Source organism: Antechinus flavipes, chromosome 1, assembly GCF_016432865.1.
Source record: "Antechinus flavipes isolate AdamAnt ecotype Samford, QLD, Australia chromosome 1, AdamAnt_v2, whole genome shotgun sequence".
Lineage (NCBI taxonomy): Eukaryota > Metazoa > Chordata > Mammalia > Dasyuromorphia > Dasyuridae > Antechinus > Antechinus flavipes.
The window spans coordinates 305,222,539-305,366,717 of NC_067398.1; the positions used below are offsets into that span (position 1 = coordinate 305,222,539).

Below are 144,179 nucleotides of genomic sequence, written 5' to 3' on the forward strand. Positions count from 1 at the left end.
TGATGAAATTATGTAATCTTAACAGTTTTCCCTCCAAATTGGCTGCAAACTAAAAGCATAAATTCAAAAGCTTTTTTTTTTTCTTTTGACAGTTTTAGAATGTTCCTGGTGAGACCACTGGGTGATCAGTCCCTGTCCTGAATACCATCCAAAGCACTGTCTGTTGGTTATGTATTGAGAAGAAGTCATGAATCAGGGAAGGCCAGTTCTTCACTACATCCTATCCCTGGCAGATTTCTTTGCTCCAAAACTCATTAATAGTCTAGTTTCTTTAAAGAAGAAAATCAGAGCCCACTAATTGAGAAATCTGGAATCTTCAGTTAGCCCTTGCTCTTTTACTTTGGCTAGCTAGTCAACAGCTATCAATTAGTTAATGCCTCTGTTAATTTTCCCCCTTCAAAATGAAAACTTAGAAAGCTTGTCTTATCCATATAATATAGCCAAAGATATTAGTAATCAATCAATCAAACCAGCCACTATCTGTTAAGTGATTCCTGAATGCCAGGCATGACAAAACAAAGAAACCAACAAAAATGGGGATAAAAAGGCAAAATAATTAAAATATAAATAGATAGATAAATCAGTACCTGCTCTGGAGAAGCTGATGTTCTAATGAGATAAAATGAACAAATCTCTCTTTATCTGCCTCCGTCCCTATCTATTTATATACACATACATATATAATATATACAAAATTAATTGCAGACAGGATGAAGAGGGAGTTTCATTATGGCAAAAAGGTGCCGATCAGGGGAGATTTCACATAGAAGGTGGAATGCTATGTGATGATATATGATATCATATATGACTCCAAAAGACAGAAGTGAAGAGGGAATAGATCAAAATATGAGTTATGAAGGCACTGGGAAAGAGAGGGGAGTTGGGAGTGGGAGTATCATGTATACAAAACACTGAGTACATCCATACAGTTAGATTGCAGAAGGCAAGGAAAAAAAGTAAAGTGTTGAAGACTGGAAAGGTGGAAAGGTAGAAAGGACTAGGCTTTGAAGAGATTGAATTGCCCAATAGAGGAATTTGTATTTGATCCTCGAGGTGATAGGGAACCAAAAGGGTTTACTGAGCAATTAGGTAACATGATCAGACTTGAACTTTAGGAAAATCACTTTGGTACAAATAAAATGTGCTGCTTTCATTCATTCACTAACTACACTGAGAACCCTCCTCAGAACAAAGCCCAGTGCTTGCTCCTGTACATACAAAGACAGAAATGGCATGAGTCTGACTCTCAAGGGGAGTTTTTACTTAATAACTACCATAAAAGAGAGCGTGAGAGAAGTATTAAGGCAAGTTCTAGGCATCAGCAACAAGAGGTCCGAGGGAAAATGTAAGGTAGGTAGTTTTATCGGCAAACTAGTTTATTGGTCTTTGAATGCCCAATACAAAAATATCACGCTACATTAAGCTGGGATGCCCTTGAGCTGAAGATGTTGGCACAGTTATTTGTCCAAAACAAAATCCTTCCAAGGAATGACAAAGCCTAAAGTGATGGCTTCTAAAACAACTAAGAAAAACAAACCACTCCCTGAAGTTTTACCACCAACAGCTAAAACACCCTGTCAAAAAATCAAGCACTATTTGGCTACATGAGATTCTGGATTGTCCAAGCTATGTGATTGCGCCTGGCATGCCACACCTGACTAAACACAGCTTGAAATCTATTACAGCCATAGCCCTGCCAGGCACCTGTAAGCACATTTTGAGGAAAGGGATGAGCATGCCAAAAATCCAAATAATAGTTTATGAAGTTGAGAAACAATTTTAAGACAGAGATACAGAGGAATTGTCTAATTTATAACTTTGCATCCCCTACTCCCCAGCCCCTTTAGCTCTCAGTTCTTGATCCAAATCTTCCTCTTTTCTCTATTGCCATTAATAAATAAAGATGTATTGGATGTCTACTGTGTGCTGAGCACCATGCAATAATATACTGGGGATGCAAAAACAGTCTTTGACCTTAAGGAACTTACAGAGAGAAGGAGGAAGGTGAAAGGATGCATGCCAGGAAAGTCAATATATAAACAAATAAAGATAAAATAATTTTGAGAGAATATACTAAATTTGGGGGAATTGGGAAAGTCCTGTAGTAGGAGATACACTTGGCTAAGTATTAAAGAGAAAAAGATTATCAATAAAAGATATCACAGTTTAGGCTAGTATGTGGCCTAAGCAATAGTATATAAGCTTCCTACCATGGTTATCAAATTCTTTCAGACCATAGACCAGTAACAGCAGAGGGAAAACATTTCATAACGTATCTTCTTTACTCAATCTTTATTACTGAATTGAAAAAAAAATCCTTAAATTATTTTATCACAATTTGCATTTGTACATGAATATGTATTCTCAATATTTTCATATTATATGTAATGTATTAGAGATACTTTGTAATCTTAGTATTTACCAAAAAATCTAGTATATAGTAGTCACTTAATAAATGCTTGATTGACTAGTTTATTAAGAGAGCATTAATCTCAAGAACAAAAGACCTGAGTTCAAATTCTGATTTTGACATTTGCCATTGCGTCATCTAGAGCATACCACTAATTTTCTGAAGCTCAGTTTCATTTCTGAAAAAAGAGAAGACAAAAATGCTTGCAAGGTCCTCCAGATGGTCCTATTTATAGATGATGTATTCAAGTTTCAGAGCACTACAGAATCTCTCAAATAAAATTCATAATTAATCACAAAATCTCAGAATTTGAAGGAGGGTTTAGAAGTATATCTAGTACATTCAAGAGATATCAAACTAATTATACATACAGGAAAAATCAAGTATATAAAGAATGCTTATTATAGTTCAAATTGTGATATGCAATTGGATAGACACCCCATGGAGTTGAATCATAAGTATATATGTCTTAGAGAGGCACTGTGGATGGACAGCAGGAGAGTATGCTATATTGCCTTTGGGAAATTCTATACTTCTCTAAATGACCCTAAGGTTCTCCTGAAAAACCAACCTTCTCAATGTCAATATCCTTCTGATAGTGCTATATGTCTAATAAGTCATTTAATACTGGTTGTGGATCAACGCTTACAAGTTGAAGTTCAGTCAAAGAACAATGAAGAGATACATGGTGAATGGAAGTAGTCTGTAACACATTAATGTACAAAGAATTGCACAGGAAGACTACAAAAGAAGGTAATATTGATTATAAAACAACAATGAGGAATAATCAATGGACAGCCTTTGTATTCCATTGGTTTCTGAGCATTGTCAAAAACAATTAGAGAACTCCCTTAAAATGTTTGATGGACCCACTATGAAGAATTTGTGCAAAGACATAGGCCAAACTTCATATAATTCACCTGGGACAGATGATTGGGACCTGCACCACTGGGGAAAGTGCCTTCATCAATGAGATCATAGATCCTTTAAAAGAAATTTAAAGTAGTATCTACTGTTCTTGTTTGTGATGAGGAAAATATTTTGTAAATGTGAGGTGAATTTCAGTTCATGAATCCAATAATCTAAAAGTCAAAAGGGATTATTCAACCCAACCCCCTCAGTTTTTAGAAGTGGAAACCAAAACCCAAAGACCTTATCACACAAATTAGTAGCAAGACTGAAGCACAAATTCAGGCTTCCTAAATCCTAGTTCAGGTTCATTTTAGTTAATCAACTGATAATCAATTTGCCCCCAGACTACCTGGAGGATACTTTTCATAACCACTGGTCTTCAGAGTACCTTTTGAAACCCATTCCTCTGAAAGACACAAGTGGACCTGTTCTTAGTTCTTGATTTCTACAATTTCTTGGATATCACATGTATTTAAAAATGGGAAGCTGAAGTGATTTGCCATTTCCTTTTCCAGTTAATCTTATAGATGAGGAAATTGATGCCAACAGGGTCAAATGACTTGCCTGGGATCACACATCCAGTAAGTGTCTTTGGCTGTATTTGAACTCAGAAAGATGAGTCTTCTTGACTCCAAGTCTGGCAGTTTATCCACTGTGCCATCTAGCTAACCCATAGATAAGTAATAGGAATTGTTAACACCTAGATATTGCATCAAAATTTGCCAAGTGCTTTACATGTATTGTCTCATTTGCTCCTTATAATGACCCTGTGGAGCAGAAATTTTTATGATCTTCTTTTTACAGATTAGTCACACACACAAATGGGGATTTCTCCATCCCCAACCCTGCCCAAGGGAGATAAATGACAGGCTTTGATTAAAGCCTGTGATCAATTTAGCTGAGATTCTGTACTTCCTTTCTCTTTGTACCCCAGAGTTCCACTTGTGAGGGTTTTGTGCATTTTGTCCTTCTGACCTCCAGATCTCTACTTACAGATCTCAAGATGGAGCCATCATCCTTCAGCTTTCCACCTCTCTGGAGACCTAACCTAAAAGGCTTTGAATTTGTCCACTGTGAAAAGGACATTGGTCCTACAGTAGAAGCAAATGCTTCCTTCCCCCACCATTCCTGCCCAGAAAATAAAAAAAAAATATAAAGAGAACTGGATTTGGAGTTCAAAATCCTCAGGTCAAATCTTGGCCCTGTTATTTATTAGCATGATGACCTTGAACAAGCTATTCCTCTGTTTAAAATAAAGAAGGGAAAGGAACTTTGACTAAGTGATTGCTCAGGTTTCTTACAGCTATAAAAACCAATCAATGGAATTCAACTTTCACTTCCAACCAATGTCATCTTCTCTTAAAGAGAATGATTAGTCAGATAGCTTAGTAGGGGATTAGAGCCATCAAATTATGAGAAACATTTTCCCTATTAAACTGTGTATTTCTTGAGAACAGGGAATGTTTTGTTTTATTTTGTTTGGTTCAATGATTTTGTTTAAGTTCTTTTTTTAATATTTACAGAGCATAGCACAATGCCTGGCACATAGTAGGTGTTCAGTAGATGCTAGTTGACTGACTAGCTGACATATGATCATTTTCTTGCTCCCTGGGTTTGCTGATTAACTTTTATTCCTTATCCAGCCAGTTCCTTCACAGGTTTGTGCCAATGCTCTCAAAGAATAGGATGACATTGTGGGGGTGGGGGGTGGGCACTGCAGATGGGTTCAGAAAAATCTGTCTTTACTACTGGAAAAATGACATAGAACACATCTACTGATCAAGAATTTGAAAATATTGGAAATCAAGATGCTTTCCCCAGTGACACTATTTCATCCATATGAACTTTTTTTTTCTTTCCAGTGACTTCTATTATATGGGATAGATTTTTATTTATTTTTAAGGCTTGAGATTTTATGTCATATCACATTCCATTTTCATATCTGGCCCTGTTGTCCCTGCTGGCAGTGTTATCTGGCCCACCCTCGACAGGATGCTCTCAGGGACTGATACCATTTGGAGGCAGGGTGGAGACGAGCAGCAATAGACCCCTGCAACTCTTCTAATTCTCTGTTTCCCTTTTCCAAGGTTGCTTCTGCTGATGAAGGCTGTAAAGCAGGTTTGCTGCCTATGTGGAAGTTTATTGCTCCCACATCTCTCTGTGTTAGCAAGCTCTGCCACAAGCCTGTTAGTCCCCAGGAACACACACATACCCTCAGCCAGGATTCAAAATGCCTTATCATTGTAATTTAATGACAAAGCAGGTGTTGCTTCTCAGGCCCAGGACTGGTTTTCTGAGCAGGTCAAATAGGTGGCACAATTTCAGTAGCATGAGTAAGCCTATCTTGCTTCCTTCAAAGTCCTACCTTCTCCTATGTATTTGCCAAATTCTGAAATCCCTTTAGCAGAGCATACCATAGGAACCTAAGTCAAGGACTGGCCATAACAATGGGTCTTGTCTTTTTTTTTTTTTTTCACAAGGGCAATGGATGAAGGATGAAGAGCTCTGTAAACCTCATTTTTTCTACTATAGAAGAATGGCTGTGGACATAAGGGTCATTACAATATAAGATTAAGACTAAGAATGGAATCAGCAAAAATGAATTGAGAATGGAGTAGTTTGAACCTCATGAAATCAGGAAAACCTGTGTTAAAGTTCCAAGCATCCAGGTTATATGATTCTGGGCAAGTCATTTAATATTTAAGCACCTCTCTTCAGAGAGGTTAAATTGCAGAGAATATGATAATCTACATGAGAATAGGACCTTTCCTCAAAAGGAGACCTATAAAGGTCTAAAAACTCTAGTTTTTAAAAAAGCACAGGAAAGGGGATGAGAAAAGACCAAACCAGATGTCCAGGAACTTGGGTTCTAGTTCCAGATATGCCATTATCTAGCTGTATCTTCTGGACTAAGCCACATTGCATTTCTGAATCTTAATTACCCTATCTATAAATTAAGGAGGTTAGATACAATTACCTACAAATTTCCTCCCAACTCCAAAAATATCTATGATATTTGTTGGCACTTTAAAAACTAAAGTCACGGATTCTTTCTAGTTCATTTACTTAAAAAATAAATAAATAAAACACTTGTTATCAAATTGTGCATACCCTTTGATCCAGTAGTGTTTCTACTGGGCTTATATTCCAAAGAGATCTTAAAGAAGGGAAAGGGACCTGTATGTGCCAAAATGTTTGTGGCAGCCCTGTTTGTAATGACAAGAAACTAGAAACTGAGTGGATGCCATCAGTTGGGGAATGGCTGAATAAGTTATGGCACATGAATGTTTTGGAATATTATTGTTCTATAAGAAATGATCAGCAGGATGATTTCAAAGAGGCCTGGAGAGACTTACATGAACTGATGCTGAGTGAAATGAGCAGAACCAGGAGATCCTTATACACTTCAACAACAATACTATATGATGATCAATTCTAATGGACATGGCTTTCTTCAACAATGAGAGGATTCAAACCAGTGCCACTTGTGCAGTGATGAAGAGAGCCATCTATCTACACCTAGAAAGAATCGTGGGAAAGAATCGTGGGAACAGAGTGTGGAACACAACATAGAATTCTTACTCTCTCTGTTATTTGCTTGCATTTTGTTTTCTTTCTCAGTTTTTTTTTCCTTCCTTCTTGATCTGATTTTTATAGTGTAGCAAGATAGTTATATGTATACATATTTTGGATTTAACCTGTTTTTCAATATATTTAACATGTACTGGACTACCCATCAGCTAGGGGCAGGGGTGGGGAGAAGGAGGGGAAAATTTGGAACAAAAGGTTTTGCAAGGATCAATGTTGGAAAAATTACCCATGCATATGTTTTGTAAATAAAAAGTTAATTAATTAATGAAAAACAAGACTTGTATTAATATCTTTGTTTTTACATTACCAAAATCTCTCTCCGTTTCCTTCACTTTCTATTATGGTAGTAAGGATACTTACTACCTTGTCACTATAGGCAATTCATTAAACCTCTCCAGGTAAGATACTGGGATTGTCACAGATGATCTCTAACATACCTTCAAAGTAAAGATCTACAATGCCATTATCCCTGAACCATCTGCAATTTAGTTAAATGGCCCTCTTTATTCCTTAAAGAAGACTCCATCTCCCATCTTCATGATTTTGTACTGTCCATCCCCTATGCCTGGAATGTACTACCTCCTCTTCTTTTTTTCAGATTAACCCCCCCCTTTTTTTTTTATTCTAATAGCTACCTCAAACACAACCTTCTAAATCAGGAGTGGGGAATGTCTAGCCCATGGGCCATATAAGTCCATGAAATTATTTGCACAATCAACTATAGTTGACAAGAAGCTTCAGTTCTATAAGTTGAAAATGTTGTATGTCCTATGAATGATGTTTAAAAAAAAATCCAAATGGCCTTGGCAGAAAAAAAATTTCCACCCCTATAAATCTAAATGAAATTTTTCTTGATCCTTCTGAGAACAACCTCTCTCCCAAACTCCCTTGTGTTTAAGTAACTTATATTATTATCTTTTTATTTATTCTGTATATAATATATACTTAATGTGCATGTATATATATATGTTTGTATGTACGTATATGTATGTATACATGACAAATGTAAAGATACATACACACATACATATTTTTTTTCTCTAGTTAGAATTCATATTTCATGAGAGCAAGAACTGTTTTATTTCTGTCTTTTTAATTCATAGTAACTAGCACATAGTAGGAATTTAATAAATGCTTAACTGAATGAGCAGTCTCCTGGTTAGCTGGCTCCTCTCTAACTATTGTCACCTTACAAATTCTTAGAATGATAGACTCATAGAATGTTAGAACTGAAGAAATTCTGATGAATTAGATAGTTTTTTTCTTTGATAGAACAGTTATCTCAACAATGTAGGCACTCTCTGCTGATGCACAACACAACTCATTCACAACTCCGTTCTTCTCCAATGAATCAAAGGTCTTAAAAATGGGAATCTTAGATTGGGAATCTAAAGAACATTGGTTCATCTCTCTCTTTTTAAAAATAAATACATATGTACTTGAAAAAAGTAAAGACCTTGCTAAAGGTCAAAGAGTTAAATAGAAGAACTGAAATTTTAATTGGAGTCTATTGACTTGAAATCAAGAGAATTTTCCAAGGCATCATTTTTTTTTTTTTTTGCGAAGAGAATTTAGTAAATATTCTGGATGCCTTCTTCAGATTCTTTTAATATTTTCTGGATACCAGTGCATTACTTATCCTGTTCATTTCTTATCCCAGTAAAATCTTATCTTTTTACAAATAAAAATTAATTGATTTGCCCAAGGACCTAAAACCCAGTAGTGGCAGAAACTGGATTAGAACCTAGATGCCCTTATTTAGGATTAAAGGGTTTTGGCTCAGAAAGGACTTTAGAAATAATGTGATTTAATCTCCTCATTCTGCATATAAAGAAACTGAGGTAGAGCAAAATTCAGTGAGTGACTCCTCCAACCAAGGTCACTGAAGTAGGGAGTTAAGGCTTATACTGAGGCCTTTTTATTTTCATTCCAATGTATTTTCCATTTCACCATTCTTCCTTTGCTCAGTTAAATTTCTTCTTCTTTTTACTCCTCCTCTTCCCCCATAAAACTTTTCCTAAGTATCCTAATCTATAAAAGTCTCTTTCCATTGAAGTTCTTTAATTTCACCAATGGACCCACTCATTTAGAAATTATTCATGTAATGTTTTAAAATATCTCTTACAGCATTGTTGTAAATATTAATTAGCTTATTATGTATTCTTATATTGTCTCTACATTTGAGTGTAATTGTCTTGAAGACAGACATGAGCCTTATGCTTCTATAGCAAAGCTCCCTATCCCACTATCTTCCCATAAAAAGACAGTCAGACTACACATAGTAATGTGTAAACTGTTTAATGGTGGAATGTAAATCAGACAGCAAAATTTCTGGATTCCACAAAGTGATTTTAAATGTAAAATAAAGGCAAGAGCTAGAATGCCCACTTTCAAGGATGAGCACATTTCAGAAAAGAGAGAGAAATAAAATCAGGTTTAATTTGAAGAGGCTGATTCAGGCTCAGCTTTGCTAATTAATTTACACTGCCATGATCACTGCAGACACATCTAAATTATAGATTATTTTCATCTAAGTAAAGTAGTCCTTACCCAAGTTATCCTTTTGATACTGTGCATTTAACAAAATGGACATTAAGTAAATTTTTAAAAAATTAAAGCAGCTTGTACAGTATTTTTATGACAAATTGATGGTTTTAAGAACAAAGCCAAACAATAGCTGTTTATATAAGAACAGCGTTAAAACCAGTTAAATTAATTGATTTGTGCATTAAGATCAGCCAATGAGTTAACTACTTCTAATTTAAATGGAGAAAAGAAGTTTAAACGACTTTGGAGTATTTGGAAATGCTAAGGTGGCTTTTAGTTCTTTAAGAGGTACCCCCAATTTCACCTCTAGCTCAGAAAAGACAATGAAGACATTGAAGAAAATGCCTCAGAAATACAAAATATAGTCCCACTTCTAATCAAGTTTTTTTATTTTGTTGTCATTGTTGTTGTTTTTAAATCAGCAGTAGCCACTGTGAATTACCTGACAGTTCCTTTTTTTAAAAAAGGGGGAAAAAATTATCTAATTCCAACATCAAAATTAGGGCAAAACTGTCAAATTTACAAATTTTTTTCTTTACATCTTTTCAGTTTTTCCTTTCAGGGCCTTTTTCTTTCTCTTCCAAACAATGATTCCAGGTAAGCTCTCCACCCCCACTTTCACAACATTCTCTGTCAGAAAGAAAATGGATTAGACAGGGGGACATTAATTCTTCAATATGAATAAGTTTAATGTTTCATTTTTCCCATAAAGAAAGGGATAAAGCAAAGAAGGAAGGGATGGAGGGAGGGAGAGAGAAAAGAAAAGAGGGGAGAAAGGGAAAAGGAAAAAGAACAGGGATAGGAGGAGAAAGAACAGGATATGCCAAGGTGGAGTATCCAAAAGAATGATTTAGTGATGGTAGAATTTCCTGTATTATGATAGCTACAAAATTTTATGGTTTTTAAGACAGTAAAACTTTGCTGCTTTAGGGAATTAGAAGAAAGAAAAAGACAAGGTAAGTGAAGGAGTAGTTTCAAAGAATGTTGAAGTCAGATAAGAAGTACCAAAATCTGAAACTTTGGTTGGAGATACCTTTGGAGACCAGATAGGAGAGACTCCATTCCACCTGAGTATTTGGGAAAGCAGGCAAATCTTTCCCAAGAATCACCTTGTAGGTCATAAATAATAATATTCCAAAATGATTTTGATATGGTGTGGGTTTGATGAAGATAGTTCCATATCCAAGTGGGAAGTGGAAGAATTTGGTTTCTTCCCCAACTTCAGTTGTCACATTGTCAAAGTAGTCTTTTACCAAGATATTTTAATCTGGAGATCTCTTCAGAAGTATGAACATTCTGAGTGAATTGGAAGTAACAATCTCATTGTCTGATAGAAAATGTCATTGCCCCTCAGCGCTCCTTCGAAGACATTCTGAGAATCAAGTAAAAGTACAGCTGGAGTCAGTGGTAGTAAAAATATCTAGTCTCTGAAGAAATTCCAAGGAAGGGATGGGAAAGAGATTTCTTTTTCTTTCTCTTTCCATCCGTCAAGTCACTTTGAAATCATTTGCCTGAAGAGAGACAAAGTATCTACTAAGGAATGGAGACACATTCTAACCAAAGGACAACACAGAGAGGCAATTAGTAGCATAAGAGGATTCTTGGCACTGGAAGAGAAAGATCAAGCTATCAAATAAAGGTTTCATAAGGGCTTCATCAAGAAAGATCACTGAGGGCCTACAGTTGCAGAATTACTTTGACCACATGTTCCCTATATGAATGATTCACTACAATTATACTTTAGGTCCACTATCTTCAGGGATGTTATGTATTCTTGAGAGAGAATTGCCCCAGCTATACTATATCATCTTGTCATTTGCTAAGAGCTAACTATGTCTATTGCTTGATTATTAATGAAAAGCACACCCATTGGGGTGCAAGAGTTATACTTTTAGAAATATAGACCATAGAGTGTAGCTTCTAACCCAGAATAGTAGCTGTCTTTTGAGAACCAATCTGAGTACAAATAAGGATGTATTAGGAGAAGAAATTCACAACTTTTCTAACAAGACTCAATTGCATTGTGAGTGCACATCTGGCAACATGTACAGAATGGACTGGAGTAATAAGAGATTGGAGGAAAATCAGGAGATCTGTCAGAAGGCTATAGAACTGACATGTCTTGAAGTAAAAAGAGCCTGACTTAAGATGGTGGTTGTGGGAATACAGAAGGAAAGGTGATTCCAAGAGATAATTCTTAAGGAAAAAATGAAGTGATTTGATCACAGCTTGGCTATAGAAGATAGACATTAATCAATAAAGAAGTATTTATTAAACATCTGCTGTTTCAGGAACTGTGTGAGACAATAGGGGCACAAGTATAAAGAGTAAAACAATCTCTTAGAAAGGAGCTCACATTCTAAAGAGGGAAATTAAGTGCATCTATAAATACAGACAGCATAAATGCAAAGCTAATAAATACAAATTAGTTAAATACAGAGTGTACTGTGGCAGGGCATTAGCAATTGGGACATCAAGAAGGGCTCTATAGAGAAGATGGCATTTGAATGGCCACAAAGAGAAGTACTCTGGAGAGGTAAGAAGGGATTGAACTCAAGGCACATGAGATGGCCAGTACTATGAAATGGAGCCAGCATACAGAGTGTCCTGCTGGGGAAGACAGAGGAGGCCAGATTGATAGGAAAGAATTAAAGATAATTCAGAAAGTCTAACTTACAAGTGGAAACTAAAATATATCTCTGATGGTTAAATTCCCCATCAGGGGAGAAGCTTAAGCACAGTTCAAGCTTAAGTTCTAATTCCTCTGTAATCTAGTGCCACCTGGCCTACTATACAGTAAAAAGAGTACTTAATTTAGTGTCTGAACTCTTGATGGATTCTAGCTATATGAGGAGGGACAGTTAGGTGGTGCAATTGGATAGAGTACTGGGCAACTCAGGAAGACTTATCTTGCTGAGTTCAAATCCTGCTTCAGAAATTTATTGGCTATGTGACCTTGAGCTAGTTGTTAACCCTATTTGCCTCAGTTTCTTCATCTGTAAAATGAGTCGGAGAAGGAAATAGCAAATTACTCTAGTATCTCTGCCAAGAAAACTCAAAATGAAGTCATGAAGAGCCAAACTGAAGAACTGTGTAATGTTAGGAGAGTCACTTATTCAATTCAATCAATATTTTAGTGCCTACCACTAACTAAGTATAGTTCTAAGCCCTGAGAATATATAGAGACAAAAGAGTCCTGCCCTCAAGTTGTTTACAGTTTTTCAGGGAGGAAAATATTGACATCAATGGGGGAGATGTCAAGCAAAAAATATATATATACACACACACATACACACACACACACACACATATAGCTAACTATATATAGTATAAATAGAAGATTAATAATACAGGAAAGGCATTTGAATTGAAGGGTTTGGGAAAGCTTCCTATGGGAGGTAGGGTTGTAGCTGAGACTCACAAGAAGTCAGGGAAGTCAGTAGTCAGAATGGAGGAGGGAGACAATGACAGAAACCAAAACTAGATTGAGAGGAGTGTTTTGTTCATGGGACATACAAGAGACCAGTGTCATTGGGTTGAGAATTTGTGTTGGGGAGTGAGGTGTGGTTGAAGTCCTTTCCAAACATAAATCTCTGAAGTCAAGAATGGTGACTATTAGAGTTCTGAGGTCTTTCAGTATCCAACATACATTTTACTTTTACCTTGCCTTCAAGAGAATTCCATATTTATATTGATGATTCTGAATCACAGTCAAACTAAACTCCATTTGGTACACTTGATTCATAATACAGGGAAAGTGTATGATATGATTTAAAATGTTTCCATAATTTAAGATAGTTAAAATTTTATCGCTATATAAAGCTTCAGTTATCTAGAAAATTCATTCATGTAGAATAGCCCAATTATATTGGATAAGTGAGGAATAACTATATTTGTCTATAAATATAATTTGTGTTGCAGGTGGCTAAGAACTATTATGGCAATATAAAAGAAAAGTGAGTGAATCTTTCCCAATGTCAGAAATGTACCGGTCATAAGCGTGTCTCTAAGTCTGATCTTATTACGTTCTCCTTTTGCCACATAAAATAAGGCAGTGCAGGGAATTCCTAAAATTTCAATCCAAATAGAATTGCCTCCAGTGCCCACTACCAGGTCAAATATGCTACAGCTGATCCTGACTGTGAAATTAATTCTGGTCTAATCCTGAAGGTGACATGAAGGGAAAGATTTGTTATCTGTGTCCATGCTGGAGATCTGGGTAATAAACACTCACTGAGAGCACATTTCAGCTTAGAGACCAGTGGTGTTTTTCAAGCCCATTTTACCACTGGTAGGCCCGCACACTATGACTAAAGTACTTTCCATGGTGAGCAAGACAAGGTCTTAGCAGCTGACCTTAATTTTCTCAGTACTATACTGAATTTCCTGGCACCTTCCTTCAGATTTACTAACAAATAAAAAGAAAAATATCTTGGGGGTGATGCAAGATGCAGCCTAAACAGAAACAAAATAAGTGGCTTGAGTCTGTGGCAGGCAACAAATGGAGTTTTCTCACCTCAGTCATCATCACAACAACTGTTATGTGTAATGAAGACCATCCCAGGGAGCATGCCCAGAGCTGCCCTTCCTGGATCCTAATCCCATGTGCGAACTCTGGGGGCTGCTTTCCTGACATTTGTGACTCTGGGTTAAGAGATTGTAATTTAAAATAATTCAGTCCCCTCATTGGTTGCAGAGCCAAAAAAACGGATAACTCAAGTGGATGTTTATTTAAAATTAACCAACCTTACCCTCAAATGGATTGGCCACCACTCCCTGCTTTTTCTTTCTAATTGTCAATTATTTTAGTTCTGTATCAACCCACTTTGGGAGGGAGTGAAAGATAAAGCAAATTGCTTTTCCCACTACTACTTCATCATGTGTACAACACTTTAAGGTAGACAATGTACTTCAACATACATTATCTGTTTTGATCCCTGTATTACCCTGTATATACCCTATTTAGAGTAGGTTCTTTTTTGTGATCAAAAATTTCCCTGGTATGTAAATGACTTTAAGGATGAGAAATCTTCTACCAGTGCAGATCAGTTACTGGTCTGCAAATTATAATGTTACCCTTCTGAGGCACAAAAAATCATGCTAGAGTCTTATAGCCATTATATTTCAAGTATAGGAACTGAACTAGGTCTTCCTGACTCCAGGAACAGCTATCTCCAAGGGTAGACTGACTACTACCACTATCATCTACACCATTTCACAAATAAACAAACTAAGTTTCTTCAAGGACAAGTTTTCTCTTTCTCCTATTTCTCCTTTTCCTACTTCTTCTCATCCTCCACATCCTCTTCCTTTTGCTTCTACATTCCCTCAGTGCAGTCCTTTTTAGTGCCTCTTTTGTGCAGCTGCAGCTGAAGAGAGAACCTAGACTCTTCATGGCTGACAAGATGCCAAGGGAGCAAATTGAGACTAAAAACAGTGGCCACATTAATTTGAAGATGACAGGGCAAAATGCTTTCTTGGTACAGTTTAAGATTAAGATACCACTTAGTAAACTAATGAAAGCCTATTGTGAATGAAAGGGTTTGTCAATGAGGCAGATCAGATTCCGATTTCACGGGCAGCCAATCAATGAAACAGACACACCTGCACAGTTGGAAATGGAGGATGAAGATACAATGAATGTATTACAGCAACAAATAGAAGAGTTTGCTAAAAAAAAAAAAAAAAAAATTTAAAAAAAATTTAAAAGTGAATCTGCAATTCTAGTCCTGAATTGTTCTGTAAAAATGTTCTTTTTTTTTTCTTCTCGTTATTGGAATGCTCATTCAACTTTTATCTTTATATTCCAGGAAATTATTTTGCTCTCTCTATTCAATAACAACAAACCCACCAAAAAATCCTTGCATATCTTGATTGAATAATTTCAACACTTGTTTTTTATCACTGTAAAATTAAGGAAGTACAAAACTATTATATGTAGGGCAAGATCTGTCTTTCAATAGGGATGTTACTATAAAAATCATCTTAGATATGTTTCCCTTCAAGTCAAATATCTTGTTTATATAAATAAACTTTTTGTTTAAAATTACATATAGGAAAGGATTAGAGCATTTTCTCAACTCTAGAATGGTAATAAGTGGTGGAGATGAGATATGGAACTAGATCTTTTCTGTCTTTAAGTTCAAAACTTCTAACTCTCACTTTTTTTGGCTTCCTGAAAGACTCAGCTTAAATCTCCCTTTCTATAGGCTTTTCCTAATCATCCACTCCATCTCAGATCATCTTTCTCCATTATGTGTACAATTCAGATGCACTTGATTATATTCTTCATTGAATAAGCTCTTTGAGGGTAGGACCTGTTTTATTTTTTCCTTTTCTTTATATATCCAGGGTTTAACCCAGTGCCTGACAAATTTAAGTGCTTAATCAATGGCTGTTGACTGGACTTTACAATTATACTATATAACCTAAGCCAGGCATCCAAACAAAGGAATAAAAAGGATAAAAAAAAATTAAAAGTTTACAAGAAATCATGGAATAAAACAGATAGTATCAATATCACTGAAAGTTTTCTCTGGTTTTCAAAGTGGTTCTACTTGTAGTATTTCAAATGTAGCAGGAAAGTAAATCAAAAATCCTATCATTCAAGATCTGTTCTTAGTTCACAGTGTGAAGAGAATTGAACTCAGCTCAGAGAGAAAATAATAGCTTATACTTAGTTCCCTTCACAATTTTCTCCAGGGCTAGTTGTTGTAGAGTTATTTTGCTTTTTAATTTTTTTCTTCATCTCCCTTATCTCAATAAGATATGAATTTACTTCAGTTGAAACAATGACATTAAAGTAAATTTAAGTATATAAATATAGCACCAAAAGTCTATCCCCACAATATTTCTGGGATATAAGTGCTAAATTATCCTCATTTTCCAGAGAAGAAAACTGAAGCAGACAGAGGTTAAGGCAATTGTACAGAGCCAAACAGCTAGTGAGTGTGTAAGGTCAATGTTGAACTCAGAGCTTCCTGATTCCAGACTCAGTTCTCTATCCACTGAACAACCCTACTGCTTCTATATGGTATTTATATGGCGCTTGAATGTTTGTGAAGTGTTTTACATTTATTATTTCTTACAACACCTCTGTAAGGAAGGTGATATTATTTCCTTCTTGGAAACCAAGGGAAGTTAACATGCCTACAATCAGTGAATAAGGCAGATTTTGAACTCAGGTCTTCCAGCAGTTTATTGGCTTCTATGTAAGTGGACAGCTTCAAACATTTATTATATGCTGACTACATTCAAAGCACTATGCTAGAATAGGAATTGCAAAGATATATTTGGAAATTATTCCAATGTTTTGTTTTGTTTTTCTCTAGAAATGAAAAGAGCACAGAATACAAAGAATATATTATATGATACATATTTCCTCTCTATAATACCTCAACTGTCCATCTGATTTTTCTTTCCAAATAAAGTAGCTATAGCCTCCTGGGTCAGCCACATCCCCTTTCCACAGAAACCTGAACATAGCCACAGCATAAGCAACTATTTCCCAACTTTTCCTAGTGATATGAGTTACTCTCTTCCCCAGTCAGGAAGAAGCTATTATCATTTAATTTCTACACTATCTAGTTCATTTCCCAACTTCTGGATCCTGGTCTGGAACTTGGTGTGCCACCTGATTCCTTGAGTTCTCTGGTCTCCTTAAGAAGAATCCCCTGATAAAAGATCTGATTACGATGAAGATTTTTGCTAAGTTCTTTTCAGGACTTAACCCCACTATGAGGTACTCTCTTTTGCCTCATAGTCCCTTCACTTTAAGGGAAATTTTCTCCTTACTCTAGCTAACTAACTCTGTGGTTAGTCTAACTTTCCAGTCAATGGCTTACTCCCACCTCACAAAATATTTCCTTTCTCCTGATTAATTGTAAGTTCCTCTGGGGAACTATATGTTTTCCTAATTTTATTTCATATTTGCTACTCTTATTTTTGTCTGTTCCTTCTTTCCATAAATAAATCTACCTCAAAGAGGACTGCCATTGTGATTTTGTCACATGATTATTTTAAACTAGGTATTGCTATCTTGACCTTATCGTTAGGATTACTGCATGGCTGTGTATTTGTCAAGTATACTATCTAGTCACCTCCTGAAAGAATCTCAGAATTACAGGATTTAATGCTGGGAAGGACCATCTTAGTCAATCCACGTGCTAGTGTGGAAACAAACTAAGAATTCAGTAAATCTCAATGGAGGGTAGCAGAACTGGGTTTTGAACGTGGTCTTCTGATTATAAACCTCATGCTCCAGCTTCCTTAGTCAATACCACCATTAATCCCCTCCACCACACAGCCCAACTTTTTAAAAGAGATATTTCACCCTCTCAGAAGATTTATCACAGCATCTCTATGTCAGAGGAGCTTCATAAATCATAAATGACTCCAGGAAAGTGAGTTAATATATTCCTACAAACAGGTTATCCAAATCACCCTCTTGTTCAAGTCCATTTAAAATTTGTTTTGACCCTGAAATGTGCTTGTTCTAATTCACCTTCCTCCTCCTCTCCTCTCCTCTCCTCTCTCTTCCTTTCCTTCCCTCTTCCTTTCCCTCTCTCTCCCTCTCTCCTTCTCTCCCTCTTTCCCTCTGTCCCTCTCTCTCTCCTTCCTTCCTAAAAATTTGTTAAAAACAAAAGAAACTCAAGACACTCATTTGAAAACCCATATCTTCAATTTAAATGGGTGATTCTTGCCTGGGATAGTGTACCTAGAGTTAGCTTGGACATCATCTTAGAACCAGACTTGGAATTTCCCCTGCTAGACCAGGATGGACTAGTTCAAGCAAGCAGGTGTTGTGAATGAATATTCAAGAGCAAGATTGGGGGAGGGGAGCTGGACTAGAGAGCAGCTGCCAAGTGCGGCTAATTAGAGTCGAGGATTGGGCATGTGCTAGGTCAGGAAGGCTGATGATCCAGTCTGTGCTCTCTGAGCTAAGGGTGGTAGGTCAGCTGGGGATGAGCAGGATAATAGCCACAGATTCCTTACCAGAGTAGGCAAGCTAAGCAGGAAAAGTTACAGGTAGGGGTCATGAGAGAGCAGGCAGGTGTATGGTCAATAGTACATAGCTAGGAATAGTAAAACAAAAAGCAGACAAGACTGAGGACAAGAGGAATGGCTTAGATCACATGTATTAGTATAAGATATATCAGATTGCTTATTAATGTGGGGAGGAGGGAGGTAAGAGAGAGGGAGAAAAAATGGAATTCAAAATCTTCCAAAAATGAATGTTAAAAACCATCTTTCATATATAATTAGAAAAATAATATACTATTAAAATAAAATTTAAAATACATTTTAAAAAACAGAAATAAGTTGTATTGAAAGAGACTGCTACCCAAAGCTTGGCTGCTTGAGACTTCCTCAGGCACCCCACCAAAGTTTTAAAATGTTAAATGCAGGAGATAAGTCTGATTTCATCCTCTCCTTCAGCTGATTTCATTATCTCCTTCAGCTTTGGAGTTCTCACAACTTGTCTCTGTAGTCAAAAAGGTACTTACCTGGGGACCTAATTATTTAAGAAATATTAATCACCTATTATATTAAAGGCATATTATTTGCTGGTGTCTGTAAAAACAAAAAATGGCCTCATTTTTGACCTTAAAGAGAACACAATTCAGGGTATGGACCCATTCACAAGGCTAGATAATACAAAGTACTTACAGAGAGAACAAAACTACTTTAGGAAAATTTGAAGGCAAGAACACTTTCAATTGGGGATGGGTTTTAGGGAAAGAACAGACTAAATTAAATATATATGCGTTCCAATGCCACCTCTGAAACCTGCATGATTTTGAACAAGTTATTTAACCTCTCAATTTCTTCATCTGTAAAATTGGAGTGCTGAGAGCATCTAGCTCATAGGACTGTTGTGGAGGTCAATTGAGATAATTAAGCATGTAAAAGTGCAGATCTTATAACAACATACTTAGTTCCCGTGTATGTAAGTCAAGCACTGCTTGGAAATATTTTTTAATTTTTATAACTTTTTCTTTCATACTTTGTCCTCCTGCCTCTTTTATTCCCCAAACATTTGGTTTTCTTGCAGGAGGGAGGTTGTTTTAAATGAGACTGTTGATTTAGAAGGCCCTAGGAGGGAAATAGCCCCTTCCTGGGAGTTGGTGGGAATTGTACATGACTCAGACTCAGGGCACATATAATACATTCTTTTAAATTGCAACTGCAGTTCAAACCTTGCTTATTTTCACCAAATGAGCAACTCTGGAATTAGAACAGCCAGTCACTGCATTTGCTAATCTCACTCAGGGGCTGCACCTGCATTTATTGCTTCTTTCTATTTTCATCCAACTATCAAGAAAAGAGATTTTTTACAGTGTTTGGAGACTACAGTGCTAAAAGCCCCTCTCCCTCTGGGCACTGAATAGCGGGCTCACAATCCTTCCTGACCTCATTGTGATGCAAGTTATCAACTCTATCATTGTTAACCCACTTGTTACTTGAGATCCCTAGATAGGCAGAGCCTCCATCTTGATATTTCAAAATCTGACAACCAATTCTTCATGTACCTTTTCCATATTCTCTTCAGAAGGAGCACTTATCAATCCAAGGCATTCTGACAGTCATTTTTCCCCCTAGAGCTCAATATTCTTTCTATCACAACATTTCCCACAAGAAAGGGGAGGAGGGATGGAGAAAATAAATGTACTCTATCCAAGGAATCATTTTCAACCAAAGGCCTGCAAGTTCACAGGTGTGTTCTGCAGGGGTATACTACTAATCTATAGAACCTGTGTGTAAAGCACCGGATTCTCTGGAGTGCTGATAAATCACGTGTTCCTTCTGACAGTGTAAAAACCACCTGGGAGTGTAAAACTGCTGGTCTTCCCTGCAGAGTGCTCAAAGTCATTAGTATAGCCCGAGTTCCATTCTCAATTACTTCAGACATTTAGAGAATTGGAAAAGGATCGAGTAGGTAAATATTGGGGGGTGGGAAGAATGGAGTATTCTCTCCCCCACACACATGTCAGCATAGCTTAAACAATAAACAAAATTTCTTCTCTCTAGATCCTCTTTCTATTTTACAATCAGCACTGAAACAACACAGAATTAACAAACAGGTTTACCAACCCCGGGCTCCTTGAATTGGTTGTGCCAGTGATGCTTAAAATCTGCTGTAATCTAAAATCTACACTTTCAGAGGAAACAGAATGCAAACACTGGCATTGTAAGTGCCCTTCAAAGAAGACCTGGATCTGTGAGTGGCCTCCAGAAATATAAGTTGCTTTGCATGTCACTTAGAGACTTTAGTCAATACTGAAAGTTTAAAGTGAAAAAGGGAATGAAAACAAGAACAATAACAACAACAACAACAAAAAAAAACATTTTTCCTCACCAAAAAGAATGAAAAATTTCTTAGAAATATAAAATGGCAACATAACACTCCAAGGAGGCTACAATTCTGTTCACACATAAAAACCTTTAAAATCTCAACCACCATCTATGGCTGGTTCATTTCCATAAGAAACAAATTGGTGGTTGATGCTGATGAAGGCAGCTGCACACTTTACTGCTAATAAGTGACACCAGGGGCCTTATTACAAAATATTTCTAAACATAAGAAATTCTGTAATGGGACCCCCAGGGGCCAAGCCCACAAATTGTGTACTCTCAGTGTGCTGCATACGCACAGTCACTTGTTTCCAAGGCAACTAATGCAGCGTATATGAGTGATTCAGAATTGCTGGCATGCAGAAATTAAGTAAGCCAGCAGACTTTATTTTTAGTCTGTGTGGTAGACTCTGCATATTATCAGCATTTAGCTTACTTCTTGTTTTCTAACAACAAGACCAAAAAAAAAAAAAAAAAAACAACAGATGTCTATAGTTTATCATGCAAATATTACATGGGAGCAATAATCATTATTAACAAACATAATCACCTAAAGTCGGGTGGAATATCACTCACTGCCAGTTTGTGCTTAATTCCCCATGTTCTGGATTCTAAAGGGGGAAACATCTATGTTCATCTGTTTAGTTTTAGGAAATAGATTTCAAGCATTGCCAATGCATGGAAATGAAATTCCATTCTTTCAATTTTGTCAACCTATTTTTAATCAAATAATCTTGGGCTGTCCATACTAGATAATTGATGTTCAGCCTCCAAACGCTTCCCAAAGATCTTCATTCCCCATCTACCTCTGAAATAGCTGATGAGTTACCCATCTTCATCAGTGAAAGATTTACCAGGAGATCCTTTACTGAGATAAAATCACAGGTCCAAACTAAAACTTAAGTGCCAGTTGTCACTACTTAACAATCGAGGAGCAACAGAGGTTGATATAGAGGGTTTACAAATAAGTAAGGTCAATAGCCTTAAAATAAATCCATGATTTGAGTTTGAGATTACTGCTATTAACTATTTGTCCCCTCTCTCCCTCTTCATGTGCGCTCTCTCCCTCCCCCCTTCTCCTCCTCCTCTCTCTCTCTCTTTTTCTCTCCCCCTCCCTCTCTCTTCTCTATTTTTGACTTCAACAATGTAAATTGCACCTGCCATGTGCCATGAGAGTTCAGAGGAAGGAGAGTTGATTATGAGTTGGAGTGATGGGAGAAGGCTTCATGGAGGAAATAGAACTTGACCAGGATGGGTTTTGGTAGGATTGGTAGGATTTTCATGAAGTTTTAAAAATTTAAAATGTAAATGCAAAATATATATAAACCAAAGACAAATTGCTCACAGATTTTCTTCCTTCAGGCACCTCTATTTTTTTCTTCCTTCATCAATTTACTGATGGAAAATACAATTTTTTTTACACTTTTTACACAAATTATATACATGGTTAGCAACAGATTGAGTCAGAAGAATTGAAAACACATCAATGACCCTATTTTCTGTAAGTAAGAAAAAGTGGGGAGTAAGGGGATGCTAACAGGTTGATTGCTTTGACCAAGTTTTTCAGAAGTTTCAATATTGGAAAAATTATACTTCTTAATCTCTAAAACAGAGGTGACTACTCTCTGCAAAAGTTTTGTCTCTCTTGTACTCTTGATCCTACCACCTTCCATATTCTCTGAGAATGCCCCTCAATTTCTCCTTTTTTCATTTTTAATATCTCCCTATAAATTGGCTTCTTGATGACCAAGAGCAATCTTAGATCTCCCTTATTTTTAAAACTAAACTAAAGAAACAAAAAAACAGAAAAAGAAAATAAAATCTTTCATTTGACTCCATCATTCTCTAAAGTTATTTTTCCATTTATTTTCTCATTTCACTGCCAAATTCATAGAAAAAGATTAATTTAAATTTGTTACTTCCATTTCATCATCACTCACTCTCTTCTCAACCTAATGCAATTTGACTTCTGACTTTACTTTATTGAAATTGCTTTCTCTTAGGTAAGCAATCTAAATCTGGATGGCCTCCTTCATTCTTCATCCTCTTTGAGTTCTCTGTAGCTTTTGATTCTGTTCACCAATTCTGGATACTTTTCCATAATACTATTTTTTCCTGGTTGTACAACTGCCTGACTCCTTTTCTCCTTTGTTGGATTATCATCCTTTTCCTACCCTCTAATCAAGAGTATTCCTAAAAGCTCATTCAAAGGCATTCTTCTCTTTCTCTTCTTTCTACTTTGATGATATCATCTGCTTCACTAATTCCAGTCATTATCTCTACACACAAAATTCCAGAATCTTAATGTCTAAGCCTAAACTCACTTTTTTCACTTTAATCCACTATTACCAATTTTCTGCTGGATTTTTTCATCTAATTGTCCCTCTGGTATCTCAAATTTAACGTCCTTGCCAATCAACCAATTCAGATCAAGAGAATGCCACAAATGAAAAATACACAGTCATTGAGGCAGGCCATTTTACTCATGATAAGCCCTAATTTTCTGAAGTTGTTTTCTTTTTACTAAACTTAACAATGCTTCTATAACTTCTATCCTCTTTTCCTAGTTCTTCATTCTGTAACCAAGTAAAACAAATATGTTGCTGTTGTTGAGTTGTTTTTCAGTCACTTCTGAGTCTTTGTGACCCTATTTGGGGTTTTCTTGGCAAAGATATTGGACTGGTTAGCCATTTCCTTCTCCAGTTCATTTTCTAGACGAGGAAAATGAGGCACAGTGTTTAATGGTTTGCCCTGAGTCACAGGACTACTAAATATGTAAAGTCAGATTTGAGCTCAAGAAGATGAGTCTTTCTAATTCCAGACCCAGCATTTTATCTACTGAGCCACATAGCAGTGCAAAACAAATATAAGGTGTCCACAAATTTTTAATTTAATCTTTAAGATTTCAGAACTTGAGAAGTACAAATGCTGAAAACTTACAAAAAACAACACTTGAAAGTTTTACTATTTAAATTTTAAAATATTTATATGTTTCTTACTTGAAGTAAGAATAACCACCGTCTTGCACTATATAACACTCTAATTGATTTTCAAATTTTGCAAAAATTTCATCATCAATGGCTCAGTGGATAAAAGGATTATATTATAATCTAAGCATTAAGATCATTTATAGAATAAAGTTTTGGTGAATAGGATTTATGTGACCCAACAAAAAAAAGTCTAATGGAGACAGAACAAAGCAAAGAGGACCTCCTTAACCCATAGATTGTTTAAAGAAATAATCTTCTAGAAATTGCCACACATGTAACACTTAATGGCAAGATGCCTTACAGTTAAATTTATATTTTTTGTATTATTAAGAATTTTCAATATTAAATAATGTAAAAGAAATTCAGATAATTTAGTTTTTAAATTATGTTTTCATAAACATCTTACATTTGTATATCAGCAGTTATTAAAGTTGAAAACTGAACTAATACTTTTGGGACACCCCATCAAATCTGTGTTCCATATGATAGTCCTTCGAGACCCCTAGAGGTCTGTTCTTTATTTCCTATCTTTAAAAATTATTCTTTCAATCTATATACTTTTAGAGAATGCCTTTAACCCCTATACTGTCTGTTTTGTTTGCTTTTCTTTAACCCCTCTCCAACTTATCAATGGCTTCCATAATATTTTGCATGCAAAACCAAATAGAATATTACTTATGTGATCTAAACATAACAGGGTATGATCAAATTACCATTACCCCTGTTCCAGGCACTATTTTTTAATTCATGCAGCCAAAAATCATGTTAGCTTCTAGATAATAGAGATTGCTCCTTCAGTTGTACTTCCTTTAGCCTAGTTCTCCACACACAATATGCAATAAAGACTTTTTGAATTGAGTTGTTCCACCTACCTCTTCCCTAATTTTAATAGAAAAATATCTATTAAACTGGACAAGGCATGGTGAGGTAGAGACAGTGAAAGCAGTAAAAGAAGATTTAGACAACAATGAGATTAGAGAGTCCAAGTGCAACAAAGAAGACAAATCAGTTAAACTGATTAATTACTCTAATGGCATATAAGATATAAAAATTTTAAAAAAGAATCATAAGGTACAATGATCACTCTGAGAAGCTTATAGTTTACTTAAGACAGGAACCATATATTTTTCTAAGCCTTTAGAAAACTATTGTGTACCCAAGAGCTTCTTGATAGATATGTTCTTCATTTGATTTTTGTTCTTCATTCTTTGTTCTCAAAAAGGAAGAATGACATTAGGAGGGTGATGTCTTGACTTGTCCTGAATGGGATTTAAGCGAGGGAGGCCTGAGGAAAATCATCAGTCTCACTCTCTCCTCCAGAGACTTGTGGGTCTAGTGGCAAGACATAGATCAGGACAACTGGCAATGGCTTTGGATGCAGTAGGAGAAGGTTGAATTTGATGAAATGGAATTGGAGAATCAAGACATACATTTTCAACACTTCAAGAAGGAATAATTGCACCAGATTGGGATTGCCTCAATTTATTGTAAATCTAGAATTGGAGGGAATCATAAAGTTCATCTTGTTCAAATCCCTCATTTTACAGACAAAGAAATATAAATCTGTTAAGGTAAGTGATTTCCCCAAAGTCATACAGGTAGAAAGTACAGAATTGGCATTAAAGCTAGAATCTCTGACTCTGAAGTCAACACAGTTTCTACTGTGCAACAGATAGAAATCCTTCTACAATTTAGGAGATGATTTTTGAGGTAATTCTGCAATGAGAAAATTCATCATCCTGTGGCCAACCTTCTAATGAGATCCTACACTTGGATACACAAGTATATTATACCCATGGACAAGATAGTAAATAATGTTAGAGTCAGAGGAGCTCGGTTCAAATCCAGGTCCTACTATTTATTATCTCTGCGACATTAAGCAAGTCATGAGGGGGTTGGGTGGAATAACATGATGCTTATATATTAAATTGTAGAATGCAAAGAGTGGGTACAAATGGAATTACATCTCAGACATAAAATTCCTTAAGGGAATAAATTCTGATTTGTTCTTTTTTATATTTCCTATAACATCTGGCATAGAACCTTAAAATACAAGATATTCATACTTAGTTTATAGATGTAAAATTAGAACTGGAAGAGTCTTCAGAAACTATCCCAATCACCTCATTTTCCAGATGAGAAAACTGAAGCCCAGAAGGATGAAATGACTTATCCAATATCACACAAGTAGCAGAGCCAAGGTAATATAATTAAATAGTGTTTAACCAGTTACTAGGTATAGTTTACAAAATCACAGATTTTAGAGCTGGAATGTTCATAGGACTCCATATTTAGAACATCAAGGAATCTTAGAGGTCACCTAGTTTAATCATCTCATTTGACAGTAGTCAAAACTGAGACATAGCAAGAGAAAGCAATGTTTGCCTAAGAATATTCAAGTAGTAAGCAGAAGTACTAGATGTAAACATAGATCCTTTGACTCAAAATCCAGGATCTTTACCATATTGCACCCTACTAGTTAAGTATGCTAAGTGCTTAGGGAGATGCAAATTTTAGACATGGCCCATTCCTTCAAGAAGTTTACAGTCAAATAGGGTTTAAAACCAACAGAAACTACTAGAAAATACCAAACCAAATTTTATAGAATAAGCTTACCAGGAAGAAGAAAGAAAAGGAAGGAAGGAAGGAAGGAAGGAAGGAAGGAAGGAAGGAAGGAAGGAAGGAAGGAAGGAAGGAAGGAAGGAAGGAAGGAAGGAAGGAAGGAAGGAAGGAAGGAAGGAAGGAAGGAAGGAAGGAAGGAAGGAAGGAAGGAAGGAAGGAAGGATGGATTATAAAAAACTAAGGTATATGAATGAATCTATACATCATTGTGAGCTAAAATTAACAAGGATGGAGTCCTGGAAAAGGTGGGGCCTGAGCCAGGCAATACATAAGGAAAAGTACCAGAGCCCTTGATCATCTTCCACAATCAGCATCAGTGCTGGACACTCGGGCACATGCACAGTACCACTCCTGTGCTCATTCAGAGCATTTGTGAAGGAGTTCTTTCTAAAGAAAAGAAGAGAGGGAAATTAAGCAGAGGTCACGGCAGCCTCCTTCTCGAGGTTCCGTGGCTGCTAGAGCTAGCAAAGCACTCCAGTGCCTCACAGCGCACTGGTTAACATTCGAAAAAGCATCTGTCTTAGCCACTGGCAACAACTTTTGAAAACAAGCTGCACTTTGCATCTCTGAGTTTCACAAAAGATCACACAGCAGCCAACATACCAGAAGAGCTTCAAAAACAAATCAATGCTTGGCTCTCCTCCCAAAGCCTTTTCCCTCGGATGCATTATCATCGACAATGGAGCCAATATGGGCAAAACAGCAGCCAATTCGCGCAGGTTCTGTGTCCTTTATTCTGCACTTACTGGTACAGGGATTGTGTGTGGTGATGTTCCTCCCCCTCCCCCCTTTAAAAAGAATGACAAGAGAATTAAAAACACTTCCTGGCAAAGCCTGAAAATCTCCACTCATTTCAGGGGCTCTGTAAATCCTGCAAAATTGCTTGAGACCTGTAGGAAAGGATCAGTCAAAGCAGATTCATCTGGAAAAGAACGTTGTTCTGGAAAAGAACAAATAGTGTTTTTCTCTAAACTCATGGCAAGAAAATGAGGGCAAAGGCAGGGGATGGGAAAGATGAAGGGCATGAAGGACTCTGATAGAGGAATAGAGGGACAGAGAGGAAGAAAAAATAATGCTCAAGAAACTGGCATTCTAATTGGTTAGCTCAAGAAGACATTTTTCTGATCTGAAAGACTCACAAAAGAAAGGAGTACATTCTTCACTTTCAAACTAAATTGACATCACTTTTTTCCCTCTCTTTAATGTTTTGAGTCTAAATCTCAAAAGACAAAAGTGAAGGAATTGTTTTTGATTGATCAATCAAAAGCAATCCCTCTCATTTGTCTTTTGAGACTGACTCAAAACCTTAAGGCAGGATTCTGGAGGGGAGAGGATGGGACCACTACCATACCACATTGACTAGGCGGGCCATAACTCCATGTACATTGGACTTTGATGGAGAAGGAACCCACTGAGATAAAAAGAGTCCCTCCCAGCAGATCTAAAATTTAAATTGGAAACATTTCATTAGGACTAGTCCCAAGGAAAGAGGTGATGTGTGGCAGGAGGAGGAATACAGGGACATCCAAGCCCTTTCTCTGATAATCACAGTCCCATAAAGTGAAGAGAAATAAACAAATCTGAAAAAGCCCGGTACTGAAAGTCAGGAGATCCGAATTTTAGGTCATTTTCTACCACTGACTAGCTGGGAAATCTTAGGAAAATCTTATCTCCTCTCTGATTCTTAATCTCCCCCCCCCCCCCCATATAAAATGTGGATTCAAATGCAAAATGAAGTTCAATGGATGATCTTGAATGCCATTGCCAGCCTTAATTCAATGGGTCTGAGATGTAAAAAGAGATTGCAGAGGTCAATTAGTTCAACAGCCTCATTCTATAAACAAGGAAACCAATGCTCATGTGTTGTAAATAAAAAGAATTCTGATCCAACAGCCAGTGCTTTTCCCTTTACAGCAACTTCATTCCTTGGTGCTGCCCCAGTACTATTCCTATCATTCTAGCCCCCAAAACCAACCTTATTAGTACATTAGCATCAAAGAGACTCAATAATATGACTTTCAAATTGATGGAAGTATTCTCATCCACAATCAGAAGAGTTATTGGCTCATTTATGACACTAGACAACCAAATTAAAATTATGATTTTCTTTTTTTCTTTACTTTTTTACAAAAAAAAAGCAAGTCAAAGTTTAATAATTTCCATTATCAAAACAATAAAAATGATTTGTAACAGTATGGAAAATATAAAGTATAACTATTTCTTTCCAATATCATAAATGGATCAAATATTCTATTTCTGTACCAAGTCTATTCATTTTTAAAAATACAATTTATGATACTTTTTGTTTTTATATCACTTACATTCTTCAATATATTCCTCTCCTTACCAAAACTCTCTCTTATAACAAAATATTAACCACATTGATTTCCCACAGGTCTGTCTCTGGGTGTAGATGGCTCTGTTCATCACTGAACAATTGGAACTGGTTTGAATAACCTCATTGTTGAAAAGAGCTATGTCCATCAGAATTGATCATTGTATAATATTTATTTTATCATGTACAATGATCTCCTGGTTTTGCTCACTTCACTTAGCATCAGTTCATGTAAGTCTCTCCAGGCCTTTCTGAAATTATCCTGCTGGTCGTTTCTTATAGAACAATAATATTCCATAACATTCATATGCCATAATTTATTAAACCATTTTCTAACTGATGGGCATCCACTCAGTTTCCAGTTTTTAGCCACTTACAAAAAGGGCTGCCACAAACATTTTTGCACATGTGGATCCCTTTCCCTCTTTTAAGATCTCTTTGGGTTATAAGCCCAGTAGAAACACTGCTGGGTCAAAGAGTATGTACAGTTTGATAACTCTTTGGACATAGTACCAAATTGCTCTCCAGAATATTTGGATAAGTTCACAATTCCACCAACAATGTATTAGTGTTCCTCTTTTCCCACATCCTCTCCAACAATCATCATTATCTTTTCCTGTCATCTTAGCCAATCTGATAGATTTGTAATGATATCTCAGAATTGCCTTCGTTTGTATTTCTCTGATCAATGAAGATTTAGTGCACCTTTTCATATGACTAGAAATGGTTTCAATTTCTTCTTCTGAGAATTGTCTGTTCATATCATTTGAACGTTTATCAATCAGAGAATGGCTTGAATCCTTATGAATCTGAGTCAATTCTCTATATATAAAATTATGATTTTCCACAAAAATTTCCCTTCTTGTATTAATTAGAACACATTTTCTGTGCATCTGGAAATCTTATTAACTAACAAGCCCATCTAAATAGTGAAGGTCTGGAGCTATAATTACAGACTTGATTTGTTTTGTTTTGTTTTCTTTCAGTCTAGAAGAAAGAGGAAAGGCTTGGTATTTTTATAGCCTCTGAAGCAGGTGGTCAATGAAAAATTCTATCCATGATCTTAGAATTGGATAGCAGTAGTTGCTGGTGGGAAAAATTTTTTGTAATTAGGTCATTATGACTTGTTCAGAAGAGTTGTGCAAGATATAGTGTTTTACCAAAGCAATACTTCTGCTAATCATCAATCCCAAATAGGTCAAAGATAAAAAGAAATGTCACAATACACACATACACATATACACTATGTATGTGTATGAGTATGTGTGTATATGTGTGTGTGAATGAATATGTGTGTTTATACACACATATATATATATATATATTATTTGTGGCAGTACTTTTTATAATAGCAAAAAATAAGAACAGAATGGGTTCCCTTTGGTTGAGGAATATCTGAACAAATTGTAGAACATTAATATTGTAGAATATAATTATGCCAAAAGAAACAATAAACCTGATGAACTCAGAGAAACTTGGAAATGTTTATGTGAAATGATGAAGAGCAAAGAAACAACAGAGGTGAGGAGAGGAGGTGAAAGAAAGGGAGGAGGTATAAAAGAAATAGCATGGATAAAATATTTTTAAATATAGATGAGTTTACCACTCTGGTAGAGGAAGAAGATCCCATAAAATTATCTCAATCAGTTTTTCTCAATAAGCATCAAGGATTTGTGTGTGTGTGTGTGTGTGTGTGTGTGTGTGTGTGTGTGTGGCAATTGGGGTTGACCCAGATCTTCCTGATTCCAGACCCAGCATGCTATTCACTAGATTACCTGGTTGCCATCCTTCTAAAAGAATGAAAATCATATTGCTATGTTTGAATTTACTAATCACCTTTACTTTCAAAGTACTTTTCAATTAATTATTTCATTTTATCCTCAGCATAAATATGTAAGGTAGAGTCATGGGTGATGAGATACAAGTTTAGTAGATAGGAATACCAATTTATTTAGGAGTTAAGTGAATTGTTCAAGATTAAATCATAAGTCTGTTGTGGAGTCTTCATGACAATTCAGTTTTTACTTATGATGAGAGGCAGTAGGGTATAGTGGACTGAGTCCTGTTCTTAAAATCAAACAGACCTGAGTTCCAGTATCACCAGAACACAGAATAATGTCTGTGTCATCCTTAGCAAGTTACTGATTCTATTTGTGCCCCAGGCAACTTTATAAATTGCAGAGTGGTGACAATCTGAATTCATTGGGAGAATTTCCTCCCTGGAAGCTCTTGATACCAATGAAATCATAGATCTGGTCAAAACAAACAAATAAACCTCTTAATGATAAAATCTTAGATCTCAGCCAAGAGTTTGCATTCTTTTATTAAACTCATGTGGTCAAAACAGCTAGGTGTGTCCATTTCCATACCCAATGGAGTAATGGGTCTGGAATGATGGGAATTATTCCATATATAGTGGAATCATGATCTAGAGCTGGCGGGGGCAGGGGGATGTTCTATAGGAACCATTCCAACTACCTCATTTTACAGCTAAGGGAACTGGGGCCCAGGGAAGGGAATTGACTTATCCACACTCACACATTCATATCAACAAACACCAGAATCTTCTGGTTTTTCTTAGAGCTTAAAATATGGAAATTTATGTATTTATTTATTTGTATGTGAATATTAGAAGCCTTTTAGATTCACTCATGGAGCATTTCTAGGTTTGAATATTCACAATTCACACAGCCAACTTGTGAGTTTTAGATTTTGGACTTTTGGATTTTTAACTGTCTTCTGCTCCCTGGTACTGCATAGACCTCATTCTACTTTTGTGTCTCATTTACTTCTGATTTAAGGCAATGACAAAATCCCTTTATTAAAAAATAAATTACTCTTACTATTTAATTAAGAGCTATAAGGAATTAGAAAATATTAGCACCCAACAGAGGCTGATATAATAAATAGAACTCAAAGAGTATCCAAAAAAGTGGATTTTTGGAGAAAAAAAGTGGGCAATCATTGAATGACTTTAATATCAGGAACAAATCTTCTTTTTCACAGGAGTCTTTTCTAAAATATGGTACAATATTTGCAAATTTTTTGATTTGAAGCAATTTCTAAAATGTATTTCCAATGAATAGAAGAAGAAAGCATATATTTGCAGTCTTCTTATAGTATGGTTTTTCTTGTCTAATTTGCCTAGTAATCAATCAAAATTCCAAAGGACTGCTGACTAAAATTTTAAATAAATCCTGAAGAATAACGATGAAACATTCATGTGTGCACACGTGCGCTGCACTAAAACTTCTTTACAACTCTCCAAGAGATTAGACTTTTTTAAAAATGTAATATATGAGGAAATGCTACAGGGGGATAATATTGATTTGAAGGCCTTTTGGCAGTGACTTTTAAACATGGACATTATGTGCTGGAGATCATGTAATAGCTCACCATAGCAGAGTTTGAGGTGACTGGAAAATCCTGGAGTCTTGTCTGAGCCCAAGGCGACACTCCCAGGTTGATATATTTTGTGTAATTTCATTACCTTAAAAGCTTTAAAACCTTTCTGGATTTACAAGGCTTAATCTTCATAGAGTACAAGAGTCACAAAATAACTGTAAAAAGAGTTAAAATGTGTCATCCATGGAAATGCGGAAGACTCTCTGCCCTGTGAAACTGCCACCTCCAGGACAGTGAAAAAGGGGCTGGATTTGGAGTGAGACGGTACCAATCCTGACCTTGCCTCTGCTACTTTTTACTGATATTCTCCTGACCATGTCATTTCAGCTATTCTGGATCTCAGCTTCCTCATCTGTAAATTGTTCAATTAAATGCCCTTATGCTCTAAATTTGGACCTTGGTCAATTAAAACAGTCACCATCTTGAAAGTGCAGCAAATATGGCTAGTTTTAAAATAAAGAAAACAGAAAGTTGCCCAGGTTGGCGTAGAGTGGAGAAGAAGCAGAAAGTTACCCAACAAGTAAAGAAAACAGCTGACTTTCCTAGTGTGCTTTAAGAATTACAAAGTACTCTACAAATATTATCTCATTTGATCCTTATAACAACTTTATAAATTTTTGCTACAGATATTACTAATTCTGAGGTATCACCTCACACTTATAAGATTGGTGAATATGATAGAAAAGAAAAATGATAAATATTAGAGGGAACAGGAAAATTGGGACACTGATATACTATTGATGGAGTTGTGAACTGATCCAGCCATTCTGGAGAACAATTTGGAACTATGCCCAAAGGGCTACAAATTGTCCATATTCTTTGATCTACTAACAGCTCCACTAGGTTTTTATCCTATCTTTTCTAATGAAACCTCCCTGGCTACTCTGGCACACAAAGACCACACTGAATTCCTGTTATGTTTATGGGTAGTCTTAAGTATTTTAACTCTCTTATCCTTTTGTTATTTTAAGTGAGTTAAGTTTCTCTTTCCAGGTAAAGTCTTTGAAGGCAGGTCCTTTAAGTTAATAATTCTTTTGTGAGCACTTGATTTTTTCTTAAGTTGTGATTTTGAAGGAGTTGTATTTTCAGACTCTATTACAGAAAAATAAATAAAACCAAACAAGATGATTTTCTACAAAACTGGAGGTAGTTATATCCTCCCAGTTTGGGAAATTTGCAATGACTCTGAATTCTTGGGAATAGTTACTGGAATGCATAAGCTATGATCAGCTCCTACATCTAAGTCCTAGGGGATCTACAGATTCAAGCCAGATGGACTACATTCTATTATGTCTTATGGATTTAAGTTCCTTTACCATTTTGTGATGAATTAAATGACATGCTGTCAATTCTGCTGAAATTCAGCCAAGGACCTCTTTCTTTCTTTCCTTTCCTTCGAAGCCTCAGCAGCAATGAGAGAACCCAGTCAGCTATTCAGGTATGGGGAGCATCTCATGTATTACTCCCAGATTTTCTTAGGCTTAATTTATACTCAAATACTCTAAGATAAATAACACTTCCTATCTCATAAGATTCTAAATCTCCAGAGATGGATTGCTCTCAACTAAAGGCCATGACTGGGGTCCCCTGTCCCTGCTCTCCTCCCAGGGGAGAGGCTGTATTTGAGTCAACCAGCAACATAGCCCTAAGGATTTCGTGAAGAATGAAGTGACTTGATAGCTGAGGCAAAAAAGAGAAGTCAGAAGCTTTAGGAAAGGATTACAATTACAACCAGAGTGAGTCTATGCATACTCCACTGGGTACCTAAGTAGGAGTTCTCTGAAAGATGGCATTGGGAGGGGGGAGACGTTGGAAGAGAACATAAAAATCATGAAGTGAGTGGTATGTTTTCCTTCTGACCTGAAAGATTCTATGTAACCCCCACTTCCACATGCTGGCAAACCTTCCTCAGAAGAAATTACTGCTCAAACACCATGAAAAGCAAGCAGATGAACCACTTGCAGGAACACGGCAAGCATATTTGTGGCATTTCAAAATTGCAGTTGACACTTTAATATTTAAACAGAACAGGAGAGACATGGATTATTTATTTTCTTTTACTTTAATTTTACTTCTGAACATAGCTTCCAACTTTGTTATTTTAAAATAAAAATGGCCCCACACTCTGGCACCAGGCTCCTCCACAACTCATCAGGTTGTGAATGTTAACCTGACACTTACAATACACCAAATGTTCTTTCAACTCTGTTGTTCCACCATTTGCTTAGATATTGCTTTGAAATTATACTGAAAATATTTGGCTGTAGGCAAAACTAGTCATATAGAATTTGACTATGATCTATATATTTATGGAGGAAAATTAATCTTCAATGCTTGAAACTTTTTATGCCTCATAATTTTATCTGAAATTTCTAAACATAGCATGAATGGAGCTGCTGGAGCTGGGGAAAAATGCCTCATCTTCTTCCTCCATTTCAAATAGAAACACTCTTTAAATGCTCTTCTAAAGTATCCTACACACAAAACCTCAACATAATCTGATGGAAGCCAAAATTGTGGAAAGACCTAAGAGACATTTAGCCATGAATAGACATGCAAAGTTACTATGCTTTCCTAAAAAGTAGTACAGATTTACTTTACAAGAAAATAATGCGTTTTATGTGTCAGTAGTGGGAAAGGGCGGGGGAAGAGAATATGGCCTTAGAGACAGGAAGAGATTTGAATTCAAATTCCATCTCCATCCTATACTGGCTGTATGATCCTGTCCATTTAACCTCTAAGTGCCCTAGGCAACTAACTGCCTAAGTCACAAAGCATCTATTAATCATGCAGGTGAATTAAAGACAATCAAGAGAACAGCATAGACAATGTATATGACAATGTACATGAAAAGAGTGCTGAAAGGATGCTAAATTTTTAGTAAGAAAAAACTGTTGAAGATCCTAAAGAAAAGATAAGGAACCATGTCTGCCATGTCCTCCTGTCAGAGATAGGAGATAACCAGGACAGAATATTATCTAAATAGTCAGAAAAGATATTTGTATTGAATTTTTTTAATTTTTTTTTTTGCTTAATCATTTTTCTTTCTCACAAAGAAGGGTAGAGAATGACTGGGAAATAAAGACAAAGGGCATCAATAAAGCATTAAAATTTTCCCATCAGTACAACAATGAAATCTGCTAGATGAAAAAAAAAATCTGGAATTAAGTTAGAAGCTTCCCTTCAAACCCTAATAGGATTGAAACTTAGTGATAACACTTCCATAACAAATTCACCCAGCCCCAACTAGTCGTGGCTAAGTCAAAAGCACACCTCCACCTCCATCCCCAGAGACCTAACTTGCAATGGAATCAATTCTTTAAATAACCACCAACACAGCTCTACCATCAAGTATTGGGAATCTTCAACATCAGACTAGACAGACATTCGTAATAAGAAAAAAGGACACAAACACCTGGTGAAGCTATTTCTGAGGCAGACTGAGCTCAATATTAAGCAGACTGGCCAGTAAATATGGATTGACCTGGTTAAATTGAAGTTAGGCTTAGGAAAACAGGTTCTTACCTCAGCCAGGTACTTCAAAAACTCAGATGTTGGAGTTGTATACTCAGTAGTGTGGTAATCATACCACTGATTTAATAATGCTTAAACACCACTTCAAGTTTGCAATAAATGAATACATATGTAAAATGAAACTACATTTATGTATATGTGTGGGCATATAATTCTATTTTAACATTAAACAATACTGAGGAGGTACTTTTTTTATTCCCATTTTATATATAATTTTATCCAAATCATGAACCTTAGCACTAATATTCATGTTATTCGATTATGGTGCTTTGAGTTTTTTTGATCTTCCAATGACTGCCCTGAATCTCAACCCTACCTACTAGGGAGAAGGATATGATTTTTTCTGACAGTTTCTATTCTTGTTAAGAGAAAGAGAGTAAGTTGCATATGCAGTTGTGAGGATGTATTTGTGTATGTGCTTGTTTGGTGAAGGTGTTGGAAAGAGGGGGAATAAGAGACAGAGAGAGATGGGGAGAGAGATGGGGGAAGAGAAAGACAGAGAGAGAGAGAGAGAGAGAGAGAGAGAGAGAGAGAGAGAGAGAGAATGAAAGAGAGTGGAACAGAGAGAGAGAAGGAGAGATAGAAATAGAGAGAGAGTGAGGAAAGGAGGGAAGAAAGGAGGAAGGGAGGGAGGGAGGGAACAAGGGAGAGGGAAAGGAAGAGAGAGTTAGAAAGGGAAGGTGCCTTGGTGATTCAGGTTAGCATGGAGTAGGATAATAGAATAAATAACAGGTAAAATCTGAAAAAGCTCAGAAAAGTTTGGCTCTAGTGTTCAAGGTTTTTTTCCCTCTCCTCCCTTTCTTGTATGTTATTATTCATCACCTTATACTTATAGAAGGGTAATAAGTTCATGTGTCATATATATATTTCCTTGGGTCTCATTTGGAGTTCATAACTGAATCTTTCACTGCTTGGAACCCAAGATGAAGAGCATGACCCAGAAGGTATTAGAGTAATGATTAAGTGTTTTGGGGGTTCAGATTCAGATCCTCCCTGATAAAGTTCTATCCTGTATCATTGGGAAGGGCGTAGGATGATCATAGAACTAGAGATAAAAAGAACCAAAGGTCTTTAGTTTCATTCCCTCATTTAGTAGATAAGAAAACTGAGAGGCAAAGAATTGATGAATTCTTTTTTTTTTTTTTTTTTTTTTTTGCCCCAAATCACTTGGTTAGTTAAATATCAGAGGTAGGATCCGAACTCAAGCTATCTGACTAGATCTAGTATTATTTCTGTACTAGCATCCCTCCTCAGGCAGCCAGGTGGTGCAGTGGATGAGTTTGAAATCAGGAAGACATATTCATAAGTTCACTCACTTATTAGCTGTCACTTAGTCCTATTTGCCTCAGTTTCCCCATATGTAAAATGAACTGGAGAAGGAAAAGAAAAGCATTCCAGTAACTGTTAAAAACAACAACAACAAACCCAAATGGGGTCATGCAGAATCAAACACTAATGAACAACAACAAGGCTACTTCCTCAGTTTGGATTGGATGTAGTATCTGAATGGAGCTAGACTACCAGAATTATTATTATGTCCTCCTTCTGGGGCTGATTTTGGGATCTTATGATCTTAAAAGCCATAGTATAAGCTGTTCTTAGGTTTTCTTTTCACTTCTTCCCATTCTATTTGCTGAATTAAAACATTCTTCTGCAAATTTGTTCTCAGCAGGAATAATAAGACAAAATCATAACCAATTTGAATAAATGAATATAGCACTTAATAAGTGTTTAATGTGTCCACAGCACTGTACTAAGAATGGCAGATAAAGATTAAAAAATAAAAGTAAGACAGTGTCTGCTCTCAAGGAGCTCACATTCTAATGGGGAAGTCTATATATATTGAAGAATTATTTTAACAGTCGAATGAAAAGGTCCCATGCTCCTTAAGAGGCAGCAGCAAAGCTGATAGTAATGTTTCTTCTTTAATGTCATTTCCACTGATATAATCATTTTGGTATCTAACACTGAATCATTTGATAGTGTCAAGGACTTTGACGACAAGAATGTTATTTTCTAGGATTTGACTAGATATAGCTATGGTAGCTGCAGGGTTATGTAGCAGAGAAATAATATTCTGGCCAGGCCATCAAGCTAGGAAGTAGGGGAAAAACCCACTACAAAGCCTCCCAAAGGTGACCCAGAACCTTCATGCCCTGCATAAAACTTACTTGAATCAGCCACAGTCTCACTGCTGCCTTTTTTTTTTTTAAGGGCCCTTTAAAATGGGAAGAAAATCATAAGATTGCAAATATCAAGTTAAAAGGGGCCTTGAGTGGTGGGGAGTTCTAATCCATTTATTCCAACCCTCTCATTTTGTAGATAAAGAGAGACCCACAGGAGGTGAAGATTCTTGGCCAGAGTTAGTCATGAGTGAATGGCAGAGCAAGGATTACAATCTAGGTCCCTTAACTCTGAACACCTATGTGGCACAGTGAATAAAATACTGGTCTTGGAATCAGGAAAACTCATCTTCACGAGTTCTAATCTGGCCTCAGATACTTATGAGCTGTGTGACCCTGAGCAAGGCATCTAACCTGTCTGCCTCAGTTTTCTCAACTGTAAAATGAGCTGGAGAAGGAAATGGCAAACCACTTCCAACATCTTTGCCAAGAAAAAATCCCAAAATGAGCTCATGGAGAGTTAGAAATTATTGAAATGATTAAACAATAACAATAACAACAATTTTTGCTTTCAAATCCAGTGTTTATTCCACTGCTTTCTAGCTTAAAAATCCCTAGAAAATTAAGGCAATTTGAGGGCTCACATCCTCAGTCTTTAGAACTGTTTCTGTTATTCTAGCCTGTGTCACATTGAAGGTAAGACCAAGTAAGGCCATGTAAGACACACAATCACAGCAGAATTCCAACTAATGTTACTAAAATACTTTGGGGAGAACATTGGGAAACCTAATTCCACACTTCGCAGCTTGAAAACACTAAGTTCTTGATGTTTGGAAAAATTACCTGAAAAAAATGACTGCTTGGAGTTGTGGAAAATGTTGAATTAGGACCCCTGAGTGCAGGCTGCTCAGGAGGAAGACAATTCACCATCAGATAACACAGCAGCATGAAGACACTAAGAGTTTTTCCAAGATGGGCAGTCACAATATCTTAAGTAGACAACAACATGAGACATCAGCAAGTTCATCTTTTTTTAGAAAATTTATTCATTTATTCAGGATGTTTAGGTAGCACAATGGATAGAGCTCTGGGCCTGAAGTCTGAAAAATGAGTTCAAATCTAATCTCAGTCACTTTTTAGCTATGTGAGTCAGAGGAAGTCACTTAACCTTGTTTGCCTTAATTTCCTAATTTGTAAAATGAAGTGGAAAATGAAATAGCAAGTCACTACAGTATCTTTGCTCAGAAAATCCCAAATGGGATCATGAAGAGTTGGACATGACTAAAACAACTAAAATCTGATCATCTTATTCTAATAGCTCTTAAAATACTTAAAATACTAAAGCATTTTTGGTGGTTATTTCCAAAGGACCCGTGATAAGTTTTTTTTTTCCTTTTGAAATAAGTATAATCTGAGAGACAAGTGCCTGTCCACAATGCCATCACTATGTTGTAACTTACTTGACTAGATATGTTTGTGCCTACCAAGGTCTATTTTGGATTCTGACTTTGTCATCTCATGTTCTTTGCAAATTTTAAAAGTGTCATTCATGATTTTATCAAAGTTACAGAAAAAATATTAAGCAGCACACAGACCTTCAAGCCTAGAGTCCTGAGGCTGTTCAATAGAAGCCATCTTCCAAAATGATATTGAACCATTAACTTCTCCTTAGAATCAGCTGTTCAATCAGTTCCAGGTTCTACCTAATTGTAGCTATGACCTTGGCTGAATCTCTGTGTTCCATTTCAGTTATCCCATCCCGAAAATGACAGATAGGGACTAAAGAATATATTTAAATTTCTTGCTCTCAATCTATGATAGCATAATTGTAAAATAGAAAATTGCCCCCTTTATTTCCGTGAATATGATAACCAAGGATTAAAACTCACTAGTAGATGATATTAAAGAAAAGATGGTAGTGGATTAGACTTAGTGTGTACTGTTTTAAAGATGTTAAAAAAATACCCATAAATTTTAGTTAAGTTTGTACTTCCCATTTCCAAAGGCCCTCAAGGATCCCAAGTGTGCTTATGGCAAGATATGTAAATCTATACTAATAATTAGGCTGATTAAAAGAATACATGAAATGTCTTAATACAGTAGCAAGCTCTGAAACTAACGACTAATTTTAAGCAGCATATGACATTAACCTATGCTCCCAAAAGTACATTAAGATTTTCAAAATATAGCACTTTTTCCTTGTACTACAGGCATACAAATGGTATCCAATTTATTTTAAATGGCATTCCCGCACACAATGTTGGTGACATAATTAAGAAATGTATTCAGCCCATTACTAATTTAACACAGTTCAGCGTTATCATCAGAAAGCTGTGTGTGGCCCACGGTGTCACAACCAAATTTATGCACTGTAAATACAAATATATTTTATTCATAGAGAAGTCTTGCAACTTCAATTATGCAATGAGTATTTATTTGGAATTCATTCTTTTTCTAGTTTGATAGCCATCATTAATTCATGTACAACTGATTAAGCCTGCTGAAGAGTTTTAGCGAACATCTTAAAAGACAAAATCGATTTGTAGGGATCTCAATTTTTCACTACTTTTCACAGAGAGAGAACTATCTCTTGTCATGGATAACATCACTGCTGATTACCTGAAAAATCAGGAAGTATGCCAAATTTGACTTGGACAACCTCCACTTTTTACTTTTAGCACCTTCTCATCTTGGTGATCTATTTCTTCATTGCTTTCCTCCCATCCAATCTGCCTATTGCCCTCATATTATCCTCTGGTTCCCATAGGGGATAAAGTGCCACATATATCATTGTCAGTCTTGGCTCAAACCTTGCCTTCTCTAGGACACCTTCCCTGGTCTCTCTAGATGAGAACAGCTTCCTCTATAATTTGCCTTGCATCTATATTATATGTATTGTACATCCTTCTCTTTTCAACTCATCTTGCCCTATTAGAATGCAAGTTTTCTAAGGATAGCATTAATTCACTTTGTTCCTCTACTCATTGCACAGGGCCTGGCACAAAGTAGGACAGGAATAGGAATAGAACCTGTGATTTCATTGCTATGGGAACTCATGGATGAGAAAAATCCCCCAACCTATGCAAGTAGGCATCTCTTTAGCAACTTAAAATCTTTTGGAGTTGTCTGGAGCACTGAAAACTTAACAAACTTGGCCAAGGTCACATAACTGATATTTGTGAGAGTCAGGACTTAAATTCAAGTGTCCCTGGATGTAAAGTCTGCCATCTGTATACTAGACCAAGCTGCTCTCTCAGCATGTAGTAGTTAATAAATGTTTGTTCATTTTTAAATTTATTTTATTTTGAACCTAAGAAATAAAAGATATATTTATTGTTTGAATATGTCCCTAAAATAAATTCTTTGGGATCCCAAGTTCCCAGAACATTTCCCTTCCTATCAATTTTTTACTTCAGCTACATAGAGGAATACAGACATTCCATCCACAAATGCATATCAGTAACTTGGCTTCAATTTAAAGTGGCAGAGTTGTCTAAGGGGAATTTGCTCATAATCACACATCCAGAATATGTTGAGAGGGAGAATTTGAATTTAGATCTTGCTGACTCCAAGGTCATTTTTTCAAGTATTTAATAAGTATTCGTTGAATTCAGTTGAATAAGAGAATTTCAGTCATCACCAGGACTCTTTCAGAGAGAAATTGAAATGAAGGGGAAATCTCATTTCAGCATCCTTGATATCCTAACAAACTTAAATTGAGATAACAACCATATTATTTTAAGAACAACTTTGAGTGATTAAGTCATTTTGACTATTATAAATACCCAAATTAACTTCAAAGAACATGTGAAGGAAAATACTATCTGCATCCAGAAAACAGAATGATATTATATGTATGTGTATTAGTGTGAGGGGGAAGAAAAAAAAGAGAAAAAAATGATGAATTTATTTGTATTTAAAAGGAATAGTAAGCAACATCTTTACAGTTAAAGGTTCTGATAAAAGCCTCATTTCCAAAATATATAGAGAATTGACTCTAACTTATAAGAAATCAAGTCATTCTCCAATTGATAAATGGTCAAAGGATATGAACAGACAATTTTCAGATGATGAAATTGAAACTATATCCACTCATATGAAAGAGTGTTCCAAATCACTATTGATCAGAGAAATGCAAATTACAACTCTGAGATACCACTACACACCTGTCAGATTGGCTAAGATGACAAGAAAAAATAATGATAAATGTTGGAGGGGATGCGGGAAAACTGGGACACTGATGCATTGTTGGTGGAATTGTGAACGAATCCAACCATTCTGGAGAGCAATCTGGAATTAAGCCCAAAACGTTATCAAACTGTGCATACCCTTTGATCCAGCAGTGTTTCTACTGGGCTTATACCCCAAAGAGATACTAAAGAAGGGAAAGGGACCTGTATGTGCAAGAATGTTTGTGGCAGCCCTGTTTGTAGTGGCTAGAAACTGAAAATTGAATGGATGCCCATCAATTGGAGAATGGTTGGGTAAATTGTGGTATATGAATGTTATGGAATATTATTGTTCTGTAAGAAATGATCAGGGTTGGAGAGACTTACGTGAACTGATGCTAAGTGAAATGAGCAGAACCAGGAGATCATTATATATTTCAACAACGATACTGTATGAGGATGTATTCCGATGGAAGTGGATTTCTTTGACAAAGAGAAGATCTAACTCGGTTTCAATTGATCAATGATGGACAGAAGCAGCTACACCCAAAGGAAAAACACTGGGAAATGAATGTAAACTGTTTGCATTTTTGTTTTTCTTCCCGGGTTATATTTACCTTCTGAATCCAATTCTTCCTGTGCACAAGAGAACTGTTTGGTTCTGCAAACATATATTGTATCTAGGATATACTGTGACATATTTAACATGTATAGGACTGCTTGCCATCTGGGGGAGGGGGTGGAGGGAGGGAGAGGAAAAATCGGAAGAGAAGTGAGTGCAAGGGATAATGTTGTAAAAAATTACCCTGGCATGGGTTCTGTCAATAAAAAGTTAAAAATTTTAAAAAATAAAAAAAAGGAATAGTAAGTAGTACACAATCAATCTGTAGTTTCATATGCAATCATCTTTTTTTCTACTATACTATGTTATTAAAATGCTTGTTTTATTTTGTAAGTTCAGAATTTTAAAAAAATGAATAAAAAGAAATGCTATAGATGGTCAAGCTATAGTTTACCTGTTTCTTGCTCCGCATGCATACATGACATAGGAAGAAGAAATATACTAATGTTACAATCTAAAGCTGCTATACTCCCCATTTTTGACACTAGACTGTCATACTCTTTGTAACATGACAGTGATTCTTTCTCTGAGTTTGTTATATAGTTTGCTATGAGAAGGAAAATAGCTGCTAACTCTGACCTGCATTTTATCCAAAAGTTCTTTATGGAGATTTACTTCTTGGATTGCAATATGTGCCATAATAGAAAACAAAACAGGAGAAAAGTTGAAAGATAAAACACTATAATCATCAAAAGCACATGACTTTGGGGGTGGGGAGAGTTTTGAAATGTGCTGAGTAGAAGAGCTTTATTTCTCTCTGCCCAGTTAGGAAGGAACATAACCAGCTCCAGCTTTCCCTTTTCTTACATTGGGGCTCAGAAACAGAGATACAACCCCCAAATCAACTTGAAAAGTAAGAATGGTTATAAAAGCTAGCAAAGAGGGTTTACTCTGGGTTCCAACAAAAATAGTTTTAATGATTTGTACTGATCACAAAGGAAAAACAATTTCCTTATCCCTTAATGATGGTATCAGAATCTAAAATGAGATAGTAGGCAAGCTTTATGCCCAGCAGGCAGTGTTGACCTGAATGGGATTTTAAAGGGCCCATAGGCCCCGACATCAGACACAGAGTGCTGAAATCCATCCCTAGCTTGTCCCTAGTCATTCCTTGGTTTTATTTCTCCCTAAATCCTTGAGGCGATGAAGTCTCTCTGAAAAACTTTCATTGGCAGATTTTCATATTGCATGGAATGAAACTTGGCATTCTCTAAATCCTGTCACCTCTCCAAACTATCCACTTTCCACACTTCTACTAGAAAACATTCAGTTCACAGACTTTGTTCCAAAAGAAATTATCTTAATCAGTCATTCTAAAATCTTAAATGTTTATCTGAAAATAAGTAGGTTGCTCTTAAGAACCCAAATATTCAAAAGGAGATTTTTCAGACTTGTTTCCTCATTTCCTTTTATCTTGGGTTAGGAGAATATAGGTTTGTGTATTTATGTGCATTTGTTAATTATTGGCTGTTTTGATTTCGTTTTCTTTGAAACATTTGACAATGCTGCACTTTTGACTATTTCTTTTCTATGGATACTCTCTCCTTTTTTTGGTTTCTATAAAAACATACTCAATTGATTGTCTAATAAATCTCTATTTATTCTCTTTCTTTCTCTAACCTATCTTTTATACCCCACCAGACTAATCTTCTCCATGTACAGATCTGACATTACTGTCTTCCTCTTTTCAAAACACTTCAGTGACTCAGAAGTCCTATAGTATTTAAAGAAAGGAATTACCAGTGTGAAACACAGAATTTATTGAGACCAATCTTGATTAATTAAGAAAAAATTTGAATTTCACTTCTAATTCCTTTTCTTGGTTTTTCTTTTATTTATTCTGAAAGTATAATAGAGAATGAGCAACTGAGAAGTAGTGGGAAATGTGGTATAATTAGAGTAATAGATAATCACAAAAGATTCTATTTGTACAAACTGAATCATAGACAACAATTCTCACAATAGACTTGTGAGATAATATCTCCATTTTACAGATAGAGAAATTGAGTCAGACAGAAGTAAAGTGACTTGTTTAGGATCACAGCTAACAAGAAAGTTGTCAATAAATTCAGAAAAGCTAGCTGTTTTTGAGGGATTCATCTCAGCCTTTTTTGTTTCTCTGTCTTTGTATGTCTCTCTCTCTCTGTCTCTATTTTTTGTCTCTCTCTGTATGTCTCTGCCTCTCTATGTCTGTCTTTGTCTGTCTTTCTATCTGTCTCTCTGTTCATCTTTCTGTCTCTCTCTCTGTGTCTGTCTGTCTCTGTCTCTCCCTCTCTCGTCCCTCCCTCCCTCCCTCTCTCTGTCTCTGCCTCTGTTTGTCTCTCTGTATCTATCTGTCTACCGTCCATCTCTGTCCCTGTCTTTGTCTGTCTCTGTCTCTCCCTCTTTCCTTCCTCCCTCCCTCTTTCTGTCTCTGTGTCTGTCTCTCTCTGCCTCTGTCCACCTCTCTGTCTCTTTCTGTATATCTCTGTGCCTCTGGGTCTGTCTCTGTCCATCTCTCTGTGTCTATCTCTGTGTCTTTGTCTCCATCTCTCCCTTTCTCCTTCCTTCCTCCCTTTCTCTTTCTCTGTGTCTGTCTTCCTCTTTCTCTAGGTTTTCTTTCATCTCCTCCCCCCTTTCCCCCTTCCAAGCTTTCAGGCCACCTAATCAAAGTTTGGTTGATTTCTTTCTTTACCAGTGTTCAGTGGCTATTGTTTATTGCAATTTGTTTATGAAAAATGGGTGTGTTTTTTTCCAAGGTGCCAAGAGCCCTAAGTTTTATTTGTTTATTGCTCCTCTGTGCTCTAGTACACGTCTCCTGGATTCAACTGCCATTGTAAGGGATTAAGGGGCTAAGTGAGTCTGACTAGGGCAGGAATCTTTCAAATGTGTTCCTCTCACTGAACTCTTTTACAGGCAATTTTTATTTAACCAAAAAAAAGGTCCCTTGATACTGCACAGCAACAAAACAATTACATCTCTCAGGCACTGCTCTATCTCTTTCCACACCATCTTGTATGAAAAATTAAGGTGTTTCATTTAAAATGGAAAAAAAGATGACATATTAGAAAATAACCTTATTTCTTCTTATTGTTACCCAGAATTAATCCAAATGTGCTAATATTTAACCTTCCCTGAGTCAGCCTACCACCCTAAAGTCCCATGATGGCAGCACACTGCTCACAAGGAAATCAGTTTCATTGACTAAAAATCCCTTCTGTCACATGTAGTCTTGTTCTGTCCCCATATGACAGCTGGATGCAGCCTCCCCCTAACTCAATAAGACCCTACAACAAGGAATATTTCCACACTCAGATCTGGGGCAGTGAGGAGCATTCCAGAGATAAACAACTCAGTAATAATGAGGATGGGAAATAAAATGGAAGGAGCATTGGTCTGAAAATCAGAAAACCCAAGTTCTACTGCTGATTCTGTTACAAAATTTGCTCTGTGACTTTATACAAGTTTCTTTACCTATCAGAATCTGCTATAAAATGAGGGGGTTGGAAAAGATAACCTCAAGCTTCCTTTCCAGATCTAGGATTCTATAGATGGCACCCCAATAATTCCAAACATTAAAAAACTGATCCAATGGAATTTAAAAAAGAGAAGAAAGGCTGCAAGTTCTATGTCCTATAATTTTCCAAATCCCCATCATTATTATCAATACTGCAAAGGGTTGCTGTCTGTAGCAGAAGTAACCTAATGATTAAACATCACAAAATTACATAATTTGAGAATTAGAAGGGACCTTAATGGCCACCCAGTCCAACTTATACACAAAAGGAAGGTTTCTGGCTCCCAGATATCAACCTTGAACCATTATAATTACATCCTCTGATTTTTTTTTCCCTTTTACTTTTAAAATCCATTCAGAATTCACCTTCAAAAAAGAAAAATATTTACAGCAACACTTTTTGTGATACCAAAAAAATGGAAATCAATCAATTGCTATCAATTGGAGACCGGATAAACAAATTATTGTATATGCATGTTGTACATAAATGAATGTTACTACATTGTAAAAGCTAATGAATATGAAGAATGCAGGAAAGTATGGGTGGCCTTTTATGAACTGATGCAAAGTAAAGTGAGCAGAACCAGGTAATAAACACAATGATTACCAAAAAATGTAATAGAAAAGAAAAAAAAAAAACCTGAATACTGAGTAATTATAAGTATCAAGCTCAGACCCAGAGAAGACTTGAGAAAAAAGAACTTCTCTTCCTTTACAGTAGAGTTGGGAGTCTATGGAAGTGGATCATTGAAAATATAATCAAAGTGAATGTGATGTGTTAATTTTTCTGAAATGTTTTTATTTCCTTTATTAAAATAATTTTTGCAAAATAAATAAGATAGGGATGACATATCCAGAAACATATGTTGTTAAAATAAAATAATTTTACCAAAAATAGAGAAGACTAGGTATACAATATACAAAATCAAATTAACACAGCAGCATAGAATTCAGTAAAACCAAAGAACCCAGTTACTAACATAGGATTCATTACTTGATAAAAATGGCTAGGGAAATAGGACAGCAATATGGTATAAATTAGAATTAGACCAATAAGTCACAATATAGACCAAAAATGAGCTCCATGTATACACATGACCTTGACATAAAAGATCATATAAATCAGTTAAAAGAATAATAAAAAAATTTCCATTGTGCCTATGAATAGTTAACCATCACATAATCTTGCTATTATTGTGTACAATGTAATCCTAGTTCTATTTATTTTTCTCAGTATCAGTTCATGTAAATCTTTCCAGGCCTTTCTGTAATCAATTATTCATCATTTTTATAGGAATAATAATATTCCATGACCTTCATATACTACAACTTATTCAGCCATTCTCCAATTGATGGGCATCTACTCATTTTCCAATTCTTTGCTACCACAAAAAGAGCTGCAACAAACATTTTTGTATATGAATCCTTTCCCCTTCTTTATCATGTCCTTGGGAAAAATAAGAAAAAATTAAGAATGTTTTTAAAGTTTTTTTCAGCTCACACCTTAATTATCAACTAACATCTAATTTAGAATTAATTGACACCTGGTTAGGAGAAAAAATGAAAAAAGAGAATAGTCCACATGAAGAGGTAGAAAGAATAAGGAAATAAAAGAAGTGCTTCTAGTTGAAGAGAAAAGGTCCAAAGAGAAGAAAAAAGGCAGAATATCTCTCCTCAGATAAACTTCACTTGCTTTATTTAACTGTCTGACAAAGGACTATGTTTCTTCAAGTCTCAAATGATTTAATTTAATCCAGCATACCCTTTGATCCAGCACTATTTCCACTGGTTCTGTATCCCAAAGAGATCACAAAAGAGGGAAAAGGACCCACATGTGCAAAAATGTCTGTGACAGCCCTTTTTTGTAATGGTAAGAAACTGGAAATTTAGTGGATGCCCACCAATTGAGGAATGACTGAATAAGTTATGCTATATGAAAATAATGAAATATTATTGTTCTATGAAAATGATGAACAAGTTGATTTTAGAAAAGTATGGAAAGATTTACATGAACTGATGCTGAGTGAAACAAGCAGAACCAGGAGTACTTTGTATAGTAACACCAAAATTATGTGATAATTATTTGTGATGGACTTGGTTCTTAACAATGTAGTGATTCAAGGTGATTTTTGTTTTGTTTTGTTTACTTTGTCTTGTTACTGTTGTTTGGTTGCTCATGTTTTGTTTTGTTTTTTTTTTCCTTTGATATGATTTTTCTTGTACAACATGACAAAGATGGAAATGTTTTAAAAATAACATAATTAACCTAAGAAAAATAATTAATTTTGGAATTGACTTGCAGTCAGCTCTTCTTTATTTTTTAGGGGTAGTGGTGATGGTGATAGAAAAGTATGGGTTGGGATAAGGGCTAATAATACAGGATGTTAATTTAGCTAGGGACTAAAGGAGATCCTATGTTGACTAATTCCTAGGCAACCATTGGATGGTCCAGGGGATTATCATCATAAAGCAATAGAACAATGTATCCCTTTCATCTTCCCTTCTTCTGCTCATTTCCTAATCCCATTATACTGTTCTCCCACTTCTACTTCAATTTATCTAGGCTGACTGGAAATAAGCTCATTCTATTTTAGCTTCCAAATCCAAATAGTTCTCCAAGTCTATGTACTGAATTATAGGTCATGAATCCTGAAACATTTATTTAACCTTTAAAAATTTCTAGTCACCCCTCTAGCAACTTGCACTACTGTACCAAGAATTCTTTACAAATGTTCCCAATCAAGCAATAAGCAATGGTTCATGAGGTCCACAGTTCATTTTTTTGTTTGTAATTCAGTCATTTCAGTCATGTCTGACTCTTCCTGGCCCCATCTGAGTTTTTTCAGTAACAATACTGGAGTAGTTTACCATTTCCTTCTCCAGGTCATTTTAGATGAGAAAACTGAGACAAGCAGGGTTAAGTGACTTACTCAGGACCACACATAAGCATCTGAAGCCAGATTTAAATGCAGGAAGATGAGTCGTTCTAATTCCAATACAGCACTCTGTACACTATGGAGCCACCTAGATATCCTTCTGAGATCCACAGTACTGTTGGGGAAATGGAAGCATCATTCATTCATTCATTTGTTCATTCACTCATGAATAATATTCCTGATTATTAAATAGATCTGAAGTACAAAATGCCAAAATTATAAAAAATTCCTATAAAGTATAATTATGAAATTAAGGATAAGAAAAAAAAAAACAGAAGCCTTCAAAGGGAGAAAGAGCAGCAGAATATTATCAGATACTTGATATAAATTATTATAGTCACTACAGTTAGGAAATATGAGTTTTATCCCTCATAAGGGGTTTATAGTCTAACTACAATGACAAAATAAGGCCATATAAAACAATTCAACAATAATAAAAATACTAAATAGGTGGTATTGACTGAAAATAACAGTAGGAGTTTTGAGAAAAGAAAGGTTAGAAACATAACTATAAAGAAAACTATTTTAAAGCACTTATAAGTAAAGTATTATTAAGGTCAGCTAAAATAAAATTTTTAAAAAACTGCAAATGAGTCAGGCTTAATTCTGCTGTGAAAATAAGAATGGCATCACATATACTAAACTCAATTCTGGTTCATAGGAGAATAGATTATCTACTTGAAAGAGTTCAGGATCCAGATTTAATTTTACCTAATAGGCCAACAAGTCATGAGTGAGAATGGAAAAAAAAAAAAGATCATGACAGGTTAGAATGTTGAATTGAATCAAATAATTTGAAACTGAATAAAAATCAATTTATTGCCCAATAATTCTAAAAATTCCAAGTTGGAAGGGACTTCCATGTCTGCTGGTCAAATGCATATGTGAAAAAGAATGCATCCACAATATAACACAGAAGGAAGACTATTATGACTAAGGTCAATTCGAAGTGTAGTAAAAGTAAAGATTAATCCTTGTTCTATAAGATTCTTCTATACCACAGGGTAAATCTTTTCCAGAGTAGGTCCACACACTATTGTTATTTTGGCATTGAATACCATAAAATGATTTTTTGGAAACAGCCATACTTTGGATTGTAGCGTTATTTTTTGTTTCACTGCTAATAAAAATGTTCATTGGAAATCATTTTTTGTGAAGCACTTTGACTTATACTGGGATCCTGAGGATCCTGTGAAGTAGGTCCCAGAAATTATTATCCTCATTCCATAAATGAAGAAACTATTGCATAAAGTGATTTAGTTATGGTCAAGCAGTAACTGAGACAGGATTCCATTCAGGTCTTTCTTCTTTCTAAGAACATGCTCTGTACTATCCCTTTGTCTCTTATAATCACTTTGGTGTTTTGTTCCTTATTTCCAGCACTTCTTTCCCCCAGCATTGGTAGCAAGATACTTCAATTACTAGGTCAAAGTGACAGCTATGGACAGTAACCTTTACTTTTCAAATTCCCAGGAAAATTTCTACATCTCAGTGTCATACTTTCAAATAACATGAGTAGATGTCACATAATTATAGACAATTTAGTGATTGTCCTTATGGGTTTTTAAGATAAAGGCTTATGGATATTTCTTGTTCCAGGTCATTGAGACCCACTTGTGAAAAGAGTAGACAAGTCTAGGTTTCTATTTCTTTTCTTTTTTTCCTCCTAAATATTAAGAAATGGTGAGGAAGAATTATTCTACTCAAAATTCTGCACCATTTACTAGAACCTAGCAGTTAGCTACATTCCCAAAGGACTGTTAATTAATTGAAGAAAACTCAAGTTAATCATGCAACTGTATTTGTTGCAAATCCAAAATTAGCAAAGTGGTTACAAACATATAATTTTCTACTAATTAAGGAAGTCCACTCATACAGGTAAATATCTTCTTCAAGAATTTAACACAAATCCTTAATGGAGTATGTCAAAGTCTACCCAAACTTTGCTGAGAAACTTCTGACATTCAAAAAGGAAAAACTCAAATTCACTGCTTTCTAAAAGTTCCTAATCACTAAAAAAGCTGATGGGCTGCCTGGAGGAAGTAAGATCTGCTGCTGGTAGAGAGAGGCTAGTGAGTACTGTGTAATTATAGATCTTCAAAGAGAGGCTGAATGATGCCTTAGGAAGAAACTGAACTGGATAATTGCTGAGATACCTTCTGACTCTGCAATTCTAGGATTCTGAACCATTTTTTATTATGCTCATAGAAGAGATTTAAAAGATTCCATCAAAGAAATGTATGTGAAAACAGAAGATGGACAGATCTTGAGGGGAGGGAAGAAGTTATCAATCAACAGACTACATGTTCCCATGATATCCTTTCAATGTCAAGAAAATAAACAGGTACCTAGTTTTGGGGGTAGATTCTCACCCCATGGAAAACTCAAGAGATGGTGTGGGCAAGTTGAACAAGTAGTCAGTGATAAGTTAGGTCTGCATCACTGAAAGGAATACTCACCCCAATGAGACTACAGATCCATTTGAGTGTTTGAATGAGTATTCTTCCCATCTAAGCTAAATGAACAAGGGACAAAATAGACATAGATAATTTGATAGACACAAATAAAATTCACATGACATAATAGAAAAGGCATTGGAGTAGGAACAAAAGGAACTAGGCTCAAAAAATATCTTTGTCACTTTGGGCAAGTCACTTAATGCTCTATTCCTCTATTTCTTCAACTTTAAAATAAAGTTTGAGTTTAATGAGCTTTCAATTGGTGATCAAATGATCTGACAATTCTGGTAATAGTGATATTTTTATTTAATTGAATCTTTAGGGTACCCAATCTCTCCATCTTTTGCCTTTCAAACGTATAGTATCTTTCTCCACAGTTCAGAAGCTCCCACTTGGGGAACAAAAACACTTTGGTTTTATGAATTAAGTACTTTTCTCAGTTTTCTAGAAGTTAGAGGTACCGCCATATAACAAAAGGAGTGCTAGAATGAGGCTCAAAAGAATAAATTCTGGCTCTGCTACTCATAGATGACCTTAAATAAATTGTTTAACCTCCCTGAGGTACAGATTTCTCCCTTGTGAGATAAAAGAGTTGGGCTCCCTGGAGATCCTTCCACAAAAAATTAAACAACCACTTATCTATCAGTTATGTTTTAGAGAGGATTTCTGAAAAAACATGGGTTGGATTAGGCAATCTCTAAGATGCCTTTGAGCTCTGAGATTCTGTGATTTGACAGACTCTAGGGTCCCTCTTGGCATTAAGGTTTGATGATCCTGAGACACTTTTTCTTGGGTATTTGTTCTCAAATACAGAAATGAATAATGATGTAATTTTTTCATAGTTCCTCTTTGAGCCACATTTTTTCTTCAACTAATTTGCTTCTCCCTCTGATTTTTGCAATCAGGATGTAAACAACATTTTCTCCCACCCTATCTCATCTCCCTGATTATGTGAAATGATCATTTTCAGTTGTTCACAACTTGTTGACCATGAAAGGTAAGTGCCTAAATTATGCATAAAATCCATTTTGTCACATACTTTTCCATGCACATGGCCCTTCAATGCAAAGTAGAAAATTCATTGATTTTAAAATTATACCATACACTATGTGCAGAACAACAATTACATGCTACAGATTGTGTGGAATTAAAAATGGGCATTGAATATAAAAGTTTGACCAAAAGAAAAACATGGAAATCTTTCTTATGTTATCTAGTAAGCACATATAGGATGGAGAATAATACATACTCAGTTAAAAACCTGAGAACCCCAAATCATCCTTGCAGGATTTCTCAGAGTAAAAGGCTTTCAATAAAACAATATAACTCTCAGTTGTCTTTAGAAGAAAGATGTCAGTGATTATATTGTTCACCCCCTGTAGAAGGTTAGAAATGTGGTCTATGCCCTGATCATCATGTTTAATACTTAAATCATCATAGATATCCACAGAGAAAACAACAGTGCATACAACTCGTCATTTTAGTTCCTGGGCAAAATGGAGAAAATCTCAGTATCGCTTTTTTCAGGTAAAGAACACAACTTAATGCCCTTTTAAATGCAATTTTTCATGACCCAAATTTGGGATTTTTGTGGAAAGAGATATTCTTCAGATCATTTACAGATGAAGAGACTGAGGCAAACAAGGTGATGTGACTTGCCACACCACCCACAGCTAATAAGTGTTGGAGGTCATATTTGATCTCATGAAGAAGAGTCTTCCTGACTCCAGACCTAGAATTCTATGTGCTGTTCCACCTAGCTACCCATAATATTTGTATTACCTCTTCACAAATTTGTTGTAAGAAAAGTTCTCTTCAAGTTCTAGATAAGTGAGTTGTCATATTGGAGAAGAAAAATGAAATTAAGTTAATCGATTTGAATTAGTTTATTAGTTACCCATAGTAGGTACTTAATCATGTTAATTGATTAATTCATTGATTATCCCTCATCACAACCTAATTCATGGCAGGAATCAACAGATAGGTCTAGAGGGGACCTCTAGAGACCACCCACTCTAACTTTCTTGTTTTATACATTTGGAAATTGCCCTAGATCACAAAGATAATAAGCTTCATTGAAGAGTTCTGAATGCAGCCCCTCCAATTCCAAAGCCTTTCCATACTATCTTTACTGGGAACAATTAGCTATTAGATACCAGGGAACTTAGGAAACATGAATTCAGAGGAAGAAGGAAGGAAAAAGTTTGAAGAAATAAGATAGGAAAAGTGGGGGCTCTGAGCATGAAGCAAAAAGCATAAGGTAAGAATAAGGGAGAAACCTAAAAGTTTCTAAAACCAGGAAAAAAAGCATACCCAAAATAAGCTGCTCCTACTTCACAGTTTTGCTTACCTATTCTTCCATAGACAAAATCATGATCATGAATACCAATATGCACATGTGCATACCTCTTTCTGAGGATACTTTTAATATTTAAAAGGAAGAGGTTTTAAAAGTAATATAAACTCAGTAATCACAGAAAACCCCAATAAGGCCTGCTGCCTGTTAGGTGATAATGGACAATTTCTAAATCTACTATTTACATTTTCATCAGCTAGGAAGAAAAATTAAAATGCTATATACTATATTTGAGCAAAACAAAAACACAAAAGAAATTGTTCTGTGATTTCTTGCAAATAGGCTCTGTGCAATATTGCAAAGGCATAAGGGATATTACGTATAACTCTCTTTAGAAGTCTTAACAGTAAAAGTTTGAAGAGATATAAGCCCTTAAGAGGATGACCCAGTCAAGTAAAGCATGGATTATTTTGTTGTTGTTGGTTTTGTTTTGGGTTTCTTTTGTTTGTTTGTTTTTTATTAGTTTGTTTTGATTTTTACTATGTGGGGGAATGTGTTTATAGACAATAGAAAAGAAGCTAATAAATCAGAGTATTTTAAAATTAAGCCACAAAGAGAAAACAACTAAAGAAAGAAATAAGAAGGTAAAGGAACCTCGGAGATTTTTGGCTAGCCTTATCAAGAAGGATCTCATCTCATCCTCTTAGCTAAAGCAAAAGAAAAGAGAATGGGTGAAGATAGAGTTTTGAGATGTGGAATACAGATGAGCATGCTCACAGTTACTAATCTCAATTATTTCAGTAAAGAAAAAAAAAAAAAACTCTGCTAAGAAATAGTAACAGGATGGTAATGTTGGAGGCTTGAGGAAAGGAGAAAAGAACTGAAATAGACATGATGGCAATTAAAAAAAAAAAAAAACACCAGCCTTAAAAAAGATCAGCAGGATGATTTTTGAGAGACCTTGGGAGATTTACATGAACTGATGCTAAGTGAAATGAGCAGATCATTGTACATGGAAACAACAAGACTATATGATGATCAGTTCTGGTGGATTTGGCTCTTTTCAACAATAAGATGATTCAGACCAGTTCCAATGATCTTATGATGAAGAGAGCTATCTGCACCCAGAGAGAGGACTGTGGGAACTCAGTGTGGACCACAACACAATATTTTCACTTTTTCTGCTGTTTGCTTGCATTTTTTTTCCTTCTCAGTTTTTTTTCCTCCTTGATCTAATTTTTCTTGTGTAGCAAGATAACTGTATAAATACGTTTACATATATTGGATTTAACATATATTTTAACATATTTAACATGTATTGCTTTACCTGCTATCTAAGGGCGGAGAAAGGGAGAGAAAATTTGGAACGCAAGGTTTTGCAAGGGTCAATGTTGAAAAATTACCCACGCATAAGTTTTGTAATAAAAAGGCTTTGATAAAAGAAATCAGCTTTAAAATGATTTATTGCTTTTGGTACTACATGTATTGATATATTATAATCATCCCATGAATCCATAATATCATGAAAGGGGATTATTTTCTTCTTATTCTTGTGCATGATTCTTGTCTATGTTCTACAAGGTGCAGAAGAAAGAACACTGACTTTGTAGTAGAACAATCTGGGTTCAAATTACTCTTCTGCTATCTACAATCTTAGACATTTTGGGCAAGTCATTTTATCTCCCTCAACTTCAGTTTCCTCATCTATAAAATGAAGTAGTTGGTTGACCTAGCCTCTCAGTTCTTTTCTAGTTTAAGAGCTGTTTTCCTCTCATAAGTTCTTCAAGAGCCTTTATTTTTTTCTAGATTTTGTTTTCTGTTTCATAGATACTAGAGCAGATGGGCTAGATCCATTCATACATCATTCCTCACTCTTGCTATATGACCAACCCAACTTCTTTTCCTATGACACAGTCCCTGGCTTATAACTATAATAGAACTTCTTGCACAGAAGCCTTGGTTGATAATTTCCTAGAATCCACTTACATCTACTATAAATGATTCTCACTTGCCCTTTGGTTCACTCACATTTTTAAAATTCTTCTGAAATTGTAGGGTTTCATGATTCATGATCCAATGGCATCACTAGGAGAATATTGCTATTTAAAAGACTTTTTTGGGGGGGGGGGCAGGAAGAAGCTTGAATTCATTGGAAGCACGATATAAATTTCCACTTTTTGATAAATAATCTATGCCACTTTTTTTCTTTTCCTTTCCAATTTAGTGCCAAGTCATGTACATCGTGTGCGTGTGTGTGTATGTGTGTGTGTGTCTGTGTGTGTCTGTGTATATGTGTGCACATATATGCATGTAGATATTCACATATGATGTATGTGTGTATGCATATATACAAATAGATACATATATATGATGTATGTACGTATACACACATTCACTGTGGGATTAATCAAAAGGACTTCATTATTGTTGGTGATATCATTGTTTCTCCTTTGATATGGAGAGTAATGATTTTTCATCCATTTTGTTTTTCCCTTTAAGTTATTAGATTGAACTCTTCTGAATAGACAGGGACCTTCATTCAGTCAATATAATAGTATCTACCAATAGGAATATTTGGAAAAACCTTATGATTTACAGGGAATCTCCCTTCCTTTTAAACTCTTGTGTTGGATAATGTCAGTGTCTTCCTTACAAGGGCAGGGGATTTTGGTGAGAATACATATCTTATTGTGTTCTTAATAAGTCACCAGAAGATTTCTTAGATATACTTATCTCTTTGGTTGCAGCTGGCAAGGAATATTTTATGATCTTAAAATAATCAATATGAAATACCCTGTTGTAAGACAACCAATAAAATTATTCCATTTTAACAAAGTTGAAAAGCATTTGTTTTTTAGGTATTGTAATCGATATATATGATCTCTCATTCCATAGATCTCACTTTGCATCACTTCATGTGCCTTTACTCATTCCCTTTTATTGAAAATCAGCCAAATCTGGCAAAACAGTTATGCTTCAGAGCTTGACCATACATCATTTCTGCCCATTTCTCTTGTATCATTATTAAAGCAATGTGCCCTGAAAGATCCAGATAAGTAGGTCTAGTATTTCTAAATTCTAAAATAATCCACTTTCCCATTTTATTCTTCAGTATGGATATTTGTGCAAAATATTGTCATCTCCAAAGATGGAGTTTTTAATTCATATCATTAGACCGAAGGTACCCCTTCAAAACATGAAAAGAGAAAGGCAACCATTTCTTCTGAAAGCTAATGGATAATAATATGATCAGGAGATTAGAAATCAGAGCCAGCTTAAAGAGCATTTATTTGAAACTTCCCATTTTATAGATGAAGAGACTAACCCTTCAGGAAGGTTGTAACATCCAGTTAATAAGTTAAAGAACTAGAGATCTGAACCCAGAGTCTCTGATTCCAAAAATAGAGTTCTTCTCAGTGTTCCATGATATCTCCTCCAGACAGTAAAGCCTAGTTTCTCAAAATGTTGTAGAAGTACTTAACAAAAAATCACTTCGGGCATAAATGACTAACTTTATAATTAAATCACTCTTCTTGATGTGTGTAAAATAGGCTCATCCTCTGAAACACTAGGCTATTATTTAACAAACAGATAAGTAGGGCTGACCTATTTAAGAGTTTCAAAGGAACCTCTCTCCAAAAAGGATGTAGTCAAAAAAGGCAATGTGCTAACAATGAATGGCCCAGAAAAATGTTGGCATTTAAAAGGTTAAAAAATAGCAGGACCCTGCAACCTGATGACAGAAGGAAATATATCTATAATAATTGTCTTAGGTTACCCCCATTAACAAATCAGATAGATTGTGCATCTTATAATTTATCTAAGTGACTTAGAAAATTAAGTTATTCATGCTGAAGAATGTGTCAGCCTTCTAGATATCTGTCAAGATCAGGGCCCAACAGGCCTCAGTTTCTGCATAAAGATTATCTAATCTCCTGTCATTTGTAAAAAGCTGTTGTGTTGTTGCTCATTAAAGATCTGTTTTACCCAAGCCATTTTCAGAGATCTGCATATCATTATGGCTTTAAAAAAAATCCCTTTTTCAACAGCCATATCTCAACAAGCCACTACAAGCTCTTATTTCATCATCTTCCCTAAATTTTCTCCTTGGAAATGGGCATTAATCATGTCAGGCCATCCCCCATGTTGATAAATACTTTAGGCAATGTTTTAGAACATGATTGTTGGTTATGGCTCAATTATTTATACAATTTCAATCAAGAAAATTTGATAAAGGATATTGTCAAGTTATCTTTTGTTCCCATTTTTCCCCTTAAGCATTTGCAGTAAGGAAAAAAAAAAATGTTTGCCCCTTTGCTGAATGCTGGAATTTTTCAGAAATAATGGTCTTTTTATAAGAACAAAAACATGCTAAACTAGGTCAGAACAATCCAAACCCAGTGGTTTTTTTTTTTTTTCTCTAACAAAATAGGTGGTTCCTCAAAGGGCAAAAGAGTTTTTCTTTATAATATTCACAAGAAATGTTTAGGTTTATCAATGTCCCATATAGAGAAACTTATACTAAATAGCTCTCTTGGGGAGAGCATGGGAAAACCCTGTTCCTTATGTGTTCCCTTTCATGCTGAAAGGAAGACCATCCTTGTCAGAGGCTGAACAGGGACTATCCCTTCCTCTTGCCTTTCAGAGAAAACCCTGAGGGCAAGAAATTAGAGCATAAGTATAGTTTTAAAAGCATTTAATCTAGAGTCAGAAGAACTTATTTCAATCTCCCTCCCTTCTTCCTTCCTTCCTTCCTTCCTTCCTTCCTTCCTTCCTTCCTTCCTTCCTTCCTTCCTTCCTTCCTTCCTTCCTTCCTTCCTTCCTTCCTTCCTTCTTCCTTCCTTCCTGCCTTCCTTCCTTCCTTCCTGCCTTCCTTCTTTCCTTCCTGCCTTCCTTCTTTCCTCCCTCCCTTCCTTCCTCCCTCCCTCCCTTTTTTCTTCCTTCCTGCCTTTCTTTTTCTTCCTTCCTTCTTTCTTTTTCCTTGCTTTTTTCTCCCAACTTCATATTAAAACATTTGAGAGGAAGGAAGAAAGAAGGAAGGAAAGAAAGAAAGAAAAAGAAAGGCAGGAAGGAAGAAAGGAAGAAAGGAAGAAAGAAGAAGAAGAAGAAGAAGAAGAAGAAGAAGAAGAAGAAGAAGAAGAAGAAGAAGAAGAAGAAGAAGAAGAAGAAGAAGAAGAAGAAGAAGAAGAAGAAAGAGGAGGAGGAGGAGGAGGAGGAGGAGGTGGAGGAGGAAAGGAAAGAAGGAAGGAAGGAAGGAACGAAGGAAGGAAGGAAGGAAGGAAGGAAGGAAGGAAGGAAGGAAGGAAGGAAGGAAGGAAGGAAAGAAAAATAGTATGTTTCAATCTGTATTGAGACTACATCAGTCCTTTCTCTGGAGGCAGATAGCATTTTTCACCATGAATCTTTTGGGATTGTCTTGAATCATTGTATTGCTGACAATAGCTATGTCTTTCACAGTTGATCATCATACAGTATTACTGTAGTGTGTAAAATGTTCCCTTGGTTCTCCTCACTTCATTTTGAATCAGCTCATGTAAGTCATTCCAGATTTTTCTAAAATCATCCTGCTTGTCATTTCTTATAGCATAAAAATATTTCATCACAATCATATTTTCTAGTTATATACCAATTACATATTTTATTGTTTTAATGTGGAATCCCTGTGTCTATTAACTTGGTGAACAACTGAAAACTGATGGAACCACAGAAGCTTCATTAAACTCTGGATGATTAGCTGCTTTCAATTTCCTTAATACTGGAGTTGTCATTCATAAATTTATGTTCTATCAATTCAGATTTCTAACCTTTACCATTCTTAGAGCAACAGGTTTTATGAACATTATAAGGGGAAAAAAAACGTTGCTTCCTTTAAAATTGCTAGAAGAGAAAAATAAAATTTACATATATATTTTTTTCCTTTTGGAGAAAAGAAGTGAGTGATAGCTCTTAAGTGAACAGAACACAAGTAATCAAAAAGTCACCTAGATTTTATCTAACCCATATTCATCTAATTCTAATTACCTTTCAAGACCCAACTCAAATGCTACTTCCTCCATGAAATCTTTCTGACTAACCCAGATGGATTATCTGTTGTTGTTCAGTCATTTCAATTCATGACCCCATTTTAGGGTTTTCTTGGTGAAGATCCTGGAGCAGTTTGTCATTTCCTTCTTCAACTCATTTTACAGATGAGAAAACTGAAGAAAACTGTGTTAAATGATTTGCCCAATCACACAGCTAATAAGTATCTCAGACTAGATCTGAATCCAGATCTTTCTGACTTCAGGATCTACTCACTGTGCTCTACCCACTGTGCAACCTAGATATATAGATGACTTTTTAAATAATAAAGATAATTTAATAATAATAAATATGATATTTTATAATAATAAAATCTGTGATTGATATAATGCCTTAAATTTGCACTGTATTTTATATAGCTTATTTCTTTTGATTGTCACAACAACTCAAAATCTAGATGTCAATTGTATCCTTCTTTTACAGATGAAGAAGCTAAAGCTGGGAGTCATTAAGTTACTTGTCAAAATCAGACAGCTAGAAGGTAAGATAGATTTGGAGCCAGATCTTCTAACTCCAAGTCCAGTGCTAATTCATATTGTCTATGCCTCTTCATACTCCAAAACTAATTTTTTTCTCCTACAGCCTTTTGACATTCTGCTTTGTGCTATTGTTACTTTAGGTACATATCCTATGTCTTCAACTAACAGCTAAGCTTCAGGAGGGCAAAAACTGTGTCTTATTTATCTTTTTATCCCTATTAGTGCCAAATACAGTGCTTTACATAATGAAATATTCATCAAATATGGAAAGGAATTGTTGACCCATAAATAACTCTATGCTTTTTATTTATGGGTCAACAATTCCTTTCCATATTTGATAGCATGAAAGAGTAACTGCTAAACCTATTTCAGAAATGAAGAATCTGATCTGGGCTGAAGATGAGACATAAGTATAAACCCAATTGTTTAAAACATATGAGGAAATGCATCTACTGAAATACCAAGACAAGAAGATCTAAAAAGTGGCTATGTCAACTTGTCAGGTTTTGCACATGAAATTAATTCTCAGCTTTAAAAATATCATGAATTGAAAATTCTGCAAATCAGTGTTTTTGTTAGAATATTCAATGCCTTTGAACATGTTGTCTCTCTTTCTACCACTCCTGTAATGCACTTCTTCCTCACCTTCATTTCTTTCTTTAAAGCACAGCTTTAAGTACTCAGTCCTATTTAAACTCTTCTCTAAAACTCTGTAATTAACTTTCTTCTTTTCTTGAAAATTTACATATTTATTTGATATTTTCATTGTAATAACTTCTGTAACATATATATAATCTCTCCCTTCTGCCCTAACAAAATGTAAGCTTCTTGAGGGTAAGGAGGATTTCATTTTTGTCTTTGTAATCTTAGTGTCTAGCATACTGCCCTATACATAGTATTAGTATCTGCTTATTTAATATTTGATGAATTGAATTCTTTGTAAGGAGGCACAAGTGGAAAGTATCCATCGTGGGGAGAGGTGACGAGGTGAAGAATCCTTGCTTTATAAGTATAGGAGCACTAGTTCTTAAACTTTTTCATTTGAACATCTTTTTGGGCTTAAATTTTTTTTTGAGAACCCCCTCCAAGAGCCTTTGTTTATGTGGATTAAAGCTAATGATGCTATTGATATAAAGTTATTTGATACTATTGATATAATATCAAAAAATGCTTTCATATAATTATGAAATTAGTTTTAAAATCAGGAAACCCTCAAAAGAATGTCATGGACCATACCCACAAGAGTGCCTGGACCATATTTTAAGAACTGTTACACAAGAGAATATTTTAAAGCATTTCCTGATTTCCTAAGTTCTCCTTCTCAATTAACAGTCTCATTCTATATATAACATTTACTTCAATATTTTAAGGGTCCATGATTTTTTTTTTTCAATTTGGATACTCATTCTACTAATGGAGTGCCTAATGGAATTACCAAGTCCATCAACCATTTCTAGCCAACTCTTACAAGTTTCTGTGGCAACTATTTAAATTAATTTATTCATTTAGTGCTACATACATACCAAATTACCAAGGGGATACAGCTAAACATAGTAGAAACAAAGTTCATTAGAAGAAATAGGTCCAAAGCAGGAATGAAGGAGAAATAGCATTTTCGACTTCAACTTATATTATTAAACAATAATCATTAAAATAACATGACTAATTAAAAATAATAATCAGTGGAAAAATTAGAAAATATATAATAAAACAATCAATAACCCATTGTTTGATAAACCCAAGAAATAAATCATCTAGGAGAGAACTTCATATTTGGCAAAGACTGCTGGGAAAACTAGAAAACATTTGACACAAAATAGGTTTAGATCAACAATAAACACATAAGTCAAAACAAATCTATGACCTAAATATAAAAAGTTAGACTATTAATCACAAACACATATACAGAGAAAGAGAGACAGAGAAAGAGAGAGAGACAGAGACAGAGATAGACAGAGAATTCTACAAAAGATAAAGAAAATCTTTACAAATAAAATAATTAATTTCAATTACATAAAATTAAAAAGTTTTTATATTAACAATACAACTGCATCTAGAATAAGATGGAACATAATCATTTAGGGAAAATAAATCTTTATATCAACTATTTCTTACCATCATATTGGATGATATATACATTTAGAGAATTAACACAAACAGTTAAGGCCAAAGATATGTGTTTATCCAATGGATAAATGGTCCAAGAATGTGAACAATCATTGATAGGAAAATTACTATTAATAACCATATGAAATATTTATTCAAATCTCTATCAATGAGAAAAATGCAATTTGAAACACCTATAAAGTTTTCTTCTTTATCCAGAAAATGAGAAATTTGACATAGAAATATTGAATTTTGAGGGATTATTAAAAAACTAGTATACTAATATACTGTTGATGGAGCTATAAATTTCAACCCTGATGGAAAGCAATTTGAAATAATATTAAAAACTAATTAAAACATCATGCTTTTTTTGATCCAAATAGTTTACTCTTTGGCATATACCTTAAGGACATCAGATATAAAGTTGTAATATGCATCAGAATATTCATATAATAATTTTTTATGTTAGCAAAATAAAAACAATTAGATAAACCCAGTATATAGACTGGGGAATGGCTAAACAAATGTAGTGTATGGATATAATGGAATATTATTTGTCATAAGAAGCTACGAATAGGAAGAATTTGAAGAAGCATAGAGTACTTACATGAATTGATGCAAAGTAAGCAGAAATAGAACAATAGTGAATATAATCATTACAATGAACCTGAAAAGAACAATGAAGCAATACTGAAAATCACACAATTTTAATGATTAAGGGAGACCCTGGAGAGAGATATGAAAATGTTTCATCCTTTATTTCAGAGATAAAGGATTTTGTGTATGGAGTATTGTGTGTTCTATTAAATATGGTCACTGCTATTGGTTTTATAGAACTGCTATATTTTGTTTCTTTTTTGTCTTAGTTAAAAGAATGGCTTACTGGAAAGGCTAGGGGGAATATATTTGGAAATGAATATGATATAAAAATAAAAGGCATCAATAATTTTTTAAGAGTTGTTGTAATTAAAAACTTCATTATTCTCTGGCCGACTTGCTTATGAATCTGTTTTAATTGAGATGAGTTGGTCCTCAGACAAAAGATATACACCCCATTTGGGGACCATACCTCAGGCTTTCCTAACTTGGTAGGATCTGCCAAATTTTACATTTCATTGGTACAAACTTTTTAAAAATCCATGGTCATTTACATATAATGAAGGAATATTGTCAAATCTATTTGATTCTAAATACTAAGTCAAATCAAGACAATAAAATGTATTTGCAAGATAATGCCATATAACTTTGGAGCATAAAATCTTAAGATTTAGAATTAGAAGGATTCTGAAAATCAATTTAATTCTTATGTAAGAAAAATAAGGCCCCAATTAAATATGACTTGTTCAAGGTCATACAATTAACAAATGTGTAACCTGTATCAGAGAAACAAAGGTGTGAGAGAATTTCTCACAAAAATTTTTCTTGTTTTGTACTCATACTCAGGGTTTCTACTACAGATACAGATTTTGACTCATTTTGGTTCTCCCCTGGTTTCCTCTAAAAATGTGAGAATTTAGCTACTGTCTAGATCTCCCCAAAACAAACAAACAAAAAACCAAACCCCAAGATTTTCATCCCATGCAAATACTCAGGAAAGACTTTCTTACACCCAACAGAAATATACTTATGGTGGCACAGTGGATAGAGTGCCAGACTGGGGGTATCAAATCTGGCTCAAGCATGTCTTAGCCTGTTTGCCTCAGTTTTCCCATCTGTAAAATGAGTTGAAGAAGGAAATGGCATTTCACTAAGGTGCTTTTGCTAAAAATACCCCAAATGGAGTCCTAAGGATTTAGACAAGTGAAATAACTGAACAACAAAGCTCATAGTGGTACCCTAGGTTTTAAGCACCTACATCTATGCTCACAAGGGAAAATCAGGAGAGGTTGATAGAATCCAGCAACCCAAGCAGACTTATCTACCCCATGACTTATGCAGAACTTTTGATTTTGCAGTTCTTCTCATTACACTAGCATCACATACAGAGACACTAATTTGTTCAGTCTTATAGTTATCATCATCATGAGTTCCATCATTATCACAAGGGAGATGGAGGCACATGTTTGCATGAATATCACCTTGTACAATACTAAGAAACATCACTAAGATTCTTCTGGGACAACAAGAAATAACTAAACTTAGGTGAGAATTATCTCACTAATACTCCGTTAGGGTATTCAGGGGATCCAGCTAAGGGGAAAACAACTGGGATATCATTGGTACGATAGCCAATACATACATAGCTATGAACCATAAATAAGACTCAAGATGGGGTTGTAAGCAGCCGTGAGGAGTTAGTTGTTCCACCCTTGAGACCTGACCCTTTTTGATTTGAGGTCTTTATTGTGCTGATTGGAATGGAGAAGGGGAGGAAAGAAGAAGAGGGAGGGATTGCTCAGACATACCTCTGTTGGCTGGGAATGCTGACTGACAACCAAACCCAGTACCCAGTAGCATCGGAGGGATAGGCAAGGGTGAAGCTTTCTTCCAGATTCAGCTATAGTTGTTCACCAGAACTATATAGAAAGCTGAGTTTTCTCTCAATACTCTGTCCCTAGAGGAATGGGCTCAGCAGTGGGCATTGAGACATGACACTATACTTCTTAATTGAAAAGACACTAGTATCATCATCAAATACTTTCTGACTAGCCACTTTTAGCCCCTGATGGCAGGTGTTTGCTGCTACCTTACCTCCGGGCGTCCCAGAGCCAAGCCTGAGGCTGCCAGAGGTTGCCCAGCCTGGGCTTGCAAACTTTAATCCTTTCTCTCTGCTCCCCTCCTCCTTTTAAGACAGCTGTGTTTGTGGAGCTTTCCTGAGGGAAACTTCAACTTGAAAGGGCCTCTTAATAACCTTGTTCAGATCTACACACAGGAAATTAAACCATTCTGCAAAATCAGCACATATCCATCTTTGAGAAGCCAATGTTCTGACAAGTGGGCATTGAAGACATTTCCAACTTAACTCATTGTACTTAGGGTCTGTGAAGCTGTCTTTTAAATGTTTTGATAACTTCCAACAAATTTGGTTTCCTTTGTAATCCACCAAATTTTTATTTTATGCATTAAAAACACTTATCTGGGAAAGGGTAAATAAGCTTTACCAGACTGTTAAAAGGGTCTATGTCACACACACAAAAAAAGTTAAAAAAAAAAACCACTTAAAACTCTGAAGTTGGCAGGTAGGGCTGTTTAAATTCTGTTCAGAGCACAGAATACTCATGATAAGTACTCATTTATGCCACAGAAATGTCAGGGATCAGCAGGCACAGGTTTAGGATTTCAATGATAATCATTGCTGAGACAATAAATGAGTAAATGTGAATCTACTATATGAGTAGTATTAGGGTCAGTGCTGAGGGGGATACAAAAACGTGTAACTAGTACGTGAAAGCAAGCTTGCTCATACTTACAGAAAAATAAGGCAGTTATAGTCAGCAGTGTGTAGCCAGGTAGGGATGCAGGGCAGGTAGCAAGCAGCACCTCCACATGTTGGTACAGAACAGCTTTTTGCTCCTCTAGTCACTCCACGTGTTCACCCATCAGGTGTCTTTCCCAGCATCACCTTCGGTCCTTTGCTTGGAAAACCCTCCCATCTCTCAATGAGCCGTCTGTTTTATAAGCTATTGAGGACAGAGTAGGCTTACTTGCAGCTCTGCCAAATGGATCTGTTAACACAAATAAAAGCTTGATTAAGGGCTCTTGACTTAGAATTTATTCCATTTCATCATACATAATCGAGGTTACCTTTCCCACTAATATTTATGATTGCTTGTTAAGCATTCTTCTCATGGAAATAACTCCCTAGATATGGATGTAGTGTGTGAATGTTTCATTTCTGAGGCTATAAGACTCAGGGGAAGGATTTCCATGGGTCCCGCTTCTGTGCAAGGGCCCCTTCTGCTGTCCCAGCAATGGTCTTCTCTATTAACACATCCAACTAGCTGTGTCTCATCAAGGATAGAAGGAAGGCTGTGTTCACTTTGTACTGAACAACATATTCAATAAGTATTAGACAAACTACTAGAAAGTACAAGACATTGTGCTAGGTGCTAAAAACACACAGATCAAAACAAACAAAAAGCCACTTCATATGTTTCTTGACCTCAAGGACCACATGATCCAATAAATCACATAAAGTATTTATGCAAATAATTGCCATTTAAATTAGAACATGAACAGGAAAGAATGAATAAATGAAGGTCTATGTCTGCCAGGGGGAGGAGAGATTTGGGAGGGAAAAGATGGTCACTTCAAAGAGAAGAGGATTTCAACATGTTGAGATGTAAGAAATTGACACATCCTTTCTTTAATTATGGAGAATTATACCAAATTCAGGAAAAGTGTAGGATGACACTAAGGAACAATAGTCCACTTTGATCAGAATATAAAATGCATGAAGAGGAGGAGTGTGAAAAAACACTGGAAAAGTCCTTTGAAATCAAACTTTAAATGATTTCTTTTTTTTGTGAATTGCTTTGAATGCTAAATAACAAGCAGTTTGTATCTTATTTCACAAGCAATAGAGAACTACCAAAGGTTGTTGAGAGAGGGAATAAAAGTGAACAGATCTGTTAATCAGATTAAATAAAGCTTAGACTGAAAACTGGCTTATAACCTTATTCAAATTAAAACCAAAATCTTTCTCATTTACATCCACTGGCTTGTTTTTATTTTTCCAAATGGGATCTTGATTTTTAATGATATTGTCTTATTTATGAAATGTTAAACACTGAAGAAGAGGATTTTTTTTTCTTTTTTTACTGTATTTAGGCTTAAAATGCAGGGCAAAATGAAATTCTGTAAGAAAGAGATAACCATTGTTATCTGATTGAATGAATCTGGATAAACTTCGACTTAACTATTCCTGTTCTCTATGGACTTCCATTCTAAGACAGACATGAATTAGACACATATTATCAGGAAATATGTAAATACATAGAATCTATAACAATACTTCCCTATTTATGTCTAAGCTACCACACAGACAGACAGACACACATACACACACACATACATTATAGTTATATTTATATCTAGATAGATAGATAGATAGAAGTTATCTCAACACTTCCTTCTTTCCAAGGCACTATCATACATCTGTATCCATCTACATCTATATATTATATAATAAATATAATTTATATATATATCTCTCTCTATGTATATGGTGTATAGATACATACATATATATATATATATATGTGTGTGTGTGTGTGTGTGTGTGTGTGTGTGTGTATACACATAGACATATTAAACCTAAACTCTTCCACTTGAAACTGTCAGAAGAAACTGGACATAGCGAACACAAAAAAATCTTTCTAAATGCTTGCTATTGAAGTGAGTCCTTTCATAATCATCTGAGCATATATAGTCAGATCAGCAAATGGTTGAGGCAATGGTCAAAATCAATCCTATATTAAATGAAAGGGTAAATGAAAGGAAATTTGAAGACACTATGATATATGTAAATGATCCATTTTATTTTTTGAATGAGAAAAGAATAAACGTAAAAATTTGGTTGTGATTATCACAATTTTCTAAAGAGTTTAACTGATAAATATGTTCATCCCACCAAGGAGGACCAAAAAAGCACAGAAATTATCAGGCAGAAAAATAAGACAGCTAAGAAGCAACCCCAATATAGAATTCAAGTTCATTTATAACAGTCTTATAAGGAGGATGGCAGAAGAATACAACTAGCATTACCTCAAAAAAAGGTAAAGCAAAAGAGAGATGCTTAAAACTTGCCTTTTAACACAACTAAAGTTGTTCCAAGGAATTTATAAATCAAATTAGAAGGGACATTACCAAAGAGATTTTAAAATGGAAAACATTAGCCAGAATCACTTTAATAATCAATTCTCATCATCTGTATGCAGATGACTTCCAGACTTTTTTGCCCATGAATTACAATACAGCATCATCAGTTTTTATTGGGCATTTCAAATGGAATGACACAGAGACATTTCAAGCTCAATATTTCCAAAACTGAATTCATTATCATCCTCCTAATCTTTCCCTTTCCCAAACTTCCTTATTTCTGTTCAAGACACCATCATCCTTCCAGTATCTTACGTTCATAACCTTATCATCATCTTGGTCTCCTCATTCTCTTCTACCCCACATATAAAATTAGTTTCCTTTCCTTGCTATTTTTATCTCTACAACATTTTTCACATTTGACCCTTTCTCTTTACTGAAGAAGCTACAACTGTAGTTCAAGGTCTCATCAATTCTCATTTAGATTACCAAAAAAGCCTCCTAATTGGTCTCTTCTCCAAATCTCTCGCTACTACAATTCATCCTATACATTACATCCTATACATTAGCAGCAAAGAAGTTTTTCTTAAGCATAGATCATACCGTGCAATTCCAATCTCTAAGATAAAATATAAAAACTCATCTTTTTAAGACTTTAAACCACTTCATAATCTGACCCATAATCAGGACCCAACTAATATATCCAGACAGTATATATCATTCCCTTCCATATGCATGATTCAGCCAAATTGGCCTTTTTTTTTATTCTACTCCTCACACTTGGCACTCTATCTCCTGTTTCCTTGCTCTTACATTAGTCATTCCCCATTCCTAGAATGCACTCATTCCTCATGTCTACCTCATACAATCCTTCTTTAAGATGCAGCTGAGGCATCTCCTTCTGCAGGAAAACTTTCCTTATCTCTCCAGCTACTACTGCCCTCATCCTCAAACTCTTTTGTATTTAACTACTTTTATTTATATCAATTCATTTTATATTTATATTATATATGTATACAGTATATTTATATGTAATATGTATAGTCTTCCCCAATAGAATATAAGATTCTTGCAAGAAGGGATGATTTCTTACATTGTATATATATATTTGCAGCATCTTGTATCATGCTCTTCACATAATAGATGTTCAATAAATGTTTGTTCACTGATTAATTATTTGATGATAATGGAATCACCACTTTTAACACCAGATATATGAGAGAGTAGACATGCTACTTAGAAAAATAAAGCTGAGAAGAGTTGTTAGACCTAGCCAAACTGTAGAAGAAATCCCTGTCACAGGCAATATGATTTTGAAGACATTTGGGGATCAATTTTCAAGATATCTTAAAGAGAAGATAGGGCATGTGAACAGAAAACATTACAGATACTATTTTTACCCTCAAACAGGTTCCTAGAAACTCCAGGATGAAATGCTACTCTTTCATCTCTAGAAAATTTTTATTAAAAAAACCCATGACCATATCAATGGTATATTGATGGAAATATCAAAAGGATTATATCACTAGACTGTAGGGTATGTACAACTTAACGATTCTATGGACATAGTTCCCAAAAGAACAATTCCTACATCAACAATAACAACATTTTAAAACAAACCGCTTTGAAAGACTTAGTAAATGATAAACTAGTAGATTAACCATGATTTCAGAGAAAGAGAAGAGGACAAGCACTGATTAAGTACATACTATGTGCCAGGTACTATGCACTCTCTCTCTCTCTCTCTCTCTCTCTCTCTCTCTCTCTCTCTCTCTCTCTCTCTCTATATATATATATATATATATATATATATATAAATCTCATTTTATGCTCATAAGAAGCCTGTGAAGTAGTTGTTATTATGTTCCACATTTTACAGTTTAGGAAAATGAAGCACAGACTCTTTCTTTATTAATTGATTTAATTAATTGATTTTTTTCTCATAGCTAATGTATGAAGCCAAATTTGAACCAAAAACTTCCTGACTCCAGCTCAGTGCTTTTCTTCTGCACCAACAGAGAGATGGTCAGTACAAGGGGGAAGAAAGAGCTATACAGTTTTGAAATAGTTTACTTTGATGCATAATACGTATTTGTCACAAAGGGTTTCTTTTGTCTTTTTTTTTTCAGTTAGTGGAGGAAAGAAGGTGAAATGGAGAGAAAAGAACGACTTTTTCAATGGGAGGGAAGGAAAATAAATAACTTTATAGTGGAAATGAAATATTAAAAAGAATGGGAACAGCTAGATATCACAGTAGATAGAGCACCAACCCTGAAATCAAATTTGACCTAAGACATTTAATACTTTCCCTAACACTGGACAAGTCACTTAACTCCAATTGCCTCAGCAAAAAAAAAAAAAAAAAAAGAATCTATTTCTGTAGATTTTCTATAGCAGATCATATCATCAGTCACATACTTATGAGAGTTTTCAAGATTACAAGATCCCCCTCTGTTTATGATCTGTTAATTAACAATGCTCCCCAACCCCATGCCAAAAAAATGCATTTGACTCAATAGAGCAAAAACCTCTACCATAAAGTCTCTCCTTTGAAATGTATCCAATGGAGTATGTCAAGCTTATACTTGTCTCATTGTGAGGGACTTAGGATTGTCCATTCCCAGAGAAAGAACTGGTGGATCCTGAATGCAGATAGAATATACTTATTCTTTATTTCTCTTGACGTTTTTTATCTGTGTTTTCTTTCACAGCATGACTTACATAGAAATGTGTTTCACATGACTATACATGTGTGCCAAATTGTTTGCTTTCCTAATGAGGAAAAGAAAGGAGACAGGAAGGGAGAGAAAAATGATTACACATGTCTCTGTGATCGACGTAATCACGAGGCTAATTTTTTGAATGAACAAAATATTGAGAAAATGAAGAAAAATATATAGATTCATATGTTCAGAACTTCTTTTTGCCTCAATAATGGGGTTTGTCCAATTTCAGAGGCAGGATTCTGTATAGAATCTCTCTGGAAGAGGAATTCTCTGTAAGTCAAAAGTTTCCTCAGATGCTCCTTTCTGCAAAAAACAAACAAACAAAACAAAAAACAAACAAACAAAAAACCATTGTGATGACTGTATAAAATCCCCTAGAAATAAAAAGTCTCCTTACCGACAGCCATGGATACTCAAAAGTTACTGGCTTATCAATTGTCACAGGATAAACTAAGTGGATGAAGAATGCCTATTGCTCAGATATGGTATGCAGTCATAAGGGAAACTCAGTGAATTAATCTATCAGTATACATACATATATATATATATATATATATATGTACATACACATCTTGGACAGGCATTACAGATAAATAATGATCTGGACCTAGAATTGAATAAAAAGAAAGAAGCAGACAAGATGACATTTGGGAAATTTCATGGCACTTCCAAATATGCCAGTCTTCTTGCTGACTCAAAAAATTATTCTCTTAATATTTTACCCTAATGTAGTACAGTTGGAACATGGAACACTATTCTATCTAGAGAATAAAAATTGCAGATAGCCCAAAGAAAAACTGTATGGTGGGTACAATTAGGCTGCGACAAACTACCCTCAAGGTCACAGGAGTCCTCATGGGACTTGTTGAATCTGGTTTTGATTCTGCTATTACTTCAAATCTTTCAGCTCCCTGATTTGTATCCTGTTTAGAAACCTCAGAATTTTTAGATAGCCATTCCAATGTGGTATTCCTCTGCTCCACAAGATGGAAGCAATTGTTTCAAACAGTACTATGCATCTCACCCAGACACAACCAAGAACATATCCTACCCTGAGAAAAATAGGTACTATTTTCTCATAGACCTGATCATTTTCTGGGATGATAATTAGCTAAATTATCTGCTTAGCTTGTATATTAGGTAGGAGAAATGGGTAAATTCAGCCTTGTGATTTTAACAATATCAAGTATTCTTGTGAGGTATGGAAACTCACCTCACAAATGTAGATCAGTAACATCTATGTCTTAGAGTCTTATAAACCTTTCTCAGCTGCGTATATACTATTTTCCATCATATTGTGTGTTCTAGCCATTTAGCTAGCCTGCTGATCCCTAAACTCATCATTCTATTTTCTGACTCTGTCCCTAGTGCCTCAGATGTTCTTCCTTCAGGTGGATCCTGGGCAAGTCACTTAACTCTGTTTGCCTCAGTTTACTCATCTGTAAAATGAACTGGAGAAGGAAATGGCAAACCACTACAATGTCTTTGCCAAGAAAACCCCAAAAGGAGCTCACTAAGAGTCCAGCACCATTGAACAATGGCAACAACAAAAACTCAGGTACTACCTTTTATAACACCTTTCCCAAATTTAGAACATCTCTCCTTATAAACCTATAATTATTTTGTATCACTTTTGTCTATATTTGATATTCACTCATCTATACATATGCTATATAGAATATAAACTTTTTTGAGTTCATAGATTCTCTCTTGTTTCTTATACAGTACTGGGCTTATAATAGGTATTTAATAAATATATTTGTTGAGTTGCATTGCCCGATGCACTGAGAAATTAAATGGATTCTCCATGTTCACACAGTTAGTATGAATCAAGGCAAGGGCTTAAACCTACATCTTGCTGATTTCAAGGGCAGCTCTTTACCATCCACACTGCTGCCTCTTCATGTAATGGATAATTAATAAATTTTGATTGAGTTGCACTGAATTTTAGCTTCAAGAGAGAATTTATCATTCAGTCTAGTTTGTAAAATATCTTACTCATAAGGTTATACCAATTTCTCTTTTTTAACACAGACCATATCTATTTCTTTTTTTTTTTAATAAGATGGCCCTAAGCATAATGCTTCAGTGTAACCACTGACAGAAGATATCAGTAACTTAAAGCACTCTATGATACTTTTGTACTTTAAAGCATGAGAAAACATCAATTTTCTCATTTTTTATTCTTAACTCAGTCCTCTCAGGTCATATAGCTAGTTATTTTCTTCCTTCTTGTAGATAAATTTAATCATTCAGTGAGTTTAGTGCTTATAGCTAGTTAGAAGTAGAATCCTGCCTAAAACCCAGCTCTCCCTTACTCCTAGTTCCATACTACTCCCCCCCCCCCAAATACTGCCACCTTCCCTTGGTACTACATTGTCTAGTATTGTTTTTCCTTCATTTCTGAGAACCAGTGATATCACAGGGTGATGTCTTGACTTGAAATTGAGTTAAATAAGGCTGAGTTGCACCTCTAGAGTCATCAAAACCATCGGCAGGAGCAATGTCAAAGTGACTGGTGATGGTCTAGGATACAATGAATGAACTTGATGTCTTCCAACTTGATGTCTAACTAAGCTCCACAGAGCCTGCTTCAGCCACTTTCATAGCCATTGGAACAGATTGTTCTCATCAGCCCATTCTACTGGAGGAAGTCTTCACATGTTTGGGATAAACAACCCTATAACTCACCAATAGATTTGGGACCTGTCAGTTACCTTTAACCTGGTTTATCCCATCTGCCAAGATGGCTTACTAGACTGTGGACACTACAAATGTATGGTGATGCACCATGATATCATGATGATGATATCTATATATAATATAATATTATTTATGGTATAATTATATATAAAACATACTGCCTATACCTATATAATGGCATTATACACTGACTTGTATTATCTATATATGTCATTATATATGTTATATTGTCTCTATATATCATTATATCTTATATTATCTATATTTATATAAATTGCCATTAATCATATACATATATTATCTATATATTTCATAATATATACATATTATATTGTCTATCTGTAATATTTTATTTTACTATTTAGATCTATATATATCATTATATATCTATTATATTGTTTATGTCTATATAATATTATATACATATTAGATTATTTATATATATCATTATAGAAAATATTGTCTGTAGCTATATGAGATATGGGTAAATTCTCTATATCTCTATATAATATCAATATATGTACATACCTATTATCTAACATATATAGTATTTATATATCATATATATATATTCACATACACAATATATATATTATGTTGTATTTCCATATTTCTCTTTTGAATCTTTTCCAATAGAAACCAGAAAACATTTTCCTTCCTTTCTTTCTGTATCTTTTTTTCTGGTTATTTATTTTCTTTTTTTCTGCCATTGGAAATTCCTCTTAAGAAAAATAGGCTTTATCCTCAGCAGGACAGACAGGATTAAAAGCAAAACTGGTTTCTCCTGGACTGGAGGTAGTAGAAGCTTTCAGTATGTCTCCAACCAGTCAGACTAAGGTTATCATAAGTACCTGACTCTTCTCCCTATGCCTAATAGTTCTTAAGGCCCAAATCAAAAAGGGAATTCCAAATGTAAATGCCACCTTGTGAATATTTGCCAATCATTTTACATTTTGTAAATGTAATGTGTAATGTTTACATCTTAGCTCCTTGTCAAAAAACATTTGGCTCATTATCACAAGTACATCTGATGATCTAAAGAATTAAATATATTTATCTATTTAATGAATAATGAATAATAAGAGAAATGAAAAATTACCACTCATTTCTGCATAATTTGGGTACATTGTTCTTTAGTAAACAGAAGTGAATATATCAAAAACTAAAGAAAGTTGCCACAAGTGCAGGTAGACTGACATATGGAAGTTTACATAATTTCATTCTTGGTGTTTTAGAATGAATACCAAGGAAAAGGAAGGAAGACATTAAGGAGGGAAAGTAGACAATACAGACTGTCAATGCTTAAAAATAAAGGAAAAACAGGTGATCACTTCCTACCCTGTCAAAGTCAACACTCTAGGGTTATTCCTATTCCAGAAGAAATGAAGAAACATTTAAATTGAGTTTCCCAAAACTAAAGAGAAAGTTTAAAAGCTTGTTTCATCTGTCTGTATGTTGGCAGACTGACAAAACATTAAACAGACAAAAGAAATGGTCCCAAAGAAAAAGGATCTTCATGAGAAGAGAGGGAGAAAATACAAGGGAGCCCTTTTATAGCAACAGTGTCAGAGAAGATGAAGAATGTCTGTGGTCCAGATGAGAATGTGTGGTTGGATACATACCCCACAAATATTGGCTCATCAGAACATATATCTGAGACATACGTGGCAAATGGATAAGGAATTGATCCCAGAATGAGGAATATAGGCTCAAATGCCTTTAGAAAACTGGTACTTCTTTTAATAACTCCAAGTTTCTTTCTAAAATAAAGGCTCATTTTTTAAATAGTATTTTTATTTTTCCAAATATATGTAAAGATAATTTTCAACATTCACCTTTGTAAAACCTTTTGTTCCAATTTTTTCTCCTTCTTTCCCCCCACCTCTTCTCTGGACAGCAAGCAATCAACTATGTTAAACATTCAATTTTTTAAACATATTTCCATATTTGTTGTGCTGCATAAGAAAAATCAGATCAAAAGGAAGATAAAAAAAAACATAAGCAAGAAAAAGCAAATGACAACAACAATAAAAGGTGAAAATAGTATGCTTACATCCACATTCAGTTTCCATAGTTCTCTCTCTGGATGCAAATGGCACTTCCTATCCTAAGTCTATTGGAATTGCCTTAAATCACTTCATTGTTGAAAAGAACCAAGTTTATCACATAATTGATCATCACGTAATCTTTTTATTTTTTTATTTTTTAGATACAATCAGGATTAAGTGACTTGCCCAGAGTCACACAGCTAGTAAGTGTCTGCAGTCAGTTTTGAATTAAAGTCCTCCTGACTTGAGAGCTGGTGCTCTCTCTATCCACTGAGTCACTTAACTGTCCCATAAATGTTTGTCCTTCTTTTTTTTTTCGTTTTTTGGAAGATCATCACATACTCTTGTTGCTGTGTACAATGTTCTCATGGTTCTACTCACTTCACTTAGCATCAGTTCATCTAATTCTTTTCAGGCTTTTCTGAAATCATCCTGCTGATCATCTCTTATAAAACAATAATATTCTATTACATTCATGTATCATAACTTATTCAGTTATTCTTCAATTGATGAACATCCACTCAATTTCCTGCTACTTCTTGCCACTACAAATTGACTGTTACAAATATTTTTGCACATGTGGATCCTTTTCCCTCTTTTATGAACTCTTTGGGATACAGACCCAGTAAAGACACACTACTGGATCAAAAGGTATGCACAGTTTATAGCCTTTTGGGCAAAGTTTCAAATTGCTCTCCAGGTTCATTTAACAACTTCACCAATAATGTATCAGTATCCCAGTTTTCTCACATCTCCTCCCACATTAATCATTATCTTTTTCTACCATTTTAGCCAATCTGAGAGGTATGAAGCGGTACCTCAGACTTGTCTTAATGTGCATTTCTCTAATCAATGGTGATTTAGAGCATTTTTTTTTCAAATGACTAGAAATGGTTTTAATTTTTTCATCTGAAAGTTGCTGTTCATACCTTTTGACCATTTATCAATTGAGAAATGGCTTGTAGTCTTATAAATTTGAGTCAATTTTCTATATATTTTAGAAATGAGGCTACAAAAGTTTCATTTTTTAAACACCAATTTTGAGAAAGATATAAAGAATACAAAATCACTCTGTGCTCACTGTTTGTTGGTTACATAAAAAAAATAATAGATTCAGATCTGGAAAGGAGCTCAGACATCATTAGTCCTTGAATTTTGCAGATGAGGAAACTGAAACTGAGGAGTTAATTGACTTGCTCACGGTCATACAGTTATTAAATGTCTCAAACCCAGGTCTTTCTGACTCCAAATCTTAACATCCTCCACTATACCATGCTAGGGAGTACCAGCCTATATAGAGTCTCTTACAAATTGAGACAGATTCCAAGTCTTACTTATATAGAAAAAAGTGTAGAGTTCGTACCATGCATGAAGAGTCAGAAGGAAATGACTGACATGATATTGATCCACATACATAAAAAAACAATCTGGACTGATTCCTTCTTGGGTTTTGTGAATTATGGGTATTCCTCTATATCAGGTAGTAACCACCAAAGGGGAAGTTTTACTTGATACTATACTGAAAGAGAAGATTTTTTTTCTTACTTTTCAGACATAATTTTATTATGTAAACTATTAGATTAAATGAAATCTGTTCTGTACCTGATATCTTTTTAGCCTGCATGCTTTCAAGGGAACTAGGGACTATTTTCAGGAAAAACATGAACCAAACACTGATATTTTAAAGTGAAATCCTTGGGTAAGAATAAAAATAGGCATTAAAAACTCTTAAACCCAACAAGAATTTTGTGTGGATGTTGTCTGGGACCACGACCAAAGTTATGTATATATTATATTTGGGCACATTTTCCTATTTAATTTTTTTGTTGTTGTTATATTGGGCCTAGGGTTTCTGACCCTTTGGCCAAGTTGAGAATATATGCCTGCTAATATCAAAGTATGTATGATCCTAAAAGTGCATTGAATATTTGTTCAATTTGTGTTTGGACTGAGTGACCAAGAAAGGGTAATATCTAGCAATGAATGTGGATATTCAGCAGGTTCTCTTGATTTGGGAGGTATCTATTAATCATGCTGTGAATGCTTTGCAGAAGCTGGAGACATTTGGGAAAAGCATCTAGGAATGATACTATCTGATACTATCCCCTTTCCATTTCTACTTTCCTTTTTTATGTCATATCAGTAAAATCAAATTATACATGCACTATTTATGTATGTCCATAACAGAAATGCAATTCTCAAGAGTTCTTTTTACCTTTTTCTGCTTCTCTTGAGTCCTATATTTGAAGGTCAAATTTTTTTTTTGGTTTGGCTTTGGCTTTTTCATTAGAAATAAATGGAATTCACCTGTTTCATTAAATGTCCATCTTCTTCCCTGGAAGAAAATGCTCAGCTTAATTGGGTAGTTTATTCTTGGCTGCATTCCAAGTTCTTTTGCATTTTGGAATATCAGATTCCAGGCCCTTCGATCCTTTTATATGGAAGAAGCTAGATCCTGAATGATCCTTATTGTGGCTCCTTGGTATTTGAATTATTTTTTTCTGGATGTTTGTAATATTTTTTCCTTAGTCCAATAGTTTTAAAATTTAGCCACAATATTCCTTAGAGTTTTTATTTTAGGATCTTTTTCAGAAGGTATTCGATGAATTCTTTCAATGCCTATTTTAGCTTCTGATTCTATTACATCTGGGCAGTTCTCTTTGATGATTTCCTGTAAAATAGTATCTAGGGTCTTTTTTTCATCATAATTTTCAGGAAGTTCAATAATCCTTAGATTCTCTCTCCTAGATCTGTTTTCCATGTCTGTTGTTTTTCCAAGTAGATAGTTAACATTTTTTCTATTTTTCTTTTTTCTTTTCTTTTCTTTCTTTCTTTCTTTCTTTCTTTCTTTTTTTGTTTTGCTTGACTGATTCTTGATGTATCAATGGATAATTCATTTCTATTTATTCAGTTCTGATTTTTAATGAGTTATTTTCTTCATTCACTTTTTTTTTACTTCTTTTTGCATATGTCCAATTAAGTTTTTAAATGAATTGTTTTGCTCTATAGAATTTTTTCCATTTCACTCATTTTTCTTTTTACTGAGTTATTTTCTTTTTCCAATTCACAAATCCTACTTTCCTGGGAGTTCTTTATCTTTTCCAGTTCACAAATTCTGTTTCCCTGGGAATTATTTATCTTTTCCAGTTCACATTTCAAAAAGTTGTTTTCTTTTTCCACTTTATCAAATTTTTCTTTAAGTGAATTATATGCCTTTTCTGTACTCTCTTGCATAGCTTCTCTTTCCTTTCCCTATATTTCTTCTAGCTCTCTTTTAAGATTTTTTTATAATTTCTTCTAGGAGACCTTTGTGTGATGGGGACCAGGTTACATACCCCTTTGGGGTTTTGTCTGGAGACTGTCTGCTATCAGTCTCTTGGGGTTGAAAATCTGTTTTCTTTCTGTATAGAAGCTATTGATTGTAATGGGCTGAGGCTTGAGTTGATGCACTGAGGTCCCAAGCACATGAGGCTAAATAGTAATTGGACCATACTCTATTAATAGATAAGCTTGGAGAGAGAATGGCCCCCACCCACTCTTTGTGCAAGTCCTGATGTGTTGTATAGGAAATGACGATTTTGGTGGGTGGAGGCAGGGGAGTGGAGAAGGAAGGGGAGGAGAGACCTTTGGGACGGCCATTGCCTCAGTTGCCGACACAGTTGCCTCCATGGTTGCCTCGGCTCGCGTCGCTCTCTCTTAGCTGGCTTCCTGTCGCAACTGCCTATATTTGCTATCGCAATCTTTCTTGCCTATATTTGCTATAGCAATCTTTATTCACCTCTTCGCTTCAATAAATATTGAAGATTTTCCCCTTAACCTGAATTCCTGACTCCGGCTGACTTTAAATACGCGGTCATTACATTTGGCGCCCAAGCGTGGGAACCAAGGACCCTACTTTCACTGAAGAAGTCTCCAGTGACCAGGAACTTAGGTGAGTATAAGACAAACAGGGAACTTATTTTCTTAAAGACGAAAGCAGTAACTTTTTGGCTGAAATGGGACAGATCCTAGGTAAAGATTCTCCATCCCCCACCCCAAACCCCCCAACCCCTGCCCCACCCAGGAGTGGTGTTATAAAAAGCCTGCGTGACCTGATAGAAGAGGAAGGGCTAGTTGTATCTTGGGAACACGCAGCTAAACTTTTGAGTACATTAAAACTTACCTCCCCTGGGTTCTTAGAGGAAGAGCAAATCTCTCTGGGTAACTGGGCATTGGTTGGTCAACAGATCTCTGATTATAACATTGACAACCCTCAGTCAGTTCCCTTCGAGGCATTCTATTTATACAATACGATACAGATGGCCTTAAAATACCGTACTAGTTTTAGGAGAAAAGGAAAAAACTCTAAGAATGGCCAAATGCGGAAGCCTGAGGTAAAGGAGGAAGACAAAGAACAGATTAATGGCCTTATCCCCACAGGGCATGAAGACTTAAGTGAGGCTCAAGGGCGGGGTGAATCTGAGGCAGCTTTAGCCCCACCTGAGGAGCAGGTAATTGACTCTCCTCCATCAACTCCACCCTCTGGGATGGAGGGAGGAGGGGTAGTGGGGGGGGCAGTGACAGCACCAGCACCTCCCCCCCAGCATCCAGCCCCTCCCCCACAGCGTCCAGCTGCTCCTTTGAGTAGATTGCAAAAGGCACTAATTAAGGCCAAAGAAGAAGGGAGAAATGTATTGGAAATCCAACACCACATTTTTCCAGTTATTCAGCAGTTTGATTCTTCAGGTCAAGAAAGTAGAAGATACTCTCCTTTTGATATAGATATCCTCAAAGACCTGAAAAAAGCTTGCACTCTTTATGGGGCTACATCAGCTTATGTTAAGATGCTATTACAAAATTTGTCTTTTGAAATCTTGACCCCTGATGACTGGAAATCTATAGCAAAGATATGCCTAGAACCTGGACAAAACTACTTGTGGCTTTCTGAATATAGTGAGCTCTGTAGGATACAAGCCCAACAAAATAGTCAAAGTGGAGTTCATGCTGCAATCACCTATGACCTACTTACAGGTACAGGTCCTTATGCAAATGTCGCAGCACAAATTAATTATTCTGTAGCAGCATATGAGCAAATTGCTGTTAATGCTATCAAAGCGTGGGCTTCCCTCCACAGTAAAGACGACAAGAGGGGGGCCTTCACAAAAATAACACAAGGGCCAAATGAACCCTTTGCTGACTTTGTGGGACGTTTGCAGACAGCTATCACAAGAACAAATGGAGAAAATCCAATAACAGACGTTTTGATAAGGCAACTTGCTAAGGAAAATGCTAATGAGGTTTGCAGAAGAATTATACTAGGACTGCGCAGGGATGCTCCTTTAGAGGAGATCATAAGACGCTGTGCCACAGTGGACACAGGTGCCTTTTATACCCAGGCTATGGTGCAGACTTCCCAAAATTCAAACATGGGAAGACAGAATCCCTCTTGGCAAGGGACTTCCAGAGAGACTCGTAGATGCTTTCAGTGTGGAAAAGTAGGGCATCTGAAAGCTCAATGTTGGTATAGAGATAGAATGGGAAAACAAGGTGGGAGAACAAGACCCCAAACCCCATGTCCAAAATGCAACAGAGGCTTCCATTGGGCCTCAGAATGCAGACAGATTCAGGGAAACGGGATGAGGGGCCCAGCCCCAGGGCCCAAGGCAAAAAACACTTGGGGCATGATGGCAGCCAATGGTGCACCCAGGGAGGGCCTAGAAGTCCAGTATCCAGACATGACCAATCAGCCAGAAAGCCATATGATGGGAGAAGGGGATTACACAGTCAACCAGCCAGGAAGCAACCTGATGGCAGAAGGGAATTACAATTGGGGAGAATAGAGCTGTATGCAGCTGGGACAACTGAGATACCCCCTGGAAAGGTGAAATCTGTTCCTCTCCAGCCTATGGATCCCTTACCTCCAGGCACAGTAGGCTTGACCATTTCACCTCCTTGTATGTACAAAACAGTGTCCATCCACACACTGATGTGGGAAACTGGGGAATGTGTAGATAATATCCCAGTCACTAATACAGGTAGACAATGTGTGACTTATCACCCAGGAGACGTAGTAGCATCAGGTTTACTCATACAGAATCCTAATAAGCAACCTGGTGATAGTCACCCAGGTTCTGACTCCAGACCACAAAATCCAGGAATTTACTGGACAGCAGCTGTAACGGCTGACCGACCTATGCTCACGATCTATATAAATGGCCTACCATTGGAAGGATTGGTAGACACAGGTGCAGATCATACAGTTATTAGAGGTGCCAATTGGCCCAGTCACTGGCCAAAGATTAAAGCAGACACCTATATGTCTGGAGTAGGAGGATCAATAGCAGCTGAAGTTAGTGCTGCCCCTATGAGATGGACTTTTGAAGGCAAAACAGGAGTTTTTACTCCTTTTATAGTTGAAAAACTCCCCATCAATCTGTGGGGAAGAGATGTTTTACAACAATTAGGGTTAAAAATGAGTACTTCGGTTTTTTAAGCAGGGCTGCTGTTGAAGGCCTGCCAACACTTTCACCTGTTCCTATCCAATGGAAAACTGATACACCAGTGTGGATAGAACAGTGGCCCTTGGGTAGCGATAAAATTCAGGCCTTATTAGATATAGTACAGGAACAGCTTGAACAAGGACATTTACAACCTTCTCTAAGTCCTTGGAATTCCCCAGTGTTCGTTGTAAAAAAGAAATCAGGAAAATGGAGGATGCTCACTGATTTAAGAAAAGTAAATGAACAGATGGAAACTATGGGAACTCTTCAGCCTGGACTTCCATCTCCTACTCAATTGCCTAGAGAGTGGCCTCTTTGGGTCATCGATATTAAGGATTGTTTCTATTCTATCCCTCTGGATAAGGAGGATATGAAAAGATTTGCCTTTTCAGTGCCCAGCGTTAACTTAGCTGAGCCTTATAAAAGATATGAATGGACAGTTTTGCCACAGGGAATGAAAAACAGCCCCACTATGTGTCAAATGTATGTTGCTGCTGCTCTTGCTCCAATAAGAAAAGCATTTCCAAAAGTAATACTATTACATTATATGGATGATATATTGGGATGTGCACCTGAGGAACAAATGCTAGAAGCATGTCTGCAAAAGACCATAGAAACACTAAGATACTACAAATTATACATAGCTGAAGAGAAAATTCAAAGACATGCTCCTTTTCAATATTTAGGATATGAAGTATACCCTAAGGTGCTTACAGTACAAAAACTGTCCTTAAGAACAGAGAAGCTAAACACCTTAAATGATTTTCAGAAATTGATAGGAGATATCCAATGGATGTGACCAGTGTTAGGCTTGACTACCTATCAGTTACAACCATTATATGATATTTTAAGGGGAGACAGTGCTTTAAATTCACCACGCCAGCTTACAAAAGAAGCTCAAGAGGCTTTGAGAGAAGTTGAACTGGCTTTATCCAATGTGGTTGAGAGAATCACTCAAAAGCCCTTGGAAATAACAGTTTTTGCCACACAAGAGGCACCCACAGCAGTCCTTCATCAAGGAGACAGTGTGATAGAGTGGGTGAACCTCCCGGCACAACCAGAACAAAGCCTTACTCCTTACCCAGTGCTTGTGGCTAGAATTTTGTTAAAGGCCATTAAGCGAGCAGTACAATTATCTGGGACAAGACCTGATAAGATATACACCTTTTACACCAATACACAAATTAATGTGTGTTGTGAGACCATCCCAGAGTGGCAAATTTTATTAGCCATGGCTCCTAATTTTATACATGGGTCTCCATTAAAGATAACCAGACTTTTACATAATTGGCGATGGATTCTTGAAGAAAAAGTTTCTAAAGTTCCCCTTAAAGGACCAACTATCTTTACAGATGCATCCAAACACAATATTTGTGCTGTATACTCTCATGATTTAACCATAAAGAGAGTAGTCAGAACTCCTTTTCAGTCCACTCAGCAGAATGAATTGTATGCAATCATGTTAGCTCTCACTTATTACCCAGGAGACATAAATATAATATCTGATTCAGCCTATTCAGTAGGTGTGGTACAAAGAATTGCCACAGCCCAAATAAAATTTGCAGCTTCTAATATATATCAGCTCTTTAAGGAACTTCAGGAGCAAGTGAGAAAACATCCAGGTAAGATTTATATCTTGCATGTCCACTCACATAGTGGACTCCCAGGCCCTATTTTTGATGGGAATTCAAAGGCAGATAGCCTTTTAACTATGTTAGCCAGTACACCTTTATTTCAGGAGGCCCAGGAATCCCATTCTAAGTACCATCAGGCTGCTCGAGCTTTGCGTTTACAATTTGGGATTACAAAAGAGGAAGCTAGGAGCATAGTAAAAAGCTGTACAGCTTGCCTTCCTTTCCATGCTCCTACACTGCCTCCAGGGAAGAACCCTCGTGGTTTGAGACCCAATGAAATCTGGCAAATGGATGTGACCCATTATAAATCTTTCGGTCGTCTGTCTTTTATCCATGTTGTGGTAGACACCTTTTCAGGATTCACTTTTGCCATACCAGCAGCAAAAGAGACAGCCCGAGTGGTCACTGAATTTCTCATGCAAGCATTTGCCATTATGGGTGTGCCACAAGCAATAAAAACAGACAATGGTCCTGCATACACCTCCAAACATTTTGCACACTTTTGTGCACAGTATAAGATTTTACACACCACTGGCATACCTTTTAATCCTCAAGGACAGGCAATAGTAGAGAGGAGAAACAGAGACATTAAGACGCTCCTCCAAAAACAAAAGAAAGGGGGAGCCACAGGTAACCCTAGAGAACTTCTAAATCTAGCTCTTTATACTATTAACTTCTTGATTTTTGACGAAGATGCACTGGCTCCGGCAGACAGGTTTTATAACCCACTGGAAGGGCAATGTCCAGTGCGAGCAGCTCCACTATCTTTAGATAATCGCCAGGTGATGTGGAGAGACCCAGAAAGTGGTGAATGGAAGGGACCAGATAGGCTAACTGCTTGGGGGAGAGGGTTTGCTTGTATCTCTACAGGTGGAGAAGGAATCAGATGGGTGCCAACGAGCCGTATTCGCCTTGTCCATCGCAGAGAGACGGAGCAGACCCTTGAAACGAAGGAGAAGACCCAAGAAACATCGGGTGGTTCTGTTGCTGATTGTGCTCACCATTGAAAGAGTGTGGCAGTTATGGCGTTTGACTCATGGACATAGAAAATCATTGGACTTCAAAACCCTCAGAAATCATTGGATTCTCTGAGACATAAGATTGTTGTAGGACTTTAAAGCCCTCAGGAATCATTGGATTTTCTGAGAAATGATAAGACTGTTACAGGACTTCAAAATCTGCTGGAATCATTGGATTCCCTAAGACATAAAAAGACTTTTGCTGGACTTCAAAAACTTGGGGGGATCATTGGATTCCCTGATATGTGAAGCAATGGACAATAGACTGGTTTTGGACTATCTCTTGGCTGCTGAAGAGGTGTATGTGTGACTGCTGTTTACATACTCTCCTTCTAGGACTTCTGGCAATCTTTTACATCATACTGTTGATTTATGTTGTTTGTTATACCGTTACTTGGGTGCATAATTCATGTTTGTTACACCACATCAAGCCTGCACTGACTGTGGGGAGAGTCATCACTAATAGTCTCTGCGTTGTTGCTATGTGCTATGTGTTCCCATGCTGATGGGTTTGTGCATAATAAGACCCTTGAGCCCAGAAACCTGCTAGCAACCCCCACTTCCCTTTGGTGCTTTTCATCTCCCTTCCTGAGATGTCAGGGAGGGCGTGATTATCTCCTTTTTAGTGCTTTCACCTCCCTTCCTGAGAAGTCAGGGGGGTCGTGATCACTTCCTTTTCGGTGCTTTCACCTCCTTTCCTGAGAAATCAGGGAGGGTGTGATCACCTCCCCTTGGGGGCTCTGACCTCCCTGAAGAGTCAGGGATGGCATGATCACCTGTGTTCTAAAACAAAAGAAAGCGGGAGATATAATGGGCTGAGGCTTGAGTTGATGCACTGAGGTCCCAAGCACATGAGGCTAAATAGTAATTGGACCATACTCTATTAATAGATAAGCTTGGAGAGAGAATGGCCCCCACCCACTCTTTGTGCAAGTCCTGATGTGTTGTATAGGAAATGACGATTTTGGTGGGTGGAGGCAGGGGAGTGGAGAAGGAAGGGGAGGAGAGACCTTTGGGACGGCCATTGCCTCAGTTGCCGACACAGTTGCCTCCATGGTTGCCTCGGCTCGCGTCGCTCTCTCTTAGCTGGCTTCCTGTCGCAACTGCCTATATTTGCTATCGCAATCTTTCTTGCCTATATTTGCTATAGCAATCTTTATTCACCTCTTCGCTTCAATAAATATTGAAGATTTTCCCCTTAACCTGAATTCCTGACTCCGGCTGACTTTAAATACGCGGTCATTACAATTGATAGTTAGCATAGGCTTGGCTTTTTAACTCATTTTTTTTAAAAGTCCTTAGGATCTGCCTTCAGGACAAGGAGGTTATCAGCTTCCTCTGCAAAGCAGGAATAGATATATGGACAGTAGCTGTCCTGCAAATGGGCTGCTTAGAGCAGCAGAGCTGCAGAAGTGCCCTGGGAAGAGCCCCGCTTTGCAGATCAGCAGCTGCTCTAGGATGAGCTCTGCCCACTGGAAGTGTCTCTGCCCTGGGAAGCACTCTGCAGAAGTTCTATTGCCCCAAACAGAGCCCTCCTGCTGTGCAGATTTGTGGCTGCCTCAGGCAAAAGCCCCATTTTGCAGAATGCAGCTGCACAGCTGTGCTGTGGACTGTGCTGAGTCACTTCCGGTGCTGGGTAGGTGTAGCCAGATCATCTTAGATTCTGGCATTTTTTTGGAATGACACTCGTTCTTTGGTGTTTGTGTAACTTCTCTGCTGATCTACTGCTTTGCAACCAAAGCAGAGCAGCCAACCTGTGATAGTGTCCTCCTTGCAAAATCTCCACCCACTTGGAGACCGTCCCCATCTGCTTAGTGTGCTAGCCTCTGCGTTCTACCTCCCTTTCTGCACTGGCCTGCTCCAGCAAATCAGGACAAACCTTTTCTGGCGGTCTTCCAGATTATCTTCAACTGGTAATTTGTTGTACTCCCAGTATTTGTAGATTTTATCAGTCAAGCACTATTTCTGAGGCTGAATTTGGTAATTAATAGTGAGGGTAGACAAGGACCTTAGAATAAAGCATGTGTGTTCTCTACCATCTTGGCTCTGCCCAGTAGGTCCTTTTCAAAATCTAGAACAAAGGAGAAATGGAAGCAGAGGGAGAAGCCTTCATGTCTAGTGAAGGTCTGATCCAAAGGATTCTGGTATTCACTTTTCAACTTGCTAGCTCATGCTAGAAAAGCAATGAAATCTATATTAACATGACCATTTTGTAATGTGGCTGGTGGTAAAGTTTCTAAAAGGTAAAGCCTAGATGTGAACAAGTTATTTCCATTGTGGTCTAAAGAGGACAAAGTACAACATCACTTGCTTCATTAATAACATACATACAATAACACTGATAATTTTATTCTGTCAATTAATATAAACACTCAAATATCTCTCTTCCCATAATATTTATTTTGTAAAATATACATTATAAATGTATATGTATACACATATGCATATATGTATATTTATGTGTATATATGTGACTATGTATGTGTGAAACAAAGAAAGGCAATTTAAAAGGGAGCCAGAAGAGCTGGCTTTTTTATATATTTACACAGACATATGTTCCCTGATAAAACAAGATCTTTGAAGGCAGGAACTGTTTCATTTTTTTCTTTGTCTCCTTAGCACCTCGCCCAATGCCTGGAATATAGTGAGGGATTAATAAATGCCCGTGGATTGATTGCCCAAAATTACCTGAAAGCATTTTGTAAATTATATTATCTTAAAGCAAGAGAAGGTAAAGTCAGACTCTTAGGATCATAATATGGATGTTATCTTGGCCTCTCAAAAGCTATAACAATAGAACTCTCTTTCTGCGGGATCCTAGCAAGCTGGGAAAATCTTTAAATATGGACCAACATTGGACTTAGCACAGTGATTGACACAGTGTAAGTGCTTAATAAATGCTTGTTGATTGACTGATGTCTAGCTAAGTTTGGAGATGCTTTTTTGCCACAAAAATTTTTAAGATTATCTTATAAAAATAATAAATGAGGGACCAGGTCAATTCTTGTCTGGTAAAATGATGCTGATAATAAGACAATTCATAAGAATTATTATTAAATATTTGAAGAAGTGGGGATTTTTCAAAGATAATGCATAAATTGAAGTTCTAAGGAAAATGAGTTGACAATCTGAAAGAATTGGGAAGTCTTCTTTGTTATATTGTTCAAACTTCTAATACTAATTATTTGCCTGTCTAGCAATGGGAAAACATCAAGTCCTTCTTCTGATTCAGCTCTGGACATGGGAAAAGGAGCTACAACCTGCAATGATCAAGAAATATCAATACTATGAACAATTCACATATTCACATGCAAGTGTATTTACATAAGCAATTACATGTATATGTGCATACACATACAATCTAATGGCCCAGAAGAATGATCAGACATCTGTACTGAGACTGATAATAAATTCAAGTCATTAGAGCCCAGTAATTGTATGAGAAGCCAACTGATGGCATCTGTCCAGTTGCTAATGGAGACAAGGGTCATAATACAAAGTTTCCAGCAAAAGTAATATTAATTGGGTTGTGAATTGGCAGTCACTGCAGAGAAGGTAGAAGTGAGCTATGAAGATTGGCTGCCCTAGTCTGCTCTGAGGGCAGATCTCCATAGCATGCCCTAAGCCGGTGGATGGCTTAGCAATAGGGGAAATTTTTTGGATGTGATGATGGTAAACCAACTTTGATAATCACTGAACATTAGATTAACTAAATTATTAAAGATGCAGATTTCTTAAACAGAAATCTTCCTGTCCCAGAACTGCATTAATGGCCTAAATGTATGTAAGTTTCTGCTCTTTGTCAGGTTTGAGTTTTTTTGTTTTGTTCTGTTCTGTTTTTGTTGTTCTTAAAGCATCATTTAGGAGCTGGGCTCGACAAAGTTAGAAGGAATCATTTTACCCGCTGCTGTTTTACCCTAAAGATGGCTCCATTTCTGAATGCTGTCCACATTACCTACTGTCGTGTTGTTGGTTTTTTATGAAACTGAGAGGAAGTGCAGTATCTTTGAAGAGAAAGCAAGGTTTGGAGCCAGAGGATCTGGATTCCTATTATGGCTCTGCAACTTATTATCCATGTCACCTCACATAAATCATTTTACTTCCTTAGCCTGTTATCTAAATGAACGTGTTGGACTGGATGGGATAGAATGGAAAAGTATTAAGTGATTATTTGGTGTGAAACAATATGGTAAATGCTGGGAATATAAACAGAAAATCAAGCCAGTAGTTGTTACCAAGGAGCTTGCGTTCCAAATGAGGAGGAAAATGAAGAATTCATGTTCATGTTCACCTCATGGTAAATGGAAATGCCATCTAGTACTTAGAAAAATAATTAGGGCAGATAGGAAAGCTCCCAGGATCTTGAAAAGTAATGACAGAGTGGATAATCTCCTCCCAATAGGGTAGTGGGTCCAAGAGAATCTGGGATACCTCCAAGACAAGTAGAGATGTGAGCCGGCATCCAGCTGACAAGTGCACACTCTTTGTTTCATAAAAATCAAGCAATGGGACAATCAGGATTGGGGTGGGAAGGGAAAGTTCAAGGCTCCCCTTCAGTAACTGTGAGTAGTGCCATTAAGTCTTCAAGAGCTTCCTGGAAGACTAGTACAAAAAAAGAGGGGTTTGCTGGAGGTGGTTGCTCTAGGTTGTGTATGTGTACCATTGATCATTTCAAAGCATAAACTCGGTAAGTTTGCTACAAAATTTAAGGACTTCAATCTCTCTCTGTCTCTGTCTCTCCCTCTGTCTCTCTCTGTCTCTCTCTCTGTCTCTCTCTCTCTCTCTCTCTCTCTCTCTCTTTCTCTCTCTCTCTCTCTCCTTTTGCCTCTCTCTCGCCATCTCAGTCTCTTTCTCCTTCTCTCTCTCTGTTCTCTTTCTCTCTGTCTCTGCCCCCCCTCTCTCTTCTTTTGCCTCTGTCTCTCTCCATCTCTCTGTCTCTCTCTCTCCTTCTCTTTCTGTCTCTTTGTCTCTCTGCCTATGCCTCTCTCTCTCTCTCTCTCTCTCTCTCTCTCTCTCTCTCTCTCTCTCTCTCTCTCTCTTTCTCTCTCCCTCCTTCCCTCCCTCCCTTTCAGTTTATCTCCATTTCTCTGTCCCTCCCTCCCTTCCCCCCTCTCTGTCTCTGACTCTCTCTGTCTGTCTGTCTCTCTTAATAAAATCCTATAGGATATAGATTTGGATTAAATATAATATTTTTGGAATTCTCTAGTTCCCTGCCAATGTCATCTACTGCAGAAGATTACAGCACTCCTGAATGTGGCAACATGCTCTTTGTATTCTTAGCACAGTACTGGGCACCTAGTAAATGCTAAAAAATAATGCCTGTTAACTAGAGAACAAAGTTCCTAAAATATTTGTAGGAGAGCTATGAATATAACCTGTGAAGGAATAGCATTGGGTTCTTTACCTTTGGTTGTATAAAGATAGGACTACCAGGCATCTAGGATGAGGGTCCTTGGTGATATATACAAGGAAGAGAACATAGAGGTAAAGTGAAGACCAAAGAATGAAAAAGAGGAGATTTTTTCATAAGCTCTTCATGGTAGAATTGCATTCTGATTATATCTCAGAAAATGGTGTTAGATGTGGTCATGATAAATGGCCATTGAAACCTTTGAGTCATTCATCATCAGAACATGCCCTGGGCTGCAGGTAATGTAAGTGAGGGAATGCTCACTAAGAAAATGAAATATTGGACATTGCACCAACTACTAACTAAAATGTTTCATCTGGTAATCACTCTGAAGCGAGATTTATTTTCTGTTTCTCAAACTTCCTTTTAATTTAAATTAGATTTAGGGGATTTAGGGCCTGCCTTTTTGAAGATTAGCTTTTGCTATTTTCTTTTTCTCTTAACCTTATTGTGATCACTTTTTTAACAAATGTCTCAGCAGAGAAACTTTCAAGGATGTTAAAAAAAATAACCATACTTTACTTTTCTTTAAGATGGGGAATGGCAATGACCCTGACCTTTTACACTGGTAGCCTCTATAGTACCGTGCTCTGTTAGGTGCTCACTAATGTTTGTTTGAATTGTCACATTGGGGCTGATGTATTTATAGGAAATATTCTGAGAGCTCTTTAGATGAAATATACTCTGTAAATACAAAGAATTATGATAGTCTGTATAATTGTAAGTGATGTCTAAATAGGAGGCCATTACTCTGTGGCTGGTGGACATGCTTGACTGCTGAGAGAGAAAAATAGAAATGCTAATGTATAGTCCCTTGGAAAACTGTATTTAACTCTCATTTTGAAAAGGGGTATTAATTATACCAAAGAGATACTTGGTTGAAGAGGGAGAGAAGAAGGAAAAATGGGGTGACACAGCTTTCCTGCAACATATAGCTTTGCATGGTGTCAAATCCTAGAGATATTTCTAATCTATGGAAGATTTAATTTAATAGATCCCAGAAATTCCTGTAAGGTTTTGAACACAGGCTTTTCATCCCAGAGAAATAGTATCAATTCCCTGAAAACAGCTCTGAGATAACAATAGTCTTAACTGCAGGCATTCTTGCATCTGATTTGCCCCATGGCTTGAGCATTAACAAAGCCTTTGTTCTTGCACTAATTTCCAAGAGCATCCTTATTTCTTGGAGGGCTCTATTTAGGACTCAACACAGGTATATTGTTTGTTTTGTGTGTTTCAGAAGGCACTTATCTGATGGTAAGTCAGACTTACTGATCTCCCCATTGGCTATACTCAGGGAAGATTTAAACTGCTTATCTTAATCTTTAGGGGGATTTGGTTAGGCAAGGTATTCAAATGAACTGAAACTAGCAGTATGGATTTCCTCATTTCTCCATCCTGCTTTTATTTATCCTAGCATTTAGTTAGTATAACTGTACCTCCAGGTTTCTTTCCCAATAAGAGCTGGAAAGAAATATATGTAATTATTGAGGTCCATGTAGAGTAATGTCTCATTTATTAGAAGATACTAGAGAATGAGTCATTGAATTTTCTGCATAATTGAAACTTTCCTTTTTAAGTAATAAAAGTGTTGTATTTTTTTTTTTAAGCCAAACTTTTAACTTATAAGGGCATTAAATACAAGCCTGGTTCAATATAGAGACTTAATGATAATGATTTCAAATTCCATGGTTTGTACCTTCTCCAAGCAATCATACTTTCCCAGCTCCACTCAGGGTTCTCCTGATGTTGGCCCTTTCTAGCTTTGGACTGTTTTCTGTTCTCTTGCCAGGGCCAGAATAGCAAGATTTAAAATTATAAAGAATATTCATAATAAACAAAGAAGAACACAAAATAACTTTTACTATATTGCATAGCTAATCACACACACACACACACACACACACACACACACACACACAATTCCTTTCTGGCAATCCTCAGAGATCTAACACAGTTATTTGAGATTTATAATACTTTCTTGAAATTAAGCTTCCCTACCACCTCAAGAGGGGAAAGAATTCAGAGTTACTTTAATATTCAGCATCCATCCTCTCTAATAAGTTCAGCTTTTCTTAAAGACCCTTCAAGCCCTATGAGTCACAATATCAGAGATGAACTAGTGTCTGGTTTGCTCTTCCCCATCATGACTTTGAGTCCCACTGATCTTTAGCTCTGTTTCTCACATCTACTTGTCACTGTCAAGTCACTACTTGTCCTACCCAGCATATACCCCTATCAAGACTTGGAAATTTAGTGTTTCTGCTGCTAAACCATCATCTTTTAGAAGTGATGGTGATACCATCACTAATTTTCTTAAGCTTACAAATCCTACTCGCTAGTATACAAAAGATCTTCTCAGGAAGCTATCAAGGTCTCATAATGTGTCCTTCTTAACCATTGTTTCTTGGTTCTCACTTCTAATCAATTATAAAAAGTGCATTTCATTCACCTCCACTGGTTCAGGTATTTGACAGTGTATCCACCACTAATGTAAGCTCCTCCTATGGAATCTTTTTGGAAGGACAAATTGGTTTATATCCTCTTCTAGTCTTCCAGTCTCCTTTCCCTTTCAAACCATAGTGAAAAGCATTTATCACTGTCTGGCCCATAGTAGGTGCTTAATAAGTGGTTTTTTTTTTTTTTGGATGATTATTGAAAAAAAAATACCCTAGACAAGCACAAAGGCATCTAATTAACTAGAAACTTGGATAAATGTCAAGAATGTGCCAGAAACATTGGCAAGATCGGAGAAACAAAGGTTGACTGCTAATGATGGCATTCTTGACATCACAGCAAATGTCCTTATCCCCATTATACAATTTTTCTAAGATATATTATATGATCTAATTGGCCTCCATCCTCTTTGGCACTGAAAACATCAGAGCAGTGGGGAAGAGGGGAAAGGTGCTAAATCTCATAATGTATTTAGACTATCTGTTAAAATATAATATTAACAATTATTTTTGCTCTCAAAGTACTAAAGTATGCAAAAAGGCATGAAATCATATCAATATTAAATATTCTCAGTAAAGATGAAATTAGAAGACAAACAGAAACTATAGTTCAATGGAAATACACGTCTCTCAAGTTCTCCTTGGAGAGATAAATAAAGGTGTTGGTAGAGTTGGTTGTACAATCATCCAAAGATAACAAGCCATATTATTTCTTTTTTTTTTTTATAATAAATTTTATTTTATTTAATAATAACTTCGCCTTGACAGAATCCATGCCAGGATAATTTCTACACGACATTATCCCTTGCAATCACTTATGTTTCGTTTTTTCCCCTCCCTCCCTCCTCCCCCCCCCCCCAGGATGGCAAGCAGTCCTATATATGCTAAACATGTTGCAGTATATCCTAGATACAATACATATTTGCAGAACCAAACAGTTCTCTTGTTGCACAGGGAGAATTGGATTCAGAAGGTAAAAATAACTCGGGAAGAAAATCAAAAATGCAAATAGTTCACATTCATTTCCCAGTATTCCTTCTTTGGGTGTAGCTGTTTCTGTCCATCATTTCTCCAATGAAACTCAGTTAAGTCTCTTTGTCAGAGAAATCCACTTCCATCAGAATACATCCTCATACAATATCGTTGTCGAAGTGTATAATGATCTCCTGGTTCTGCTCATCTCACTTAGCATCAGTCCATATAGGTCTCTCCAAGCCTCTCTGTATTCATCCTGCTGGTCATTCCTTACAGAGCAATAATATTCCATAACATTCATATACCACAATTTACCCAGCCATTCTCCAATTGATGGGCATCCATTCATTTTCCAGTTTCTAGCCACTACAAACAGGGCTGCTACAAACATTTTGGCACATACAGGTCCCCTTCCCTTTTTTAGTATCTCTTTGGGGTATAAGCCCAATAGAAACACTGCTGGATCAAAGGGTATGCACAGTTTGATAACTTTTTGGACAAGCCATATTATTTCAAAGGGACATGGGATCATCTGCAATCAGAGCTTGTGATAAACATTTGTAAAATGATTATCACAAATTTTATTCATGAATTCAGGTTTCAGAGGAAGAGTAGGCAGAAAAACTATATGAAAAACTTGATAAAACTTGCCAAATTAAATCAACACATACTTTGATATTCAATAATTTTATTGTAAAGGTACAGAGAAGAGAACAGCAAAAAATACTTTGATAATCAGGCTTCTTCTTCTTCTTCTTCTTCTTTTTTTTTTTTTTTTTTACCATTATAAATAAAAGAAAAGAGGCCAAAAGTTTGAAGATTTACAGAAGCCTCATGACTACAGATCATAAATAATTTCTTCAAGAAAATAGTTAGGAGGCATTGAATGCTGTTAAAGCATATAATCATGCTTACAGAGTCCACTGGAAATTTATGCTAATTCTTTTTTTTAATAGCTTTTTATTTACAAGTTATATGCATAAATAATTTTACAGCATTAACAATTGCCAAACATTTTGTTCCAATTTTTCCCTTCCTTTCCCCCACCCCCTCCCCTAGATGGCAGGATGACCAATACATGTTAAATATATTAGAGTATAAATTAAATACAATACATGTCCAAACCATTATTTTGCTGTACAAAAAGAATCAGACTTTGAAATAATGTACTATTAGCTTGTGAAGGAAATCAAAAATGCAGTCAGGCAAAAATATAGGGATTGGGAATTCAATGTAATGGTTCTTAGTCATCTCCCAGAGTTCTTTCGCTGGGTGTAGATGGTTCAGTTCATTACTGCTCCATTAGAACTGATTTGGTTCATCTCATTGTTGAAAAGGGCCAGGTCCATCAGAATTGATCATCATATAGTATTGTTGTTGAAGTATATAATAATCTCCTGGTCCTGCTCATTTCATTCATATGCTAATTCTTTTCAACTAGGCCATCACAGCTTCATCACATCTTTTTATTCTTCCATTATTGACTCTTTATCTCATTCTCCAGAGCATCTATTACAAATCTTTCCTCAAACTTCCTATACCACCCCCTCCACACTATCTCTCTCAGCAGAGAACCCCAGACCCCTACTTTTCTAAGAAAATGGAAGCCATCCATCATGAACTCTCTCTTCTTCCAAACTCTACAACTCAAATCCACTCAAGGTTGCAGCAGTCAACATTTCTGCAGGTCAACAATTTCTTACAGCAAGACTAATGAGTTACTGAAACTCAAGGACAGGAGATAGCCTCCTGCTGTTTTAGTGAATGAGTTCCATTAAATTGGTAATTGCACTATTGTATTAATTCAAAAAGGACTGTATCCTCTATGCAGACCTACAGGAAGAGATCACACAAATCTTTTTCTTATCATTAGCTCTATCCTCTTATCTGAAATAATTGTGGCTACCTGACGGCAGTGTTATCTTTAAGAGAAAAGGGACAAATGAATGGTTTATAAGTATATCAGGGACTTACCTGTATATTAGGCAGGGCTAGGAGATCCCAGAATAACAATTCAAAAAGCAACAATAGGACCAACAGGCAGGAGAAGTAGATTTCAGCTCCACAGAAAGAATTCAAATATTCTGACTTAGGATAGGCCCTGTCTCACTCTTTAGTAGAGGAACAATTCAAATATAAAGAGAAGTCTTTCTGAAACTCTTTTAGGGCCATGAAGATAAAAACTATATCTCTGTCACAACCTTCACAAACCAATATTTACTTCTCTTCCCAATTCCTATTCCTCCCAAACACAACCACATTTTCACTTTCATACTGTCAACATGATCTTTTATTAGACCATATTCCATTTGGTTTCTAAACCAAAAGTAGACATAAATGATCATAGATTAGGGAGTTGTATGCTAGGTCCAATATTTCCTATCTGTATTTTGATTTCCTCTCCAGAGAAATCAAGTTATATGATATGATATTAAAAACCACTTTCAGCACTGAAGTTTTAAGATTTATGATTGATGAGGTAACTGGTTTTATAATGATATGAGGATTCCAATTAAAAGATATCTAACCTTCAGTAAGACTGAAGATATACATGACAATTGACTCCTTGGAGTAGTCTGATGAACAATCAATCCAAAGTATTTATTGTGGCCCTATTATGTCTATATCATGCTCTATATAAAACCCTATAATGCCAGGTATTACACTAAATACTGAGGAAACAAATAGGGAGACTCTTTTCAAGGAGTTTGCATTCTATTAAGGGAGAAAACATCCATATATAAAAGCATAAATAGGAGATAATTTCAGTGAGTAGGGAGACATTAGTAACTCAGAGTATCAGAAAAGGCCTTGTGGAGGAGGAAACATTTGAACAGTTTCAAAGGAATTCTCAGAGGTTAAGAGAAGCATCCAAAACACAAAACAAACAAAAAAAAAAAAATTTTAAGTATCCTTGCTAACATGAAGGCATGGAATGAAGTGGGATACCATGTGTCAAAATGAACAAGAAAGCCAATTTCCTAGATTATAGATTAAATGAAAGTGAACAAAGAATAATAATATTGGAAAGATTGGTGGGAGCCAGATTATAAAGGAATTTAATTGCCAACCAGAGGAGTATTTGATCCAAAAGATAAGAGGAAGCCTCTACACACTGGGATTCTTCGTATTTTAATACTCTTTTGTCTATCTAGTAAAGCCTATGGAGCCCTAATAGTTAGCTACCTATGACACCTGAGTATCTGGAGACAGGAAAGCTAAATGTGTTATAGCAGTAGACCTAATAACTACAATAATTTCAAACAATTTCAATAAATTCAATATAAATACCCAAATTGTTGAACATTAGTGATATTTTGATATAGCTGCAATTACTTTAATGTGATATCTATGATTTCTATTAGCAATAAAGTCATTTTGTTGTTGAGTATTGAGTTTTGAAATTGTTGTTGCTCAGTTGTATTTTCAGTCATATACAACTCTTCATGACCTTATTTGAAGTTTTCTTGACAAAGGTACTAGAGTGGTTTGCCATTTTCTTTTTTAGCTCATTTTGCAGATGAGGAACTAAGATAATCAAGGTTAAATGATTTGTTCAGGATCATGCAGCTAGTTAATGTCTAAGTCCAAGTTTGAAGTTACAAAATGGAGTTTTCCTGACTCCAGACCTGATAGTCTATCCACTGTACCAACTAGCTGCCCATAGATATTACTAATACTATTATGGTTCATTGCAAATATGTAAATCTGAAGGAAATGTTGAGTTTTACTTAATGGCCAATGAAAATAAAAATATAATTTACCCCAAAGACTACAAGCCCCTTGTAGTCTATCCACAGACTTCTTAGGGCTTCAAATTTTAAAGTCCCTATACTAGAGTTATTTAGCAGAGAAGCATGTGTGGAAAGGTGAAGAACTTACAGATTAAGCACATATTGATCAGAGACTGTTAATTAAAGCAGATCAGGCCTATAGGCCCTAGTCACATGATTTTTTTTTTGCATTCCATTGTCTGAAGAAGGAATTAAGTATATCACCTTTTTGACTGCATTCCACTGACCAAATAGGGAGATAAATGTAACCAATCACAGCCTGTAAAGGGTGGGATTTTGGGGGTTCTTTGTCTGAAATGTATAAAAGTTGTAAGCATCTTCAAATGAATGACTCTCCTCCTATGGGTATCTTTGCTGTCCTTTCGGGCCCACAGGCCAGGATGGTCCGCTTCTCGAGATTCTAATAAATTCTTTCTGTACATCATTTGGAGTGTCCTGAGTAGTCAGTTTGGGTACGTGCAATTGCCCCAAACAAGCATAATAGCTGGCATTATATGCCATTTTAATGTTTGTCAAATGCTTTATAAATACCACTGCTTTAGGAATATCACTTTGAAAGCTGTATGAAGGATTGATTTGGGAAGGAAACTAGAAACAAGACTAGAAACAAGAATAGACAAGAGGTGATGAGGATATTAATTAGGACAAGGTTGATGAGCTATGTGAGGAAAGAGAAGAGAATAAAAGTACAAATCTTCTCCATTATGCCTATCAGTTATGTTTAAGGAAATCTGTGCAAAATGTTTCTTCTAAATCATTGCATTGGTGCAAAAAATATTCACCATGGGAAATCAAAGGGTATCTTTGAATTATGTGCAGCATAGTGTCTATTGTTAGATTACAAGCTTTTATCCCTTGGTATAAAAACATCATATACAACTAAACCACTTTGGAAAGCAATCCGGAATTATGCCCAGAGAGTTATTAAACTGCTTATACCCTTTGACCCAGAAGTACCCCTACTAGGTCTATTTCCAGAGATGATTTAGAGAAAAAGGAAAAGAACTTCTATATTCTAAAATATTTAAAGCAGCTATTTTTGGGGTAGCAAAGAATTAGAAATTATGATGATGTCTGTCAATTGGGGAATGGCTGAACTAATTGTGGTATGTGATTGGTTGCGGTATATGATTGTGATGGAATACTACTGTGCTGTAAAAAAATGATGAGCTCAATGCTCTTAGAAAAACATGGACAGACTTGTATGAAATAATGAAGAGGGAAATGAGTAGAACCTAGAGAACATTGTATACAGTAACAAATAATTTTAAGAACAACTTTGAGTAACACACACACATACATACATACACATTTTAAGATGACATCTAGAGAAAAAAAAGAAATTTATATAACTTTATTATATACTTAAACAGAGCAGCAAGTTGAACAAAATAGATTGTCAACTTCATGTGCAATCATCTTTTTTACATATTATGTTATATAGATGCTTGTTATATTTCATATATTAAAAATAAAATAAATGTAAAAATATTCAGTTCAAAGTCCACCTTTTGAAAGAACCCTTTTATACTCTCCACTTCCCCTCCCCTAGCCACTGCCAGTCCCTTTCCTCTGATATTATCTTCATTTACTCAGCATATATCTTATGTGTACATAATTATATGCATATCATTTCCCCCATAACAATGTAAGCTTTTTGAAGATGGGAACCTGGCTTTTGCCTTTCTTTGTAACACAGTACCTAACACATAGTAAACTTAACAAAGACTTATTTATTAATCAACTAAAGAAAGTTAATTGCTACAAAATAGACAAATTTAGATTTCCACCTATGCTAAGCTACCTCAACAGTAACCTTGGCAAAGCCAAGGTCATTTTGCACAGATGAGATTTTATTTACATTTTGAAAAAGGAAGTTAACATTCTGGAATTCACAGAGGAGTTGTGACGGACAGATTAGTAGCTTCCTGGAAGAGAAAGGCGTTAATAATACAATTAGACATTTTCAATCCCTCCACTTAAGAGTCAGAGTCCTCTGCCTCAACAAACATATCCTTTAAGAGTACTGACAGATGAGTTATATTTCTGGTTGGTTAATTATGAAATCCCTTCACCTTCACATACTGTAATATTTCTCACACATTTTAATTTCTTTCAATGTGTTTCAATTTGGGGGAAAAAATGCGTTAAGTAACCAAATTTGCTCAAGTTTCCCATTTGCTGATATTGACTGGGTCAAACACTTGAAAATTATACTAAGAGGTTTGGATCAAAGTGAGCCAAATTGATTTGGATCTTATTCAATGCAACTTCAAACCCACTACTACCAAACTTTATGAATTTTGTGAGTAGACTAAATTCTTAGAGTAAGCTACAGATGCCTCCCCTCTCGCAAGGAATTAAGTCTTGGGCTCAGTATCAGAAGCTAGTGATTATAATTAGTGATAATTAAGACATAGAAAAAGCAAAAAGCAATACCTTGAACTGTGGGGAAGACTTGCTGGGCAACTCAAAGACAGGAGAAGAGGAATTGTTGGTTGGCAGAACAACCCTGTGTGCAATTGCCCCAGTAAGAGGTCCTATAGTGGGGTCTGAGTAAGGGACAAAGGTCATGATGTACAGAGCACTCTTGTCACAAAAACTGCTGAATACCCGAATTTACCATTTCCAAAAGGCACAAGTATAGAGTTCTCTTCTTCCCTGAAAAGATCATGATCTTCTATCCAGATGTTGGCAAATCTTTGAGGTCCCAGATTAGTTCCATCTGACAAAATGCTCACCCAAACTATCGAAGAGAAGGCTGAAGATACTAATTCAATGGTATTATCATTCATTCAATATTTTATCAAGTATCTCCAATATGTGAGACATGATGTTGGTACTAAGGGAATGGGAAGGCACAAAAAAGCATAAGACATAGGCCCTACCCTCATGTAATTTACCTAGTAAAAGAAGTAAGATCATTGAATAAATAATTCCAAAACATAAGATAATGTGAAAGTACACTAATAAAGAGAGATCTTAGGAAGTATAGTATGGGAAGAAATCAAGGAACATTACTGGCTTCTAACTGAATAGATAGTGCCTAGAAGAAATGAGTCAAATATAATTAAGACCTTGCACCCAAATAGCCAAGGAACTCTTTTCAGACTAGTTCCAAGCTGCAGTTCTGGGGTTGATGATGTGAATAGCAAAACTCTATGAGAAAGAAGGAAATGATTGTAATAAGTGAACAAAGAATTAATGTGTGTGTGTGTGTATATATATATATACATATATATATACATATATATATGACTTCCCAAGTTCTCAATAATCATTCAGTTCAGTATATAACAGACCATGTACAATATATATTCACTGTCATACATTCGAATGGTCCTTATCCTCTAAGAGGTTATAGCTTAAGGCAGAATGACCCATCATATAAAGTTGCTACCTCAATGTACTCTGATTATTTGTAAAATCTATTTTTTCTGTTTCTTCTTTTTTCCCTTTCTCCCTGAAATCTTAGAACCTTTATGGAAGACACATCACACCTGTTCTTTGCTGTGGAAATTCTCAACAGCCTTTGGCTAAAAGCAATGTAGTTCTGACCTGACATTAGTCTGACATACTGAAGACTTAGAGAAAAAAAATTAATACTTATGCAGTCTGGTTTGGTGTCTGGAAACATTCACAGATTTGAGATCATTTTCTCTGCTCTTCTAAGTGGGTATAATTGCTCATTAAATTCCACCTCTTCAGGAAAAGCTTAATTTTGCCACAAGGGTTAAAGTGGGAGGGGGAGAATGGAGTTTCCCAGTCATTCTCTTCTGAATCCTTGGTTACTTCTACTCATCAGACACAGTTAAATCATTCTAGGATCCCATTCCTTAAAGTGGAAAAAGCAAATCCTTGACAGATGAAGGCAATGAGTTTAAATGCCACCTATGAAAACAATAGCTCACATTTCTAAGCACTTTAAATTGAAAAAAGTACTTCTCAACCACAAACCTGGAAGGGGAAGAAGAGTGGACAGTTACCATTATAGCCATTTTATAGATGAACAAATTAAGTTTCACAAAAGCTAAATGACTCTAAGGACATAGCAGATAAAAAGCAAAGTCAAGATGTGAACTCAGGCTTGCCAACTTGAATCCCAGAACTTGGTATTATATGAGTCTTCCTTTCATGATGACAAGACCAAAGGTCTTTGAGACATAATACAAAATGGGCTGAATTTGACATCAGAAGAATTGGGTTTGAATATTGGTTCTGCTTGTTACTAGCTGAATAACACAGGCAAGTCAGTAAATCTCTATTTGAATTTGACACCACTGGGTAATGAAGAAAATGGTAAAGTTTTTTTAGGTACTTGCTAGCTGTGACCCTTTTATTAAACTTCTTTCAGCTCATCAGTGAAATAGAGATAATAAGGCATCTACTCCTCAGGGTTGTAATGAGAATCCAGTAAAATTATATACATATGTAAATATATTATCATTATGATAAATAATGGAGATATAAATGAATTGGATACAAGGTGGTTGAAGGAATAAAGATACTAGCAGTTTTGTGAACCAATGAAATATTAGTGTGTCTTGTTCCTAATGCCTAATGGCAAAGTTAGGATTAAGATAGCAGCTCTTCACCCAACCCATTTTGTCACAAGTCACCACTCTGTCACATGGGCTCTTTTAAGTTAAGTAGATTTTATTTCCTCAGGAATCAATTCACTGTCTTCTCTGAGAAAGGAGATTTTGCTTCATTTTATCTTATTTTCCTGTATTCTTGTAATTTTTGTTCCTTATTCCCCCCCACCCTGGCTGGTACATTCCGAGCCCTCTGTACTGCACTAGCCATTTTTTCATCTTCCAGTTTAAAATGATATAAATCTGCTGAGCAACAAAGAAGGGTGGGTTATTCAGAATGGAGAGATCCATATACCCTGTTAATTGTCTCCACTTCAACCGGCCACAGCAACTAGGTAAAAGTGACTGAAAACATTATAGCTATTATTAAATAAAATAAAATTTAAATTAAAAAAAAAAACATTATAGCTGATGAGGGCTTCTCCCGTAATCTCTAGGGAAACAGCTGAGTAACCCATCATATCTTGCTTGTAAACTATCTTGATAGTGGTGAATAAGCCTAACCCACTTAATTTGTCAGTTGAAGTGGGGGGACAGGGTAGCCCACAAGACTGATAATTATCAGGTTTAGAGGTGCTTTATGGGTCCAGACTCATAAAACCATTGTTCCCAATTGCTGTACTTACCTTTTGTCAGTTGTTAAGTAGGCACAAAATCAGGGGCAGTGATGTGCTAGCCAGTGTTTGACAGCTCATTCTACTAGAGGAAAAAAAGAAATGTGTTCCCAGCACACTTTTAAGTTTAATCTGTATTATTAACATTTTCTCTATCATTTTCTTAAGCCTAGATGATTAAGAAAAATTAAACCCTGATTTGTAGTGTTTGTCCATTCCCAAGGTGTAAAGCTCATAATGAAAAATTTAACAGTGTGTGCTCTCATCCACAAGCTAGATCCAGTATATCCTTGGTCAAAAGCCAATTCCCACCCTACTGCCATCTCCACATGCACAAGCATGTTCCTTAACTTCATAAAGCTCCTACTCTAGGTTCAGAAGGGTTCATGATACTTGAAATTCCCACCATTCTTACATATCATAGGTCATATTTTGAGTCATTACAAACTTTCCATCCTCCTCCAACCACATTAGAAATCAGGTAAAGAGGGAACTTATCAATTGCAAAATTATGTGACTGGGTGAGTGAATGAATGGTGAATATATTATTGGGCTATCAGAAATAACAAAAGTGGCAGATCCATAGAAATTTGAGAAGGCTTGTATGAACTGATGGGTGAAATGAACAGAAGAAGAATTTCTATTATAACCTACAACACTAAAGGAAAAAAGAATAATTTCAAAATTTAAGAACAGAGATCAATATATGAATAACCAGGTTTTTCTTTAGGAATATAGAAGTAGGCCTTGTAGGTATAATAAAAACCATTTTTCTTTGAAAACTTAAGAACAAGAACCTGCTTCCAGAGATTGGAGGACTAAAGTGATGTGGTCAGGATAGCAATTCCTAGTTCTAAATTATGAGCTCAGGATTTAGCATCAAAAGTTTTTCAGTCATGTGAAAAATTGACAACAGCCATTGTCTTTAGCAAAAGGTAGGTTTATTTAGGAAAAGAGGTTACAGACAAAATGAAGAGATACAATAGATACCAAGAATGGTAAATATGAAATAAAGTTGGGAGAGCATATAGTTGGCAAGGAAAAGAAAAATTAATGAAAAGGGCAAATTCCTTAGTAGATCTCATAAATAACCAGAAAAAAGGGGAATAGCCCATGAGGTAGGAGCATGCCCTTAACTGGCAGGTTAAATTTCATTTAATAATGAAAGATGATAATAATAATAATTTAATAATTACCTCCTGAGATATTATTTTTTTCTTCATTAAAGCTTTTTATTTTTCAAAACACATGCTTGGATAATTCTTCACCATGAACCATTGCAAAAACCTTGTGTTCTAATTTCCCTTCTTCCCCCACTCCCTCCCCTAGATGGCAAGTAATCCAATATATATTAAATATGGTAGAAATATATATTAAATCCAATATATGCATACATATTTATATAATTATCTTGCTGCACAAGAAAAATCATATCAACCCAGAAAAAATGAGAAAGAAAATAAAATGCAAGCAAAGAACAATAAAAAGAGTGAGAATGCTATGTTGTGTTCCATAGTTAGTTCCCACAGTCCTCTCTCTGGGAGTAGATGGCTCTCTTCATCACAAGATCATTGGAACTGGTCTGAATCATCTCATTTATTGCTGAGGAGAGTTCATCAGAATTGATCATAGTAAAATCCTGTTGTTGCTGTGTTCAATGATCTCCTGGTTCTGCTTATTTCACTTCGCATTAGTTCATGTAAGTCTCTCCAGGCCTCTCTGAAATCATGCATGTTAAATTTTAAAAGAGATTTAGTATCCTAAAAAACTATGAGATTTATAAAGAAAAATTAGCTTTAGGGATTTGACATAACTTGGATTTCTGCAACAGGGTGGGGCTATGCAGACATCCACAAAGTCAGTGCCTTTCCCTGCTTGCCTCAGGGAGTAATTTTTTTCCCTGAGGCAATTGGGGTGAAGTGACTTGCCCAGGGTGTTACGTGTCTGAGGTCAGATTTGAACTCAGGTCCTCCTGACTTCAGGGCTGGTGCTCTACCCACTGCACCACCTAGCTGGGCCTGGTCTATGAAAGACCTAACTTTAAATTTGAACTTGTACTCTTGTACTCTTATTGGCTATTTGATCCCAGGCAAGTTATGCACATTTTGTCTGTCTTTCTCTGGAAAATCAGCCCCTCTCAATCAGGATTATTGGGAGGATCAAATGAAATAATATTTGTCAAATATTAGCACAGTGCTTGTTTCTTCACACACACACACACACACTACACATATATACATAATACCTCTTACCTGGGAAGGGAGAAAGGCTTACAATATGTACACAGATATATAAATGCATAATAAATATAAAGCAAATATTAAAATACTAACAAGTAAGAAAAGGGAAGGATCTGGAAAGGTTGCCCATAAAATATGGTTCTTGAGCTAAGACTTGAGTTCTAGAGCTTAGAGAGTTAAAGGTGAGGAAGGAGGACATCCCAGGCATAGGAAACAGACCAAAACATAAAAGTAGCAAGAGATGGAACGTCATGGGTGGTGAACAATACGTCAGCCAGTTTAGTAGTAGTGTAGAATACATGAGGTGAAGCAACATGGAATCAGTCTAACTGCTGCTGATTTGTGATGGGCTTTAAATGACAAAGAAGTTTGTATTTTAATTTAGGAATCCTTGTTGACTTGTGCATAAATTAGATTTAAGTAAAACAGAAAGATTATCTTATCTAATTAGCAAATTGAGATTATCCTCATTTCTGAGTGGGTTGCCTAGGAGTTATGAGGAACTACTGAAGTTTCTGGTGCACAAGGAGTGACATGGTCAGACCTATGAGTTAAGAACATCATTTGGCAGTCGTGAAGGATAGACTAGAAAAGAGAAAGACTTGTGGCAGGGAAACCAGTTAGAAGGCTATAGAGACAGACCAGGAAAGAGATGGTGAGGGTCTAAACCAGGGTGATAATCATTGGAATGAAGAAAAGAGACTCTAAGAGAGATATAGGAAAATTAATTAACTTAGTAACTGATTGAATGTGAAAATGTAGTAAAGAGTTAAATAATGATACTAATGTTGCAAACTTATGTAGTTAACAATCTTGAACAGGAATACAAAATTGAGGGAAAAGAGAATGAGTTCAATTTTAGACATTTATTTTGAGATGTTTATAGTACTATCATGGGACACATGGCCAATGGACAGTTGGTGACATGAATTTGAATTTTAGGAGATGTAGATTTGGTAATCATCTCCATAATCATTAGTAAACACAAAGAATTAATGAGATCACTAAGAGAGAATATGAAAGGAAAAGAAGACTTAGGACAGGACTCTAAGATCTATTCTCTGGATAAAAAATGGAGCATAGATGATAGTCCTCAAGGGAAGAGAGGAGAACTCAGTTTCATTGAAACCGAGAAAAGAGAGTATCCAGGAGGAATAAAGTAGCCAACAGTGTCAAATGCTGCAGAAAGGTCAAGAATGATGATAATTGAGGAAGATGTCATTGCATTTGGCAACTGAAAAAATCATTGAAAAAAGCACTTTCAAGGCAAAAGATAGTATCAGAAGCTAGAGTACAAGGAGATGAGGAAATGGATGCAATAATTAGATGCAAACAATTTTTTTTTAATGTTTAGGTGTAAAAGAAAGAGATAATGGCTGCCAATAATCTATAGGATCTAGAAAAGGTTGGGATTTGGGGAGGGGGGGGTTATTTTGTCTTTTTTAAGGATGGATGAGATCTGAGCATGTTTATAGGTCTGGGAAGGAGTTAATTGAGAAACATTGAAGATTAAACAGAGGGTAACATCTAGAAAGAGTAGGAGAAAAGGAGATCAAGGGCACAATTAGACTTTTGGACTTACATGAGAATAGCTGTCCCATTATCAGAGACTAGAGCAATGGAAGAAAGAACAAAGATGACACTGAAATTTAAACTATAGAACTGAAATAGGGGAATGGAATTCATGATATGACCTCAATTTTTTCAGTAAAATATCCTCCATTGATTTCTTCTACTGAAGAGAAAGGTAGAATGGCGATGCAAAAACCTAAAAAAAGAAAAGAAAAGAAGCTTAAAACACCCTAGGGAGTAGAACAGGAAGGCAATCAGAGAAAAATAAAATTCTTAAAGTAAAAAAAAAAAAAAAGTGGGTTCAAATCTTATTAAAATTCTTACTAGTTGTATCACCCAATCTCTCCAAGCCTCAGTTTGCTTATCTATCAAATAAGAAACTTGGACTAAATAGCATCTAAAGTTCTTTTCAACTTTAAATATGCCATGTTAGGATTGACAATATAGCAAGGAGAACTCAGTGAATATCAAACAATGCAAATAAACACAATCAAGGTAATTTCCCATTTTTCATGGGTGTTCAACAATATGCAAATAGGAAGGAGTGGGGGGGGAATAAGCATTTATATAACATCTGTTATGTGCCAGGCACTGTGCTAGGCATTTTACAAATATCATCTCATTTGATCCTTACAGCAACACTGTGAGGTAAGTGCTGTTATTATCTCCATGTTCCAGTGGAATTTGAGGCAGCCAGAGGTTGCAACTTGCCCAGGGTCAAACAGTTAGTAATAATTGAAAACTGGTTTAGATCACTCTAACTCCAAACCCATCCTATCCACTGCATCACCTGGTAGCTTCTCTGCCTAAGAGCAGAGAAGGTTATTATGGAATAATCTAGGGTTAGAATTTGATCAAATATGAATGATGATAAGACAAGAAGTCAAGAGCTTCAAGGTTAGAAGATAGTAATGAAGTTCTACTAGTTAATGGAAATGAAACCTGGGCAGGGATGATGGACCGGGTAATCAAGAAACAATGGAGGGCTTGGAGGTAGTCATGACGACAAAAAAAAAAAAAAAAAATTAGAAGGATAAAACAGAGAAAAATAGAAAGACAGAAAGCTAGATTCAGACAGAGGGATTTTATTGTTTTAGATCATGGAAGTAGAACATCTGAGAACAATGATTAGATCAAAGGTGCAGAGATGGAATGAAAATCTTACTCATTGGAGTTGAGGAGATCACTGAAATGAACTGGAAGGCCAAAGAATTTGAGGGACATTAACATCTTATTGAAGTTCCTAAGTTTAAGGACAGAGATTAGAATAGCAAGACCATGAGAAAAAAAGAGATGATCTAGGGGCCAGTAGAAAATTATCACTATGATAGTAATGTAATATATTTGGATAAAATAAACATTAAAGAGAAGTTCCTAAGAAAGATTTTACATTGGTGGGAGGGAAAGGAAGGGCTGGGTAGCACCATATTGTGGAAGACCAAAACTATAAAATGAAAGGTTTGAACTTTTATTTGATAGACAATAGGGATCCACTTAAGTTTATATCTAAGTACTATTCCACAAATCAGGTAAATTATTAAAGGAGATTGCCCAAAAGAATCTCTTTCCATACAAAGATGAATATTGAAAACTCTTTATTTGAAACTAGAAAAACAAAATACTATTAATTTAAAAAAAGGATTTTCCAACTAATGTCTGCATTAGTTGGAGTCTGGTCTTGAGTAATATAATAAGAAGAACATGTCATGTTTAAAAAAACATATGATTTTCTGAAGGAAAAAAAGGATATGAAAAAGGCAGGTGTTAACATTTATTTAGATGGCAGACATTAAACTCAAAATTCTTCCAGTTTTGAAATCAGTTTAGAAATATTTTCAGCAAAATTGAAATTGTTCAAAATTGATAAAATCAAATGTGTATGTGTGTGAATCTTTTTCCAAAACCCAAATCTCCTGAAGAAAAAGAAAGAAGTAGTTCACTAGTAATTGTCAAGCCCTGGGTATTCAAAATGATAACTAGTGTGAGGCAATAGATTTCATAAACCAAAGTAGAAGCCATCTAGATTCTCTTAGGGAAAAATTATGTATATAAGGTAGACAGATAGAAAGACAGATAGATAAAAATAGAAGTAGAAGACAGGAGAAAGGGGAGACAGGAGAGAGGGAGAGTTAAGGCGACAAAGAGAGAGATTAACTGGACATTTTCCTTCAAAGGTTGCCACAAAAGACCTATAAACAATAACAAAGCCAAAGCTCATTCACACCAGTCAGAATTTAGCTATGAAAGACTGCCTAGGAACACGGATGTTTCTCCAATAGTCAAAAGAAATGGTAACAGGCAGAGTTAGTGCTTAATTTCAGAAAATCTGAAATCTAAGGTGGGGATGTCAAAGGAAGGTCAAGCTGTTATTACTTAAAGCCCCAAGGAAGAGGCTGTGAATAAAGAATATTTAAAATACTTGACTGGCCAAAGCCAAAATCAAACAATCAAAACTATTGCCCCCAACACATATCCAAGGACTTAAGTCATACCACACTGCCCCAACTCATTAGCCATCCTTAGAACTTGCTTTCATTAGCACCTGCTCTGAGTCCCATAAGCAATTAGCACTCCCCTCCAGGTAAGGGAGTGAAGACTGATTCCCCAGAGGTGGCTTAACTTCCTCAACCTACTTTAAAATTAGATTTACTCTGTTACAAATCCTACGTGTTAAATGAGTAAAACTATTAAACAAGGAATGCTGCTGGGCTAAATGGCTGAGCATTTAACGGTTCACCACAGTATTACCATTTTTATGGTCTATTAAGGCAATTGGAAGAATATCAGTTGTATGAAGAAGCAGGTAATTTATGTACAAGTTTGATAAAGAGCCTTACATCTGAGTTAAAACTAGGGTTCTCTTTTGATCTAATATAAGTCAAGATGGGGACCTTTGGAAAAATGAGTCAACATAGGATGCACCTCATGCTTTTATGACCATCACTCCCCATATCATCTTCTATTTCTTAGCTGATATCATCACAAGGATTGATGATTTTTTTGTGCTCAGATATTCCAGTGTTTTAAACTAGTCTGAGGAAAGCCAGCTAGAGGAAGGAGGATTTTTTTTCCCTTAAACTCTCATTACAACATCAAAGAATTTCAGATTCAACAACCATCTACTCCAATTCAAACTTATATTATAACATCCCTGATGAGGGGGTCATTCAGCCTCTGCCTGAAGAAGTCCAATGAAGAAAGACCTCCTGGGAAAGCCTGTTAAATAGCTGTAATTAGTAGAATATATTTTTTCCAGACATCAAGACTAAATATGCCTCTTTGTACCTTCCTCCCATTGCTCCCTGTGATTCTACTCTCTAGGGCCAGAGTCAACCTAATCTCTCTCCCACATGACAGCTTTTGAAATACTTGAAGACAGCCATAAGATGCCCCCCTAATTCGCTGCCTAAAATTTCTCTACTCACAACTAAAGCAGTATACACTTCTGCGACTTCCATCTAGCACTAACCCTTAATGGAGCCTAAAGTGAAGAATTCACCTCCTCCTTAGCTTTCACTGTGATGAACTAAGTTGTAGTCACTGGTCATGCATTTCTGTTTATGCAGAAAGGATGGGGCTTCGAGGGAGGGGGCAGCCCTACATGCCAATTGAAGTCATTTAGAAACACCTGACTTCATTATCTGTACTGGGAATGGAAATTGCATTTGAGGTAAGAGAACGACTTTTTCACGGTATAGTTGTTTCATCACAACAGGGGAGATGCAGGCAAATGTCACATGGAGAGCAACAAGGCAGAATCCCAGGTCCCCAAGAAGCTGTATTTTGCACGGCTGCGTCAGAGAGTTAGTGAGGAGCAACAAATGGCATAAGCAGATTCCAGGAAGACAACACTATGGTTACAGTCTGAGGACTTCACACTTTGAAAATGGAGCTCTTGGAATTTTTATGAAGCAGAGAAACTGAGGGTGGGGGAACAGTAGAGAGGAGGCAACAATCCCCAAACAAACAAGGCAACCATTCATAAAGCCAAGATTCTTCACCTCATCTGTAGCATCCAGAAAACTGTGTCTCCTTTGTTGCCAACTAGGCAGGTAGGGGGCACACAATAGCTTCAGGCCCAGTTTAATACTAATTCTTTTTTGTGTCTAATGGCAGCTATCTCTATGGCAGGGATAGGAGGAGGGAAAAAAAGAAATTTACATGATAACTTTATTAAATACTTTAAAAGAACAGCAAGTTGTACATAATAGATCTGTGGTTTCATATGCAATCATCTTTTTTATTGTACTAAATTATGGAAATACTTGTTTTATTTCACAAATGAAAAGTTCAAAAAAGGAAGTTGAAAGCTCAAAACTTGAGGATAGTCTCAATATTTTTTTTTCCCATTTCCCTAAGGGATTCCTCTCATTGCTCCTTTCCCATTCATTTCCTATCCTCCATAAGATTTTTGATGAATTAATCTTAACTCATATTTACCCTTAATCCTTTTAAGTAACAATTGCTCCTACAACTGGAAGCCATGGAAAAGTAAAGATTCAGGTTCTGGGGTTTAGCAACAGGTTACAAAAATGTTAAGAATCAGAATAAATCACTGCAACAAGAACAGAAAGCTAAATTCCCAGATTCATTCATGTAATATTTTTCTCTAAAATATAATATTCTTTGGAAGCAGGTTTCTTGGGGGGCTTCTGGGAGCAGCCTTCCTTTCAGTTTAGTGTAATCATCCCAAATACAACCAGGAGTTAAAGTCCAAATCCTTTATTTTCTCTTTCCAAGTCTTATCTCTTTTCCTGGGGCCCGGTTAGCTGTCTTAGAGGCCTTCTGTAGTCTTGGTTCTGAGAGCTCCTGCCACTAGTCCTTTGTCTCTCCAGCTTCAGCCTCCACCTAGCACAAAGGTGGAAGATGGAATGAATCTGTCTCCTCCTCCAAGAGTTTCTAGTGGGCTTGTGTTCTAGTGGGCTTGTCCTTTTGTGGGCTTGTCCTTCCTGGCCTGAGACCTCCTCATATACTCACTGAGTATACACCAATCATTATATCACTAGGAAATCATTGTTTGTTGTAGGATTAAATCAATTCTAAACTAGATTTCCCCATTATCTCCTCAATTCCACTTAGTACCTTGTTTCAAGTTCTGGCCCATAACATCTCCTTGTAGAATCAGATCAATCATACTGAACAATGCTAAATTAGATAACTAATGTCTCTATCAATTCCAGTGACTTAGTACCTTGTAAGAATCCTAACACATTAAAGAATTTCTCTATGAAAACCCTTGTGGTCAATCAAATAATGTACAACAAACCAAGGAAAATTTCATGGTTAAGTTTCTTTTAGAATGAACCCACTGTCAACTTCTCACTGAGAATGCATGAGCCTTAACCCTCAGACCTAATTATATTATTTTCAATACTAATCTTCAAACTGCCTGATCTACCCCCTGCTTCAAACACTGCATATTTTCCCTCAATGATACTGTAGGAAAGCAACATGCTATAGAAAAAAAAAGTCCAAATCATTAAATTTAAGTTAATACAATTAATTCATAAAATAAAATTATTATTATTAAATAAAATTAAATCCTCAAGTTACCTTGAGCCTAGGTATCTCCAGGCCTCAGTTTCCCATCTATAAAAGGAAGCAATGGCACTAAATGATCTTCAAGCTCTAAGGTCCTATAATCCTACTGCTATCTGGCTCCTCTGCCTCCTTTCCAGTATTCTACTTACTGGTGAGGTCATAGTTTTTCTCTTAGTAATTTTTGATCTCTCTCTTTTTTTTCTTTTCTTTTTTTTTTTTATTAAAGCTGTTTATTTCCAAAACATATGCATAGATAATTTTCAACATTCACCTTTGCAAAATCTTGTATTTCAAATGCCTTTTTCTTCCCTTTCTCCCACTCCCTTCCTTACACAGAAAATAATCTACTATATCTTAAACATGTATAATTCTATATATATTCCCACATTTATCATGCTGCACACACACACATACACATACACACATACACACACACACAAAATCAGATCAAAAAAGAAAAAAAATGAGAAAGAAAACAAAATACCAGAAAATAACAACAAAAAAGTGAAAATGCTATGTTGTGATCCACACTCAGTCCCCTCAGTCCTCCCTCTGGATGTAGATGGCTCTTTCCATCACAAGACCATTGAAACTGGCTTGAATCCCCTCACTATTGAAAAGAACCCTGTCCATAAGAATTGATCATCGTATAATCTTCTTGTTGCTGTGTACAAAGTTCTCTTGGTTCTATTCATTTCACTCAGCATCAATTCATGTAAATCTTTCCAGGCCTTTCTGAAATCATCCTCCTGATCATTTCTTATAGAATAAAAATAATCCATAAATTTGTATATCCTAACTTATTCAGCCATTCCCCAATTGATGGGCATCCCTCAGTTTCCAGTTTCTTGTCACTACAAAAAGGGCTGCTACAAACATTATTGTATATATAGGTTTTTCCCCAAAAGACATACTGTTGAGTAATGAAGTGATATGTACAAATAAGAACAAAGTGGGTCAGTATTGCTGGATGGTAGTATACATGGAGGGAAATGATACGAAGAAAACTATAAAGACAGAATGAGGACAAGTTGTGAGGGGCCTTAAATGCCAAAACAAAATTATACTAAATCCTGGGGTGTTAAGGGACAGATCAATTCTCCGAGGGCCTCCACAGCTGTGGATCATAGCATGTGAAGGAGCTGCAGGGCAGCCTTTGCTGACACAGGTGTTGCAGACTAGGAATGAGATAAAGTGGAGGCAGAAGGAAGAGGAGAAAAGTCAGACAATGCAATGGCCTCTTAGAGAGGTCAGAGAACTGCCTCTCAGTCTCCTTGTATCATCCTCTCACAAGAGGAGATCCATTCTGCAGGTCTGGGTTGGATCTCCAACAGCCACTATCAGGTGGCTCTCATGTACTGAAATACAGCAGCTCTCCCATGTATTCCAACACTGGGGGTAATAGGGAGCCACTGAAGTTTACTGAATAGAAGAGTGACATGGTCAGACCTGCACTTTAGGAAAGTCAAGTTGGCAGCTGATCTGAAGGTGGAATGGATGAGAGAGAGACAATTCAAGAACAACAAGAAGGCTATTGCAGTAATTCAGGTATAGGGTGATGAGAAACTTCATAAGAATGCTGCTGTGGGAGTAGTGAGAAGAGAACACCTAGAAAAGAAGTTATAAGACTTGGTAATATTCAATTAAAAATATTTAAGTGACTTCTCAGTGCCTTATACTGACCTAGGTGCTTTTGATACAAAGACAGAAAACAATGCTTTCAAGATAATAATCCAATTTGTGTGTGTGTGTGTGTGTGTGTGTGTGTGTGTGTGTGTGTGTGTGTGTTTCATATCTTCCACTTTATTATAAGCTCACTAAAGATGGGAAAACCACAAGATTTATTCTCTATGGTGTCAACTAAGCTGCTTGTCTTGCAGTTGGGTGATACAGTGGTTAAAAAAAGAATTGGACTTGGAATCAAGAGGACTACAACTCAAATTCAGACTTAGACACTTCTTACCTTTGTGACTCTAGATAAGTCATTAACCTCTCTCTGTCTCAGTTTACTCATCTGTAAAATGGAAATAATAATAATACATAGCTTATAGGATTATTGCCAGGGTAAATGAAATAACATGTAGAGCATTTTACAAACTTTAAAGTGCTAGATAAATGCTAATTTTATTATTATTCCAATAAGCATTTAATTTTTGTTGAATGAAATTAGCATAATATAACATTTAGAAGTATGCTAGTCTCTATAATTTTGACCAAATAAGATATCTTTGGCTGCAACAGCCTTCATCAATTTTCATAAACTTCCAGCAAGCTATAAAGTTAATATGGAACCAATTATTTTAATCATAACAATGTCAACTGGCAGTTAATGCATCAATTACAAATTTTAAGTCTTACTCACCAATGGAAGGGAAAGGTAAATGTGTCTGTTTCACTCACTGTCATTCATTTGATGAGGAAACTGGGTTCTAATGAATAATTAGCTGAGCAGAAGTCATTGAGCACATTTGTAAGATAATGTTGAAATTTCTTCAAATTCCTCCAGAGTTTAAATGAAACCATTGATTAAAGTAATTTAAACCCAAAATAAACATTTGTGCATTAGAGTGTCAAGGAGTATCCTGTGACTATGTTGAGAACAGAAGTAATAGAGTAGTATAATGAAAGGAATTCTGGACTAAGTATAATTCAGGAAACATGTCTTCTTTTGCCAACAAACTTGACGTGAGACTACAGTCAAATTCACATTTAAAAACACTTAAGCAGAGGCAGCTAGATGGTACAGTGTACAGAGCACTGGGCCCAGAGTCAAGTGGATCCTGGATTCAGATCCAGACTCAGATATTTCACTTGCTGTGTGGCTGTGTCATCCTGGGCAAGTCACTAAAACTCTAGTGTAACTCTTCCCTTTCCCCCCACAAAAAAATCATTTAAGCACCTACCATATTCAAAGCTCTCTGCTAGGTTAAGTCCCTTTATTTCTAGGTCTTTGTTTCCTTACAGATAAAATGAGGGTATTGGACAAGGTCCCCTGCAGCTCCAAAATTGTATGAATTGTGCTTACCTTACGAAATTATCTGTTATTCCTGCTCCATCAGGCAGAAAAGAAAAATGATTCTAGCCCCAGGTGCAGAGGAAAAGTAGACAAAGTTATATCGTTCCCACTTTACCCCCACCCAATAACAGTGTTTCCTCTAGCAGAGTAGAATGTATCTTCCTCTGTAGAAATAAGGACAGGAAAAGATTGCCCATTATCACCATGTTCAATAGCCCAAGAAAGCACCTTATCTACTTTCTCCATCCAGTCGTAGACTTAACACACCAGTAAGGCTAGTCCCCTAACTCATTGTTCTTCAACAAAGAACACTTATTCCTATCTCCTCATAGTGCTCAGGCTGTTTACCTTCTTCTCTAATACCAATAGCTATTATGTGTATAACTACTTTGGTTTGCAAAGCACTTTGCCCAAGTTATTTCATTTGATCCTCCCAACACCCTTGTAAAGAAGGTACAATTATTACCTCATCTTCTAGGTGAAGAAACTGAGGCTAAAAAAAGTGAAATGACTTGCTGGGTGTTATTATAGCTATTAAATGTCTCAGAGTGGATGTGAACTCAGATCTTGCTAACTCCATATTCAGCATTGTATATTCTGTTCCACCTAGTTACCTCAACCTGGTCAGAATCCTTCACGTCCTAACAACCAGCCTTCTCATAAAGCCTCCCACTTTAATATACAGGAATCTCTTTCTCCTCTAAACTAATTACTCTTACTGTCAGCACTATTCCTGTTTCATTCTCTTACAATGCTTTTTCATGTCCCTGTCTTCTGCCTCCTCCCACCCATCAGACTGGACACTGCTTTACAATAGGAGCCAGGTTTCCTAGTCTTTGAGAGTGATAGTTTAATAGGATGCCGAGGACACAGCAACACTCCATAAATATTTATGAAACCGAATACTCCAGTAAATGAGACCCTGTTGACCCACATATCTCAACATCATCATCCAACCCTATAGGAATGAAGATGAAATGACAAGAATATCTCCAAACCAATGATTATAAAAGCTTTTCTCCCCTAAGTTTCAGAGTAGAGGGCATAGGATATGATGTCAAACATACAGCCCATAACACCCTTAAACGAAGCTCAAACCAGATTAAAATCAAATTTGGATATATTTAATAAAATACAAGAAAATAAAGTTAATATCAGCACTTTTTTTCTAACACATGTGTGACTCACAGGGATCCTTATGTAATGTTTCCTGCTCTCCATTTCTATATCAGTTTGATATCACTGCTATAATAGAAAGAACACTGACTCCAAAGTCAGAGGAACAAGATTTGGATCCTGCCTCTTTTACTTACTAGCTTGTGGAAGCCACTTCACCCTTCTAAATCTCAATTCCCTTGTAAATAAAATATAGAGCTGCCATTCTGAAAATCAAACTATGTCCATAAAGTCACTCAACTGTGCAGACCCTTTGATCAGTAATATCACTTCTAGATCAATCCATCAAAAACATCAAAAAGAGAGGAAAAGGCCCCTTAGATTTATAAATATTTGGAATTGCTGAGGCAATTGCTGAAGCAATTAGGGCTAAGTGACTTGCCCAGGGTCACACAGCTAGAAAGTCTTAAGTGTCTGAGGCGAAATTTGAACTCAGTTCCTCCTGACTTCAGGACTTGTACTCTATCCACTGAGCCACCAAGCTGCCCCAGAATTGCTGTTTTAACAATTATATAAAACTAGAAACTAAAGGGATATCCATCATTTAGGAAATTGCTTAAAAACTCTTGTAAATGAACTTAATAGAATAATATTGTACCATAAAAAATATGTAATGAGATGGCTTTAGAGAAACTGGAAGACACTTATATGAATTGATGCACAGGAAAATGAGAAGAGAAAGAAAAAAAAAACATTTTACCAAATAACTTTGTAAAGACAAATGTATATTGAGAAATGTAAGAATTCTGATAAATTTAATGATCAGCTACCAGTCCAGAGGGTCATTGCTGAACCACCTCCAGGCAGAGAGGTGAATAACTCAGTTTACAAAATGAGCGACATGTTTTGAATCTGATAAATATGAAAATTTTTTGCTTGGCTAGGCATATTTGTTACCAGGATTATAGATAAATGGCAAAGAATATAAATTTTTGTTGATTGAAAAACAATTAAATGAAGGAGTTTGATGATAGTATTCAAGGTTCCTTCCTACCCTAAATTCTATCACCATATTGAAGGATTTTCCTTCTGATTTTAAAATAGCTAAATATCTTATTCCAGGATAAAGTTTCCTTTATTTATGATCTTTTGCTTGTGTATTATTTATATAAGTTATATGACCCCTAACAAATCAATCTGTCTGCCTCAGTTTTCTCATCTATAACACTAAGGATACTAATAGAACCTATTTCCTGGGGTTGTGTGATAAAAAATAAAATGAGATGATAATTAAAAAAAAATTTTTTTTTGAGTTTCAAAATCTCTCTCTTCATCATTCCATTCCCACCTCCCTGAAGTGGCAAGCAATTTGACAAAGGTTATCCATGTGCAATTAATGCAAAACATATTTCCATTTTAGTTAGAAAATAGACAAAAACATGCAAAAAAAAGTGAAAAATAGTATGCTTTAATCTGCATTCAGAGTCTGTCAGTTCTTGTCATTTTTCATCATGTTTTAGAATTGTCTAATATTATTGTATTGCTGAAAATAATTAAGTCACTCATATCTGATCATCATATAATATTGCTATTACTATATACAATGTTCTGGTTTTGCTCACTTCACTTTTGCAACAATTCATGTAAGTCTTTCCAGGTTTTTCTGAAAACATCCTGTTCATCATTTCTCATAGTACTATTGTAGTTCCATTGAATCATTGAACACTATTGTGTTCCATTGAATCATAGACCATAACTTGTTCAAAAATTAAGAACTTAATTGACATTCCCTTAATTTCAAATTTTTGGCCATCACAAAAGAGATGGTATACATATCTTTGGACAAAAGGATCCTTTTCTTTTTTTAATCTCTTTGGGATATAAAATTACTAGTGCTATTGCTAAGTCAAAGGGTATGCACAGATTCACAGCCCTTTGGGCATAGTTTCAAATTGTTTTTCACAGTTACTTTTACTAATGATATTTCCTTCCATCCTATTTCCCCCCCCCACTACTCTTTTTTTCCCCCTAGTCTCTTTCTCTCCTTTACATAGTTCCAAATTGTTTTCCAGAATAACAGATAAGTTCATAATTCCACCAACAATTCATTAATATTTCATTTTTCCCACATTTTCTCCATTTGTCATTTTTGTTGTTTTTATTATATTAGCCAAACTGAGAGGTATGAGATGGCTTAATTTGCATTTCTCTAATCAATAATGATTTGGAGTATATTTTACATGATTATGGACCATTTATCAAATGGGGAAAGATTTGTATTATTTGTATACAAATTTAACTGTTCTCTATATATTTAGGAAATGACTTTATCAGAGACATTTTCTATAAAAACAATTTTCTCAGTTTTCTGTTTTTAGTTGCATCGTTTTTGTTTATGCAAAAAAATTCAATATAATTAAAATTATAATTATAAAATTAAAATGATTAATTTTATATCCTATAATGTTCTATATGTCTTGTTTGGTCATAAGTTATTTCTTTATAAACCTGACAGGTACTATTTCATACTCCTCTAATTTGCTTAGTGGCATCAACATTTATTTCTAAATCATGTGCTCATTTTCACCCTGTCTTGGTAAAATGGTGTGAGATGTTAATCTGTACCTAATTTCTGACAAACTATTATCTAGTTGTCTTAGCAGTTTTTGTCAAATAGTGAGTTCTTGTCCCAAAAGCTTGGATCTTTGCATTTAAGAAACTAGAATATTGTAGTCATTTACCACTGTGCATTGTATACCTAATCTATTTCACCGATATACCACTCTATTTCTTAGCCAGTGCCAGACTGTTTTGAAGATTACTGTTTTATTACACGATTTATGATCTGATATGGCTATTTTAAATCTTTTCATATGTTTTTTTAATTGATTCCTTTGATATTCATAGTCTTTTTTTCTTTCCAAATGAATATTATCATATGGTGCTATAAAATAATTTGTAATTGTTTGATTGGTAGGACATTGCATAAGTAAATTAATTTAAATAGAAATATCATCTTTATAATATTGGCCCAGCCTATCCATGAATAATTAATTTTTCCATTTTCTATTTTCCAAAAATAAATAACATTTTTCCAGATCTGATTTTATTTGTGTCAAAAATGTTTTGTATTGTGTTCATATATTTCCTGAGTTTGTCTTGGCAGGATGAGTCCTAAGTATTTTATATTATCTATAGTTATTTTAATGGAATTTCTCTTTCTAGTCCTGTCTGTGGAATTTTGCTGATAATATACAGAAATGATGACAATGTTATCTTTTCATTTTATATCCTGCAATTTTACTAATGTCAACTTTTTCAACTCATTTTTAAAGTTAATTCTCTAGGATTCTCTAAGTACATCATCACGTCATCTGCAAAGAGTGATACTTTTGTTTCCTCATTGCCTATTCTAATTCCTTCAATTCCCTTTCTTCTCTTATTGCTATCCTTAGCATTTCTAGTACAATATTGAGTAATAGTAGTGACAATGGATATGTTTGCTTTTCCTTGCTTCACCCCTGAACTTACTGAAAAAAGTTTCTAGTTTGTCCCATTTTACTTATTTCTATGCTCTCTGTTGTTTTTTCAGTAGGCATGATTGTTGTATTTTGCCTGAGACTATTTATGCATCTATTGAGAAAATCTCATGATTTCTGTTAGTTTATTATTAATATGATTAATTATACTGAGTTTTCCTAATATTGAACCATTCCTGCATTTCTGAAATAAATATTACCTGGAAAGAGTTTATATTAATTGTGATTTATTACTATAATCTCCTTATTAGTGTTTTATTTAAATTTAAGCAACAATATTCATTAGGAAACTAGTCTATTTTTTTTTTCTGTTTTTACTCTTTCTGGTTTAGGCATCAGCACTATATTTAAGTCATAATAGGAATTTTGGAGGGAAAACTTCTCTTTGCCTATTTTTCTAAATAGTTTATATAGCATGGGAATCAATTATTCTTTAACTGTTCAGTAGAAACAGAGGATTCTGAGAAGATGGCAGAGTCACATAACTTGTAAATATCTGGGGTCCAATTTGAAATTAGGTCTTCCTGACTGTAGGTCTAATGTTCTATCCACTGTGCCACCTAGCTGCTTCTAAAAATAATAAAAATAATTATGGTGCTGGTGATGATGATGATAATGATAAAATGCACTAGAAAGACAAAATGACTTGCTTAAGGTCAGTGCCCAAGGCATGCTGCATAGGTGTCAAACATATAGCTCATAACACTCTTGATGGATTTCAAACCAGATTAAATGGGAAATATTTAATAAAGTAAATTAAAATACAATAAGATAAAGATAATATTAACACATGTTTTTTCTAAATTAATATGGCAGAGTAAATCAGATAATTGCAAGCTCTCCAGATTTCCCCTACAAAGAGACAAAATAGTGCCTCAGGGCAAACATAGAATAGTAAAAACAAACAGGAATTAGGGAAGAACAGTTATACCCCTGGGATAACCTGAGAAGAGCTGAAGAAAAATACCAGTATGGAGGTTTGGCCTCTGCAGAGTACAAATATCTCCAGGCTACTTCCCCTGAAATAACAAGTGGCAAATCCTGGGGTTAATTGGGTTGAGCTGTAACCTCAACCGCAGCTACAACAATTTTCCCCTCCCAGACAGTGTGAGGAGTCAGGCATATGAGTTGGAGAAGAAGGAGGGAATCTCTGCTGATAAGCATTGTCAAGCCCAGCTATGCTACCTAGATGTGACCCTGGCCAAGAAAAAACAGGACACACATGGTGAGTGAAGAAGCAGTGGAGCAAGTATAAAAGAGAAGAGTTCTTATTTTGGATTGCAGGACAGATGGGAGAACTAAAGGAAAACCTGAGGTCAAAGGCAATATACTCCAAGCCCCAGGACCAGAGGAAATTATGACAACAATCTGCTATGACTAAAAAATAAGCAGGCAAAAGAAAAATATCAACCACAGAAAGTTACTATGAGAATAGGGAAGACTGAGGCTCATCTCAGAATAGGATACTGAAGCAAAACGTTAGTCACATGCCCCAAAAAAATTCACAGAAAATTCAAAAAGTACTTTAAAAATCAAATGGGAGAGATTGAGGAAAAACAGAAGAAGAAAAAGAAGGAGGAGGAGGAGGAGGGAGAAGCAGGAGGAAGGAGGAAGAAAAAAATGATGATGAAGATGAGGAGGAGGAAGAGGAAGAGACCAATCCAAGCAAAACAAGAAGAATATAAAAAGAAAGTCAACCAACTAGAAAGAGAAATCCAAGAGCTTGAGAAAGTGACTCCTTGAAAACAAAAATTGGACAAAAGGAAGCCAATGAAGTTAAAAGAGAGCAATAAATAATAAAACAAAATATAAAGAATGAAAAATTGGGAAAGAATGTAAACCATCTTATAACAGAAGTAATTGATCTGGAAAACAGATAGAAAAAGAAAAAAATGTAAGAGTAATCAAACTATCTGAAATGTACAATTAAAAAAAAAGAATTTTGATACAATAACACAAGAAATAATTAAAGAAAATTGTCCTGAAATGTTAAAACAAGAGGGGAAAGTAGAAATAGAAAGAAAATTACCAGTCACCAACTAAAAGAGATCCTAAAAGGAAAACCTACAGGACCATCATAGCAAAATCCCAAATCCCCACATCAAAGAGAAAATATTAAAAGCAACAACCAAAAAAATTTTAAATACAGCAAAGTCATAATAAGAATCCCACAATACATAGCAGCAACCACATTAAAACACCACAGATCATGGAACACTATATATAGAAGAGCAAAAGAAGTAGGATTGTGGCCAAAAATATCATTCCGGGAAAAAATTAAGTATAATCATGAGAGGAAAAAAAAGTTATTCGATGAATTGCCAGACTTTCAAGATTTTGTTGCAAAAAGATACACACTATTGTTGTTGTTATTGTTGTTGTTTTTGTAAAACAACTTCATATTTTTATTAAAGCTGTTTATTTCCTTTTTTATTATAGCTTTTTATTTACAAGATATATGCATGGGTAATTTTTCAGCACTGACCCTTGCAAAACTCTCTTTTTCAACTTTTCCCCTCCTTCCCCCCACCCCCTCCTCTAGATGGCAGGCAGACCCATACATGTTAAATATGTTAAAGTATATGTTAAATACAATATATGTATACATATCCATACAGTTATTTTGCTGCACAAGAAAAATAGGACTTAGACATAAGGTAAAAATAACCTGAGAAGGAAATAAAAACTATAAGTGGTCAAAAACAGAGGGAGTGGAAATGCTATGTTATGGTTCAGAATTCATTTCCCATAGTTCTTTGGCTGGGTGTAGCTGGTTCTCTTCATTGTTGAACAAATGAAACTGATTTGGTTCATCTCATTGTTGAAAAGAGCCATGTGCATCAGAATTGATCATAATATAGCATTGTTGTTGAAGTATATAATGACCTCGTGGTCCTGCTCATTTCATTCAGCATCAGTTCATGTAAGTCTCTCCAGGCTTTTCTGAATCATCCTGCTGATCATTTTTTACAGAACAATAATATTCCATAATATTCATATACCACAATTTATTCAGCCGTTCTCCAATTGATGGGCATCCATTCAATTTCCAGTTTCTGGCCACTACAAAAAGGGCTGCCACAAACATTTTTGCATATATAGGTCCCTTTCCCTTCTCTTTGGTATATAAGCCCAGTAGTAACACTGCTTGATCAAAAGGTATGTACAGTTTGATAACTTTTTGAGCATAGTTCCAAATGGCTCTCCAGAATGGTTAGATTCATTCACAATTCCACCAACAATGCAACAGTGTCCCAGTTTTCCCACATCCCCTCCAACATTCAGCATTATCTTTTCCTGTCATCCTAGCCAATCTGACAGGTGTGTAATGGTATCTTAGAGTTGTCTTAATTTGCATTTCTCTGATTAGTAATGATTTGGAGCACCTTTTCACATGGCTAGAAATAGTTACAATTTCTTCGTCTGAAAATTGTTAATATCCTTTGACCATTTATCAATTGGAGAATGGCTTGATTTCTTATGTTAGAATCAATTCTATATATATTTTGGAAATGAGACCTTTATTAGAACCTTTGACTGTAAAAATATTTCCCAGTTTATTGCTTCTCTTCGAATCTTGTCTGCATTAATTTTGTTTGTACAAAAGCTTTTTAATTTGATATAATCAAAATTTTCTATTTTGTAATCAATAACGATCTCTAATTCTTCTTTGGTCACAAAAAGCTGTTTATTTTCCAAACATGTGCACAGATGATTTTCAACATTCACCTTTGCAGAGATACTGTTTGATCAAAGGGTATGCACTGTTTGAAAGTCCTTTGGGCATAGTTTCAAATTGGTTTCCAGAATGGTTGGATCAGTTCACAACTCCACCAATAATGCATTAGTGTCTCAGTTTTCCTATGTTTTCTCCAACATTTATCAGTATCTTTTCTTGTCATATGATTCATTCTTTAGGATAAGATTTAGTTTCCAATGATTTTTTAATCTATCTTTTCATGATCCTTTGTTGAATGTGATTTTTGCTTTATTATGTTCTGAAAAGAATGTATTTAATATCTCTGCTTTTCTGCATTTTTGAGGTTTTTATGTCCTATTTAAATTTATTATCATTGGTCAATTTTTGTGTAGGTGTCATGTACTATTGAGAAAACAGGTATGTTCCTTTCTATTCCAATTTCCAGATCATAAAAATTCTTTTGTGATTCTTCTTTTTATCAGATAATTTAGCTCATCAGATTTTTTCCCCTCTTCTCTCAATCCCTTTTCTCATCCCTGAACTTTATTTACTTCAAGATAATTTCATCATAGTCTCCTTACACTCATGCTTTCTTCTATAAATACTCCTTCCAATTGTTCTAATAAGGATAAAAGTTTTTGGAGTTGCAATTACCATCTTTCCATGTAAGATGTAAACAATTTATATTCTTTATTATTTCTCTTCTTCTGCTCTGCTTCTTTGGAGTTTTTTGTTTATATATCTAATTTCTATTTATATTTGATCATTTTAACAGGAATGTTTATTTCAATTTTCCTTAAAGTTCATATTTTTTCCCCAATGAAGCATTATATACTCAGTTTTAGTGCTTAAATGATTCAAGGTTGTAATCCTAGGGATTTTTTGGTGTTTTGTTTTTCTTGCTGTTTGGAATATTTTATTCTAAACAGTCTGATACTTTAGAGTTGCTAAATCTTTAGTCATTCTGACTATAATTCCATGATAATTGAATTGTTTCTGGCTTGCAATATTTTCTTCATGTTATGGGAGCTCTGGAATTTGACTACAGTATTCCTAGGGATTTTCATTTGGGGATATATTTCAGGAGGTGATTAGTAGAGTCTTTCAATTTCTATTGTACCCTCTAGTTCTAGAATATCAGTACAATATTCCTTGATAATTTCTTGAAATATGATGTTTAGGCTTTTTTTTTCTTGTGACTTTCAGGTAGTTATATAATTCTTAAATTATCTGTCTTTGATATATTTTCCAGATAATTTGTTTTTCTGATGAGATATTTCAGATTTTCTACTTTTCTTTTCATCCTTTTGATTTTGTCTTATTTATTGTTGATGTTCATGTAGTCATTAGTTTCTATTTAGTCAATTCTAATTTTCAATGAATGATTTTCTTTGGTGAGCTTTTGTACCTTTTTCCATTTAGTCAACTCTGTTTTTTAAGGGATTCTTCTCCTCAGTACAATTTTTAACCACTTAGCCTACTCCATTTTTAAAGGTGTTATTTTATTTTGTATTTGTTTTTGTATCTCCTTTACCATGTTGATGACTCTTTTTTGCATTACTCTTATTTCTTTTCACTATTTTCCCCCTCTGACTTTTTATTTGATTTTTAAAATCTTTTAAAGCTCTTTCAGGGGCTCAGACCAATTCACATTTTCCTTTGAGACTTTGCATATATCTGCTTTAATCTCACTGAGTTTTGTTTTGATCTTACCTGTCACCATAATAACTTGTTTTTTGGCAAGGTACTTGGGGTCAAGTGACTTGCCATGGGTTATATGGGCAAATATCTGAGGCCAAATTTGAATTCAGGTCCTCTTGACTCAGAGGCTTGTATTCTATCCACTTTGCCATTTAGTAATTTCATAGTAACTTTCTATGATTAACTTCTTTTGTTGACATTTGCACATTTTTTTCATTTTCTTTACTTTTAATTTCCTGTTAAATTGGACTCTGCTCTCAGGGTATTATAGAAGGCACTGCTCCAATCTGGTTTTCCATGCTGTTGTGCTCAGAGCTAATTCTGAGAGTCAGTAAGTTTTAGTTTTTCCAAAGTTGTATGATCTCAGAAGAGAAGTAGACCATGGCCTGTGCTCTGAGAGAGCACAAGTATTCATTTCCACTTGGATATATGATCAGGATCTCCCTCTTCCTGCTCAATCTTCTCCATACCCTGGCTTTGCAACTTATTTCTGTGTATGGGCAATGCAATAGAGTCCTGTACTCTGTGCCAGCAAAGGACCTTCTCTAATCTCCTTCTGACTAGTTTTATGAACATCTTACCATCTGTGGGCTGGAAGTTCTAGAAGTCACCAGTCTGATTCACCCATGGCCTGCTACTGGTTTGATGGGGCCAGTTGGCACCGGCACAGCCTGTGCTGAACTGCACTCCATTCCTATCCCTTTGAAACAGAATTATCTTGCCAAAATCCTAAGTAGCCTTGGGCTGCAAAATTGTTTCACTCCTTCCTTATGTTGGTTCCACCACTCCAGAATTCATTTTAAGGTATAATTTTAGTGTTGTTTGGGGAGGAATTTCAGAGTTAGGCAAGACCTTGCCTTTATTCGGCTATCTTGCTCTACTCCTAAAATGATATTTGTAAAACTCTTTGAAAACCTTAAAGTACTCTACAAATGTCAGTTTCTGTTATGACAATACATGATTCCCTTTCATGGTCCAAACTTATACTTTCTTTTCCCCCGTAAATGACACTCCATATCTTATCTCCATGTCTTTGTGTAGTCTGTCCCTATGACTAGGAATAACAACTCCCTGCCTTCACTTTTTAGACTCTCTAATATTCTTCAAAATTCAAGTGCCACCTTCCACATTAACTTTTTTTAAATTTTTTTTTTCCTGTTCCAGCTTCTAGTTTCTCTTCACCTCCTCCCTACCAAAAAAAAAAAAAAAATCACCTTGAATTTATTTGTGTACACTTTACCTTTGATAAATTTGAAACTTCATGGGGGCAAGGATTATCTCATTTTTTTGCTTTTTGTAATCCATAGTAACATGGTTAAAAAAAAAAAAAAAAAGAAAGAAAGAAAGAAAGAAAAAGAAATGGCTTTAGAATCAGAAAACCTGAATTCAAATCCTACCACTAACACTGGCTGTGGGAGGCTAGCAAGTTTCTTGGTTTTCATTTTATCCATTTTCCAAATGAGGAGGTTCCATAAGAAGTTTACAGTAGGCCCTTTAGACATGTTTCTCAATTAATCGAGAGCATGGGTGATCAGTAAGATAAAGGGATCTCTAAAGGCTCCTTTTGATTCTAAACTGCTTTTTCTGATTCTATGACTGTCATAAATAATAACTGCTTCAGAAGAAGGAGAACCCACCATGATCCAACACAATCGTGTGATATCATTAAAATAAATGATAATATGTATTTCATAAAATACATATCCCTTAAAATTAAGTTAAAAGCAACTTTTTTTTCAGCATTTGCTATATTACAGGTACTATTAGAATACAGCGACCAAATTGAAATTTTGTTTTCAGGAAGTTTATATTCCATTGACAAGATGACATTATGCTAACAATGTGCAGTAAAGACAACTTAAGTCATAGCTTAGGTTTCTCTATCTCCTGTAGCCTGACTTACCAAATGTCAACCTATATTTCTTCAAGTATTATTTAATTAAATAAAATTATCACTTTAGCCTAACATCTCTTTAAGTATTTGAAAGGTTTTTTGGTAGAAGAGAGATTCCAGTTTTTGCACAGAATTCCAGGAGACAAAATCAGTTCTATTGGATGTTTGCTGCAGAGGGACGAATTTAGTCCTTCTGTCAAGGGAAAATAAAAAAAAAAAATTACCTAATAATTAGTGATCTCCTGAAGTAAAATAAAAGTGCCTCTCTAGGGGTCACCTCTAGAAGTCACCAGTTTCCCCCATTGGCTGTTTTCAAGTAGAAACTAGCTAATCCCTTGTTAAATGTGCCATAGTGAGAATTCTTATCAGGAATGGAGTGGACTTAGAGACCAATGAAGTCCCTTCCAATTCTGAGATGGTGTGATTCTCTGTTTTGATGAGTCAGAATATCACACTTATCATGACCCTCTCAACTAAAGCTTGAAAACTTAAGGGAAAGAATGTTTTCCTTTGGGTGATTATCCAGGCCATGATTTCAACTTATTATTCTTCTGGTACCTGTCCCTCTCTAGGGTCCCGTGAAAACTCCAGGAGATATCCCAGCATTAGACAGACCCTGGTAGCTTTTTTTTTCAGTCAGGATAAGAAAACTCCCTACTGAGCAATCACATTCTTTGGGGATGTGCCTTTTTAAACTCTGGTTTATTAATTCTCTCCTGGGAGGAAACAAAACTCTCACTACCACACACAGAGAGACTGCTCTCTCCAGAGCTTGTTGATGCTGTGGAGTCCCTGGAGAGAGCTGCTAATTCTTCAGAAGCCTCCACTCCCTGATGTTCCCTGATGAGTTATAAATCTATGACACTGAAATTAGGAATCACCGTATTCTTAGGGCCTACTGGGAGAGCACAGTCTTGACCTAGTGCTCAAGATATGGCTGTTTAGCAGAACATAGAGGACATCAGAAAAGACAGGGTACTGAAAAATATGGCTTGCAGTTCTCAATACATATGGGACAGCATAGAGAATTTCTCAATAAAAGTCTCTTCCTAGAATAATGAAAAGAAATTGATCTGTGAATCAGGATACTTGAGTTCTATTCATGACTTTTAAAAATATCATTTGTGGGACTATTAGTCACATTTACCTTAGTTTCAATAACCTATATGGAATTGAGATTTTTTTGGGGGGGTAAAGAACAGTTCAATAATGAGTCAATGAATATTTATTAATCACCCACAGCCCTGCACATCATCAGCATTGAGATACTCATGGAATCCATGGCAGAAGATGAGTTTAACCAAGAAAAATAGTAGAAAGAGAAGTAGAAAAAAAGGATCAAAGACAGAGCCCTGTAAGATAGTCATCGTTATTGGGTGTAACTTGAGTAATGTCCAGAGAAGGAGGTCAGAGGACAAGCAGAAGAGAGAAGTGTCATGAAAACCCAGAGATTATCCAGAAGAGGGTGATCAACAGTGTCCAAGCCTAAAGAGAGCTCAAGAAGGATAAGGTTGAGAGAAGGCCATTAGAATTGACAACTAAGAGATAATTGGTGACTTTGGAGAAAGATAAACTGAAGCTTAAAACACATCCAAGATCACAAAGCTTGTTAGTGGCAGGGCTAGGACTTGAAACTCTGAATCCTAACCCATTTCTTTTTAATTGTGCCATCAATCAATCAGCAAGGAGTTAGTAAGCATTTACTATATGTCATGCACTCTGTACTGAATATTGAGAATATAAATACAAAAGTGAGATAGTCACTGCCTTCAAGGAATTTCCCTTCTAATAGACAATCTACAAGGCAGAAATGGAGATATCTGCTATTGGAATGGGCTTTCAGTAACTTTAATTGGTTGATTTCAGTAATGAAAAACAGCAATTCCTTTTCAGTGGAAGGAAGTAGGACATACTGTATCATATTCAGTTTTTAGAAAATACAAATTCATTTCCTGTTTTGAATCAAACTTTTTAATCTCACAGCTATAAACTTTGAATTTCACCTATATCAAGCACTTATCTCTGCTACTAGAGTAGTGAAGACAAAAGGTATGTTAAATCTGTATTCATTTGTCTTTCATTCTGTCTTCCCCCTTCCCTCTCTTTAATGTAGTGAATATGTCCAAACACAAACATTAGTACTGCATCTTTCAGGATGTTTCCTAAAATTGAGAGCTATAAAATTCGAGAGCTAATTGTACAACAAGGTTATACTGACCTTCTCATGTTTTAAACATACTAAAGATGAGAATTGTATGTTTAAATTGGAAAGTGGAAGCAGGCCCCACATGGTGGTAACAAGAAAATCCAAAAGTCCAAAGAGGCAATTGGTATTGATTTATCAAATGTCAGAAATAGAAGAAACACCTCTAAAGTTATAATGCAAATAAATAGGAGAATCTAAGTTTACCTTGTAAAGTTGTATCTCTATATATATTCCAGGTATATCTACTATCTAAATACAACAGCACTTGTAACAGTATTTCCTAGGAGCCTTGGTAAACTTTGTCTTATTTTTCCTTACCATTTCTTGTCACCTGAAATCATCTGAATGATGCTGAAAAGAGCAGAGACCAAGAAGCATATTTCTAGTGGAAAAAATATGTATCTTTCTAACTTTCTCCATTCATCCTTGTTCCCTAAGCAGGGTTCAGGGATCAGCAAGATCAATGAACTAGGAATATAGGAGAAGGAGATCTAAGTTCCATTTATTTTTTCGTTGAGCTTAAGTGTCACAATTTCTCTGGCTGCTACTCTATTGTATGTATTTTGGGGATACATATTTATTTACATATAATTATTCCTTTTTATAATTCTCTAAAATAAACTGGAACTTTCTCTCCATGCCTCCCAAACAAGCTCTGGAATTCACACCTTGCAAATTCCCTATACCCCTGTGATTTCTCCTTTTGATTGGATGGAAGACTGCTTCCAGAACCTTCATTAAGGAGAATTATGTGAGATGGGCTGATCACCTTTCCAGGTTTTACTCCATAGTTTTTTCTGCACCACTCTACTATCTCTCTCCCTCTTCAGAACCCTTTTGTTTCTGTCTCTCTCCCTCTTCAGAACCCTTTTGTTTATGATCTTTCTCCCACTAGAATATAAACTCCTTAAAGTCAGAGACTATCTTTCCTTCTGCTTCTACTTGTATCTCTAGCATTTACTACAGAATGTGGAACACAATAAAAGGTTAATAAATGCTTGTTGACTGACTCGTTTCAGTTTCTTGATCAAAAGATATAAAATATGTAAAGTCCTCTGCAGGTCAGAAAGTGCTGCATAAATATCAGTTATTATTTCTTCATTCATAAAAGAAACCTAGCCAGTGTTATCTTCCCAGTCTTTCATTTCTAACTCCAAAATTCTATTAAAGCCATTTTTTCTTCTTCTTGATAACTCACTTTCCAGTGAAAAATGTACAATTATTCTTTCCATATATCAGCACGCTTACATAAGCTACTGCTAAATAATAAGTAGGAGTGGCTTCCAGAAATGAAATCAAGAAAGGAGTCAGAAAATGCTAATTTGCCTTTCTCCATTTTATAGAATTTAAAGATTATTTTTACATTCTTAAATTAAGTTTTCAAATGTAAAAAAATACTCTTACCTTAATCCCTGGTCTAGAGAAAGGGATTCTCAACCTTTTTTTGTGTGTCATTAACTTCTCTGGCTACACAAAGGGGTTTAGAAGACCCCTTCTAAAAATAATTTTAAAAATACTATTTTATTTGTTTTCCAATTACATGTATAAACATTAAATAACATTCTTCATTTTAAAAATTTTGAATTTCAAATTCTCTTTTCTTCCCTACCTTTCCCTGCCTGAGATGACCATCAATTTGAAATAATGTGTTCATCACAATGATGTTTTAAAATGTAAAAAAATAAAATATAAAGGATTATCAAGGAACCCGATTATATAGAATACATTTATCAAAATATTTTTAATTAGTTCATGAAGGCCAGGTTAAGAACCCCTGACATGAGATAAACCTTTGATAAATCATAAAGTCATACATGAGTACAGGAAAAGATTCTACATGTCAACTTCTAGCTCAACTCCCTTGTTTTACAGTTGAAGAAACATTGAATCAGAAAAATGAAATCATAAAATAAGATTTCCAATCATAATATATTCAACTGACCATTTGGCCTATACCTAAAGACTTCTGATAAGGAAAAATTCTCAGCCTCCCAAGTTGGCCCCTTACACTTTGGGGCAGCTCTTAAACTTAAATATCAGAAACAGATTTTCTTCTTTGAAGTTTCTAACCATTGTTTCTGATTCAGTCCTCTAGGGCCCTATATATTTTCTCTTCCCTATGCATACACAGTCAGCATGTAGCAGAAGTGATTTGCAATACAAGTGCTATGACGTCAATGCACTTTCATATGCACTATCCTTTATCCTTATAAAACATATCATTACCCACAGTAAGTGGTTTTTGTTATGTCCAACTCTCCATGATCTTCTTTTGGCATTTTCTTGGCATATTGGAGTAGGGAGGCAAATACGGTGAAGTGACTTGCCCAAGGTCACACAGCTTAGTAAGCATCTGGGACAGGATTTGAACTCAAGTCCTCCTGATTCCATGGCCATGTTCTATCCACTGTACCATATAGCTTCTCTTCCATCGTAAGAGTCCAGAAATAATGACAAAATAGTTAATTTAAATATTTTGGAGGGATGGGGGTATAATTAGCAAAAATCAATAAAAATTCTGAGACTCTCTCCACCAACCCCCATATGTTTATGGCTTTATGAAAATGAAACAACTAAAATAAGAATAAGAAAAAATAACAGTTCTATCTTTACTGCTATAACAACCTACCATAATAGAGATTTGGAGTGAATTTCTGCCTAAGTAGATAATCTCAATTGCTTCCATCCAGTCACATGGCATCTGGAATCCCATTTCTTCCAAGAAGACTTCCTTGTACGCTCTTACAAATATCCAAAGTAGTTCTGTGTCAGCCTTTAATTTTACACATTTAAAAAGCAGGGAATCATCTCTGTTCAATTTGCTTTGTGCCATGGCATGACAAGTGGGAGCTTAAATATTTGGAGGGGAAAGAGGGGGTTGATGCTGCTGCTAATGGCAGTCTTCATACCTAACAACTCCCTCCTGAGGACTGTAAAATCCTGTGACCTTTCTGCAGCAAGTATCAGAATCTAGCTAATTGAGACTGTAACCCACACCATCCTAGTCTTGAGCAGTAGTAAATTGGATCCTTAAGTCTGTATGAACATGACTTTTTCCAGTTTAAATGTGGTTTAATTAAACAAATGTCTTATAAGAGGATTCAAATCCCCATGTAGATTAAATGAGTCCATTTAAGGCCCAATAGGCCCTTGAAAGCTTTTCTTATATGGTAGTCCTGTTTCACAGAGTGATGAGAGGAAGGCTGAAAGACAAAGAATCATAGAAACTTAGAGCTGGTGGGGTCTAATGAGATTATACTACAAACTTTTAATTTACACTTGAGAAAGATAGATGTCTAAGATACTTCCCAGTCTTGGTGTATATCTTACCAAGTAACAATTTCCTCATTTGGAAAATGTGGGGGTTTGACTAGATGACCATTAAGCTTTTGTTTTCAGCTTTAGTTCTATGATCCTACTTCCAATTATATGAAAACTGTGTATTTTTAAGTCAACTTATATCAAAGGAGAAGAAAATGATCTCACCATTCTCTTACCATTTAGTATTTGAATATACATTGGCACTCTACTATAAAACTATTCATTATAGCATAGGTTTGGGTATAAAGCAGATAAGTCTTGGGCCATAGTTGGGGGATATTAATTATCAAAAAGATCTCATGGTAATTTAATTTTCTCATTTCATAATCCTGAGACATGAACTCCAAAATTACAGGAGCCATTTTAAGAGAAATTGTAAGAGTCTTGATAAGATTGTAAAAGTTATAGAAAAAAATGGAAAAGATAAGACTAAGTCTGGCAGGTATAGATGAACAATAAAAACTGTGGCATATGAATATAAATCTTGTGGCATGGTAGAAAAAGCAATGAACTTGGAACCAAAAGTTAATCTCAATTCTGTTACTACATGTTACTGGGATGGAGGGGACAGGAAAAGAATTATTTAAAACTATTACCATAAGACCATAGATAGAGAGATATCTAGTCCAACATCCTCACTTTATAGATGAGGAAACTGAGGCACAGAAAAGCATTTAATTCCTCTGGACCTATTTCTTCCTCAGTCAAATAGGGATAATAATACTGATCCTAGGGCTTTATAAGACGGTTGTTGGGATTAAATGAAATAATAATGTACATGAAAGTGAAAGCAATATATGTGAGCTATTATTGATGACAAGGATGTTGACATTAATAATGATAGGATTTTGATAAAGATGAAATCAAGGGAGGAAGGAAGAGTAAACTGGTAAGAAGCCCATATAGTTGGGATGATAAAAGGTCCATAGAAAGGATTCAGTTTTATGACACATGTGGTCCAGTGGAAATAATATGGAATCAAAAACTGCAAGTTCAAATTTTAGTTTGATTTCTATTTGTGTAAGTCTTGAAACCGTTCTGGATTTATTTTCCTTATCTGCAAAATGAGGGAACTGGAATAGGTAAGCATCTTTCTAATGATAACTCTATCATCTATTACCTTGAAAAACAGATTAGAGAAAAGCCTAAATAAGATGTACCAATTGTACAAAAATGGCAGCCATGTCATGAACAGATTTCTTCCAGTCTTCAATAACATACTTTAAAAGTTGTGAACAGTAATGTTATAGTTTGCCTTTTTATTTCATAATCTCTAATGCCAGTTGAGCAGCTTCAGAAGGATAAGTTTATCACCATAGAATTCACCATAATAAATTTAATTCCCCTTACTTCAATTTTTTTCCTTATACAGTTTTGATGACTGTTATCAACCCTCAAATCAAAACAATAAGAGAACTGTTTCTATTTTCTTAGATTATACTTATTACAGCTGAATGGTGATAAAATATTCTAGCTAGTTAACACAGATGGTGATCCTTTAACCATTAAGGTGTCTCGTCTGCTTTTCTTGCTGCAATTCCCATACTATTTGCCACAATTAAGTACTGCAGCCGTGAACCCCACAGGCTGGTTTATGTTGTGTTCAAAAAGTTAATTAAATTGCCAAGTTGTTAAGTTGTTAAATTTAAAGTTAAAAATTCCATTAGCAAGTTTCCTCCTGATTAAAGTAGGGAGACCCATGTGTTGGATTTCAATACATGCCTTTCCTGAAATACACATTCAAACTAAAGCAATCCAGCTTTATGGCAGGTCCTACACACAGTATTATTACTCAGGAACTATTCAAAAGAAAAGAAACGTAAGTTCCATCATGATTCCATAAAGGTACAGAATTTTAGGGGGTGTTTATTGTGTACTGTCTCCAGTAGAAGGGGAAGCAGTGAGAGTACTTACAGTACAATACAATGTCTGGTCATTTCCTGTTTTGTTCATATTGACTTCTCCAGGTTCACACAGCTAGTAAATATTTGAGGTAAGAGAAAAATCTAGGTTTTTCTAACTCCAGGTTTGTCATTTGATCTACTATATCAACCTGCTCTCAAAACAACTGTTGATTTCAAGCAAAGCAAAGGATATCTTTCAAAAATGGGAAAGTATTTTTCAAAGGAATAATAGCTCTATGATCACTTAATAACCGTATGGAAGTAGCCTGGGGTATTTTAATTTGATTTTAAATAGAATCCTATTGATTTATTTTGTCTTCATATCACCTAGTTCTCCCCCTGTAAACAAGTGCCTTTCCCAGAGAACAATACATGATAATAAATAATTCTTTATAAGAGGAAGAAAAAATAAATTCCACAACTGATTGTTACTTTCAGTCCCATCCAAGTCTTTATGATCTCTTTAGGGGTTTTCTTGGTGGAGATACTAGAGTGGTTTGCCATTTTCTTCTTCACTTCATTTTACAGATAAGGAAAGTAAGGCAAGCAAGATTAAGTGACTTGCCAGGGTTGTACAACTAATAAGGGTCTGAGGCCAAATCTGTCTTCCTGACTCCAGACTTGTTTGGTACTCCATCCACTATGCTACCTAGATGCTGCAAAACTGATTAACAACAAAAATTTGATGTTTTTCATAATATTCCATGTTCTTGGATCCTACATCTATAGAGACATTAAGAGAGTCAAGTTTGTTCTTCATCATTCTACAATATTCAGCTTCAATTATTTTGTATTTCCATTTATTTTGTTGTTATCATTGGGTATATAATTTTCCTGGCTCTTCTTCATTTTGCATCAGTTAATTTAAGTTTTTCTGTGCTTCTCTGTATTTATCATGTTTCTCATCCCTTTAGCAAAGTTCATTATATGTATATAGTATAATTATTTTAGGCATTCCTCAGGGAATTGATATCTACTTTATTTTCAATTTTTTACTACCATGATAAATACTGTTATAAATATTTTAGTGTGCCTGCAGCCTTTCTCTATATTCCTAATAGGAGAATTTCTGGGATGGGGTGAGTTGTTTGTTTTAAATAATTATCCTAAAACAGGCCTTCCTGACCTTTTTTATGACAGGAACTCATTTGACAGTCTTGTGAAACCTATAAACTCTTTCTCAAAATCATGCTTTTAAGTGCATAAAATAAAATACATAGGTTTGCAAAGAAAATCAATTATGTTTTATTAACTAATTAATTGATATTAATAATATGTAATATTATTTAATATTTATTTGCTTGATTTATTGATATATTTATGTATATAATATATAATAAATATTTAAATAAATCTTTGTTTAATATTTAATAATAATAAAATTTATTGATTTATTAAAACATTAAAACAACAATAATGTATTAATTTATTAAGCCTTTATTTTATACCAAGCACTTGGGTAAGCTCTGGAAAATCAAATAGAAGCAGAAAAAAAAAAGACAGTTCTTGCCCCAGAGAGCTTACATTCTTATGGCAGAAGCTATTTAATGAATATTGAAAAGGGATAAAGAGAGAAGAGATAAGAACAAAGGAATTGAAGAGACAATCTAGAAGAATTAGACATGGTGATGTAGGCATCTTCCTTAAAAATAGTTCATGAACCTACTAAGAACACCTACTGTACTGTCTTAAAAATGTTGGATCTCAAGTCATTTCTTATCACTGGGAACGTCACTCAGTAATAGTAAATGAAATTCAATCATTAAAAACATGGTAGCTTCTTAATATATAAAAAGTTATAAAATATGAAAGGCATTTTTCTGATATGCTTTGTATTACTTTCCCCCCCATGATTATTAAATAGAAATGTGTTGTACTTCTATCTACATACTACTATGTACTTCTCTGTCATCCTTTGGCTGCACTTTTCCTTTGGCTGACACTTTAATTCTTTAAATTTTGGTAATCTAAAACTTGCTTTCATACAGTAACATAATTGGAAGAATATTGTTGTTTAAAAGATGGGCTTCAATTGCTGGTAGAAGCTTAAGGGTCATCAAAAGCACAGGGTAATTTTCTTTTCTTTTGGGGGGTAATTTTCCAAAGATGATCCAGCACATTCTTCCCTTTCTTCTCCTGCTTGCACTTTTGATTTTCTCAGATTTTATAATTCCCCAGAAATCTCTTTATCCCAGAGGCTCACATAACCCTGGACTTCACCCATTAGAACTTTATCTTTTCTTCCTGCTTGTCCACTTATTACCTCCATTTTGAAAGGGGAACATAGACAAACCACATCTTCTTTTCTTTTGTCTACATTTCTGAGGATCTCTGACTATCTCAACAATGCCTCCCTCACTGTTTCCCAGTTATCTTCATCTTCCCTTTTCAATTTCTTGTTGTGTTTCTGTTTTATTCATCCATTAGAATGTAATCTCCTTGAGGGCCAGGATTGTCTTTCTATTGCTATTTGTATTTCTAGAACACAGCACTTGGTCTGGAATACATTTAGCTAACAATAAATATTTGTTGCTGATTTGTTGACTTCTGTACAATTAAGGGCTCTATACAACATCCATATGCAATTTCCATAATGTATATATTGCTAAATCAATTCTATTCTATGTTCATCAAATTGCATATTATAGATTAGACAACAGACAATCTTTATGAAACCAAAAAATGAATGGAAAAAAAAATTGAAGAGAGGGTTTGGTTGGGAATAAAGAGAAAAAAATCATTGTCACCTATTTTTTCACTAACATAGTTTTCTAACCCAAACAATATTACGGACTAATAATGCTTCTAAATTCTCTATGTCCTGCCTTCAGGACTAAAAGCATAAATAGTATTACAAAGAGCAGCAGTGAGTCAGAAAAGTAAGATTTGGGGAAGGAATAGAAGAAGGTAGATTCAGTTATTTTTTGTTTGCTTGTTTGCTTTTAATATTTAAACTTTTAAAATTAAGAATTTTTGGTACTAAGAGTTTAAAAACATGTTAAATTTATTCTGGACCAGAACTGATTCAGGTAGTTAATCTAATCTGTTTTAATTTAAAGGACTTCTGAATGGTTTAGAATCTTTGTTAATGAAGATCCTCAAGAGATTACACAACCTGTGTTCTGAAAGTTTTGGTCACTCATTTGCCTAAACACAAGGATGCTAATAGCCAAGGTTGTTTTTGTTTTTGTTTTTTCCAGAACTCAGACTCAGTTACTAAATGGTGATGGTTTATTCAGTGCAGGGACACCCCTATAGGGGAAAAAATACATACATATATATGGATTTGAAGGAGGGACAACTGTGCAAGATCACCTGCTTTACTTTCCCCTTCAGAGCCATCTGGGTCCAATGATTTTTTGCCTCAGTTGCTACCTAACCTTAATGACTGAATGAATGCAGCTTCAGTCAAACTGAGACCTGCTAAAGACTTTGGTTTAAAAAGGCCAAAATCTCCCATTGCATCCAGGGCCATCTCCAGTCACCCTGATCTATATCTGGCTTCTGGACCCAGATAGGTCTTCCTCTCTCCCTTCCTCCCTCTCCCCTTCCCTCCCTTCTTCCCTCCCTCCCTTCCTTCCTTCCTCTTTCTTTCCTTCCCTCCTCTTTCCTTCCTTCCTTCCTATCTTCTCTTCCTCCTTCCCTCTTTTCCTCTCTCTGTCCACATAGAGTATCATACTTACCTACAGATGCTCTTAAAGGCTAGATTTCTTTCTTTCTTTCTTAAGGACTATGCCTTAAACCAAAACCAATCTGATTCTCATGGGCCATCAATAAATCTTAGCTGAAGTCCCATTTGGTCCTTGTTTGGCTCCTGATTAACTGAGACTGAATGTAAATTGCAGTCATTTCTGCTTTGGCCAGAAATTCTTAAGATCATCCGTCCCAGATTCATTCATTCATTTATTTAGTTTGTTTTAGGACTAAATGAAAGAGATTCTCTACCTCAATTGCTATGTAGCATGTGGCCTTAATCACTGAATGGGTGCAGCCTCAGTCAAACTGAGACCTGTTGAATACCTTAGCTTAAAAAGACCAAGGTTTCCCATTTCATATATACCCCCACACACACTCCCCCCCCCCCCCCTTGCTAATTATTACCTGTGAGACTTTGGGCAAGTTACTTAATCTCAATGGATTTGAGTTCCCAGCACCTATGAAAGAAGAAGGTTGGACTAAATTGCTCAATTATTTATGAGTTTATAATCCAACCAAAAAATCCAGTAGTTTCTGCTATGAACTTTTCATGACCCAACCTTCTCATATCTCCTGGTGAATCCTATCTGTTCCATTTCTGTAAAATTGTGCAAGATGACTGATATTAATTTACTAATGTGGGTAAAAGAGTCTGGTGATAATGACAATATTTTATTTTCCTACATAAATACATTTTAGCATATAAATAAATATATGTGTTGGGGATGGGGAGATATTTTTCATTCCTCTTAAATCATACTATATTCTGCTAAGCAACTGTTAAAGCTAGTTCTCCACTGCTTTTCATTTTATGTCTTAAGCATCTCTAAGGTCTCTACATTCACCTTAGAAGGATATCCTCTTCTCTAGTTTTTACAGTGCCCATAAGCAGACTAAGAAAAATAAATAAATAAAACAAACAAATAACAACAACAAAACAGTGAGGCCTTAATTTCCCAGGATGGAGCTGGTTAACTTCAGGCTTGTTGAATTTGTAAATCCCCTGAGAAGGAAGAGGTTTTTTTGTTTGTTTGTTTGTATGTTTTTTTTTTTCTTTTCCCTTTTCCTCTCCACCTGGGCCCCGTTAAACAGAGACCATCAGGGCTGACTTGATCCTGGACACTTGAATAAATACTCAGAACTCCACCAAGTTTCAGAGGATTAAAAGTCAGAGCAAAAGGGATCCTCCTAGACACAAAAGAAGAAAAAGGTCTAATGGCTAGTAAAGGTAGTTATTTCACACTCTGTTTTCCTGGGCTGGCTTACATGAAGGAAATGTTCATTCCTCATTTGTGTGAACAGCCAACTGTAGCAGCACCAATGTCTGTAACTGGATTTCATTATGGAAATTTTGCTAAGGAGGGCCACAGGCACCAAAACCCATTAAAATGTTTTCTATTGCTTTACATATTCTTCTGTGATAAAAATAGCCCTATATTTGAATTTAAGAAGCCTTTGCCTAAAGGGTAACAGATGGATATTAAGAAGATTATAATAAAGAAGAGGATTATCAAAAAATAAAATGGCAGTTGGGGGAAGGATGGTTCTTATACTTCAGGCAAATCGGTATCTAGGGTAACATGCTTTCCAGATTCTGATGCCTCCAGCTTGGGAATCTGAACCCCTGAGCCCCTTGGTCACACCAATGGAACTCATACCTGTTGGTTTTATTTATGGTTCACTCTTGAAAAAATGCAATTAGTATAGTGGGGGGAGTCCAGTTATTGTAGTTTCCAACTCTGAGAAACTTTTCCAATAAGTTGGATCATCTTCCTACTTTTGAAGGGAGACTTCAATTCAGGGGAAACCTAGCAAACCATCCACATCACACAAGCAGGGCCATGTGAAATTCACCTGAGTACCCATACAGAATGAGTATCTGAGTCCATGTGCCTTTCTATCTAACCAATTCCTGTGCCTGAGACTATAGCAACACAAATTGTGTTGAAGTGAAAAAATGTGGCTGACAGTCATCTAGCTGTATAGTGAACCCCAGGCGGGGAGAGGGAAGGAGGGGGAACTATATCAATTGGTTTTTATGGCATCTTAAAAGTACAGGTAAAGTTTATTTTCATTTTCCAGCTCTCTCAAGATGACTGATGAATGGCTTTCACAGAACCATAACCTATTTCACAAACAACTTAGGAGGATAGATTGATCCAAGATGCAAATTCCTAAGAATAAGGCTTTTCTTCTAACCCTTATTCCATTTTTGAAACTTCTGATTTCATAAGTTTGTGGGGAATTGGGAGGAATATTATGAGAACATGGGGGGAAGAAACAGAGAAATGCAAGTAATATTTGCCAATGTCGTGTTGTAGTTTAATGCTCTGAAAAGAATAACAATCTGAGAGTGTGTGTTTTGAGGAAGGGAAACAAAACAATCCATTTTAGCTAGCAGTCCTTCATATATTTTCTGTCATTCCTTTAGGGATTTAAAGACAAAAGAAAAACTAATCTACAGGGAATAAGTGGTCTATTCATTAGGAGAGAAAATACAATAAAAACAGTCTTGATAATGTTTAATCTATTAAGTTACTCTACTAGGAGACCCTTGTACCATATTTTCATTTGATGTCCATGAGGAAGACATCTAAATGTATAAGACAAGAAATGGTAATGAATCTGCTACTTACTGTTTTACTTCCAATGTTGCTTAGTTATAGAATTCCTTGAACATATTCAAAATTCTGTTATCATTTTGCATATTAAGTTATAAATATATGTATGAAGCCTAGAGAAGGGGATAAGTTATGAACAGCTTCGAATGCCTAACAGAAGATTTTATATTAGATCTTGGAGATTCTAAGGAGCCACTGTAGTTTATTGAGCAGGGTGGATAACATGATCTATGTTTTAAGTCTATCTTTAAGCGTTTGATTTGGGAAAGTTGATTTATGATATGAGTGGAGAATGAACTTGAGTAGGGAGTGCATATGTGAACACATGAAAGCCTATACCATGCAGGTAGCTTTGTCAGAGGAGAGAAGGGGGATTATAGATATGAGAAATGTTAAGAAGCTAAAATTGACAGGGCTATTGGAGGAGGGAGGTGAGAGAGAGGAGGAGGAGTCAAGAATGACACTAGATTGTGAGCTTGGATGACTGGAAGGATGATGGTACCTTCAAGTATAATGAGGAAGTTCAGAAGTGGGGAGGAAATGCTTGGAGCAGTGGGAACTTACATGATATAGAACTATCATGTGAGACCAGCTCTCTACCACAGTACCACAGTAGAATATTAATAAATGTTTAATGAGTGAGCTTATCTTTCTCTAATTTTAAAAGTCTTCAGATCTTTACAATTTACTTGTCTTTTAAGGTCTCTTTCCTTTTTTACTCTTTAAGATCCCTCTTTCCTCTTGTCAACACTGATCTCTTCCCTTGATTGACCTAGCCACATATTTCACCAATTTAATTTAATTTTAATTATTTGTCATGAATGATCTGATCAAAGTACTTCCTCCTTTTAACTAAGTATTTTCTTCCCAAGGAATATTTAAGATTTTTTAATGTTGGGTCCTTAGTGCCTTTACATGGACTGCCCCCATTTCTAGGATGCCTTTCCTTTCTTCTCTGACTTAGAATCCCTGACTTTCTATAAAACATGTCTTCCCTTACCCATTCTGAGACTTGGTCTCCAACTCTCTTGAAATTACTTGCTGTAACTTAATACATAACTTTAAGTTTCCTTATTTGTGTGTATATTGGGTAAAAGGCAGGTCCTTTGGATAGACATAGGAATTCTTTTTTTTGTCATTGTATTCCACAGTCACATAGAAAGTTATTTAATAATTGGTGAATTGAATATAGATTCTATAAACCAACATAATACTTAGGATATTATATTGCTAGGTTTGGGTTACTAGGTTTGAGCAGGTGTTTAGTACTGTTGATACTATTTAATAATGTTGAATCATAGTTTATATGAAGAATTAGATGGGATAGAAGAGGAAACTCAAAACTAGAAAGTGAAATAATTTGTCCAAAGTCACCCAAGCAGCAAAACTGGACTTCAAAGTTAAAATTTCTTGACTGAATATCTAATGCTCTTTCTGCTTTAATTAAAGGTTATCACCACATATTTTTAATCTGAATTTTAAAAAGTGTATTAGCTTTAAGTATTTAGGTAGAAGTTAAGTAGGCGTCTTAACTCAGAATCTAATCCAGTTTCCATTTAAATAATATTTATAAGATGCTATAATTTTAATAATGTCTTTACCTGTCTTATCTTATTTTAATCCTCAAAAGAATCCTTTAAAAGTATTTTACAGATGAGGAAAGAGAGAAATTCTGAAAATATTTCACCCAAGTTCACCAGACTGAGTGTTTGAAGCATAAACTAAATCTACATCATCCTGACCCCAAGACCCCCCTCTCTATTATGCATTGAGATGCTTCTCTCAAATACCTTGCCTTAAAAGAGGGGACAGTTATGCCGAGATATTCATTACAAGGGACATTTACAGTAGGATTTTTCTCCTCTCTAGCATGCAAGCCCTTGAAAAGAAAACTGGAATAGCCCAGATTTACACTAAATTTATGGATTGGCCCCTGCCTTTGAAAATGCCGCCCTGTTTGATTTACAGAGAAGTTAATTTTCACAAGGATGAAAAGCAAGAGAAAGAACTAAACAACAGTGGGTCTCAACCCCCTCTAGGAAGGGTTAAATAAAGAGGTGGCTGCTTTTACACCTAAATCTTTGTCACCCCTTTAATGTAAAAACCTTTTCATCTAAGGTATCACTTCTGAAGTCCTATCTCACCAGCCTCCCTTTGAGTTCTGGGCTTGCATTGGGGGTCCTAATTACCTTTCTCAGTGACTGAGATGCTCTTGTCTTGGATTTTTTTTTTTTTTCAAGTGATTCTCTTTTTTTCTTTTTCTTTTTTTTTCTTTCTTTTCTTTTTTCTTTTTTTTAATATTGTCAGATTTGAGTCTTTTGTTCCTGGCACTCTCCATATGCTACTGTTTAATATTTAATCAGCCCCCACCTCATCAGAAACACTGCTGGCCTCATTAGATAATTAATGGTTGCCTGCGTCTCATTTGCTTCAGTTGATACATCTGCAGCCAGTAATTAGAGCAGGAGTTTATTAGTTGCAGTGGCTTAGTTTATTGGTGAAGCAATCTCTCCTTTGATTGAAGCCGCTGGGATTGGCATATGCGGACAGCCTGCTCCCTGTTCAGTAGGGCTCTTTTGTTTACATTTTTGCTACAGTTTTGCAACACTGCACATCCTGGCAGTTTCGGGAACAGTTGGTGGTGAAGATTTGCCTTTTATAATTTAGAAGATAATTGGGTAATTCAGTGCAGTAAAGTTACCGCAAAGCAATTCTCCAACTTTGGGTGGGGCTGGGGAGGGGAGCCGGGGAGGGATCTTGTAGCTCATTTGTTTATTTGTATCACTGGCAATTTTTTTTTTTTTTTTTTTTTTTTAACTGCTAACCTCCCCTCCACCCACCCCCAACTCTGGAAAATGTCAGTTTGGAAACAGGGCATGCGGAAAAGGCTTTCCCTAATGTGTCAGGCTGATGCTCCAAGTACAATCTATCTGCCTGGCTGTGAAATGACATCGCAAGCTGGAATGAGCTATAAACCCTTCATCTGTAAACCCGGCTTCTCCACATCCTGCCCCCTTTCTCGTAGGGCCTGTTGTACAGGTGTAATGGGGCCCGCGTCTCTCGCTTTTGCGCTGTTCTTTCTGGTGGGTGATCGGGCGCGTTGTGGGCGCGATCCTGGCTAGCGAGACCCCTGGCTCATTACTGAGAACCGATCGCTTCCACGGCCAAACCGGCTTCACTCATTACGCCAAGAACTAGGGGAAATGATCATTAAGTGCTTAAGGGATATTGGAATAAAGGTGACGAAGTCTCACAAACATATTAAAGATGGGCATAGGGGCTAGACCTGTAATTTCATGGTGGAGTGAGCTCTTACAAAGAAATTCTACCACTTTATTACATTAATTATTAAGTTATTATTGTATGATAATTATTAAAATATTAATATGTTAAATGATCATCTCTAAAAATTTTTGATTATGCGACCCCTT

The 144,179-nt window shown here is 35.8% G+C and overlaps 1 pseudogene; it reads left to right on the top strand.

Moving 5' to 3' along the window:
• Positions 1-14,853: 14,853 nt before the first annotated feature.
• On the top strand, positions 14,854-110,323 carry LOC127545432 (small ubiquitin-related modifier 2-like; annotated as a pseudogene).
• Positions 110,324-144,179: the final 33,856 nt, after the last annotated feature.